Source organism: Balaenoptera physalus (assembly GCF_965194825.1).
Source record: "Balaenoptera physalus genome assembly, chromosome: X".
Classification (NCBI taxonomy): Eukaryota; Metazoa; Chordata; class Mammalia; order Artiodactyla; family Balaenopteridae; genus Balaenoptera; species Balaenoptera physalus.
This window is the reverse complement of record NC_138903.1, coordinates 106,311,198-106,455,376: the sequence shown is the minus strand read 5'-3', so window position 1 is coordinate 106,455,376 and position 144,179 is coordinate 106,311,198. Positions and strand designations below refer to the sequence as shown.

Sequence of the window (144,179 nt, the reverse complement as noted above, 5' to 3'; positions counted from 1 at the left end):
CTGGAGGAACTGCACTGACTGCTTTTCTGCTGAATACAGTTCCTCATGACTCATGACTTTGGAATGGGGATGGCCTTGGAGGAAGATGTCTCTCATTGAAAGAGAAATTACCTCTTTTCCTTTTCCCCAGCAGCTTTACAAATCCCTGTAGAAATCCTCCAGAATTAACTGGAGAGTGCAGGCTCCTTTCAAAGGGAGTGTGAAAATCTGCTGCATACAAGGTAACCACGCACCTCAGGAACTAGTTTTATAATAACAACATATTACATAATATATCATTAATATATGATAAAATATAGCATTATAACAAGTGCTAACGTTTATTGAAAGTTTACTATATGCCAGGAACTTTGCATGCAAACAGTAACTCATTTAATCTTTTCAATGAACCTGTGAGGTAAAGGGTATTATTGATAGGGACAGAGTAAAGGAACAAAATAGGTGATTAAATAGTTAATCCCGCTAGGGGACTGTAAGTAGAAAAATATGAGAGATCCCTGTAAGTTAATGATTACTCAAGAAAGCAGGTTTACTTAACCACAAAACCAAGCAGGCTTGCCTAGCCACAAAACCATGAGACAGAAGCATGAGACATGCCCCAAAACAATAAAACAATGGTGGCATGAGGCCCACATCCTGCCCAGTGAGCTAAGTTGATGATACCTAGGACATGCTCTCTGCACACATAAGAAACAATAATTTATGGAAAGGTGCTCATTGTACAGAGACCTCAAATAATTTTTACAGTCCTGGCTTGACCATGTAGGGACAAAAAATACTCCCCTGCCCAACCTGGAGGAGGAGCTGATGATGGAAGCATGACGTCTACTCAAGAATGAAGAAGAAAGTAGTCTTTCACCCCCCCCCCTTTGATTATAAAACTGTAGCCCACTAAGTTCTCAGGGCGCAGCACTCTCCCACCCACCCGCTTGTAAGCTTCACAAGCGTCCTATTCTAATAAATCACTTCTTATCTAACACTTTGCCTCTTGCTGAATTCTTTCTGTGATGAGATATGAAGGACTGGGCTCTTTGGAGACCCCTGGAAACGACACCTATCGGTCAGCGGTTTCATTATTATCTGTGTTTTACAGTGAAGAAAATCCAGGCTCTAAGAAGTTAACTAATCTGTACAAAATCACACGTGTAGTAGAAGGCTGATCTTAAATCTTAAATCTAAATTATATAACTGTAGAGCCTACAATCTTAAACAGCAAACTGACCATTGCTTCATTTATTTTCACTGAAGAAAACAGAACTGGAGGGAGAGATGGTTGCAAGATGATGGAGGGTGGAAAACAATATAATCACAAACAGCCTTAAGAATGTGCTTTTTCATGCACTACCTAAAGGTCAAGAATGATATCTGGGCAATGTGTGCCCTATGTAAAAATTAATAAACAGAAACCTAAATTAAATAGAGTTGGGAGACCAGAACGGGGAGTTCTCATGCCCTGAGACAATAGCAAAGACCTCCTCCTATTTGCCACTCCAAAATGTGTCTCTTCAGCATGGGGATTAGTTTAGGCTGATTATTTTTAAAAAACAGGAGACTCAGGAAATCTTTCTTTTTTACCTCTCCCTTAGCTACCTAAAGAATTTAGATAGAGGATCTGTTCCTAGAATAAAGCTATCACCAGAGCTATCTGCAAAGACTATGGGCTAGGTGTGCTAGGGGAAACTCTAGGCAGAGCCTAAAGATCAGAGTCTACTCTGTGTCCCATTGTCTCTGCCTGCCTGGCCCAGGAACATTTATTTACCAAACACTTGTTTTTCCATCTCCATGTGAATTGCTTTCTTCCCCTCTGAAGTCCCAAACCACTACCCCCAACATCCTCTTTTGCCTGTAGCTAAAGATGGTATTCAAGGTGAGGGTTTCAGCCATTTTGGTGACTTACTCAGTTCTCCTGGGTCTCTCCCATGTATACATGTTATTAAAATTTTGTGTGAATTTCCCCTGTTAATCTGTTTCATGTCAACTCAATTCTTAGACCAGCCAGAAAAACCTAGAAGGGGAGAGAAAATTTTCTTCTTCCCTGACACTGGCAACAGCTCAGCCAATGAACAGTCCTGGACTCTTTGATTACTATAGCCCTCCTAAGTTCCCTTTCCCCTCTATAAGAGTTCTCTTCTCCATTTTTACTGGGGGCTTGCACATGGCTTGCCAAGTTTGCAAACCCAGAATTGCAATTCTCTGCTGATCCTGAATAAACCCATTTTTGCTGGAGAAATAACTGGCAGTCTATTTGTTTTAGGTCAACATCTACAAAGCAATCATTGGCTCTTCAAGGCAGAGGTTTAGCTAACACGGTTATACATTCAGTGGTAATGCACATGACTTTGCTGAAGAATCATAGATATGCCAGGAATGGATTCTGAAGGTCTTCTAATCCAACCTCCCAATTTATGCTTGAATCTCTCTGTATAATTTGTTATTTAATCTAAATTTGACTACCTGTAGGATGGAGAACTCACTACCATATAAGATCATTTTTTATGTCTATGAAGCAAGTTATATTTATACTGAATGAAAATCTGTCATCTTAGAGTTTTCACCCACTGGACTTGATTTAACTGCTTCAAGACCCACACAAATTTCTCAACTGTGCCCCTCCTCAATTATGTAACTTATATAACATTTACTGTATACCAAGCACTGTTTTAAGTGCTTTGAATATTAAATCATTTAATTCTCATAACAACCCTATGGGGTAGATATTATTATTATGCCCAATTTTACAAATAAGAGAACTGAAGCAAACAGAAGTGAAGTGGCTTGCCCAAAGTCAAACTGCTAGTAAATTCAGAGCTGCCTTCAGAGTCTGTACTCTTAACTATCATATTATATTGACCCTCAAATCTTTTCTAGAAATAACAATCCTACTTCCTCTAAACATTTTTATATGGACAGCTTTTCAGTTCACTCATTGTATTGGTATTCCTTCTTTGAACACATTTGCTTGACTATAGCCCTTTTGTTCAGAACTAATAACTGCCCTCTAGATAAGCTCTGATGGAGTCTGGGTAGAAGGGGGCTGTCATCTCCGTGCTGAATATCTTCTGTTTACCTCTTCCAATTTACTCTCTGCTCTGTGTCCTACAAGACTGACCTCTCTGCATTGCATTAACTAGGCTCTCTTGCCCTGTGGCTCTCAGTTGGTTTTGGCCTATGGAAATCAATGGAGAGAGAATGGAGGAGGAACATGAAGATGAGGAGGAGGGTATTTTATTCCCCTGGCACTCACCCCTGCTGGGTCTCAGGTTGGCTGTAGTTGTGTTTCTCTACCCAAGGTACAGTTCCTATCAGTAGATGCTCTCTCTGAACTACCCTCCTGGAGTTCCAGGAACTGCTCTCCCCTCCTTGCTCCTTCAGGTCTAAGAAAGGCAATGGTTCTGAAGAGGAGTAGCATATACCACCTCAAAATATACCTCTTTGGCATAAGGAATATTTCAGGCTGATTATTTTTGAGAAACAGTAGACACTGGAAAAGCTCTGAAAACAGAGTAGAAGTTACCCTTTTGTAAGAGATATTTACATTTATAAGGGAAATCTTCATTTGTAAGGGGTCTCCCTCTACCAAGAATGAATTTCTAGAAAATCTTGTCAGTGGAGACTGTGACCACTTAAATCTGCATAATAACCTTACCGTTGTTTACTGTGCTCTTCCTGGTCACCTCCCATAACCGGTTTCCCCTCCCCTCAACAGCACCCCACCCCCAACATCTTCTTTTGTCCTTGGCTGGAGATGGTATGTAAGGTTGCAGCTTGGGCCTGGGCCATTTCAGGGAGTTGCTCAGTTTTCCTGGGTCTCTCTCATGTATACAGGAAGTATACATGTTATTAAACTTTTGTTTTTCTCCTGTTAATCTTTTTAGTACAGGGCATTCTCAGCCAAGAACCTAAAGGGTAGAGGGAAAGTTATTTTTCCTCCCCCACAGTTCCATATTATTGCTAGCCTCTGAGTGCTTCACTTATCTCTTATTAGTATCTATAGCCCTCCCCATACCTCTGTAAAGGCCCCCTTAATAAAATGCTTCTCAAATTTGCCTTTAGAGGGTATAACCTTTTCCTGCCAGGGATGTGAATGGTTCAACTTCCTTCCCTCTAAATTTTATGCTTGATTTAATCCAACCTAAGAGTGAATTAGCTTGCCGGGATCCTATACAGGGTACTGATCAAAGCCTCACCTAAGAGGTTGAACCATATACCTTTAGGGTTTTCTTTAATCCTGAAATGCAATAATGCTATGGTTTAGAATTTGCCCTTTTGTCCTTAAACATTTAACACAGAACTCATTAATTCCCTCTAAGTCCAGTGTACACTAAAACTAAAATGAGTAAGCAAAAGTCAATAATACAAAATACAGCTGAACACTGTTATTACATGATTTTGGACATACATAGGTCAAAGGAAGCCCTTTGAGACTTAAAAACCCTATACAATAAAGTCTAATACAATTCCTCTAAGAGAATTTGCTTTACCTCAACAGTAATATTATAAAAGGATTTCACTAAACACAGAAAACACAAATAAATCAACATCTAAAAAGACAAATGGGGAAAAATTTAGTCTGAAAACTATTTCTGGGCACTCTGTATTTGTAGTTACAGGTTCAGAAACACGAGAATCTAATCATATGTTACCAAAGTGAAGTGTGGAGCTGGTATTGATTTAGCTTTAGTTACTTAGAAACAATATTGATCCTTAAGAGATACATTTCAACATTTTGCATTCAGGGCATAAAGTAGTTCCATCCAATTGATTAATAGACACTGTACATCATCTTTGTTTTTAATGAGATCTTTTTCTCCTGACTGAGATACTAGTACTCCAGTGAAAGATTAAAAGTGGATTTTATAGCTGAAAAGTTAACATAAATGAGTTCCCGTTCCATCTTGTAAAAAAAAAAAGAAAAAAAAAAAAACCATGGCAGATTCATTTTTAGAAAATGAGTGACTGGTGAAAAATGGATAAGACAGCTTAGTGCCTATGGAGAAATAGCTACCTCTCTGTTCCCCTGACAATCATACCATTTTCCATGCACATTTTGAAATTCACAGATGAAGTAAGAGATTCAAAGTGTGCTTTCCAAAAGTCTCCTCAAGTGTACACCACAGAACAGTGAAAAACATCATGACAATTTCCAGGTTTCTACATTAGAAAAGTCTCAAATGAGGTTTAAGCTCCTCTTGTTTCCAGTTAAAGAATTGTGATCCTTTCTAACATTGCTAACTAACAAAGAGACTCGGAGTCACTTCTCCATCAACTGAGATATAGGGAATAGACATATTCTTCCAAACATTTAGGGAAATCATAGAGCCAGATAAAAGAGACTAAGGGGTACCAAAAATGGAAAAGCAGTGACGTGTGACAGAAATGCCTGGCTTTGAATTCCAGCTCATCATTGAGTGGTAGTGTGACCTTGCACAGGTTTACTTAAGCTCTCAGCATTTCATCTATTAAAAAAAAGGTAAAAGTTCCATTTCACGTGAATGTTCTGAGAAGTCAATGAGATAATGTATGTGAAAGACTCTAGCAAAATAATCACCACATAGAATTTTTCTCAATAAATGAAAGTTTCATTTCATAAAAAAGGATTTGTTTTTAAGTCATATAATCTAGTTAGAGCAATAAACCACATGTCTTAGAAATAAACGGAGAACACTTTAAGACAATATAGACTCAGGTGTCACATGGAATAATCTCAGGTCTCAAAATCGGTATTTTTATGAGAAATAACCATTCTGTGGATTAGTCAAGGGAGTGTTTAATTCCTAAGCTATCAATTCTCCATATCCTATGTACTCAAGCTCAGAGACAGACAACTGGTATTTCTATTGGTTTCAATAAAACACAAAAGTTAATCTGTAATATGATGTACCTCTAACTCAAGTATCAAGGATGCCTAGATTATCTGTTGCTCTTGGATTAACTGTGCCAATATTATCCTCCAGTGGATAGAGATAATAATAAATTTGCTGTTTTATCTCTGCACTTGGCCCAGTAGGCTCAGCCTGCTTGCTAATGAGGACCTTTCAGGGGCTATCCAATGTGTTTAGGTATTTGTCAGCATCCTTTCAATTTATAAAGTGGCTTATCCTTTTCAAAGTGCTTTGACATGCACCTGAATTTCCTACTGAGCATTGCAAGCAGGACTTACAGATTTGGTTGTGATTATTTAAATGTACAAAGAGACATTTGCACAAGCCCCCCCCCAACCCATGCACAAAACACAAACTATAGCAACTAAGTACATTCCAAGTATAGACTTGATTCCAACACACACTCACTTCTTGGGTCATTTTCAGCAGATAGCACACTCGTTGAGCACAAGTATAAACAGTCTAATTTAAGAATGGCCATGTAGCAGGAAACAAGGGAGCATCTAAAATTGCAGCAAGCCAGAGAAGCATTTCCTGCTCCCACAGATACCTGCAATTACTAAAAGTGATGCCAACAGTAAGCTGGAAGTCAGGAAGAAGAATACAATGAACATACTATGTACAGCAAACAAGCAAGTAAAGAATTAGGCTCTCAGGACACTCAAGAGAAGGGCCAGCTAGGGGGAAAAGTAAGCAGCTTCCTTCCTTATCCCACTACCTATACTAAAGCACTGAATCCATCTCAATCTTTCTTCTCTTCTTCTATGTTTGCTGCTGAGAGAGAATAGTCATATTCCAACTTTTCTTTGGCCTTCATTTCCTTTAAAATATCTATATTTTATGCACATAGCTAACAAATTTCCAGGGATCAGAGATTGAACCACGTTTCCTTTGGATACAGATTCAGTTCGGAACAGGATCTGGACAACGGTAAAGTGTACCTCTATTCTCTCTGTCAGCAACAGTCCTAGGAATCCATTGCTTTTCTGCTTCCCGAATCACCCAAATCTGCTACTAGAGCTACTAGAGCATGGAAAACCCTTCCCTTTCCTCCGGAAACATCACTCAGGCTCTTATTCATCACTTTCCAAAGTCATCACTGAAAACTCATTTCTGCTGAGGTGTCAAAGGAGAGTCAGTGTGATACAATATCCTGTGGTTATTGATATTTTTCACAAGAGTTTATTTCCAGGAGGCACTATACCTTGAGTAGAACAAAAAGTCGCTAACAATAGGGACTTCAGCTGTTTGTGGCAGGTCAGTGGGAGAAAGATTTTGGATCACATCTTCACCCAACTCTGAACTCACTGCCACTTGTTCCTTGTGACTTGGCCCTGACTCTTAAGCCCCAGCTTTCCCCTTCAGGCTCTGGTTTGGCCCATTCCTCTGATACCTATTGTTTCCTGGCGCCTGCTCCAGCACTGGACCCTCAGAATTCAAATTCCAACCCCAGCACCTGGTCAAGTCTGCCTAACCCACTCACCCCAAGGTGGAAATCAGACAGAAACAAAAAATTAAGTAAGATAGAGGAAACAGTCCCCTCTATAAGGAAAAGAGTGTAAGAAGAAATACACCCAATTATAGAGTGTATATACACTCAATAACCAATATAATCTTAATGTGGTAAATTCCTTTGTACCTAGCAATTTAAGAAGGCTTTATATAGAAAGGGACATTTACTAGATCTTTAATGTCAAAGGGAAGTTTACCAGTCAGGGAAGAGAAGGACATTCTCAACAGCTGAGACTGAATATGAAAAAGGCTGGTGTGTTCAGGAAAAAGCAAGAAGCTTCATGAGGTTGGGAAGATGCCTGATGCTTAGAAGGTGCTCAGTAAATTTTTTTATTATTGTGGTAAAATACACATAACATAACGTTCATCATTTTAACCATGTTTAAGTGGAAAGTTAAGTGGCAATAAGTACATTCACATTGTTGTACAACCATCATTATCAACAGATTTTTTGAAAGAATGAATGAATATAATGAGATCATAAAGGACCTTATAAACCATGCTAGGGAGTATGGTCTATATTCTGCAGGCAATGGGAAAACATTTAAAGGTGACAAGCACAAAAGAGGAAAAAAGAAATCGAAAGGTATTTGAGAGAGAAAATTTACAATGATTATCAAACCTGACTACACATTAGAGATTAAAAAAAATCACAGCCATGCCTGGGTCCCATCCCACACCAAATAAATCAGAACCATTGGGGAATAGGACTTGCATCAATATATACTAAAAACCTTACAGGTGATTCCAATGTGTAGCTAAGGCTAAGAACAGCCACTGCACTAGAGCAGAGAGTCTGCTCAAAAGCAAAGTGTGGCCCCCCAGATCATCAGCATTACCTGGGAACTGGTCAAAAATCCAATTCGCAGGCCCCTCTTCAGACCTACTGAATCAGAAACTCTGGAAATAGGGTCCAGCAGTCTGTGCTTTAACGAGACCTCCAGGTGGTTCTGGTGCACACTAAAGTCTGAGAACCATTGATCTATAGGAATTGTAGAAATTGTAGATTTATTGGAGGAAACAGAAAGTGTATGCTTCTGAGTGACACAGGGATGGCCAAGATGATGCCCAAGTTTTACAACTTTTAGAATAACCGTCTGGTGGGTGGAGGGATTATTATCCATGGTAAGAAACAAGGGAAAATGCGTCCCATGGAAGATCAGAATTAAGACACTCTTGGGAAGAAAAGTAGAATTTATCCAGAACCAAATAACTTGAAACCCCTTCCCATGCTTATAAGGTGGATGGGTGCTCTTCCTGCTCTCCATATGGACAAAGCTGGAAAAGAGGACTGTCAAATAATGTAGCTTAGCCAGGGTAAAAAATGCCAGTTCAAAGAGAGCTTAGATTCAGGCCTCTTTAAGGAGTCCTGCACATACCCTGGGGCTTAACCCTTGCTCCCCACATTCTCTCAGTACCACATGCCTAAACAGCCTATGCTCTTGTATGGCTCCTCTGGCATCCTTTCTGCTAAAAGGCAAGCTTGGAAAGTAGGAAAAGGCAATCTTTCTGAACATACTACCTTTGTTATTATCATTAAATGCCAAAATTGAATGTCCATCTGATTTCTCCAATATTATGCAGTGATGAGATATTTAATAGAACTTGTTGCCTTCAAACAGCAGTTCAGAATTCTCTGTAGGTTAAATCTTAAATTACTTTACAAGAGATTTAACAGCAAGGCTTCAGACAAATGGCTGATTGAAGAGTACTTCAATGTGTGTATGCTGTAATCAATCAAATTGACTGACAAATATATCTGCAATCAGTTTACCAGGAAAAACTCCAGTAGTTCTTTGCTCTTGGAAGTTCCTGTTGTACTTATGATTTGCTTCAAAAAATGAGAATATTTATTAATAAAGTCATCTCCTCTTTCCAAGCACAAAACTGACAGCTTTGATTTTCCCACAGGAGAGTTAGTCTCCTCTTGATAAATGTAAGCTCCATGGAAATTGATCAATGTGATATCAACAACCAATGTGACTTCAACAAGTCTGAAGTGAGTATATACCAGGGGCTCAGCTTCATGCCAGATTACAAGGTACTGGTTCTCAAATGTGGCTGCACATCGGAATCACCTGGGAAGTTTCATGCATGACTGATGCCTGAGCCCCAACCCTAGAGATTCTGATATAATCAGTCAGGGTGGGAGCCTGGGCACAGGAATTCGTAGAAGCTCCCTAGGTCATTCTAACATACAACTAAGGCTGAAAACCACTTTATAACAGATTTTAATGAATAGAACCAATCTGATGAAATGGCAGATATATGGGTAACAGCAGAGAGCAATAAAAGATATTTTATCAAAAAATCTGGAGAGTAGCTTCAAGATGGAGGAAGAGTAAGACGCGGAGATCACCTTCCTCTCCACAGATACATCAGAAATACGTCTACATGTGGAACTTCTCCTATAGAACACCTACTGAATGCTGGCAGAAGACCTCAGACCTCCCAAAAGGCAAGAAACTCCCCACGTACCTAGGTAAGGCAAAAGAAAAAAGAAAAAACAGAGACAAAAGAATAGGGATGGGACCTGCACCAGTGGGAGGGAGCTGTGAAGGAGGAAAGGTTTCCACACACTAGGAAGCTCCTTCGCGGGTGGAGACTGCAGGTGGCGGAGGGGGGAAGCTTCAGAGCCACATAGGAGAGCGCAGCCACAGGGGTGCGGAGGGCAGAGCGGAGAGATTCCCGCACAGAGGATGGGTGCCGAGCAGCACTCAACAGCCCGAGAGGCTTGTCTGCTCACCTGCCAGGGCGGGTGGGGGCTGGGAGCTGAGGCTCGGGCTTCGGAAGTCAGACCCCAGGAAGAGGACTGGGGTTGGCGGCGTGAACACAGCCTGAAGGGGGCTAGTGCGCCACAGCTAGCCGGGAGGGAGTCCGGCAAAAAGTTTGGAGCTGCCGAAGAGACAAGAAACTTTTTCTTGCCTCTTTGTTTCCTGCTGCGCGAGGAGAAGGGATTAAGAGCGCTGCTTAAAGGAACTCCAGAGACTGGTGCGAGCCGCGGCTATCAGCACAGACCCCAGAGACGGGCATGAGACGCTAAGGCTGCTGCTGCAGCCACCAAGAAGCCTATGTGCAAGCACAGGTCACACTCCACACCTGCCCTCCCGGGAGCCTGTGCAGCCTGCCACTGCCAGGGTCCTGTGATCCAGGGACAACTTCCCCAGGAGAACGCATGGCGCTCCTCAGGCTGGTGCAACGACATGCCGGCCTCTGCCACCGCAGGCTCGCCCGCATCCATACCCTTCCCTCCCCCTCCCCACCGGCCTGAGTGAGCCAGAGCCCCTGAATCAACTGCTCCTTTAACCTCGTCATGTCTGAGCGAAGAACAGACGCCCTCAGGCGACCTACATGCAGAGGCGGGTCCAAATCCAAAGATGAACCCTGGGAGCTGTGTGAACAAAGAACAGAAAGGGAAATCTCTCCCAGCAGCCTCAGGAGCACAGGATTAAATCTCCACAATCAACTTGATGTACGCTACATCTGTGGAATACCAGAATCGACAACGAATCATCCCAAATTGAGGAGGTGGACTTTGGGAGCAACAATATATATATATTTTTTGCTTTTTCTCTTTTTGTGAGTGTGTATGTGTATGCTTCTGTGTGTGATTTTGTCCGTATAGCTTTGCTTTTACCATTTGTCCTAGGGTTCTGTCAGTTTTTTTATTATTTTTTTTTGTTTTTTACTTAAATTTTCTTTCATAATAATTATTTTTCTTTTAATAATTTTATTTTATTTTACTTTATTTCACTTTATTTTATCTTCCTCTTTCTTTCTTTCTTTTTTTTCTCCCTTTTCTTCTGAGCCGTGTGGAGGACAGGCTCTTGGTGCTCCAGCCAGGCATCAGAGCTGTGCCACTGAGGTGGGAGAGGCAAGTTCAGGACACTGGTCCACAAGACACCTCCCAGCTCCACGTAATATCAAACAGCGAAATTCTCCCAGAAATCTCCATCTCAACACCAAGACCCAGCTCCACTCAAAGACCAGCAAGCTACAATGCTGGACACCCTATGCCAAACAGCTAGCAAGACAGGAACACAAACCCATGCATTAGCACAAAGGGTGCCTAAAATCATAATAAGGCCACAGACACCCCAAAACACACCACCAGACGTGGACCTGCCCACCAGAAAGACAACATCCAGCCTCGTCCACCAGAACACAGGCACTAGTCCCCTCCACCAGGAAGCCTACACAACCCACTGAACCAACCTTAGCCACTGGGGACAGACTCCAAAAACAATGGGAACTATGAACCTGCAGCCTGAGAAAAGGAGACCCCAAACAGAGTAAGTTAAGCAAAATGAGACGACAGAGAAATATGCAGCAGACGAAGGAGCAAGGCAAAAACCCACCAGACCTAACAAATGAAGAGGAAATAGGCACTCTACCTGAAAAAGAATTCAGAATAATGATACTAAAGATGACCCAAAATCTTGGAAATAAAATGGAGAAAATACAAGAAAGGTTTAACAAGGACCTAGAAGAACTAAAGAGCAAAGAAATAGTGATGAACAACACAATAAATGAAATTAAAAATACTCTGGAAGGGATCAACAGCAGAATAACTGAGGCAGAAGAACGGATAAGTGACCTGGAAGATAAAATAGTGGAAATAACTACTGCAGAGCAGAATACAGAAAAAAAATGAAAGGAATTGAGGACAGTCTCAGAGACCTCTGGGACAACATTAAATGCATCAACATTCGAATTATAGGGGTCCCAGAAGAAGAAGAGAAAAAGAAAGGGACTGAGAAAATATTTGCAGAGATTATAGTTGAAAACGTCCTTAATATGGGAAAGGAAATAGTTAATCAAGTCCAGGAAGCACAGAGAGTCCCATACAGGATAAATCCAAGGAGAAACACGACAAGACACATATTAATCAAAACTATAAAAAATTAAATACAAAGAACAAATATTAAAAGCAGAAAGGGAAAAACAACAAAAAACACATAAGGGAATCCCCATAAGGTTAACAGCTGCTCTTTCAGCAGAAACTCTGCAAGCCAGAAGGGAGTGGCAGGACATATTTAAAGTGATGAAGGAGAAAAACCTACAACCAAGATTGCTCTACCCAGCAAGGATCTCATTCAGATTTGATGGAGAAATTAAAATCTTTACAGACAAGCAAAAGCTAAGAGAATTCAGCACCACCAAACCAGCTTTACAACAAATGCTAAAGGAACTTCTCTAGGCAGGAAACACAAGTGAAGGAAAAGACCTACAATAATAAAACCAAAACAATTAAGAAAATGGTAATAGGAAGATACATATCGATAATTACCTTAAATGTAAATGGATTAAACACTCCCACCAAAAGACACAGACTGGCTGAATGGATACAAAAACAAGACCCATATATATGCTGTCTACAAGAGACCCACTTCAGACCTAGGGACACATACAGACTGAAAGTGAGGGGATGGAAAAAGATATTCCATGCAAATGGAAGTCAAGAGAAAGCTGGAGGAGCAACACTTATATCAGACAAAATAGACTTTAAAACAAAGACTATTACAAGAGACAAACAAGGACACTACATAATGATCAAGGGATCAATCCAAGAAGAAGATATAACAATTGTAAATATTTACACACGCAACATAGGAGCACCTCAATATATAAGGCAAATACTAACAGCCATAAAAGGGGAAATCGACAGTAACACAATCAGAGTAGAGGACTTTAACACCCCACTTTCACCAATGGACAGATCATCCAAAATGAATATAAATAAGGAAACACAAGCTTTAAATGATACATTAAACAAGATGGACTTAATTGATATTTATAGGACATTCCATCCAAAAACAACAGAATCCACATTTTTCTCAAGTGCTCATGGAACATTCTCTAGGATAGACCATATCTTGGGTCACGAATCAAGCCTTGGTAAATTTAAGAAAATTGGAATCGTATCAAGTATCTTTTCCTACCACAATGCTATGAGATTAGATATCAGTTACAGGAAAAAATCTGTAAAAAATACAAACACATTCAGGCTAAACAACACACTACTTAATAACCAAGAGATCACTGAAGAAATCAAAGAGGAAATCAAAAAATACCTAGAAACAAATGACAATGAAAACACAACGACGCAAAACCTATGGGATGCAGCAAAAGCAGTTCTGAGAGGGAAGTTTATAGCAATACAATCCTACCTTAAGAAACAAGAAACATCTCAAATAAACAACCTAACCTTACACCTAAAGCAATTAGAGAAAGAAGAGCAAAAAAACCCAGAGTAAGCAGAAGGAAAGAAATCATAAAGATCAGATCAGAAATAAATGAAAAAGAAATGGCGACAATAGCAAAGATCAATAAAACTAAAAGCTGGTTCTTTGAGAAGATAAACAAAATTGATAAACCATTAGCCAGACTCATCAAGAGAAAAAGGGAGACAAGTCAAATCAATAAAATTAGAAATGAAAAAGGAGAAGTAACCACTGACACTACAGAAATAAAAATGATCATGAGAGATTACTACAAGCAACTCTATGCCAATAAAATGGACAACCTGGAAGAAATGGACATATTCTTAGAAATGCACAACCTGCCGAGACTGAACCAGGAAGAAATAGAAAATATGAACAGACCAATCACAAGCACTGAAATTGAAACTGTGATTAAAAATCTTCCAACAAACAAAAGCCCAGGACCAGATGGCTTCACAGGCGAATTCTATCAAACATTTAGAGAAGAGCTAACACTTATCCTTCTCAAACCTTCCAAAATATTGCAGAGGGAGGAACACTCCCCAACTCATTCTACAAAGCCACCATCAATCACCCTGATACCAAAACCAGACAAAGATGTCACAAAGAAAGAAAACTATAGGCCAATATCACTGATGAACATAGATGCAAAATTCCTTAACAAAATACTAGCAAACAGAATCCAACAGCACATTAAAAGGATCATACACTATGATCAAGTGGGGTTTATCCCAGGAATGCAAAGATCCTTCAAAATATGCAAATCAATCAATGTGATACACCATATTAACAAATTGAAGGAGAAAAACCATATGATTATCTCAATAGATGCAGAGAAAGCTTTTGACAAAATTCAACACCCATTTATGATAAAAGCCCTGCAGAAAGTAGGCATAGAGGGAACTTTCCTCAACATAATAAAGGCCATATATGACAAACCCACAGCCAACATCATCCTCAATGGTGAAAAACTGAAACCATTTCCACTAAGATCAAGAACAAGGCAAGGTTACCCACTCTCACCACTATTATTCAACATAGTTTTGGAAGTTTTAGCCACAGCAATCAGAGAAGAAAAAGAAATAAAAGGAATCCAAATCAGAAAAGAATAAGTAAAGGTGTCACTGTTTGCAAATGACATGATGCTATACACAGAAAATCCTAAAGATGCTACCAGAAAACTACTAGAGCTAATCAATGAATTTGGTAAAGTAGCAGGATACAAAATTAATGCACAGAAATCTCTTGCATTCCTATACACTAATGATGAAAAATCTGAAAGTGAAATTAAGAAAACACTCCCATTTACCATTGCAACAAAAAGAATAAAAGATCTAGGAATAAACCTACCTAAGGAGACAAAAGACCTGTATGCAGAAAATTATAAGACACTGATGAAATAAGTTAAAGATGATACAAATAGATGGAGAGATATACCATGTTCTTGAATTGGAAGAATCAACATTGTGAAAATGACTCTATGACCCACAGCAATCTACAGATTCAATGCAATCCCTATCAAACTACCACTGGCATTTTTCACAGAACTAGAACAAAAAATTTCACAATTTGTATGGAAACACAAAAGACCCTGAAGAGCCAAACAATCTTGATAAAGAAAAACGGAGCTGGAGGAATCAGGCTCCCTGACTTCAGACTATACTACAAAGCTACAGTAATCATGACGGTATGGTACTTGCACAAAAACAGAAATATAGATCAATGGAACAAGATAGAAAGCCCAGAGATAAACCCACGCACATATGGTCACCTTATCTTTGACAAAGGAGGCAAGAATATACAGTGGAGAAAAGACAGCCTCTTCAATAAGTGGTGCTGGGAAAACTGGACATGTACATGTAAAAGAATGACATGAGAACACTCCCTAACACCATACACAAAAATAAACTCAAAATGGATTAAAGACCTAAATGTAAGGCCAGACACCATCAAACTCTTAGAGGAAAACATAGGCAGAACACTCTATGACATAAATCACAGAAATATCCTTTTTGACCCACCTCCTAGAGAAATGGAAATAAAAATAAACAAATGGGACCTAATGAAACTTAAAAGCTTTTGCACAGCAAAGGAAACCATAAACAAGACGAAAAGACAACCCTCAGAATGGGAGAAAATATTTGCAAATGAAGCAACGGACAAAGGATTAATCTCCAAAACATACAAGCAACTCATGCAGCTCAATATCAAAAAAACAAACAACACAATGCAAAAATGGGCAGAAGACCTAAACAGACATTTCTCTAAAGAAGATATAGAGATTGTGAACAAACACATGAAAGAATGCTCAACATCATTAATCATTACAGAAATGCTAATCGAAACTCCAATGAGATATCATCTCACACCAGTCAGAATGGCCATCATCAAAAAATCTAGAAACAATAAATGCTGGAGAGGGTGTGGAGAAAAGGGAACCCTCTTGCACTGTTGGTGGGAATGTAAATTGACACAGCCACTATGAAGAACAGTATGGAGGTTCCTTAAAAAACTAAAAATAGAACTACCATATAACCCAGCAATCCCACTACTGGGCATATACCCTGAGAAAACCATAATTCAAAAAGAGTCATGTAGCAAAATGTACCTTGCAGCTCTATTTACAACAGCCAGGATATGGAAGCAACCTAAGTGTCCATCGACAGATGAATGGATAAAGAAGATGTGGCACATTTATACAATCGAATATTACTCAGCCATAAAAAAGAACGAAACTGAGTTATTTGTAGTGAGGTGGATGGACCTAGAGACTGTCATACAGAGTGAAGTAAGTCAGAAAGAGAAAAAGAAATACCGTATGCTAACACATATACATGGAATCTAAAAAAAAAAAAAAAGAAAAGAAAAAAGGTCAGAAGAACCTAGGGGCAAGATGGGAATAAAGATGCAGACCTACTAGAAAATGGACTTGAGGATATGGGGAGGGGGAAGGGTAAGCTGTGACAAAGTGAGAGAGTGGCATGGACATATATACACTACCAAACGTAAAATAGATAGCTAGTAGGAAGCAGCGCATAGCACAGGGAGATCAGCTTGGTGCTTTGTGACCACCTAGAGGGGTGGGATAGCGAGGGTCGGAGGGAGGGAGATGCAAGACGGAGGAGATATGGGGACATATGTATATGTATAACTGATTCACTTTGTTATAAAGCAGAAACTAAGACACCATTGTAAAGCAATTATACTCCAATAAAGATGTTAAAAAAAATGGTAGTTAGGAAATAAACCTTTGAATTTGGTGCAAAAAAAAAAATCTGTTTGAAGATGAAAAGATAACAAAATGTAGGGTCCTAAAAAGTACCATTTAGGTTCTCAAGTAGGGAAGACAAATGATGGACAGAGTTTTAGGAAAATTAGTCTAGCAGTGCTATTCAGGATGGACTGAAAAGGAGTATGAATGAAAGCACAGAGACAAGTGGTGAAGCTATTCAAGGAAAAAAAAAGCTAAATAATTATGCCATCGCTTTTACAATGAAGCCAAATCTTCTTAGCATAGTATTCAAGACCATCTATAATATGTTGTCAATCTATATTTGTAGTCTTATCTCTCACCTTACCTCCTTATGCAAGCCACAGTCTAACCCAGTGTTCCTCAAAGGGAGATGATATGTTAATAGGTGTTATGCGAAGAAAAGGGTCCTGTGGTCAAAACAGTTTAGAAACACTGATTGAAAAAAAGTTAAAACAGGCTTCTTTACTTAAGGATTTCTCAGAACCTATAATAACCCCTTCTTTGACAACCACTGTTTCATAATCCAGATTTTCTCATTGGGCCATGTTTCTAAGACAGTTCTTTCCTTAGCATCCCTCTTCAGTGCTACTTTGTTTATAAATAGAAAGTACAGAATAACCTTGTGTTGCATGCTCTGATTGGTTTTCTTTTATTTAAATGGGCAACATAAACCTTCAGAGACCATGTGAAATACTGAGTCAAACCCGTATGCTCTTAAGAGAGGATGGATTTTCTGGTCTATTTAACACCTATTAAGGTATCATAAAAGAGCACTGAAAACCATCCCCTACAACTCCTTCTGACACACACATCTCATTATTTGTTTTTGGAAGGACAAATTACATCAGTCATTACTTGGAAAATAAAATAGAACCATGTCACTGAAACATACATAATACTTTAAAACCAGGCCCTATCAGGCCTTGCTTGAAAAGGTTGCAACTGCTTAACAGTTAAACTTAAAGGGATACATCTATTTGCAACTCTAAATATTCCATTAGTAGCTAGGTCCTGTCAGGACTCTGGTTCTAAATGATGATCTCCAAGAGCTTTCTAATTTGCCTGGGAAAGTTGCTTCTAGTTGAGTTGGCATTCAAAGTTTCACCCCAGGGGCAATTTTATTTTTTAAATGTTGAGGTAGAAACCACCAAATAGAGCCACATAATTGTCACCTCCACTGGCAGCAGCTGCAGAGAGGTGAGGTAGGGTGAGCATTCTCAAAGGCAAGATCTGATTTGCACTCTATTGCAGAGGCACAAGGGGAAAATACACTGTTTTTCCTTAAGTGAAGAGGTTCAGGTAGGAAAATTTGCTGGAGACTTCAGAGGCTTTCCTTTGTTAGGTTCCTTCAGAATATTACTCATGTCTATTAAAAGACCAGCTACTTTATCATTGTTTCTGACTGGAATCACCCTTTGGATATATCTATCAACCTACAAACAATCCCTGGGTGCCTAGGAAGTGCCCAACACCAGGCCTGGGAGCCAGAAGACATGGATTTTAGGCCTGGCTCTGCCTCAACGTAGCTGTGTGACTTAAGCCCCTTTCCTATTTGAGGCCTCGGTTTCTTTAGCTTTCAAATCAATTATCATTCCTACCCTATTTCTGACATGGGATTGTTAGAGGAAATAAGGGAGATAATAGATATGAAAGCCCTTTGGAAATATACTATCAACTTCTGTGTACCAAGTTCAAAATATTCCTTCTCATGGATTATAGGTTGCAAGGAGCAGAGACCTGCTGAAAGTAGATTTATTTTAGAAAAGGAGACTTGTTTTATGGATGCAGAACATTTCCATAAAATACTATTGTAAGAAGTACTGGACCTTACAGGAACTAGAAAGTCAAAAGGCAGCTTCTCTGTCTCCCTGTCCTCCCCAACCCCCACCTCTAGGCCATGTGGTCACCCATCTCCATTTCTCTATATGTCTGCCTTATTATTTTCCTGCTAACCAACTTGTGCATGTTCATGACTCAACAGTCCAACTGACTCAGTCTTTGTAATCCCAACTCCACAGTTCTTGGAGAATCTGATGTCCATATAAATATCAGCCATAGCAAAGAGAACAGGACTGTGTGAGAGTCGGACAGAATGCTCCTTCTCAGATGTGAATAAATCAAGTTCACTACGATGATTATAGTGATGGTAAAGAAAATGGCTGGCACTTCTGTGTAGAAGTGTGATGACTATAAAATTACATAAATAACCTGTCACCTCATTAGAGTCTCATTAAAAGCAGAATTACTCTTCCCAAAAGCTCAAATGAGGTTGTCTACTTGTAACAGAGAGAGAGATGCCTCTGCATCAGAGGGAGAGAACGGGCATGGTTCCTTACCTGTAACTAGTGGTAAGGGAAAAACCTGAACATTATTAATGCCTTTCTATTTCTCTGGCTTGCATGATTCATGGTTTAAAAAAAAAAGAGAGAGAGACAGACAGAGAGCCTCTATAATCCATTTACCTTACCTGTCCCCATTTGCCACTGAAAAACCATTAAAGTTACAAAAGGTGATGCTTTCAGATATTTGCAAAAGTTAACTTAATTGAAAATTTATGCTTTTTAAAAAAATAAATTTATTTATTTATTTATTTATTTTTGGCTGCGTTGGGTCTTTGTTGCTGCGCACAGGCTTTCTCTAGTTGCGGTGAGAGGGGGCTGCTCTTTGTTGCGGTATGCGGGCTTCTCATTGCGGTGGCTTCTCTCGTTGTGGAGCGTGGGCTCTAGGTGCACAGGCTTCAGTAGTTGTGGCACACGGGCTTCAGTAGTTGTGGCTCGCGGGCTCTAGAGCACAGGCTCAGTAGTTGTGGCGCACGGGCTTAGTTGCTCCGTGGCATGTTGGATCTTCCTGGACCAGGGATCGAACCCGTGTCCCCTGCATTGGCAGGCGGATTCTTAACCACTGCGCCACCAGGGAAGTCCCTGCTTTTTAAACTCAATGAATTAAATGAAAAAAACATTTTAACTTGATTTTTAATGTGACATTTTTAAGCCTTAAAGGAAGATTTTCTATGTATAAGTAACTGAGTGAATTTGCCAAAGGACAGACCTATTTGAAAATGGGTCAGTGTTTCCAATTGAGCTTTGATAAGCACATATTACCACCTCCTTTCCTATATCCACCAGGGCAATCACCAGTTTCACCCCCGTGGTCAAAATCAGTATTGCGGTGTGAGTGAATCTAAGACCGAAATAAATCTTCCCAGTAGAGAGTTTTGAAGGTCCGACTAAACACATGGAACTTAGATATTTCTCACAAATTCAAAATCAATCATCTTATTTGATGGGTAATGGATGGAATGACAAAAAGCATGCCCCCATCTTGCAAATGATGTGAAACGGACCAAGGATGTGACTTCGGTGTCACTGATCACACTTGTACAAGGAGCAGCATGGCCACAGAGTAGCTCTGCAGTTTATATCAAGAGCAGAGATACCTTACTTAGCTAAGCCTGGCATCTGTGCAATCAGAGACTATCTATTCATTACATGAACATGAAATTCAATAGGTAAGTTATGGCACCAATTCTGAGAACAGGCAGAAAACAGCCCCCCCTGGCTGCAAGGTGGCATTTAAGTCATATTTTTATTTACTATGTATCTATTCAGTGAATCCAGATACCTGAGTTTTAAAATATCTGCCCATGTGAAGAGATTACACTGGAGCCCAAGGGAGAAAGAGTTTTATAATCTATTCTTATTTTCTTCTTTTTCCTATCTCACTTTCCAGGACACCCATGAAGAATGAATCTCTCCAGAGAGGAGAACAAGACTACAAGATGGGAAATAAATACAGTCATCTTTTGAAGACTTCCCATTTACCTACCAATCTCCCTCTTTCATGTCATAGCTGCTTTCAAATCATGGAAGAATGAGTTGGGTTCCCTTGTTATGATGAAATAGAGTGCTTTCTGCCATGTGGAACACACAGTTGTACTTTCAATAGATATTTATCAAATATATCATGCAGTGTAGCTAGACATGGAAATTAGAATTTTTTCCAGAAAAAAAATCATTACAGAGGTCACAGGTTATGCATATACCTTCAGCATACAAGAGAAGAAGCCCAAGATTCCTGGGAAGACAAATCCAGACTCAGAGAAAGATTCTGGTCCACTGTATGTATTTGGGAGGGGGTGGGGGAGCAACAAATAAAATGTAATTTTAAAGGCAAGATATCATGAGCTAGCCCAAAAATGACCATTGCTACCTGCTAACATGTTTATGCACCTGCAGCAAATGCTTTAATTCTAAGCACAACAAAGGGTATTAATTCTCAACTATTAGTATATTTCAGAATCACCTAAGAATTTTATTAAAATGTAGACACTCAGGTCCTAACCCCCTAAGTTCCTAATTTAGAAAATCTGTGGTAGATCCTAATAATGTACATATTGTTATCAAGTACTCTGAATGGTTCTGATGCCTTCAGGTAAGCTATTGCTTCCAGTAGTCCATTATAAAAACCACATAATATGAACATATTGACCCATGACCTCCTAATGGCTCTTTAACAAAGGTGATCTTAAGAGATAAGTTGATTTCCTGTGTAGGATTTTGCTTGAGATAGAGGGAAGAGGAAGACTGGAACTTGAGGTACTGCTGGGGCAGGAGAACAGCAATAGGGGGACGTTAGCCCAGTGGTAGCCTGAGGCTGTGTATGGGCATAAGATGAAGACAGTTATGATGAAGCCAGATTAAAAGAGAAATGGGAGCAAGTGGCAGAGAACTGAAATTCTTGACTTCTTTGCAGCAAGCATGCCCCATATGAGAAAAAATAAGTGTCCAGGAAGTATGGCTATCCAGTCAATAAATCCCCCGTGCCATCACCTCTGCTGTCTTCTCTCTTGGTTGCCTGCTTATACTGATGGTAGCAGCACCACTAGGCAAAAGATATAGAAGACAAACATGGCACCATCAGAAACATTCCCATGAATGCTCCCAGCAGAATGGTGCCACAGAAAGAGCCATGGACTGGGGTCAGGAGACCTGGGTTCCAGACCAGGCTCACCACTAACATCACTTCACTTCTTTGAGGCTTATTTGTCACTCCCTTGACTAGAATCCATAATTCAGTCCCAGCAGGCAGGGCAGCTGAACAAGCAGAGGGCTGCAGCAAGGAAGAGGAGGGCTGAGGGCCGAGGAGATGTGGGCCAAATCATGTTCCCTCAAGCACTGCTCAAGAACGGAAGAACCGGAGATTGATTCAAGATGGCGGAGTAGAAGGACCTGCACTCACTCCCTCTTGTGAGAGCACCAGAATCACAACTAACAGCTGAACAATCATCGACAGGAAGACGCTGGAACTCACCAAAAAAGATACCCCACATCCGAAGACAAAGGAGAAGCCGCAATAAGAGAGTAGGAGGGGCGCAATCACAATAAAATCAAATCCCATAACTGCTGGGTGGGTGACTGACAAACTGGAGAACACTTATACCTCAGAAGTCCACCCACTGGAGTGAAGGTTCTGAACCCCATGTCAGGTTTCCCAACCTGGGGGTCCGGCAACAGGAGGAGGAATTCCTAGAGAATCAGACTTTGAAGGATAGTGAGATTTGATTGCAGGACTTCAACAGGACTGGGGGAAACAGAGACTCCACTCTGGGAGGGCACACACAAAGCAGTGTGCGCATTGGGACCCAGGGGAAGGAGCAGTGACCCCACAGGAGACTGAACCAGATCTACCTGCTAGTGTTGGAGGGCCTCCTGCAGAGGCAGGGGGTGGCTGTGGCTCACAGTGGGGACAAAGACACTGGTAGAAGAAGTTCTGGGAAGTACTCCTTGGTGTGAGCCCTCCCAGAGTCCACCATCAGCCCCACCAAAGAGCCAGGTAGGCTCCAGTGCTGGGTCGCCTCAGGCCAAAAAACCAACAGGGAGGGAACCCAGCCCCCCCCATCAGCAGACAAGTGGATTAAAGTTTTACTGAGCTCTGCCCACCACAGAAACACCCAACTCTACCCACCACCAGTCCCTCCCATCAGGAAACTTGCACAAACCTCTTAGATAGCCTCATCCACCAGGGGGCAGACAGCAGAAGCAAGAAGAACTACAGTTCTGCAGCCTGTGGAAGGAAAACCACATTCACAGAAAGACAGACAAAATGAAAAGGCAAACGATTATGTACCAAATGAAGGAACAAGATAAAACCCCAGAAAAACAACTAAATGAAGTGGAGATAGGCAACCTTCCAGAAAAGGAATTCAGAATAATGACAGTGAAGATGATCCAGGACCTCAGAAAAAGAATGGAGGCAAATATCGAGAAGATGCAAGAAATGTTTAACAAAGATCTAGAAGAATTAAAGAACAAACACCTAGAAGAATTAAAGAACAAACAAACAGAGATGAACAATACAATAACTGAAATGAAAAATACACTAGAAGGAATCAAAAGCAGAATAACGGATAAGTGACCGGAAAGACAGAATGGTGGAATTCGCTGCTGTGGAACAGAATAAAGAAAAAAGAATGAAAAAAAATGAAGACAGCCTAAGAGACCTCTGAGACAACATTAAATGCAACAACATTCACATTATAGGGGTCCCAGAAGGAGAAGAGAGAGAGAAAGGACCCGAGAAAATATTTGAAGAGATTATACTCGAAAACTTCCCTGACATGGGAAAGGAAATAGCCACCCAAATCCAGGAAGCACAGAGAGTCCCAGGCAGGATAAACCCAAGGAGAAACACACCGAGACACAAAGTAATCAAACTGACAAAAAATAAAGACAAAGAAAAATTATTGAAAGCAAAAAGGGAAAAATGACAAATAACATATAAGGGAAATCCCATAAGGTTAACAGCTGATTTCTCAGCAGAAACTCTACAAGCCAGAAGGGAGTGGCATGATATGTCTAAAGTGATGAAAGGGAAGAACCTACAACCAAGATTATTCTACCCAGCAAGGATCTCATTCAAATTCGACAGAGAAATTAAAACCTTTACGGACAAGAAAAAGCTAAGAGAATTCAGCACCACCAAACCAGCTCTACAACAAATGCTAAAGGAACTTCTCTAAGTGGGAAACACAAGAGAAGAAAAGGACCTACAAAAACAAACCCAACAAACCCATAACAATTAAGACAATGGTAATAGGAACATACATATCAATAATTACCTTAAACGTGAATGGATTAAATGCTCCAACCAAAAGACACAGGCTGGCTGAATGTATACAAAAACAAGACTGATATATACGCTGTCTACAAGAGACCCACTTCAGGCCTAGGGACACATACAGACTGAAAGTGAGGGGATGGAAAAAGATATTCCATGCAAATGGAAATCAAAAGAAAGCTGGAGTAGCAATGTACATATCAGATAAAATAGACTTTAAAATAAAGAATGTTACAAGAGATAAGGAAGGACACTACCTAATGATCAAGGGATCAATCCAAGAATATATATGCACCCAACATCAGAGCACCTCAATACATAAGGCAACTGCTAACAGCTATAAAAGAGGAAATTGACAGTAACACAGTAACAGTGGGGGACTTTAACCTCACGTGCACCAATGGACAGATCATACAGACAGAAAATTAATAAGGAAGCACAAGCTTTAAATGACACAATAGACCAGATAGATTTAGTTGATATTTATAGGACATTCCATCTAAAAACAGCAGATTACACTTTCTTCTCAAGTGCACATGGAACATTCTCCAGGATAGATCACACCTTGGGTCACAAATCAAGCCTTGGTAAATTTGAGAAAAGTAAAATCATTTCAAGCATCTTTTCCGAGCACAACCCTATGAGAATAGAAATCAATCACAGGGAAAAAAACATAAAAAACACAAACACATGGAGGCTAAACAATACATTACTAAATAACCAAGAGATTCACTGAAGAAATCAAAGAGGAAATCAAAAAATACATAGAGACAAATTACAGTGAAAACATGATGATCCAAAACCTATGGGATGTAGCAAAAGCAGTTCTAAGAGGGAAGTTTATAGCAATACAATCCTACCTTAAGAAACAAGAAACATCTCAAATAAACAACCTAGCCTTACACGTAAAGCAATTAGAGAAAGAAGAACAAAAAAAAAACCCAAAGTTAGCAGAAGGAAAGAAATCATAAAGATCAGATCAGAAATAAATGAAAAAGAAATGAAGGAAATGATAGCAAAGATCAATAAAGCTAAAAGCTGTTTCTTTGAGAAGATAAACAAAATTGATAAACCATTAGCCAGACTCATCAAGAAAAAAAGGGAGAAGAGTCAAATCAATAGAATTAGAAATGAAAAAGGAGAAGTAACCACTGACACTGCAGAAATACAAAGGAACATGAGAGACTACTACAAGCAAATCTACGTCAATAAAATGGACAACCTGGAAGAAATGGACAAATTCTTAGGAAGTTATAATCTTCTAAGACTGAACCAGGAAGACATAGAAAATATGAACAGAACAATCACAAGTAATGAAATTGAAACTGTGATTAAAAATCTTCCAACAAATAAAAGTCCAGGACCAGATGGCTTCACAGGTGAACTCTATCAAAGATTTAGAGAAGAGCTAACACCCATCCTTCTCAAACTCTTCCAAAAAATTGCAGAAGAAGGAACACTCCCAAACTCATTCTATGAGGCCACCACCACCCTGATACCAAAACCAGACAAAGATACTACAAAAAAAGAAAATTACAGACCAATATCACTGATGAATATAGATGCAAAAATCCTCAACAAAATACTAGCAAACAGAATCCAACAACACATTAAAAGACTCATACACCATGATCAAGTGGGGTTTATCCCAAGGATGCAAGGATTCTTCAATACACGCAAATCAATCAATGTGATACACCATATTATCAAATTGAAGAATAAAAACCATATGGTCATCTCAATAGATGCAGAAAAAGCTTTTGACAAAATTCAACTCCCATTTATGATAAAAACTCCAGAAAGTGGGCATAGAGGGAACCTACCTCAACATAATAAAGGCCATATGTGACAAACCCACAGCAAACATCATTCTCAACGGTGAAAAACTGAAAGCATTTCCTCTAAGATCAGGAACAAGACAAGGATGTCCACTCTCACCACTATTATTCAACATAGTTTTGGAAGTTTAAGCCACAGCAATCAGTGAAGAAAAAGAAATACAAGGAATACAAATTGGAAAAGAAGAAGTAAAACTGTCACTGTTTGCAGATGACATGATACTATACATAGAGAGTCCTAAAGATGCCACCAGAAAACTACTAATCAATGAATTTGGTAAAGTTACAGGTTACAAAATTAATGCACAGAAATCTCCTGTATTCCTATACACTAACAACGAAAGACCAGAAAGAGAAATTAAGGAAACAATCCCATTCACCATTGCAAAAAAAAGAATAAAATACCTAGGAATAAACCTACCTAAGTTGGTAAAAGACCTGTACTCAGAAAACTGTAAGACACTGATGGAAGAAATCAAAGATGACACAAACAGATGGAGAAATATACCATGTTCTTGGATTGGAAGAATCAATATTGTGAAAATGACTATACTACCCAAAGCAATCTACAGGTTCAATGCAATCCCTATCAAATTACCAGTGGTGTTTTTTACAGAACTAGAACAAAAAATCTTAAAATTGTATGGAGACACAAAAGACCATGAATAGCCAAAGCAGTCTTGAGGGAAAAAAACAGAGCAGGAGAAGTCAGTCTCCCTGACTTCAGACTATACTACAAAGCTACAGTTATCAAGAAAATATGGTACTGGCACAAAAACAGAAATATAGATCAATGGAACAGGATAGAAAGTCCATAGATAAACCCATGCACCTATGGTCAACTAATCTATGACAAAGGAGGCAAGGATATACAATGGGGAAAAGACAGTCTCTTCAGTAAGTGGTGCTAGGAAAACTGGACAGCTACATGTAAAAGAATGAAATTAGAACACTCCCTAGCACCATACACAAAAATAAACTCAAAATGGATGAGAGTCCTAAATGTAAGCCCAGACACTGTAAAACTCCTAGAGGAAAACATAGGAAGAACACTCTTTCACATAAATCACAGAAAGATCTTTTTTGATCCACCTCCTAGAGTAATGGAAATAAAAACAAAAATAAACAAATGGGACCTAATGAAACTTAAAAGCTTTCGCAAAGCAAAGGAAACTACAAAGAAGATGAAAAGACAACCCTCAGAATGGGAGAGAATATTTGCAAACAAATCATCAAAGGATTAATCTCCAAAATATATAAACAGTTCATGCAGCTCAATATTAAAAAACCAAATAACCCAATCCAAAATGGGCAGAAGACCTAAATAGACATTTCTCTAAAGAAGACATACAGATGGCCAAGAAGCACATGAAAAGATGCTCAACATCACTAATTATTAGAGAAAGGCAAATCAAAACAACAATGAGGTATCACCTCACACCAGTTAGAATGGACATCATCAGAAAATCTATAAACAACAAATGCTGCAGAGGGTGTGGAGAAAAGGGTACCCTCTTACACTGTTGGTGGGAATGTAAATTGATACAGCCACTATGGAGAACAGTATGGAGGTTCCTTCAAAAACTAAAAATAGAACTACCATATGCCCCAGCAATCCCACTACTGGGCATATACCCAGAGAAAACCATAATTCAAAAAGACACATGCACCCCAATGTTCATTGCAGCACTATTTACAATAGCCAGGTCATGGAAGCAACCTAAATGCCCATCGACAGACGAATGGATAAAGAAGATGTGGTACATATATACAATGGAATATTACTCAGCCATGAAAAGGAACGAAATTGGGTCATTTGTTGAGACGTGGGTGGATCTAGAGACTGTCATGCAGAGTGAAGTACGTCAGAAAGAGAAAAACAAATATCGTATATTAACACATATATGTGGAACCTAGAAAAATGGTACAGATGAACTGGTTTGCAGAGCAGAAATAGAGACACAGATATAGAGAACAAACGTATGGACACCAAGGGGGGAAAGTGGTGGGGCGGGGGGTGGTGGTGGGATGAATTGGGAGATTGGGATTGACATATATACACTAATATGTGTAAAATAGATAAATAATAACCTGCTATATAAAAAATAAATAAAATAAAATTCAAAAAAAAAAAAGAACGGAAGAACCCTCTTTGCCGCTCAGCCAGCTGACCAACTTCAAACTTCAAAGGGAAAGGAAAAAAGGAAAAAGACACACAGGCAGATTAATGCTACATGTACCACAAGAAGTACAGCTAAATTCATCAATGTCCAGTCTCTAGAGAAGGATGCAAAAACCACATCGCCAATAAAGCATTGTACAGAAGCTTGCAAAAGCAAAAATGCAAACTAGAGAAAAACTGGAGGCAGAGAAGCACCTGAGGGGGTTAGAGGGGCTTCCAAGCCTAGATCTGTGTCCAAATGGGATGAGGGGGTGCCGGTTCTAGCCATATAGACAGACACGCTCTGGGCAAAAGCCTGAAATTGCTAATTAGATAAATGTGGGTGTTCAGCAACCCAGCTGCTCCTCTTACTGTATCCCTGTAACCCCTTTGGGCTCCCAGCCCCCACCCCAAGTATTCACTGTCCTCCTGCTGCTTGTCCCCTGGCTTTTCAGGAAGCCCTCTGGCTTCAAAACCTGCTCTCTGCTAGGTGATTGCAGGTCAGAATCAGATAAACAGACACCTCTAACCAGAGAAGAGGCACGTTTTGAAAACATCTTCAAAAAGTAATTCCAAAAGGTAGAAATTTCAGTCTCCATAGAAATTTGGTAGAGGACAGAACTGATCCAAGGCCTGACTGCCAAACAGACAAACATTCTATGGTCTCAGTCTCTCCTTTCTGTACTTTGTCCTTCCTGCTTGCCTACCCTCTAAAATCTATCTTGAACAGGTAACCAGTGTCTTCATCCTCTCTCCCCTCCCTTTATCAAATTCTGCTCCCATAAAACAAACTGCAGGATTCTAATTATGCAGTGATACAGGTATAAACCAGGCAGTGTTCACAGTGGCATCCCTGAGTAGTGGGATTATGAATGAGGATACGTTTACATTTGTCTTTCCTATATTCTGCACGTTTTTGACAATAAACAATATTTACTTTTATTATTAAAAAAAAACTGCAGTGTCATTAATACCTCTATTAGGGTAGGACACTGTGTTCTTTTCCCAGTGGTGGGTAAATTTCAAGGCCTCTCTCACTGTCAAATGACAGGCTCTGTCATCTCCTATTGAAAGGGTTTCTGGATTTAGTGAGCAATTTGGGGTGAGGGGAATTACAACCCTTCTCCTGTGCCCTGAAGTCAGAGAATCCATCCAAAACTAGGACTGATTCCAAGTACAGACCTGGCAGGTAAGGTTCATCTTGATATTACTCATGAATGTTGGAAGCAATAAAATCACTAAACCCTAAATCACGTATCAAATTTCTTATTTCCATGTAATTTCTAACTGCTAATAGAACTGATCTATAAAATAATGACCCTTAGAGTGGATAGTTACATGTAAAATACTTTGAGGTGGTAGATCAAAGGAAATCTGTTGCCGGAGTGATTCTTGATTGTTTCAAGGATTTTTTTTTTTTTTTTTTTTTTTTATGGCTGTGTTGGGTCTTCGTTTCTGTGCGAGGGCTTTCTCCAGTTGTAGCAAGCGGGGGCCACTCTTCATCGCGGTGCGCGGGCCTCTCACTATCGCGGCCTCTCTTGTTGCGGAGCACAGGCTCCAGACGCGCAGGCTCAGTAATTGTGGCTCACGGGCCCAGCTGCTCCGCGGCATGTGGGATCTTCCCAGACCAGGGCTCGAACCCGTGTCCCCTGCATTGGCAGGCAGACTCTCAACCACTGCGCCACCAGGGAAGCCCTGTTTCAAGGAATTTTTAAAAAGGAATTCCATGATATCCTTATGGGCAAGATAAAGAAATGCAGAATGTCTAGATAACAATACAGTGAGGTGCAACCTTAACTGACGCTGACAAAAGGCTCAATGTCAACCTTCATTCAATCCTATACAACATGGTAATCAGTAACTTGAATGAAGATATAGAGAGCCTGTTGGTCAAAATTCCAGCTGACAAATAGTTTAAAAGAAGAGCAAATACATTGGTTGACAGAATCAAAACATAACGAGTCAAAACAGAATAGGAATAAAGTACCACACTTGTGTCCCAAAAATCAAATGTATAGGTTCAAGACAGGGAGATCTGACACATGAAAATGTTTTAGAAGCTTCTGTTAACAAATTCTGTTAAGTCAACAGAGTGCTGTGGCTCCTCAAAACTGCCAATATAACTGCGTTAAGAGAAATGTACTATCAGTCATTACAAAGCCAATAAATAGGCTGCAATAGGCAATTGATCCAAAAAATAGAGCTGTTCTTCTTCATAGGATTCTGTGTTTGGTTATGCTTATTCTTATCTAGAGGCAGTAGTGCCCCCAGTGAGCATATGAAAATGTGTTGGGGGTATTTGGGGTTGTCACAATGACTCAGGAGAACCACTAGCATCCATTGGGTAAGGGCCAGAGATGCTAAAAATCTTGCAAATGTGCAAAAGGATCCTACATGTATACAGAACTTTCTTGTCTAAAATATAAATAGCATCCATCCCCAATGAGAAACATTAAACTAGCAAGAGAAACCAGGATTGGGAAGAGTCTAGGAACCAAGTCATAAGAGGCAGAGTGGAAATGACTGAGAATATCTAGCCCGGAAGAAAAAAAAGGGGGCTGAAAAAGAATAATAACTCTTTCCAAATATATGAAGCGCTGTGTTAATTACTTAAGGTTTCATAGTTAACTAGTAGAGAGGTAGGCCAGGAACTCAGTCTCTGGAGGCAGATTCTTTGGGCCGTGGGTAGGAGGTAAGTTGGCCTTTGGAACCTGCCAGATATGGTTGGCAGGCTTTACTACCTGCTTCTATTGTGTACTAATATAGCAGAGCTATCATAAAGATTAAATAAGATGATCAAAATGAAGGCCTTACTTTGTGTCCATCATGTCAAGACAGCTCAGTAAATACTAGCTACCAGTATTTTGAGGCAGTGTAGCGTGGCAGTTGGTTTAGACTCTGATTCAAGTTACGTGGGTTTGACTATTATACAAGAAACAATATGCAAGGTGGTTAGAAGGGTGGATTCTGAAAACACCCTGTGATAGCCTATGCTTAAATAGTGGCTCTGTTTTATTCTAGCTGTGTGATCTTGGACTCAAATCACTTAATCTCTCTGTGCCTTAGTTTCCACATCTGTCAAACAGCAATAACAACAGTACTCCCATTGGGCTGCTGTGAAGATTAAATGATCCTATAAATCATGCTTGGGAGAGTGAATGTCACACAGTGAGCATTATATAAGTATTTGCTACAATTACCTACTGCTTGTGAGCTTTGTAACCTTGAACAGTTTACTTAACACAGCTTCAAGTTCCTTGTCTACAAAATGGGGATAATAATATTTTTGTGAAGATTGAGGAAGGTACGACACACAAAGCTCCTAGTACAGCACCTGCCAGGCATATCATAAGTACATGAAATATTAACTAACATTATTATCAGTGGTGAAAGGCACCAAGAGCACAAGCAAATCAACCCCTCCATCATTCTAATAAACACATAGTTAACATGTGATATAACTTCTCCTAGACATTATTTGTTAACAACAATTTCTGGAGATGAGGCTCAAACCTCATCATTCTTTTTTTCAAAAATTTCCAAGGTGATTCTAATATGCGGCCGAGGTTGAAGACCATTGCACTGGACACTGTATTTCCCTGACCTCCCTCAAATCTTATAGCAGTGAGGCAACAGAGATGACTAGCTCAGCTTCTTCCAGAAGGAACAGAACGCTGGGGCACATAGAGAAAATGCATACACCCTAACAACAAGCCTTTTCAAAATGAATCTTTTATTCTGTGATCTGAAAATCACTGCAGTAGAATCGACAGAAGGCGGGAAGGCAGTACAGTCAAAGCAGTGACCACGAACATAAGACATCTTTAGAATTTCATGCTTTTATTTATTTTTAATCTGTGTGAATTTTGCCATCTATTACACAGTGCAGCTGCATTTTGACATTAAGTTGCATTTGCCACGTAAGTAAAACTGCCTCTCCAAGAAGATGCATCACGTTTATCCTATGGAGCCTCATACACGCTGGCATAATGCCACATGCTTTTGGTAGGCAGCTTTCAAAGATGACCCCCCCCCAGCCTCCAGTGATCCCGGGCCTGTTATTATCACATATATCCCTACATTTTGCAGCTCAAGAAACTGAGGCAAGATCAAAGCGCTAGCAAGTATCAGAGGCAGGATTCTGACTCAAGCAGTCTAGATCCAAAGCTCATTATATGCATCCAGATAGACTAAGGTTTGAGGTCTAATCTCAGTTCTGCCATTCACTCTCTCTTTGACCTTGGATAAGCTATCTCAATTCACTGAACCTCAGTTTCCTTATCCATTAAATGGGAACACTTACAGTGCCGAACTCACAGAGTTGTTATGAGGATTAAATAAAATTTTGGATCTAAAGTATACGGCACAGAGCTTGATTTGGTAATCTGTTGCCATTATTAAAGGCCCTCCACTAGTACTTGTGGAGGCTGAGACAAGAGCACAAATGGAGGCCCACATACCAGGTGTCTACACATTTTAAAAATATAAATCAAAATTTTAAAAGTTAAATAAAATATGTTCTCTCCTCCTACCTTGAAAAATATAATTCATAACTTTGAAGGCCAGGTTCAAATTTTGAATTCTCAGATTCCCCAGAGTTCTGCACCAGAATATGTCAGTGGCCCCAGGTCACTGGCCTGCTCCCTTCTCTTCCCACTCCAAGCTCTGTTCTACAGAGTGCAGGGCCTTGCACACACGCATGTAGATATTCCAGCCCCCAAATCCAAGTTCTGACTATACTAGGGTTGTGAGATTCAGCAAACAGAAATATAGGGTGTCATACATTTTATCTGGCAACCCTAGACTATACTGCCTTCCACAGTTTCCTTCAGGCCTAAAGGTGAACACATTGGCAGCACTAAATCCTCTCCCTGTGGAGAGGGGCAGCCAAAGGAGGGCCAGAGTATGGACCTTTTAGAGCATGGAGCCCAGGGCAGTAGCACCCCTTGCCCAGGTCTAAGATTGGACAGGCCCTAAGTAATTAAATGAGCTTTATTTCTGGATCTCCTTTCTAACCTCCACTGTTTCATCTTCTGTACTGCTTTCTCTCACACCAGTGTGCTCAAACAGCTTCTAACACCCCAGTTCCCTGGCTCCTATGCTCCTGATTTATGTCTGGCTCAGAAACACTGAAAAAAAGCCTTGTCCATAGGGTTATATTCATTCATGTAATCTATATAAGCCACAACTCAAATCCTCTCTCCACCCCCATTCCCACTCATGATTCCTTAATAATTCCTCTGAATTATTGCCAAAGATTTCTGGAGAACAGTGAGGGGAGGGAAAAAGTTATACATGTGTTTTTGTGTGCATCCAAGAAATAAAATCATAAATAGCAGTCCAGGTAAAGTCCAAGAATAAAATGATGGAGCAGGCAAAGGCAGCCAAGCCATCATTAAATGCATCACATTAAGAAATGGGATTCATTTTGTTCAACAATCATCTTGTAAAGGTATATTCATCAAAGACTGACTAAATGTAATAAAGCAAGGCACAAATAGAATGGGCAACATTTTCCCCCAATTGCTTGAAGTGTTATATTTATAATCTGTTCATCTACATAGAAAAGACTCTAAAGCTGAGGGAGGCCACAAGCCACATTTCCATATTCATAGCAAATCCAGAGATAAAGAAAAGTCAAGTCAAGGACATGGATCCTGGCACTGAAATTACATCCATCTTTCAGGAAGATGACACATAAGCCAGTCAAACAGACAGAGTTGGTCAAAATGTGTCTCAACAAGGTTGATAGAGGACTGACATCTGAGCACAGCTCTCGAAGACAGAAGTAATTTCCCAGGAAGACAAAAATGACTTGGGAGTTTAGGGTGATTGCAACCTCAGGAGGCAATAACAGTGGAATGTGTCTGCCAAACATGCTAATGCCAGCTAAGGCAGTTTAACAAATATGAATAAAATAATGTTTTCTGCTTTATTAGGCACTTACATGCCAGGTACTATGCTAAGTATGTTTATGTATATTATCTTGTTTAATCCTCACAAACAGCCTGGCAATTATTATTCTTCCCATTTTATAGAAGAGGAAATGGGGGTCCAGGGAGGTTAAATACCTTACTCAATATAACACAGTAAGACACAGAGCTGCTATTTGAACCCAGATATGCCAATCATTTGTCAGATCACTCCTGATTCAAGACCCACACCCCTAGAGAGAAACTGATAGCATGTACAGAGGAAGATGACCAAGGCCGTGAGGGGACTCCAAACTATGCCACATGTGGAAAAGTTCAAGAAACTAAAGATATTCATCATGAAGAGAAAAAAACTTAGGTGGACATAAGATCCATGAACTCGGGGATTATGTGTCTTTTAATCACCCATATATCCCCAATTTCTACCACAACACCTACCAATATAGTAGGTTCTCAATAAATATATGTTGAATAAATGGATGAATGAATTAATGGAAGAAAAGATAAATAAATGACTTCAGTGCTACCTTAAGATGTATAAAGGGTAATCATGTGGAAGAGATATTATTCTAATAATCTATTTGGCTCTAGGGGCAAAAGCTGTAGGGTGTCAGATATTAGCTAAAAATAATAAAGATTTTTCTCAGGGTTGTTAAGTCCATCAGGAGAATGGGGTTATCTTGGGAAGTCGTAAATGTCTTGCTAGTGGAAGTATTTTCTTTTATTGATCATCAACAGATAAGCCAGTTTTGTGTTTTTGTTTTCCTTGTACAAAGAGGAGAAGAACAGGAAGGCTTGCTGACTTACTAGAGGTCATCAGGTTGACCATTTAGGTTCAGGGCATCATCCTTACCTTTTGAATTTAAATTACAACTTTGACCTTAAACACCGAAACTCAAGTATATATATGTAAAGTGGTAGTTTGCTTGAGTTTCAGAATGTGATTTGAATTTTTTTACTCCAACTCTATCTTTAAGCCTACCTAACTAGTCCATAGAATTGCTAACCAATGAATTGCTAACTAATATATATGAAAAACCAACAGATCAATGCTATTTGAAAAAGTCTGCTCACCCTAGTTAGTTGCTTAGAATCCAGTCCTCATGATCTGATTAACTGACCACCACCTAATTCATATCAGCCTGGTTTACCATAATGGAGGAATGTGGATAAGATGAAGAATTCTAACAGCTAAAATACAGAAAATGCTGTGGACCTATCATCGGGCAGATACATTTGATCCTCAATATTCATGAATTCCATATTTGCAAAATCGCCTCTTCCTAAATTTGTAATCCCTAGATCAATACTCATGGTGTTTCCACAGTAATTCATGGGCATGCAAATGCGCAGCGTGAAGAAACTTTTGAATTTCCACAGTGTGCACATTTCCAGTTGAGACGGAACAAGGGAATCCTCTGCCTTAAACAAGTGTCCTTTTCACAGTTTATTTAGTGCCACATTTTTGTATTTTTTCTTGATGATTTCACTATTTAAAATGGCTCCCAAGGACAGTGCTGAAGTGCCGTCTGGTGTTTCTAAGTGCAAGAGGCTTCAATGAGCCTTATGGAGAAAATACGTGTGTTAGATAAGCTTCATTCAGGCCTGAGTTATATACTGTGCTGTTGGCTATGAGTTCAATGTTAATGAATCAACAATATATATTAAATAAGGTGTCTTTAAACAGACACATATAAAACCAGGTTATGTATTGATCAGTTGACAAATCAGCTCACAGGAACCTAACCTAACCTAATTCAGTGTTTGTGGCAACTTTATAGAACATAACTACCATGAATAACAAGAATCAACTGTATATACTTTGAGAATCTCCTATTCCTGTCTGAGGTGAAAGGGGTCCTTGCTCAACATATACGATCCCACCCTGGCTTCCTGGAGCTCACGAGCACACATCTACACACACATGGGCCGCAGCATGGCAGAGCAGGAACAGAGGCACATAAACAGAGACTCTAAGGTCTCAAACTCAGCCTCCTCAAGATAGAGTATCTATAATTCTGAAACAGGGAGACCAGCAAATCCAAGCCCTTGCTCAGGCTTTTCAATCCCAGCCAAACAGTCACCAATCTTCCCAAGGATGACATTGCCTGTGGCCTAGTTAGACATACTTTCTTCTTCCTGCTCAGGCCTCATGCTGGAGAGTAGGCGTCTTACTTAAAAGTAAAGCTTTTCAAAGATTTCTACTTTTGTTGAGAAATAAGCCATTCTGGTAAAGGGCTTTGCAGTAGGAGGCAAGGTACAAAAACAGAGTATAGGATTTGTCTCAGTGCTCAGCTGGACAGACGACATCGTGCTATCGCAGTCCCAACTCATCCAGACCAAGTGTGCTATTCCCTGAAGGCTGAATGGGCCCTGAGAGAGGTGACACACTGGGTCTCAGGACCCTCCCTCCCCAAGAGAGAAACCAGTCAGCTCTAGGGGCTGCAGAAAAGTGTTCCCCACTGCTAATTTCAGTGAAATAACGACCGCATCCATTAGGAAAGAACTCCCACCACCACAGCTAGGAAACAGAAGTCCAGCCTTCCTGGCTAGATGTCCAACTAAGCAATTAGCCACTGAGCTCCCCAAAGCTTCAGATCACAGTACTTGCCACAAACACATGCCAACCACTACCAAGAGAAGTTTCTAAAGAAATAAAGTGGTTTTCTTGAGGTTTTTTTTTGTTTTTTGAGAAAGAGCACTTGACAAAAGGTACTAAAATACTCAGAATAAAAATCTCAAGCAGAGCTGTCAAAGGCATCAGAGTAAAGCACTGCAAATACATGCAAGAATTTGTTGTGCTTCTTCAAGCCAGACCACACTGCCACCTACTGAACAAGAATGCCCTTTTCCTTGGCCTTGTCTATCCTGAATGCTTCCTGAATATTCATTCTGGGAAATGTGGCCATTCGTTTCCCCCTTCTCAGGGCAGTTTGGCAACAGGACAGGCAGCCCCCTCTATGAACCAGCAGCATCTTCTCTGGCGCCCACCCACCAGAGGAAACAAAGTAATTGGATGGCAAGCCGGCACCATTAGACACTGACTCATCTGTTCCATGACAGAAGGTGGGGGAGGCACAGTCCAAATGAATGTGAGGAGATGCACACCACACCAAAAACAACTGAATCACAAGGCAATCACAGGGAAGAAACTGCTGACAAGCGTTTGAAGCAAGGCACCCATAACTGTGAATCACGTAGCATAACAGCTGGGTAGCAAATGATTTGTAAATCTAGAAGATTCAGAAATAACTATGCAGCGACAACCCACATGAGATCCAATTCCTAGCCCAGATCCCCTGGACTGAGCCCACTGAGAAGCAGCAGTGGGCCTGGGATTAATTGCTTCCCAAACTGTTACTTGCCATCAAGCACTCACAGTTAGTGCCCTAGTTTCAAGCCTGAAATCCCAAATTACAAGGAGAAAGAGTCCAGGGGAAAACTAGATACCCAGGATGAGAGGCTGATATTTCCACTTGCCAGGTAAGTCTGTTCTAAGTAGGTAAAGCTCATTTCTCAAGACAGAGATAAGAGGCAAGGGAAGTAAAAAAAAGTAAAGGAGAAAAAAAAAAAGGGAATAACAGTGACAACTCCATTTACTGAATGCATATTATATGCCTGATACTTCTCTAGGCATTTTAATATGCCACTACTTCTAATCCTTTCAATACTAGACTAGTTTTACAGAAGAGGAAACAGATTCCGAACAGTAAAAGTACTTGCCGAAGATCATATAGATAATGAGATACAGAATCTGGATTGTAACTAGCTATTAGAAAGTAAGGGAGAAATGAAAGATACTACTTGGTCAGAGTTGCTGCCTTTGTCAGATGAGCAAGAAGTTATTTTCCATACCAAAATTAGAGAGGGGTGACCACTTAACGTAGTGCTGTGGCTAGGCAAGATAAAACCACACCTGTGAGAAGCCATTTTCTTCTACTCCCCCTCTAACTGAATGGTTCCCATTATCAGAGAGATAGTAATACTTTGAACTCTTGAGACTCTGTGCTTAAGGATAAGGTTGAGGTCTTATTCCACAGAGAAGGATAATTCACAAGTCACCGACTGCCAGCAAATTAATCTGTGGCTTACCTTTAACTGGTCACTCCAAACAATAGAGCTGTGTAGTGAAAACTCAGAAAACTTCTAAAACCTTTCATCAATTTTCTGTGATTCATAACACTTCGGGGAATGGATAAACCAAGTTCCAGTGAATACCAAGAGTCATACTAGGAAGAGCCAGCTTCTCTCAAACCTTCCCTAGTGCCAAGGAACCTGTTAAGCATTTGGATTACATCCAAGTATATACCAACCTAGGATGTGCTACCAGCTAGAAAGAAACTCAGATATCACCTAGTCTAAAACTCTTATTTGACAAACGAAGGGACTAGGACATAAAAATAGAAATTCCTCATCCAACCTCTTCCTTCTATCATTCATTCAAGAGTCTCAAAGCCCTGTTGTACTGGTGTTGTAGCATGTTCTGGGAAATGTAAACAAAGTAGAAGATACAGTTTTTGCCCTCCAAGAGTTTCTGATAGACCTCTAGCTATAGATCCTCTTAAAAGGATCCTTGTGAAACATCACAATATTTTGTGGATCTGCTCATATCAATTATACTTTTAGTGTTCACTGATTATGAAAATCAATAATGACCAAAAGCTGCTATGAATTCAGTTATGCTCTTAAATTCATTTGTATTTAAATAAAGCCTGCACATGAATCTGAAAAATTATATGTATGCATTTTTGAGAAATCATTTATTTAAATCTCAAGACAGTTCTTGGTAAGCACGCTTATATAATACCTCATAGCTGCAGGCCACAGGCAGGAACTACTGCTGTAGAGGAAAAACCTGAAGACACTGCAGCCAGATCCAACTTTATACTCTGGCAGAATTGGAGGTGACCTACATGATATGTTTTACTGGATTCCAGGAATATTTACCTGCCCCAATATATTCCCTTCCCCACTCCCTGAGATCTTTTATTTCCCTCTGCCATACTCCACACTCTCAACTTTCTGAAATTCCAACAACTAAAGCAGACATGGTTTCACAAGCAATTACCACTCAAATGCAACCCTTTCAGAAAGATGGACAATCACAAATACCTTTACATAGGTTCTTTATACCTATCTAGCTGAGTTTAAATAAAAGACATTATAAGAGGTCGATGACTGACAGGTTATTTCTAGCTGGGAAGACCTAAAAGCAGTCTGGGCAGAGTATGTCAGCATTAGGGTAGGGGTAAGGACTTAGAAATTCAGAGAAGAACATGAAGATACTAGATGCAGGAGAATGGTGAGGAGGTAAGAAGAAAAGAATGGGTATCAAAGGCAAATTTTACTAAACTTGAAAAGTTCCCTTGAATCATCTCATACTACAGAGTATCACAAGAGTACATCATGGAGTGCTAAGTGTTACGGTACACACAATAACTGGCAGAAGAGTTAAGAAAAGAAACAAGATCTCTTTGTATGTTGGACTATTTTGAGAAGGCTTCATGGAGAAGTAGGGTATGAACTGGACCTTAAAAGTATAGGCAGGATTTGAAGAGCTGAGGGAAGGGTATCGCAGGTCTAGAGGAAATCATTAAGCAGAACTGAGCATTGGGGAGAGAGTGGGAAACAATGATCAAGTCAGCCTGGATGGAGCAATGGGTAGATACTGAGAGTCATGAGAAATAAGACTGGAGAGATATGGTGGTATAAGATCACGGAAGGCCTTAGAATCAGATAAAGGAATCCACTCTTCTTGTAGACAGTGGGAATATCCATGTGTTCTTGAACAGCTGAGTGGCATAGTGAACAGGGTACACTAGTCCAGCAGTGATATGCAGGGTATTTGTTACTGATGCATGGCCTTCAAAGTTAAAACCCCAGTTTTTTCAACTCATTACCTATGAGGCCATAGGCAAGTTATGCAACCCCTCTGAGCCACAGATGTTTTTGTCTCTAAAATGTGAATAGTAATATATACTTCATCTGGATGTTGTGAGAATCAAATGAGATAATCTTCATAAAGTACATTATTACAATGCCTAGCATACACTAGATAATTAATAAATAGTAGATATTTATACTAAAATTATCATTATTATCATCATTACCAATAATACCGGGAAAGTAATTAGGAAGCTGTGGCAGTAATCTAGAAGTAATCTATTATTTAGGCCTAGATAGAGGCCACAGAAAGGAGGAATTGACTCTCAAACACATTCCAAGGAGACATTCGACAGGATCTGGGGATAGACTGCACATGAAGGCTGAAGAAGAATGGAGTGAGAAAGAAGATCCCAAGGCCTAGGAGACTTGGATGATGGAAGTATACACAAATGGCAAGAATGGAGAAGGAAATTAGAAAGAGTAGGGAGGTTGGGTGGTAGAAAAAATAATACATTTCTTTTATAAAACATTGATTTTTAGGTAATTGAAATATGCCCAAGTGATAGTCCACCCATTTTGACAACATTGTACTAATAAGATCCAAAGGACAGGACTGGAAAGGTAGATCTGGGAAGTAACTACAAGGAAATCATAGTTGAAGCCAGATAGTAGATAAACTTGCCAAGAGGATGAATGTATCAGGAGAACAGAAGATGAATAACAGAGCTGGGAGAACAACCATAATGATGGAATAAGATCAGGAAAAGCATTGGAAGTGTTTAAGAAGTGCAGAGAGAATAAGTAGCACCTCTCTTTAAGAAGAGTTACACTAGAGTGCAACAAAAAGGATTCAAATTAATCACAAAAGAGCATGCCCAAGCTAAGGCTGGAATGGTCTTAAAAAAAGATATGCTTATCCGCCTGGAATAATTTATGGTTCACTGGTAATTTAAAATGGAATTGTCGGGCTTCCCTGGTGGCACAGTGGTTGAGAATCTGCCTGCCAATGCAGGGGACACGGGTTCGAGCCCTGGTCTGGGAAGATCCCACATGCTGCGGAGCAACTGGGCCCGTGAGCCACAACTACTGAGCCTGCGCATCTGGAGCCTGTGCTCCGCAACAAGAGAGGCCGTGATAATGAGATGCCCGCACACCACGATGAAGAGTGGCCCCCGCTCGCCGCAACTAGAGAAAGCCCTCGCACAGAAACGAAGACCCAACACAGCCATAAATAAATAAATAAATAAATAAATACTTTTTTTAAAAAAATGGAATTGTCACTTAATACATTCATTTATTCAAAAAGCATCTACAGGGGTTCTACAAAGGATGACAATAAGTGTTTTAGGAGCTACAATAAAGTATACAAAGTCTGTCCTGGGAGGTGGGAGGGTAAGAGATATATTAACACATATTTTAAAACATTTAAATCATAATATCAGAGTAAATTAGCAATTTGAGACAACAATTCACGTGCAGAGTAATATGTAATTGTCAGATAACCGCTAAGAGTTCAGAAAAGAAGAAAATGTACTTGGTCTAGAGTCATCAAGGAAGGCTACCCAGAGGACGAAAACTGAAATTGGGATTTTTAACCATGGGTTAGTAACAAAGTAATTGGAACAAAATTCTGATACTTTAAACTATTAATCTTTACCATGAAGACTATTTATCTAAAGGGGTTTGTCCTGGATGTTGATCACCATAGAGTCTATAAAATGAAAAGCCTCTCCAAGCTGATGTTCCTAGAACTCTCTCAGTATGGTCAATATCAAGTTTGCTTTCCCTTCTCAACTTCACCTCATAGGGCTCTTCCTGGACAGTTTAGTAATTCTAATTAGAATCTTACAACTTTTTATGAATGCAACTTCCCAAGAGCTAGAAAATACACTAGGAAGAAAAACCTCATAAATAGAAGATGGGCCTGGCCTTGATCCACAGTTTTTCTGAATTTCATGTTTTTATACACAAGGCAAAGCTAGAAATCATTAAATGCCAAAGGTGATCAGGGAAATAAAAGCATCAGGTACCTGATCTGGTTGAGGAGCCTTGCATTCAGGGAATGGAAACACACATTGCAAAAACTTAAACAGTAATATAATATTTTTAATGCTGATCCTCCAGGAGAACTGAGGGAGGAGAAAAGGGGCAAAAATAAACGGTCCGGGTTCATTTAGCCTCAAGGAATACTGGCTCTGAAGGGCAAAGGGATGGAGAAAGGGGAGAAATAGGACTTTGGTTTCCTGGTAAAGTCTGATATTAAGATGCAGGAAATGGTTTTTAAATTATATGTGTCTCATTCTATAGCACACAGAGCTGCTGATTATCTGAAGTACAAAAGAAAAGTGGCCATGTCCTGAAGAAGGCATTACCCTTTGAAGAGAATATTAGGTTGTTGTCCTTTTGCATTTCCCAAAGACAACCCACTGAAATTTCCCAGAGCAGTAACAGAAGGACCACTTTGCAGAAAAAGGAACAGCAGGAAGTCTGTGCTGACAGGAAGGTCTCACTTAAAGGAAACCTGATATGTGATTTATTTTTCCCTTTACATAAGAGATTATCTGAGTCAATTATTAGATTTATAAAATCATTCTTTGCTGCAAATACAATAACAATAATAATAACAACAACAATAACATGGATAACAACAAATTTCTAAAAAGCAATAAACCAAATGTTCCATGGCAATTACCCCCTGGAATTCACTTGGGCAATTACACAAAGTAAAATCTGGAGGTGAAGACAAGAAGTGCTGATAATAGGTTTCTATCTTTTGGTAAAAATCAGAGTGAAACTTTAAAGTAGGTGAGGAAGGCCATTCCTTAGGCAAACCAGCAGGGCTGCACAGTTTGGAAGGAAGCCAACCTAGCAGTAAAGTCAGGTGGCCTGGGAGCAAGGAAAGGCGACGGCAAAGATAGAATGAAGGAAAAGATGGAGCCAGGTCCAAATTGGTAAAAGGCATCAGCAGAGTTAATGTGACACTCAGAGTTTCCTAGGTATTCTCATGAAGCCCTCATTCCCACTGTCCCTTCTTGCTTCCCTTTGGGGTTTCTGGGACAGACATTTTGTGACATCCAAGATGACATCCAAAAAAAAAAAAAATATGGTGAGGGATGCATACTCAGGAAATATCTCTGACTTTTAACGCTGGTCTTGCAGAGCCAATGTCCTAGTCTTTATTTGCAAAATTAGATCAGTGATGGGGATTTCAAACCAGATAATAAGGGCCTAAAGAATCAAGGCTAAATCAGTACAACACAAAGTTCTCACACCATGGCCAAGGACTAGCTGTTTCTGGGGAGCAGTGGGAGGTTCTGCAGTCCCAGATTATATATCTCTGTCTCTAAATCATCCAATTAGTGAATTTGAGTTTCTCTTCCCCAAAGTCTCTGTCTATATCCAGGCTATTATAGTCTTTTAGAATACCTTGTGAAAGGTTAGAACGGCTTTAATATTTGAGAATTTGCTTCTGCTGCAGTTAATACATTTTACAGCTACCTGCCTGTCAATACCTGAGCTTCCAAACAAGAGTTTTAGGGTAGGTTAACTCCTTTATCCACCGAACAAGCAAGTGTAGAAGAAGCATCTATTATGTTCACAGTACTGTGAAGGTATACAAAGGAAACTAAAAACAGAAATAGAATGGGAATAAGAATCATAATGTAATGTGTCATAATTCAGTTAAAAATCTCTTCTCACCTGAATTTGACCACCCAAAGTCTTTTCATCCTTCAAGGTCACTGTAGGCTCATACACACGGCCTGAAAGCTCCCCAATATCCATTCTAACAATGGATATAAGTGCAAATGACATAATTAGACAACACATTCTCAACCTGGGGTGGGAGTGGAGGTGAAAGAGTGCTACAGAGACAGGGAGCAGTGAGGAATGGAGCATAAAATCTTCTGGGGAAAGAGTTATGTGGGTGGTTTTTAAAAAGAAATTCTAAAATGGTCATTTCTTTGATGTGTTTTTAGTCACGGCATTTTGAAATTCAAAACATTAACAGTATGACATTTTCATGTTTATCAAAGAGGGGCATGGATTAGAAAACAAGAAATTTCCTTGGAAAAGAGACCATGTTTAGTTCTACTTTTTATCTTCAGCACCTACCACAGAGCCCGGCATACAGGAGGTGTTCAGCAAAAGTCTGTTAGTTGAATGGATGGACGGATATGAATGAATGAATGAATGATAGGAAACTTGAAGCATTAACAAAAACAGTCACATAAACAAACTAGAATCCTTCTGTTTTCTTACCACTGCTAAGACATGACATTTTTCACTAATACCACTTAGAAGAAGAAACATAGGAGGGCTGGAGATTACCAAATCCTGCCATCAACATAACAAGTGGCATCACTGAAACCAGAGAAAGACTTCAGAAAGAATGCTTGTGTTGACTTTATCAAGGAATTTAACTCTATAAATCAGATCTCAGAGGCAAATTAACAATGACCCAGACACCAGAAAGACTGTCCACAGCAAAACCAACAAATGATTCCAATCTCCCCTCTTGCAGATCAGAGGCCTCAAAAAAGTGTGAGCAATTTAGTTAAACTTGTCAAAATGTTTAAATTTTCCCTCTTCCAGGCATGTAGTAGGATTGCACTTCCTGGCCTCCGTGTGGTTTCGGAGGTTCTACATGACTAGTTCTGGCCAATGGGTTGTTACTGAAAGTGACATATGCTGATTATGAACCAGAGAATTGTTACTGTATGGACCTTCAAAGGTCTCTTTTTTTCCCTCTGCTACAAAGACTAGCAATGCTCCCTATAGTTGTTTCTCCATCAGCCTGAGTCATAGAGTAAGGTTAGAGTGAGGGTGACGGCAATGCAGAGCAGAGCCCAGCCTCCAAAGACCTGAGATGGATGCACAGCTTGAACAGACAGGAGATAAACCTTTTATGTTTGAAGCCGCTGAGATTTCATTGGTTCTTTGTTCCTGCAGCATAATCTAGCCTATCCTGACTAATACGACTTGGTTTACTATAATCAACATAGTTTACATGCCTTAAATTGCTCTGACCCATTCTTCAAAGCTTAGAATCTAACTGCTGCTAGCAATTAACATTCCACCAAGAATGAAATAGTATAGAGAAAAGCAATCTTGTATTTAAACATTGGAACTATGAACAAAGAAAAAGAACATGCAAAAAGGGAGATATATGCCAGCTAATACAGTAATTCTAACATAAAAAAATAAACAGATAAATTCTGAAACAATTTCAGGTGGCAGGAACAGACTCTCACCATCCCTCCCTGTAATGGAAACTCATTAAATACAAAGGGAAATGTTTTGAGAAACTAAAATAGCAGACCACACTCAAGATGGCCCGCTGAAAACAGACTATCCTTGAGACAGTGATGGGAATTCCTTACAGGGAAAGCGAGAGGTAAAGGGAATTCAATAAAGACACCACATACATGAGTCGTTCTAAAGCTAACATAATAATCTTCATGTGTATAGCACTTTATATTACATGAAGCTCTTTCATGTGTATTTCTTCATTTGAGCCTCACAACTACCTTATGAAATAGACAGGGTAGGGAATATTACCTACATTTAATTGATGAAAAATAATAAACTCAGGTAAGTTGTGAATTGTCTAAGATCAAATAGCTAACACATGTCAAAGGTGGGATTAGAACCTCTGCTTCCTAACCCCTACTCCATGCTTTTTGGATGATATCACATGTACTTCTAACAAAACACATGAGGTCACTCACTTTACAGAGCTAAAATCATATTATTAGCTTCCTACAATCACTCGCGATCTAAGCATAAGCTTTATTTGCTTAATTACCATCTGAGCAATAGGTGTGATAGCCAAGTTTATATTCTGTTTGAAGATGAGACACTTGCAACTAAGATGCTGTATATACTATGCATTAAACATGCCATCCTGTTAATTCGTTTCTCATCAGATGATGGTTCTGGATGTAAATTAGCATTGTGCTTTTTCAGATCCAACAGATGTTTCTGGGTGTTTAGTTTTATAATTTTTTTCTCACTTGAGATATTACATGCAGTAATCAAGCACTGCATGTACTGACAGATAACTCTCCTTACAGCAGGGTATGAAGACTAGAACCTAGAGTCCTCCAAGCTGGGCTAAGGTTCAGGGATGTAATTCTTAATTTTCCTTTCTACATCTATTCTTTGGAGATGTTTTATCCCACTACAGTAATCTGTATACTAGAAATATTGAAGACTTATGGATGGGTCTTCTTTCCTCCACCAGGGGTCAGGTACTACACCTGGAGAGTTCTCTAATTTTATGACTCAATAAAGGCCTTTAATTAAATTATGTAACCAGTTTCCGTAGCAATCACTAAGGTAGTCCCTAAGATAGTCCTGACATGGAAGAAGCATTGCTGATTTTGCCAATCATTAGGTACTCAAAAACCAAGCATGTAGCAGGAAAAAAATCCACTCATACTGCACTCAGATGCATAAAGAAAGTGTAGCTTATTCATTTATTCTACAACTGATCTGATATTCCTCATAAACCCTCACCCACTTGATAGAAGATAAAAAAGACAGAAGAGAAAAATTTACCTAGCCCAATTTGTTCATTTTAGCCCAATCTAATAATTAAAACTCTAGGGTACAGTCTCTTTACATAAATTCAGTTTTTAAAATCTGCTTTCCATCCCCCTGCTCATCCCTAAGATGACACTTGGGCATTCTGAAAGGGCTTTCATGAATATAAGAAGATATTAAAATGGAGCCTTTTCAATCTATTTAATCTTACACCTCAAAAGATTAAGAATAAAAAAATTATTCACAAGTATGCTTCCATTCCAAAGCCAGGCTCTTGAACCACCAATGCAAGAATTTTGAAGGTGGTGTCCAACAACCTTTAAAGGTTTCACAGCCCTTAGTGCAATATCCACCTCTGGTATAAGTGAGTTGAGGTTGAGGAGGGATTGGAAAATGGAAAGAAACAATTCCTTTCAGAAATAGTTGAAGCTCATAGAACTCAAAATCAAAAAAACAAACAACCTGATTAAAAAGTGGGCAGAAGGACTGAATAGACATTTTTCCAAAGACAAAATGCAGATGGTCTACAGACACATGAAAATATGTTCAACGTCACTAATCATCAGGGAAATGTAAATCAAAACCACAATGAGATATCACCTCACACCTGTCAGGATAGCTATCATCAAAAAGAACACAAATAACAAACGTTGGCAGGGATGCGGAGAAAAGGGAAACCTTGCACTGTTGGTGGGAATGCAAATTGGTGCAGCCACTGTGGAGAACAGTATGGAGGTTTCTCAAAAAACTAAAAATAGAACTACAGTATGATCCAGCAATTCCACTCCTGGGTATCTATCAAAAAAAATACAAAAACACTAATTTGAAAAGATTCACGCACCCCAATGTTCATAGCAGCATTATTTACAATAGCCAAGATATGGAAGCAACCCAAGTGTCCATCAACAGAAGAATGGATAAAGAAGATGTGGTGTATATATATATATATATATATATATATACATACATACATATACATACATATACATACAATGGAATACTACTCAGCCATAAAAAAGAATGAAATTTTACCATTTGTAGCAATGTGGATGGACTTGGAGGGCATTACCCTAAGTGAAATAAGTCAGACAGAGAAAGACAAATACTGAATGATCTTACTTATATGTGGAATCTAAAAAATACAACAACCTAGTGAATATAACAAAAAAAGAAGCAGACTCAAAGATATGAAGAACAAACTAGTGATTACCAGTGGGGAGAGGCAGGAGGGGCAATATAGAAGTAGGGCAGTAGGGCTTCCCTGGTGGCGCAGTGGTTGAAAGTCTGCCTGCCAATGCAGGGGACACGGGTTCGAGCCCTGGTCTGGGAAGATCCCACATGCTGTGGAGCAACTAGGCCCGTGAGCCACAGCTACTGAGCCTGCGTGTCTGGAGCCTGTGCTCCGCAACAAGAGAGGCCGCGATAGTGAGAGGCCCGTGCACCGCGATGAAGAGTGGACCCCGCTTGCCGCAACTGGAGAAAGCCCTTGCACAGAAACGAAGACCCAACACAGCCAAAAATAAATAAATTAATTAATTAGTTAAAAAAAAAAAAAAAAGAAGAAGAAGTAGGGCAGTAAGAGGTATAAACTACTAGGTATCAAATAAGCTACAAGTATATATTGTACAACATTGAGAATATAGCCAATATTTTACAATAACTATAAATGAAGTATAACCTTTAAAAATTGTGAATCACTATATTATATACCTGTATCTTATATAATATTGTACAACAACTATACTTCAATAAAAAAGAAATAGTTGTTGACTTCTAGTAATATTATTCTTCCTTCTCCCCATAGGAGAAGGGAGTTGATGTCTTTCCATTACCTTAAGTCAACTGAGAGGGCCCTCAAGAAGAACATTCAGAGGGCTTACTTTTTGTCCCCTGCCATTTAGGGGTAACAGGAGCCTAGTGTCTATTTGGAAATCTAAAGGGCAAGAGGTTGTGGCTGGCTAGCTGTTCTGAGAGTAAAGAGAGGATGGTGCATGGACAGTGGCTTACACTCCCAGAATTTGTCCACATAAATGACACATTAGTATCTCTTTTGGACCATATATTTCTTTCCTATTACTCCTGTAACAAATTACCACAAACTAAGTGGCTTAAAACAACACAAGTTTATTATCTTATAGTTCTGGTGGTTAGAAATCCAAAATGAGTCCTACAGGACTAAACAAGGTGTTAGCAGGACTGGTTCCTTTGAGGGCTCCAAGGGACGATCCATTCCTTGTCCCTTCCTGCTTCTGCTGGCATCCCTTGGCTTGTGGCCACATCACTCAAATCTCTACTTCCACTATTACATTGCCTTCTCTCCCCTCTGATCTGCTTCCCTCTTATAAATACCCTTGTGATTATATCAAACCCTCCCAGATAACCCAGGATAATCTCCTCATCTCAAACTCCTTAATCACACTCACAAAGTCCCTTTTATCATGTAAGGTAACATATTCACAGGTTCCAGAGATTCAGACATTGACATCTTTGAAAGACCATTCTTCAGTCTACCACAGACGAGAAGTGAGCTTTCTTAAATCCTCCATCTCAAAAGGGCTTTAAGCCTAGAGCAATGGGACCTCAGCAGAAAGAGACTGAAGATACATCATCAAAATTAGGAGTGGGTAGGAATGGGAGAGTGTTCCTTAATAGCCATCCAGAAGAGAGGCTAACTTTGCTAAAGAATGTGGAGGTAAGAGATCACCAAATAACTAAAGACGACACCTCAAGAGTAAGGTTTAATACCTGCCAAACAGATACATCAAAGTCAAACCACAATAAGACCTTTCAGGTAAGACTTTTCTTATTTCTTACTTCTCATTCTTCTACCCACTGTGACCGAAAGAGTTCATAAAATGTGGCTTTCACATTGGGGGAAGGGATAAAAGGAGATGCACAATGAAAGGAGAAAAGAAGATAAAAATATGTCCCCTTTTATACTACAGTTAAGTCTGAAACAAACCATTCTCAGGGAGGGAAGAAGCTTTAACTTCAAATGAAGTTCAGAATATTAATTATTACATAGGATTTGAAATTTTCATTACTGAAAAGAGACAATTCTTGGGGCAAATGTGACCAGGGGACTTTTAATCATCCAAAAGCTTTAGGACCTGCCAAGATTTCATCCTGTGGCAAAGAAAGAACCAAATCACCAAGCAGGTTTGAGCAAGCAGTGAGGGAGATGGGAAGAGTGCAGGCGCTTTATGAATTCACTTTACTAAGTTCTACGTGTTCATTGTAACCATTACATAACCTTGTAGCAGAAGGAAATGGGAGGCAAGCTCACAATCATGCACGGATTCTTGTAACTGTCCTCCAACTCTCATTCCTTGGGGCTCTGTGGCAATGCGCCTTGTCTGCCTAGTCACTGCTCACTCTCTTGGCATTTGCTGCTAAAGCCAGGGATTGGTGAATTCTAAGTTTTCTTTTAGCATGGTCATGGCCTGATGGTCCTTGCTGCTGATTAGGCACTTGTTAGCACAATGGACACCCAGATGTTTGGCTCGGAATTAACATTTGGTCCTTAGCCCAGGCTAACCACCCCACAAGGCTCATCTAGAGAGCTGCTTAACTCCTGTAACTTAACCTCCTCCAGGAAACTCCCCAGCCAGAATCTCAGCTAACTAACTTCCATATGCTCCTCCCAGCAGAGTCATAAAGGAACTTCTTTCTAGTTCCAACTCCACAAAGGAACAGAGCGCAGCCCAGGGCCAGATCAGCTACGTAATTTGGGGGATTAAGTGCAAAATGAAAATGTGTGACATCTTGTTCAAAAATTAATAATTTCAAGGTGAGGAGAACAGAGCATTAAGCCCAGTAGAGGGCCCTTCTGAGTACAGGGCCCTCTATCACTGCCCAGGAGCACTAGAGTATTTCTGTCTAACCATGCTATGCCACCAGTTTTATACTGGTGTGGCCTTTCCCAACCAATGAAGTGAAAGGCAATGCAACTGCAGCAAAAAGCAGGGGGAAGGGGGTTAAAGACATCAGCTGAATATTCTTAAACTATTATCCTCAGTTACAAACATCTCAGCTTTAAACTGCATTTTATAGCTTTGGGTTTGCAAAATGCTTTTATATCTATTATCTCATTTGTTCTTCGTGGCATCCCTGAACAGCAGGTAGGCATGAGTCTCACTTTACATTTGAGGAATCTGGGGCTAGAGAGGGAAAAGAATTCATCCAAGAATATACAGTTAAGAAGTTAGGATGATATATACAATCCCAGACTGGCATGACTCCAAATGTAGTTTACTAAATTATACACCTTTATCTTATTATTCTAAGAACCGGGAATTATGCTTGCTTTTCCATCTTTCCACAACATATAGCCTCATTGAGCCCACAGAGGATGCACGTGCATGGCAGACTTGCTTCCCTTCTTAGCACTGCTCTTCCTCTTGACATCTCTATTCTCCACCACCTCCAGCACCCCACACACACAGTGTCAAAGATCAAGTCAGAGACTTGGTCAGCTACAGTTCAACTGCCACTCAGCATGGATACTACTAGTCAGAATCAGATTTATGAAAAAAGCTTAGGGAGACCCCAAACGGATATTCTGATGGCTGGGGTTGGGGTGCAAAAAGGTACTACTCGCCAAAAAAATACCCTTTCCACTGAAGGACTGATGTCTGAAACTCTCCTATGAGAGGCCTTCTTTTGAGTTTTGCCAGCTTATTCAAATGCAAATGTCTTAGGACAGTGACATGTTAAGCCTTTAAGTTATTCAGACTTTACTGTGAATATGTTTCCTATTCCTTCCTAAGACCAAGTTTTGTCAGGGTATAGAAAGCATGGGGGGTCTCCAAACAAGCTAAGGAGAGGGACCATCCAGTGAGGGGAAAAAAAATCAGGGAACCAGGTGATCTGCTTTATATACTCTCCAGTTATGCCTGCTGCCTTTCCTTCTCTCATATAGATAGATCTCAAGTGACAGGAAGACAGATTTTTAAGAAACTAACCTCTCTTCTGCTGGGAGAATTTGGTTTAACATGTTTTTTCCTCACAATTAATTCTTTTCTGCCTAAATGAAAAAGAATGCCTGTAACCCTGATACCCCTAAGTCATTAGGGCAATTTTAAGGGCTCTCTGTAGAAGTTCCACTTAGATTCACTTACATTTGTTAAAGGGGATAAAACTCTGAAAAGGAACACCACTTCTGTGGAGATGAAAAAAAAATCAATAGAGGTTTACAAAACGTAAAGTCAAAATTGCACATAAAAGGCTCTCTCTCCAGGACCAAGATTTTTGGGATAAATATATACTTGACAAGAAGAGCATTCAGATACTTATCAAGTAATAGTTGCAGTTTGCTCAGATGGTTAGAAAATTAAAACAATATGGGCCAAGAACGTAAACCTTCTGGTTTACAATGCAGCATCACTGAATTAATAAAAACCTGACATCATTAGTATTCCAGAAGCCTCAACGAAAACGTGATATACAACTAAAACAGGTGAGGGATTTTTTTTAAAAGGCTGAAACATTTTAAACACTCTTCCCTAGAATAACTGTCAGAGTACAAAGCATGTCAGTGTAGAGCTCTTTGAAAAAGATGCCAAAAGGCTCTTTCACTGCTGTGTGGCAGCCATATTTGACTAAATACCACTCTAGCCCCTAGTTTTTTAAAGCAACTACCACCTACACAATTCCTTTCCCCAGAAACGGTTACCCTTTTTCCTCTCCTGGCACTAATCTTGAGTGCCTGCAGTATATAGTTCAGGGATAAAAGCAATATAGCTCTGCAGGTAAAGTCAGTATCTTGCCAGAGAGAGGCAACTAGGAACAAGCAGATAAGAGAAGTCAGTGTCCTTATCTGCAGCAGGAAGTCTTGTAAAGCCACAGATTTCAGAAAAGTGCCTGAGCCACACAGTTCCAGGCTTTGAGGCCACAGACCAGGAGCACTTAGTGCAAAAACAGGCACACTCATCCATTCCCACAGTTACAGGCCAAACACCCCCAAAGAATGACTGACTCATAATTACCAATGAAACTGAAAAGGGCACTTTGAGACCTAAGAGGTAAGATGTTCCCCTCAGAAGCTGAAGTCAGTAGCAATAAGGGCCCCTTTTCCTACTACATCTTCATCCTCCATTAGAACAGAACCTGAGGACACAGACTAGATCTTATTCATTGCATAGGTAATGAACAGGTAAGTAGGTAATCGGTAAATCAAGTGATGATTGTAAAGTCCCTTTGCTTCTCATAGTCGTCAGGTTCCCACAACCCCCTTTCACCCAGTGGAAGAGAGTGATGTCTACTAGTAGCATAGTTTCAAGGTAAGTTCAGAGTACTTTCCATTACACTTTCATCTTTGCCTCTGTGAAAGAAGAAAAGATTCTAAAAGGCTAAGGAGGGAACTGTGTTTGGATGCTCTCCCCCTCATAGCACCCTGTGATGGTGGCAGGGCCTCAGAGGAACATGGGTGCATGATGGTATCCAAAGAGGCTAAATCTTGGGCCCTGGGACACGAAGACTCAGCAAAAATCCATGGAAGCCACAGTAGAACTTACCTTCAAGGGACTGTGCAGGCTTGGATGAGGAGTATGTCAGTGGTGATCAGTATGAACCAAAGAACAAAGAGCCCTCCCGGCGTGTCCTATTCCGTGCTAGACTCCCAGGATCACTGCACAATGTAGGAGGCATGGGGATAGGAAAAAGGACCAATAATAATTGAGATTGAATTTCCAACTAGCCTGATAAACTGGGGGCTCAGAGCAGATTAAATCTGATTTAGAGAAAACATATAAAATACTTCTTGTGCTCCTGAGTTTATGAAGTTAAATTCATGCTCACAACACTACCTTGTCAACTCTCCTGACCCCTGCCAGCAATTCAGACCCACTGAGTACCTAAAAGATAGAGACTCTGTGCCCTCAGGAGTTACATAAGATGCTTCATGCATCTTTAGCAGATTCATAGGAAAAAATATTGAGTTCCAAAAACATGTCATTCAGCCACGTGAAATCAGCACCCTGAATAGGCAGGTGCGATGTGGGTCCTTCTTAATCTTTACTTTTATACTTTAGGCTTATAGTCACACATGTCTCACTCAGGTAGCAAGGCAGGGGAGTGAGTACAGGGGAGTCCCCAAACTGAGCATTAGAAGAAAACAGCTGGATTAGCTGAGATTCTCCTGAGGTGGAGCTGATTGTAAAACACCCTGCTGGGGGACCATGCAGACTTTATACAATTACCTGCATGTTTGCTGCAGCCCTGGGTCTGCTACAGAAATAACAGGCAATCAAATTAACACATGTATCACAGTGTGCACCAGTGAATCCCCAAGCTTTCAGCCCAGCCTGATTAGTATTAACAACATACCAAGGGAAAGAAGGATTAAGGGATAAACTATTCAGTCATCATGCTATGAATTAAATCAGTTCAATGGTGACTAAAACTTAGTTTATGTCATTTCATGTCCAAAATACCCTTCCCCTTCCCTCTGGCAATCTCCATCCTTCAAACCCTAGCTCTAGCCCTATCTTCTAGGTGAATTCTGAACTGTTATTGGAGGTCATGTTACCCAATCAAAGCCTTGTATAAAAACAGTATTCTACAAGTCAATAATTACTTCATCCATGGTAAATATGATTTACTAACTACATATAAGTTCCTTAATCACAAGGACGGGAGCTTTTATTTCTTTTGTATCCCCTCAATCAGTGGCTCTTAAACCTAGAGACTTCATGGGTAAGTAAAATCTTCACAAAAAGACTCTGGGGATCTGATAAAAGGTTGCAAAAATTTTATTTGACCAAATAAGGACATTTTAAAACCAACTAGTAGATTTCTACTTTGTATAAAGGTGAACTAGGTAATAAGAAATAAAGACCAACTTTCCCCCAAAACAACTAGAAAACTTGGCATAAATATTTTAAAAGTTTATTATCGGAAAAAGAAAGAAAAAAAAACAATCCTATTTACAAAATAACAAAATTTAAGTCTCTATGAAGGCACTGGAGAACTAAAAAGGTGGCAAAAACTTGTAAAGATATAAAAGGACAAGGAAACCAAGAAAGGTAAGCTGGATCTTTCCTTCTGGAATAGGCAGATGAGAGACTAAGAAACTGAACAATAAATTTGAAAATCTGATGAGGTTAGGGGAGAAAAACTGAAATCCAGAGTCTACTGGGGAGGGGAGGGTGCATGCTGGTAAATACTTTAAGTTGGGGCCACAAGGGTTTATGTCCTAATAGGATGGACTGGTAAAGACCAGCTCACTCAGGGACTATGCCTAGTAGTTACTGAAACTGCATTAAGGTGATCCAGGACTGTGAGTTCCCATAGACATTTGTCAGTTAAAAAAGGGTATGATCCTTTCTTTAGGAAGCTACTGTCATACTAGGACTCAAACTCTTACTATAATATTTTTATTATACCCAGCACTAAATCAAAAATGAGTACACAGATGAGATAATAATGATAGAAAACCAAAAGAAACATCAGAAGATAAAGATAATGGAGATATTATTTATACATGGGTTTTTTTAAATAACCACAGTAAATATATGCAATGAAATAAAAGATTATAAATATTTGGGAAAAAAACTACAAACTATAAAAACGAAACAAATGTTCTAGAATTAAAAATACACAATTAGGAATTAAAATAACCACAGTTCGGAGGGCTTCCCTGGTGGCGCAGTGGTTAGGAATCTGCCTGCCAATGCAGGGGACATGGGTTCGAGCCCTGGTCTGGGAAAATCCCACATGCCGCGGAGCGGTCGGGCCCGTGAGCCACAGCTACTGAGCCTGCGCGTCTGGAGCCTGTGCTCTGCAACAAGAGAGGCCGCGATAGTGAGAGGCCTGCGCACCGCGATGAAGAGTGGCCCCCGCTCTCCGCAACTGGAGAAAGCCCTCGCACAGAAACGAAGACCCAACACAGCCAAAAATTAATTAATTAATTAATTAATTTAAAAAAAAAAACCACAGTTAGGAATTCAACTCATGAACTTAGAAGTATATTAAATAGGGACTTCCCTGGTGGCACAGTGGTTAAGAATCTGCCTGCCAATGCAGGGGACATGGGTTCGAGCCCTGATCCAGGAAGATCCCACATGCTACAGAGCATCTCCCATGCACCACAACTACTGAACCTGCGCTCTAGAGCCCATGAGCCACAATTACTGAGCCCTCATGCCACAACTACTGAAGCCCCTGCACCTGGAGCCCATGCTCCGCAACAAGAGGAACCACCACAATGAGAAGCCCACACACCACAATGAAGAGTAGCCCCCGCTCTCCACAACTAAAGAAAGCCTGCATGCAGCAATGAAGACCCAACACAGCCAAAAAAAAAAAAAAGTATATTAAATAACTCTGAAGAGAAATTTAGTGAATTAGAAAATAGGTCAGAAAAAAACAGAAAGAAGCACAGAGAGAGAAAAGGGTGGAGGAAAAACGTCTCAAAAGGGGAAGAGAGAAAAAGAGTGTAGGAGAGGTAATATTTGAGGAGATAATGACTGAGAAGGTTCTAAAACTGAAGAAAGACATAAAATGAAACATTCAAGGTACCCTATAAACCCCAAATAGGAAATAAAATCATTAAAACCATACATAGGCACATCATAGTAAAACTGATGAAAAACAAAGAGAAAGTCTTAAAAGAAATCAGAATACTAAAAACTACTGAATTGTATACTTTAAAATGCTTAAAATAGTGAATTTTATCTCAGTAAAAAAAAGCAAAAAAGAAAACAGAGAATAAAGATAGATTCTGTTCAGTATATTAATTAAACTTGCTGCTTACCTCAACAGAGACAACGGAATCCAGGAAAAAAAACAAAAACAAAAACTGAATGATAACCTCAAAGTGCTGAAAGAAAGTAGCTGTTAAACAAAACCAAAATAAATTTTTCACTGCCTAGAGTCAAATTGAGAGAAATAGTAAAAGGGAGTTCCTAAGGAGGAAGGAAAACAATCCCAGATGCAAACATAGAAATGCGGGAAGAAAGCAGGAGACAACAAAGCTTAAATTTATGGGTAAATCCAATTGCAACAAAAAGAATAAAATACCTAGGAGTAAACCTACCTAAGGAGACAAAAGACCTGTATGCAGGAAACTATAAGACACTGATGAAAGAAATTAAAGATGATACAAACAGATGGAGAGATATACCATGTTCTTGGATTGGAAGAATCAACATTGTGAAAATGACTATACTACCCAAAGCAATCTACAGATTCAATGCAATCCCTATCAAACTACCAAGGGCATTTTTCACAGAACTAGAACAAAAAATTTCACAAATTGTATGGAAACACAAAAGACCCCCAAATAGACAAAGCAATCTTGAGAAAGAAAAACGGGGCTGGAGGAATCAGGCTCCCAGACTTCAGACTATACTACAAAGCTACAGTAATCAAGACAGTATGGCACTGGCACAAAAAACAGAAATATAGATCAATGGAACAAGATAGAAAGCCCAGAGATAAACCCACACACATATGGTCACCTTATCTTTGATAAAGGAGGCAAGAATATACAGTGGAGAAAAGACAGCCTCTTCAATAAGTGGTGCTGGGAAAACTGGACAGCTACATGTAAAAGAATGAAATTAGAACACTCCCTAACACCATACACAAAAATAAACTCAAAATGGATTAAAGACCTAAATGTAAGGCCAGACACCATCAAATTCTTAGAGGAAAACATAGGCAGAACACTCTATGACATAAATTACAGCAAGATCCTTTTTGACCCACCTCCTAGAGAAATGCAGACAAAAACAAAAATAAACAAATGGGACCTAATGAAATGTAAAAGCTTTCGTACAGCAAAGGAAAACATAAACAAGACAAAAAGACAACCCTCAGAATGGGAGAAAATATTTGCCAATGAAGCAACTGACAAAGGATTAATCTCCAAAATTTACAAGCAGCTCATGCAGCTCAATATCAAAAAAACAAACAACCTAATCCAAAAATGGGCAGAAGACCTAAATAGACATTTCTCCAAAGAAGATATACAGGTTGCCAACACATGAAAGAATGCTCAATATCACTAATCATTAGAGAAATGCAAATCAAAACTACAATGAGGTATCACCTCACACTGGTCAGAATGGCCATCATCAAAACATCTACAAACAATAAATGCTGGAGAGGGTGTGGAGAAAAGGGAACCCTCTTGCACTGTTGGTGGGAATGTAAATTGATACAGCCACTGTGGAGAACAGTATGGAGGTTCCTGAAAAAACTAAAAATAGAATTACCATACGACCCAGCAATCCCACTACTGGGCATATACCCTGAGAAAACCATAATTCAAAAAGAGTCATGTATCACAATGTTCATTGCAGCTCTATTTACAATAGCCAGGACATGGAAGCAACCTAAGTGTCCATCAACAGATGAATGGATAAAGATGTGGCACATATATACAATGGAATATTACTCAGCCATAAAAAGAAACGAAATTGAGTTATTTGTAGGGAGGTCGATGGATCTAGAGATGTCATACAGAGTGAAGTAAGTCAGAAAGAGAAAAACAAACACCGTATGCTAACACATATATATGGAATCTAAAAAAAAAAAAAAAAGGTCTGAAGAACCTAGGGGCAGGACAGGAATAAAGACGCAGACATAGAGAATGGACTTGAGGACACGGGGAGGGGGAAGGGTAAGCTGGGACGAAGTGAGAGAGTAGCATTGACATATATACACTACCAAATGTAAAATAGATAGCTAGTGGGAAGCAGCTGCCATTGCATGGGGAGATCAGCTCAGTGCTTTGTGACCACCTAGAGGGGTGGTTTAGGGAGGGTGGGAAGGAGACACAAGAGGTAGGAGGTATGGGGATATATGTATACATATAGCTGATTCACTTTGTTATAAAGCAGAAAGTAACACACCATTGTAAAGCAATTATACTACAATAACGATGTTAAAAAATATCTCTGTACAATTAAGTGCTTTATGTATTATATCATTCACAGTAGGCTTAACTATCCTTTTTTTCACAGATGAGAAAACTGAGCCTTAGAGACGTTAGGTGAATAACCAAGGTTGTAGAGCAGGTCCAGGCAGGTCTAGGACAGAGGCCAGTTGGACACCAAAGCGCATTCTCTGAACAGCCCCCTGCACTCCCTATATCATTGCAACATGTTTTATAGATTCCAGTATATATTAAAAGTGAGTTTTTATAAAATTAACCATATTGATGACATCCTACAGCACTTTTGCACTTCTGTCTTCCATTTATTTTGCTTCTCTCTTCAACTTAACTTGCCTACAAATAATGTACTGAATGAATTTTATGTGAGGCACTTCATAACCTACCGTAGGATCTTTTCTTTGTTAATCCCTGTTAAAGTGGCTACTTCACCAGTGGTTTTATTTACATTTTTCCCATAAAACATTGGTTTTTTTTTTAATTAAAGAATTTGTTTACTTGAAAAAAAAATTTATGGGTAAATCCAGATGAATACAGTTGAGCTTTGAACAACACAGGTTTGAACTACTAGGGTCCACTTATACATGGTTTTTTCCCAATAAATATGTACTACAATACTACACAATCCATTCTTGGCAGAATCCCTGAATGCAGAACCATGGATACAAAGGCCAACTATTAAGTTATACGTGGATTTTCCACTGCACAGAAGGTCAGCGTCCCAACCCCCATGTTGTTCAAGGGTCAACTGCATTGACTCTAAACAACAACAACAATAATAATAATGTCTTGTGGGGTTTAAAATATAGAGAGATTTAAAATACAATTTGAATAGCATATAATTTGAGAAGGGGTTACAATGGAGTTACTGTGTTTGAAGCTTGGAAGAAGCCAAGGATTCATGCTATAATAGCTAGGGTATCCACTAAAATGATAATAGAAGAGTACGTAGTTACCATGCTAATACAAGGTCAAAAAATAAGAACTAGTCAATCCAAAAGAAGGCAAGATAAGAGAGGACAAAATGAACTTAGAATGAATGGAAAACATATGAAGTATTTGGCAATATAGATTTAAATGCAAATATATGTACTAATTATAGAGCATGTAAATGAACAAGACACTCCAATTGAATTGTCAGACTAAATACAAATATGTATGCTTCATACAGGAAACACATCTTAAATATAAGAATATGGAAAATTAAAAGTAAAAAGATAGGATATGTCATGCACACTCCAAATGAAAGACAGCTGATGAAGCTAGACTAATAGACAAAGTAAACCTTAAGGCAAAAAGCATTACTAGAAACAGAGTGGGATGTTTTGTAATGATAAAGGGATCAATCCATTAAGAAGATAAACAATTCTAAATTTATATGAACCTAATAGCATAGCTTTGAAATATATAAGGAAAAATTATATAGGATTAAAAATGGAAATAAGCTGGTCAAAAGGTTCAAACTTCCAGTTGTAAGATCAGTAAGTACTAGGGATGTAACGTACAACATGATGGCTATAGTTAACACTGCTGTACAGTATGTTTGAAAGTTGTTAAGAGAACAAACCCTAAGAGTTCTTATCACAAGGAAAAAAACATTTTTTTTCTTTTTTTTTTTGTATCTGTATGAGAGGATAGATGTTAACTAAACTTATTGTGGTAATCATTTCACAATATATGTAAGACAAGTCATTATGCTGTACACCTTACACTTATACAGGCATACCTCAGAGATATTTCACGTTTGGTTCCAGACTACTGCAATAAAGCAAATGTTGCAATAAAGTAACTCACACAAATTTTTTGGTTTCCCAGTTCATATAAAAGTTATGTTTACACAATACTGTAGCCTATTAAGTGTGCAATAGCATTATGTCTAAAAAAATAATGTATATAGCTGAATTTAAAAATACTTTATTGTTAAAAATGCAAACCATCATCTAATATCACAGGATTGCCACAAACCTTCATTTTGTTAAAAACATACTATCCGTGAAGCACAATAAAGCAAAGCGCAATAAAATGAGTTATGCCTGTACACTGCTGTATGTCAATTATATCTCAATAAAACTGGAAAAAAAAGCTGAGACCACACACACACACACACACACACAAAAGAAAATGGAAACAGACAAATCCACAACCACAGTGGGAGATTTTAACACAATTATTCACTAACTGACAGAATAAGAAAACAAACAAAAATATGGAAGTTATGAATAATTAACAAATTAGACATAATTGACACATAGAGAACAGTGTACCAAACTGAAGAGACAATCCTTTGCAAGTATACAAAAAGAATTACACTAAAATTGACCATAAAGCTTTAAATTATACAGAGCATGTTCTCTGCCCACAGTGGAATTAATATAGAATAACAAAGTATCACTTTAAAAATCCTTACATGTTTTGAAACTAAGAAATACAGTTTAAAATAACCATGGGTCAAAAAAGAAATGACAATGGAGTTTTGTAAACATTTTGAATTAAATAATCATGAAAATGTGATATATCGAAACTTGAGGCTTAGAGAAAATTTATAATCTTAAATGCATAACTGAGAAAAGAAGGCAAGCTGAAAATCAATGATGTAAGTAAAGAGTTTGCAAACTATGGCCTACAGGCCAGTCATCTGCTTTTGAAAATAGTCTTTAGGAAAATACAGCCACACCCATTTGTTTAAGTATTGCCTATGGCTGCGTTTGTGCTATAACTGAAGAGGTAAGTAATTGAGACAAAGACTATATGGTTCATAAGCCTAAAACACCTACTAAAATGGAGCTTTAAAGAAAAGTTTGCTGATGTCTGATCTAGGCATTCCTCTCAAGAAGTTAGCAGAAAACCAAAATGAACAATGAAACTCAAAGAAAAATGAAAATTAATTGAAATAGACAAATTCATAGAAAAGTACAACTTGCCAAAACTGACAAGAAACATCTAAGCAATCTTACAACTATTAAAGGAATTAAATTTGTAAGTAACTTCCCACAAAGAAAACTCCAGGCTCAGAGGTCTTTTCCAGTGAATTTTATCAAATACTACAGGATTCATGAACATAATATATCATCACCAATCTTAAACTCTTAAAGAGTTTAAGTTTAAAAAAAGGGAACACTTCCTTAATTATTTAATAAAGTCAGCATAATTTTAACTCCAATACCTGACAAAAAAAATTATTAGAAAGAATAATTACGTGCCAAAATCATTCAAGAACACAGGTGCAAAAACCTAAATATAAGATTGCAAACTGTATCCCATATTATATAAAAAGGACCATGGTGAATTTATTCCAAGAATAAAAGAGGGTTTTTTTAAACATTGATTTTACAATGTTATTTACCACATTAACAGAATAAAGGTCAAAAATCAAACAACCATTTTAGTAGATGTGGAGAAAGTATTTGATGATATCCAACACCTCCTTTTGCTAAAAACTCTTAGCAAGCTGGGAAAAGAAGTAAAATTTCTTGATTTGATAAATGGCATCCACAAGAAAAACATGCAGTTAAAATCATATGTAATGGTGAAATAGTGGCCATTTGGCCCTTAAGTTTAAAATCAGACAAGCATTTCACTCTCGGCACTTCAACACTGACCTAGAGGTCCTAATGAGTGAAATGAGGCAGGAAAAAGAAATAAAGGCTTAAATATTAGAAAGGAAGAGAAATAAAACTTTTTTCATAGATGACATAACTGTATACATAGAAAATTCTAAGGAAGCCACAAAAACCCTTGAAATATTTTAAATTATTAATTAATTTTTAAAAAGTCAATAAACAAATCAATTGTTTTTTACCCTAGGTACAAGCAAACTAGAAAATAAATTCTACGTTTTTATTTGTAGTAACATCAAAATAATAATTTTATAAAATAAATTTAATAAAAGATGTGTATAAGGTATCTACTGAAAACTATAAAATATTGATGAAAGAAATTAAAGGATATGTAAAAAGAAAGAGTATGATATTTATTAGGCTCATGGATTACAAGACTTCAAAATATCAATTCTCCCCAATTTGAGCTACAGCTCCAAAGTCAGAAGACTTACATTACCTAATTTAAAGACTTATTCTATGTAAAAATATAATTATTAAAACATGGTTATTGGTACAGTAGACAAATAGATTAACAGACTAAAAAGTCCAAAAGTAAAGCCACATAGATATGGTCAACTGATTTTCAAAAAGGCACCAAAACAATTCAATTAGGGAAAAGGTTTTTCAACATATGTTGTAGGAATTACAGGACAATCATATTTTTTAAATGAACAAATGATTCAATAAATGGTGCTGAACAACTGGACAACTATACATGAAAAAAGTGAATCTAGATACGGACCTTACACCCTTCATGAAAATTAACTCAAAGTGGATCATAGACCTAAATGTAAAATGCGAAACTATAAAACTCCTAGAAGGTAACATAAGACAAAATCTAGATGACCTTGAGTATGGCAATGACTATTTAGATACAACACCAAGGGCGTGATCCATGAAAGAAATAACTGAACTGGACTTCATTAAAATTAAAAACTTCTGCTCTGCAAAAGATGATGCCAAGAGAATGAGAACACAAGCCACAGACTGGGAGAAAATATTTGCAAAAGACACGTCTGATAAAGGACCGTTATCCAAAATATACAAAGAACTCTTAAAACTCAACAAGAAGAAAACAAACAATTCAATTTAAAAAACGGACCAAAGATCCTAACAAGATACTCCACCAAAGAAGATACGCAGATGTTAAATAAGCATATGAAAATATGTTCAACATCATATGTCATCAGGGTAATGCAAATTAAAACAACGAGATTCTAGTACACACCTATTAGAATGGCCAAACTCTGGAACACAGACAACACCAAATGCTGACAAGGATGTGGAGCAACAGGAATTCTCATTCACTGCTGGTAGGAATGCAAAATGGTACAGCCACACGGGAACATAGTTTGCCAGTTTCTTACCAAAATAAGCATACTCTGACTATATGATTCAGCAATTGCACTCCTTGGTGTTTTTCCAAAGGAGTTAAAAACTTATGTCTACAAAAAAACCTGCACATAGATGTTTATAGCAGTTTTATCCTTAATTGTGAAAACTTAGAAGCAACCAAGACGTCCTTCAGCAGGTGAATGGATAAATTAACTATGGTACATCCAGACTATGGAATATTATTCAGCACTAAAAAGAAATGAGCTATCAAGCCATGAAAGACATGGAAGAACCTTTTAAATACATATTTAAGTGAAAGAAGTCAATCTGAAAAGGCTACATACAGTATGATTCCAAATATATGACATTCTGGAAAAGGCAAAACTATGGAGACAGTAAAAGATCAGTGGTTGCCAGGGGTTAGGGAGGAGGGAGAGATGAACTGGCAGAGCACAAAGGATTTTTAGAACAGTGACACTATTCTGTATGATATTATGATGGAGGATACATGTCATTATAAATCTGTCAAAACCCACAGACTGTATGACACCAAGAGGGAACCCTAATGTAAACTATGGATTTGGGGTGATGATGATGTAGGTTCGTAGGTTGTAACAAATGTATTACTGTGGCATAGGATGTGGAGAGTGGGGGAGGTGGTGCATGTGTGGTGGCAGGGCGTACTTTCCATTCAATTTTGTTGTGAATCAAAAACTGCTCTAAAATCTATTAAAATGGGGGAAAAAAATAACCTTGACCTCTACCTCACACACTACACAAAATTTGGGATGTACGGTAGTGGGGGAGGCGGGGATGAGAGGAGTAGTTAAGTAATACTTTCTGCTTGATTTTGGAATCTAAAGCCCCTCTAAAAAAACAGTCTATTAAAATAGAAAGAAAATGAACATTCACCTCTACATCCCAGCATACACAAAATTTAGTTGTTTATGGATAACAGATCCAGTTTTAGCATGAAAGCTAAAACTGGAAAGCTTCTAGAAGTAAACATAGGTGAATATCTTTATCACTTTGGGCAGGCAGATTTTTCTTGTAACACAAAAATATTAAACATAAAGGAAATATTAATGAATTCTTCATTAATTTCTCTATCAACATATACCATTAAAAGAGTAACAAGAAAAGCTACAGACTGGGAGGATATGTTTTCAAAGCATATATCTAAAAAAGGACTTGTATTCAGAACTTAGAATTCCCACAATATAACAATAGAGACAAAAATCCAAAAAAAAATATTGCCAAAGAGCTAGACACTTCACAAAATAAGGTATCAATATATGAATGGCCAATGAGTACATGAAAAGGTACTCAACACCATTAATCATCAGAGAAGTGTAAATTAAAACCAAAATGAGATAATACTTCACAGCCACAAGAATGGCTAAAACTAAAAGGACTGACAACACTAAATATAAGTGAGGCTGTGGAATTCTTAAGGAAAAGATATGATTGCTCATCTCTTTGTCCCTAGTAACCAGTACTGTACCTGTAAATAGGAGAGTGTTAAGTAAATATTCCAGGGATAGCTGCATTGATGAATAGAAGGGAGAAAAGGTAGCAGAGGAGAGCAAAAATGAGAGCAACAGGAAAGAAAGGAGGGGAAAATGGAGGGTAGAAAAATTAGAATTAGGCAGCTCCTTATTTAAGCAAAAATCACACAGTGTTTAAACTGTACTGTTTGAAAGTAAAATACATTTGGAAAACAAAACAAATATCAAATCAATCCCTCTTTAACAAAATCCAAAACATTTTCAAAACTTAATTACAAAAAAAAAATGCAGGAGGTCCTTTATACAAACAACTTGGCAGAATCTGAAATGCAAGAAATTCTATATTCCAAAGGGACAAAGACCAACATAAAACTGAACTACCAGTTAAGGCCCCTCCAAAATATTTTTAGTATAATTTACTGTTGTGATAAGTTATTCTCATTAAGTTTTCTGTGTATTAAACATGTTCAGGCATCACAATTAATACTCAAGGCCCAAGTTTATTCAGATCTGTGTTTACCAAACACCCCCTATTATAATAGGGCACATTACACCAAATGTGCCCTCTTATACATTTAGGATCCAAATAACAGAGGACTCAGTTTGGTTCTAAAATACCATGTGATTAACAATTTTGTATTTTCTAGGTAACTCAAATCATTTAGATATAAAATGATACATTCATAACATAAAAGTATACTGGTCTTTTCACTAAACCATATCTATGTCGAATGAGATCGGGTATGTTACCCTATACTCCAGTTCACCTTCAGCAAACTGCCAGGGCTTTCCTTTAAACTCCCACCACTGTTTCCATCCTTGTTCTACCCAGAGGTGGGGTCTGGAACTAATCTTGTTACCATGGGTAAGAGGTCTTTGATATAAGCCATGGATACCCATATACCCTACATATCCATTATATTCTTCTAAATGTTTGAAACCAAGTGAGATTGACAGGTAAACACAAAGCCTAAAAACACATCATATCCCCAGGACCTGCCCTCAAAAAAATTTTGGGAAGTTAGAGAAATATCTTCACATTGAATTCATATTGAAAATTCCCCATGTACCCTCTGTCATCAGAATGTTCCCCTGATTCTCAGGAATCCCCATGAATGGTGACGAGCTTACCATTTTTAGCACTCTGTGCCCAGATCTTTGCTCCTATTTTTCCAAATAAAAAATGTTTCCATCCACCACTCCCTTATGGTTTCTCCTCTGCTAGATGACATGTTACATAAAAGGATAAAGAAATTTATGTAGAGGCAAGAATAGTTAACCAGGTGGTATTTCCCCTTCTAGGAAATATTTTTAAATGGTTACAAGGGGTCTCTAGAAACAAGCATAACACACATATGACTAGTGGTACTGACTACTCCACAAGTCTCTGGTATTGGCTTCCACAATGCTAATTAATCCCCCGTTAAAACATGTACACTACAGAAGAAGCGCCTTAAACATAAGGCAATATTGTCCACTTCCTTCAACATTTTGAGGGCAAAGGAACCATGCTGCCTTCACACTTTTCCAAAAGAAGTAATTCAGCATTCAGAATTGTGTGAAACACCTCTGTATTTGGCACCACCGTGTGGAGTAAAGGGTTAACTCAGAAGGCCTGGTTATTCCAAAGGTCTTCAGGACTGACCCTTAACAGGCTACAGGGAAATAACCTATAAACCCTTGGAATATCCTGCCTGATCAGAATGTCTTTGTATACCTGGGGCCTTGGACCACACCAGATAGAATATGCTAACAATGTGATTTAACTTGAACACTGCTTTTTGTTACCCTGGGCCACACTGGAGTTTGATCATGGAGGAAGGGAGGTGGGGTGGGGGGGGGGGGGCGGTGGCGGGCCTGTGCTGGAGACTGAGTAGCTAAGGTCAGTCATGTGGAGCTCCATGCCTACACGACTGACCCCTAATGAAACCCTGGCCACCAAGGCTCCAATGAGCTTATTGGTTGGCACCACTTTTCATGTGCCATCACACTTTGTTAATGGGAGAATTAAATGCTGCCTCTGCAAATCCACTGGGAGAGGACAATTGGAAGCCTGTGCCCAGTTTCTCCCGGACTCTGCCCTACGTGCCTTGTTTCCTTTGCTGATTTTAATTTGTATCCTTTCGCTATAATGAGCCATAACGGCAAGTACAGCTTTTCTAAGTTCTATGAGTCCTTCTGGCAAATTATCCAACTAGAGAGTTGTCTTGGTGAACCCTGACACAACTATGTTTTCTTATTTTCATACAACCAATAAAATAGTCTTTTATTGATAAGTTGTGTGCTAGCTTGCTCTTGCACCATTGTGTGCTTGAGCTGTCTCTCTCTCTCTGCCTATGTCTGCTGTCTGTCTGTCTGTCTGTCTCTCTCTCTCTCTCTCTCTCTCTCTCTATATATATATATATATGCTCACCAGATAGGAAATTAATTTACTGCTATAAGCAACCATTTTGACAAACTGCAAGAAAAGACAAGTGTGACATGAGAGTTATTTATATTCAGACAAATGGCAGACAAGTCTACACAACAGCCCAAAGGCAAAATATCGGTGGCTCTGGGAGGGAGACAAATTAGCCCGGCATTTTTTAATTAAAATTGGGCTGCTTTCTAGAATGCAAAGATTTTTCTCCCACTTCTCTCTCACCAAAGACAGCAGCCACATATTTTAAGTATGTTTCTAAAATTAAAAATGCAAGCATTAAATTTGAGCACATATGAAAGTGCATTAGTGTACCTTTACTGGGTTTTCCCTGACATCCTTGCTATAATTTGAATTTTCATAACTAAAATATCCACTCGTAGATAGAAAATGTGAAGGCAGAAAGGTAAATTTTGAACCGAGTTTTGACTTTCTGGCATTTTTTTTTTTAACACTTACAGCCTATTTTCATCATCCAAAGCTATTACAAAATATTCTAGCCAATGTGGAGGGACAGAGAGAAAAGATAGTATAAAACCCAAGGAGTGGAAAGAGAAAGCAAGAGCAAACGCCATGTAATATCTAAACGCTCTTACCTCTCCTATACCTCATGGGACTGAGAATACTCTTCCAGCTATGGTAAAATGACATAAATTCAGTCTTATCCTTTCATGCCTTTCCACCTCCTTCCTCTCAAGCTTTCCTAACTTCTTTCCTTTTGGACAGAGCCCTAATCAGGATGCTTTCCTGATGCCTAACCAAAATGGCACCACAGGCACCTGAATTTCCTTCTTAACCAAACTTTGCTCAACTTCTTGTCTTTTCATAATTCTCTACTCTTCCATGTGTCTCTGGGTGGTAACAGGCTCATCAGAGAGTACATAGATTCTGGCTCCCAAGCCAGGCAGTCTAACTTTACTATCAAGTTCAGCATTATACTCTATTTGCTCTAGAATAATTTTCCTATAAATAGAGCACTGGAAGGAGATGAGTAAACTCTTGATCTGAAGCTCCAGCCATAGATGAAGTCAACTATGAAAGAGGTTTGTTTTCTCATTCAAATAATGGTTGTCTCATACCTTTAGGTGAGAACTGCCTTGCTGGAACCTGGCAATAACTTCCACTCAATCTAGAAAACTGGTTATCTTTCCTTCCTCTTAAAGATACCTAGTTCTTGTTTGGTCATCCTGGGAATAATATTCAACTCAAATTGGATTAGGGAATTCAATCTCCTGTCTACATGTCTTTTTAGAATAGCAAAAGGTACAACATATCTTTCCTCATCTATTTTATTTAGGATATTCACCATTCCACAAGTTGTGAACACTGAATATTCCATAAACTGAGACCAGCAGAGGAACCATTATTTGTATTTGATGTTCTTCTGTCCTACTTTCTGGGCTGTTCCTGTTCAAGCTTATCTCAAAACCTCTGTACCCTTTCATGCAACATTCAAGTAACAAATTTAGTTATCATGTAAGTACTGTATGCCAGGTGCTCTGCTATTTGCTGAGTTCCATTTCTCCTTCAAACTCGGGTGTTTTTATATGATGGTGGTTTACGATACTCCCCCTCCAAGATAACACATTCGCATTTTCACAGTGACTTTGAATACCCTATACCTAGGAAGTAATTCTAATGGTGAATTTACACATGATGAAAGGCACCTCTGGAGAGATATCTCTGAGATATTTTCTAATACTCTTCAAATCATAACCTGTAAGCCATCAACTAGATTTCATACTAGTTAACAAAAGCTAAACTTGTAGCCAAAATTTTCTTTCAAATCACCTCATCAAACAACTATGCTTATACCCGCCCTTGGACTGGAGCATTCTCTCAAAAGACCCTATCAAGCATGAAGTGTGAAGACCGTTTCTGCAGGTGACAGTCCATATGTAATTCAGAACAATCTCTGAACATGTGTACCCTTGCTCTATTGTGGTACTGATTTCATTGAGTCCTGGAGCTCTCTTTAGATTAAAAGTAGCCTCTCAGCTGCCTCTCCCAGACCTCCGGAATGAAGACTTCATATAGCAATCTTAGATTAAAAGAACAATAACTGATGCTTATAATCCTAACTTTGAGTAATCATGATGAAATTAAATAATAATTAGCATACTACACTTAAGAAAAAGGAAAGCTGGGAAGAGAGTAAGTTGTTTTAGAAATACATCCCTATAAAATGAAGTATATGCATAGAAACAGGCCTGGAAAGACGTTCACCCAGCTGATATGATGGTTATTTCTGGATAACAGGATTATGAGTGATTTTTAGAAACTTTTCGCTTGATTGTATTTTCTAATCTTTCTACAATAAACACATTTTGTAATTATTAAGCTATTCTCAATAAAAATAATTAAAATCTGTGTACAAGTACTGAGGAGTACTTAAGGAAGTGGCTTTTAGAGTCATAGACATCTGTAAATAGTATTTTATTAAGGTATTGTAAGCATCTAACACAGTGCCTAACACATAGAAAGTGAATAATGAATGTTCATAGAATCAGACCAAAATGTGTCTTCCTTTGTACACAAGGAATGATTTTCGCATTTCATCTGCATTGTTTGCACTGTTGAAATGCCTATATTTTAAATTAGTAATCTTTGAATTTGGCTTGTATTTTGGATATTACCTGATAAACTCTCTTTCTTCCAAATTTATCCCATTTGTAAACTTTGGAAATTGGGCTGGGCTGCAATTCTTCAAAGAATCTTCTATTTCATTACATTAGCTTTGTTTTAGCAATACTGTTGGAGGCTCCATTCATAAGCATTAGTCTAAATCACCCAAATCTGATCCTAAACTCTCAAACCCTCCCATAAAAAATGTTAAGGCTTGGAATATTACTGAAATAACCTCTCTGAAACCACCAGAAATTCTCTAATGCATGCTCTTTAAATTCAATCATTACAAACACTCAAGCACTAGAGACTAAAGATTTGGATCTCAGCAACAGAGTGAGTTTTCTTTGTAGCCATGCATTTTGAAAATATATCCAGATGGAAGTGTGACTTTGCAAAGCTGCTTAATTTTGATCAAGAGCAATTTCTTTTGGCCACATTCTCTTACTAATATGCTGACAGAATTCATGAAAGAAATAATAATGATGTGTAGCGTAAATCCAAAAGAGGAAAGAGGTAGTAGTTGGGGCTTTGGGTACTGATGGGTATTCTTTTATTAAGCAATCTTTCTTAAAAAGCTTGAAATGTAAAAATCCATTTTAAAAACACAGTTTGATAGCTCCTATTGGTTAATTCATCAGCTTAAACCACTTTTTTTTTTTTAAGGAAAATCAGATTCTATTCAGAACTATACCATTGTTGACTACTACACCTTGAAGAGGGTACACTGGGTACTACAAAATCAAATGGCTGCTTCTCCGTCAAAGTGAGCCAAGAGTGAGCTTCAACTATTGCCATTGCTCTGGTTAAGAAACTCTTGAACAAATCTGGTAGGCTGGGCCTAGGGGGAAAGAAGTTTCTTCCTGCAGGAAGAGAGAGAGACAGATGGGAAAAAACAGAAACCTTGACCCTGCAACAAAGTCTTAGTGATCTGAGGGGAGAAGTGACTCCACATTTAGCAAATGACTACTGCTCAACTCTGTCCTTGGCCCACCCCCATGGATACATATCTGAATTCTAAGAAGAGAGAATATTGTGTGTATAAGTTGCAAAATGCTGTTTCAACAAAAAGCTCTAATACTTTGGGAAAGAAGCAGATTATTCTGGAACTCCTCTAACCACACAGGACAAAATGAAAGAGAGGTCTCTCTGCCACAGAAAACTGTTTATCTGTTCCACCATCAGTGCTTTGAATTATCAGAGCGTTTGTGTCTAGAGGAGCAGCAGCAGTGTCCAAGGGAAGAATGGCAGCACCCAGCAGGAGACTGCCATTTCCCCTGAGGGGTAATAGAGCAATGATGCGGCCCCTAAGAGTCAGTAGAGTACAAGTACCAAGTACCACCCCACCACACACAAACAGTAGACTACAGTACCTAACAGAGTGACAGCAGTACCCAGTGGGAAACTAGTGCCAGGCAAAAGATAGCACAGAAGGAGAAGTGCCCAGCAGAAGCACACAGCATAAGCTGTGTGGGTTCACTAGTTGTATCTGGACACTCTGAGAAATATTAGGCAGAGGATAGGGAAGAGCAAGAAGGGGAGAAGGGCTTTGCAAAGAGCTAGAGGTCTTGTATAAGTAGGTAGAAGCAAGGGTCTGTGAAATTTAGTACTGTTAATGTTCCTCAGTTTCCTCACCTGTAAAATGGAGGTAATCATACTCTTATATCAAAGGATTGTTGTAAGAGTTAAATGGGATAATATAAAAAGCATTTAGAATAATATCTGGCACAAGAAGCACTATGTTAATGTTCTTACTGTTATAAAATCATGCTGCAGTACATTTATTTTTGTTATTTATTCAATCAATCAATAAAAGGCTGAACTTTAATGTTAAAATATCCACAATTTGTTGTCTTAAGTACTACCCAATGTAGATTTCTACGGGCTTAGGTATAATGAGCAACTCCAGCTCGTCTTCAAAAATCCCAGATAGGGACTTCCCTGGTGGTGCAGTGGTTAAGAATCCACCTGCCAATGCAGGGGACACGAGTTTGATCCCTGGTCTGGGGAGATCCCACATGCTGCAGAGCAACTAAGCCCGTGTGCCACAACTACTGAGCCCGCGCTCTAGAGCCTGTGAGCCACAACTATTGACCCCATGAGCCACAACAACTGAAGCCCACACGCTGCAGCTACTGAGCCTGCGTGCTGCAACTACTGAAGCCTGCGCACCTAGAGCCCATGCTCCACAACAAGAGAAGCCACCGCAATGAGAAAGCCTGAGCGCTGCAAAGAGTAGCCCCCACTCACTGCAACTAGAGAAAGCCCGCGTGCAGCAACAAGATCCAACGCAGCCAAAAATAAAAAATAATAATAAATAAAATTAAAAATTAAAAAAAGCATCTCTCATACTACACCCAACTTCCAATTTAAAAAAAAGAAAATCCCAGATAAATCTATGGCTATGTAAATATGAATACAACAATGATATAATATTATTATTTTAACTGCAGTAACAGATAATTCACTTGCATTTTAGGAGTATTGTCCTTTATAACCAAGTAAATGTCACTATAGGTGTAATGACTTTCACTAACACTCAATGTGAATGTGTTGACAGGTTCACCAGCTATTCGTTTATTCTTTAGCACTATGCTTACAATTTGGGTAACTACATTGGTGTCTGGTTTATACTGACTTGACAAATTAGCTAATCTCACCTAAGGTGTGGGAAACTGATTCAAAGATCATTTAGTATATGTATTCTCTATCATTCGTTTTTCCTTCAAAAGTATAACTTCACTAAAGTAACAAGACTTAACCAAAAAAAGTTTCTACCTTAGAGTAAGACTTAAAGAAATAAAAACATTTGGTTCATAAACTCTCAATTGTGATCCATAATTTCTGACTCCCTATGAGAGAGACGTGAAAAATGATCCTCCAGATACCCTGAATCTCTTTCATAGCATCAAAAGCTTTCTGGAGCTCCTGAGTGTATGTGAGGTTTACTGCAGTAATTTGGAGCTGTAGGACAACCCTCATAAAGAACTTCTTCACTCTAGAATTTTCTCACATGAAAGATTGACTTTTAGCTGCCCATTACAATATCTTAAAAGAGAGACTGCAGCTGTTTTCACCCATGCCCTAAGCCTCCAATCTGTGTTTCCTCTCCTCCATGGCAAACAGAGGAGAGAAACAGAAAGACAGAGGCATGTCAGGTTCCAGTCCGTGACTACCAGCAGGTTCCCAGTTGGTACAAATGGATGGGTGAAGTTGCCATCCACTGAAATGGGTAACATTGGAAGACCACTAGGTGTTCAGGCAAAGATGTAAGTTTGCCTTTTGTCCTTCAGAACTCCTCAGCACCAAGTACGCGGGAAATTTATGCAGTCATCTGCTTATCCAGGCCAAGATCCTTCTCCTAGCCTACCATTCTATACTATTCCTGACCCCTTTTTTCTTCTCACCACACCGACAAGTAGAACCTCCCAATTCTGTGTCCTATTTCCTCAGGAATTTTCTCTTTATGGTTTATTTCAGAAACAAATCCTAACTAAAGCATTGATGGAGGCCAAATGGTTTTGGATGTTTTTCCATCCCTCTTATCACAATTGGGCTATAACATAAACTTCCAAAGAACCAAATAACAATGGGAGTTTGGGGTCCTATAGCAAGGTCAGGGAGGAATACATTTTTGTGCAGGTGGACATTTCAGTGCCCATATCATATTATAATATACAAGATCCTGGTCTTATTTTAATAAAACATCAAAGGAAAGATAAGTAAATTCAGACATCCTCCTGTGTGGAACTTTCTCCAGTTGTCGTCAGGCAGAAATGACAACTCCCTGCCTTGAACCCACATAGAACTTTCTTTTAAATTTTTTTATAGGGAACTTATCATTTTAATATTTTTACTCTATTTACCTGTGCATATGTATTCCCCCATACTGAGAACTGACTCAATTCCTGCACTCTCTTACTTCCCCCTCTTGTTCTTTCTCTTCTTTCCCCCCTTTACACACACACACACACACACACACACACACACACACACACCACACACTCTTTCTCACTCTGTCTCTCTCTCTCCTACTGCACAGTGCTTTGCAAATAATGCATGTGCAGTCAATGGCTATGGAATAATAGATTTTAGAAGATAGATTTTAAAGTTTTATTTGTACATGGAGAAAGTCATTCTATTCTGGCCTATGATAAAAAGGCACCACAGGCAATCAATTTTTGTCTCTCCTAATCACAACTATAATATGCCCCTTCCAAAGCCTTGTCTAAACTACGTTTGCTTTTATTTTGTATTTGTTTAGCAAACTGAAGAAAGTACCTTATATGCTTTAAACCTATTGACATTTCATCTAATGCCAAGGTCAATAGTTAAGATTTCTCCTTAAGATACTATGAGACAAAAGACAAATATAAATCTACAGATTGGTTTGTAAAAGAACCTTATTAATTTAGACCACAATAATGTGAAATTTGTTATCATTTGAAAAAACAGTTTGGTATGCAAAATTATAACATGGACAAAATTTCAAGGAACATATTTATACTTTTAACCAACAATTTCAAGCATTTTATAAGAAGTCCATTGTTTGCCAACAACAGATATGCAAATAACAGATATGAAAATTATAATTACCTACTCACTAAGGAAGTTCTTCTAAGAAACCCTATTAAACTATATTGTTTAATATTTCTAATTCTTATAATATTTTAATTGTTTTTGTCTTTCTCCCTCCACTAGAAATCAAGCTTGATGATAATAGGGTTTCGTCTATTTTGTTCACTGCTATATTCTCAGCACTTAGAACAGTACCTGGCATGTAGAGATGTTTAATAAATAGTTGCTAAATAAGTAAAAGAATAGATGATATCACTAAGTGTATTTGAAAGTCATAGAATATTTTTAAAACACTGAAATTTTATTACTCAAATTCAAATTGTGGGCTAATGCAATAGTCCCCACAGTGTTCCAATCAGCGCCCCTTATTAACTTTAACTCCAAAGCTTTGCCATTTTAGAAATCATCACTACAAATTAGTAGAGAAATTTTCCATCTTCTACAAAGCTGTAAGGGTGGAATCACTTTTGGAATTCCAATATAAATTCAGACACATATAAAGAATTTAATTTCCTTGGTTTGCTCTGTTTTCAGCTATTCCAACCAGCTCATTGACCAAAATAATATACAATTGATCTATAAAGTAGATAAACCATAGCATGCCATGTATTAGGGAAGACATTTTATGCAAATTTCTTTTAAGACTGAATTGCTCATAAAGCCTTAAACAACATCTTTTTCCCCCTCTGCCATCTTCCCTCCTACGCCACCTATCACCTACTCCAAGCATTTCTGAGCATTAGTGTTCAATTTCCATGTACTTCACTCAAGCAAACAGGCTGAGAAACTTGTGGTGTTTAAAGAGTATCGTTTTTAAAGAACAAAACAATTATCCCTAATCTCTTCAAACAAAAAGAGGTTTCAATGTTGAAAGCATGTGTTCAATCTCCACCAGCTCATAAACTTTAATGTTCTTATTGTCATTTGTTTATTGTGTTCTTTGATCATTTCTGACACCACTATTATCAACTTTCTCTATATTAATGCCATTTTACGACTTGTAAGTAATACAGCAGCAGCAGAGGTAAACAGCCAGCAAGTGGAATGGCTTGGCTTTCACAAATGCACCGGATCTTACTACTGGTTATCGCCTAACCTAACTCTTCCATCCCATCCTAGATAAGAATACTTCTAAAAGCCTTGCAACAAAATAATTTGAAAATGCTTAAAACATTTCTCCATGGGCCCTCAAAGGAACCAGACCTTTATTATTCCAAAAGCCTCCTGGAAATTCACCCTCTATGTCTGAGTGTTTTGACAAAAAAAGACCGTATCAAACATTAAACATGCTGAGAAATGTTTGAGGCTCCAATACATACCTAAAACAGAATCACACAAGATCCCTTACTCATCCAGTAGGCCAGTGACATTCAAACTGATCTTTTTTCTCTAGCAGTGAAATATGCACTTTCCCCTCAACCCAACCTGAAAAAAAAAAATCTTACATAGCAACTCGGTCCATGAAACATATAAGCAGAGTGGCTCTCCTTGAATCAAGTGTGGAAGACCAGGATAGCCACCAGCTTAAGAACTGGTGATGTCAAGCCTCAGCCAGCAGGGAACCTGGCCTAGAGGCAGAGCAAAGCAATAAAGGGCCAAGGAATCAGGCAAAAGATTAGGAAATAAGGGTTAAGACTTAGGCATGCACAGGTTCCAGTAAGAGGGATGCTGAATGAATAACAAGAGAGAAGGTATAGATCCAGCTGCCTTCCTATACTGCCACCTCCCAGACCACACACTCAGACCAAGCTTTGTTGAGCACAATGGTAACTATTTTGCTATAAGTGTAGTGATGGACTCAGGAACGTGGATTACCTATAAGGATTGGGTGGCTGTGTGGTTAAAAATACCCAGCAGTGTGCCAGATGCTTAAGTTAACATGCCCCCAGGAGACTGGCAATCTGCATTCACCTCCAAAGCTGGCACTAAAGGGCTACTGGCAAGCTAATGTGAGCACCGAGTTGTCCTTCCAGGTGCAGGAAGAGATTTCCATCCAGGCAGACCTAGGAGACACTGCGGATTAGGCTCTAGCCCACCACAATAAAGTGATTATCGCAATACATAGTGACTCACATGAATTTTTTGGCTTCCCAGTTCATATAAATGTTATGCTTATGCTATACTGCAGTTTATTAAGTGGGCAATAGAATTATATCTAAGAAGACAATGTACATATCTTAGTTAAAAAATACTTTATTGCTAAATATGCCAATCATTATCTGAGACTTCAGCGAGTCATAATCTTTTTGCAATAGTAACAAAGATCACTGATCAAAGGTCACCATAACAATTATAGTAATAATAAAAAAGCTTGAAATATTTTGAGAATTACCAACATGTGACACAGAGACATGAAGTGAGCAAGTGCTAAAACGGTGCCAATAGACCTGCTCAACTCAGGGTGGCCACAAACCTTCAATGTGTAAAAAGTGCAATATCTGCAAAGCACAATAAAGTGAAGTACAGATATATGCTTGTGTATTTACTCTATCTAACTGAGTCCAACAAAAGGCTTTTATCAAAAGGATGCCCAAGATAAGGATATGGTCTGAGACCCTGGCACAGACTTAAACTACCCGGTTCCTGACAGGTGCTAAGCCACAATTATGGCCCTCATAGGCTTTCTGCATGTAGTTTAAAAAGGTGTGTTCCAATCAACTGAGGTAAGTAGCTGCAGATTATTCTATCACTAGGACTGCCACTCTTTACGTTTGGCACCCTGAGCCACAGTAAAAAGAATGCCAAAGAACAGCCATAAAAATAAGTAAAATATGGTTGCTACATCCTTGGAGAATAATTTTTTAAAAATCAATTAATGGACAAGGGGAAGGAAACAAGTGTGTATGACTGCAAGTGTGAGTGTGTGAGAGAGAGAAAGAGAGAGGTCTTGTGCAAATTGTGATCTGCCTCTTAAAACATAAGACATTTCTGCCCCTGCCTTATTGTGGAACTTTGGACAAGTCTTTTCTCCTTTTGGGGACTCATCTACCCCAAAGGGAAAATGATGGCTTCAGTATGAATGGTCTGTGAGGTCTCTTGCAGCTCTCATAGTCTCTGGTTCTATAACTCCTTTTGAAAATCTAGATTTCAGCTATAGGTACAAAGACCACAGAGGGACTGAGTAAGTCTTCCTTTCCTTGTATCTTTCCTTCATCTTCTAATTATATCTTCATTTTCCATTTGTCATAACAGTAATTTATGTACCCTCGCACCAGGCAATCTCTGCCTCATTTCCTGGCAATAAAGAATAATTTCTTTTATTCTAAATTAAGGGCTATGGGAAGCTCTGAATCCATCCCCCAAACCTTTCTTGTGAGGCCCTTTGTAAGGAGAATGGCGGGGGGGATTGCTGTCCAATGTTGTAAAGGACACCATCCAGTTTCACCTGCCAGTTATCCTCAAAGCATCCTTCAGGACCCTTGGATAAGGGGTAAGATGACACCCCATTCAGTTATAGAAGAGAACTTGGGTACAAGAATAAATGGTGGAATAAGTAGAGGACAGGAGACAATACTGTGCCCAAATCACTCCTTATCTCTGGTTCCCAGGACTTCAGAGTCAGTCCTGAGGAGCTATATACCAAAAGTGGGGGATGCAGCGAGAGGTCTGCCCAGTTGGAAAGAATATTTTATCATTGATGTTGTTTAGAATTTTTGCTATATGGTGATAAAATGCAGATCAACTTTTTGTTTCATTGTTGTTTCTAAATGCTCTACAGACAGTGCCCATGGGAAGTTGATCTAAGAAAGTGAAATGTAAAGGAAACATCCCTATATTGAGAAGACCTGGGTTCTAATAATAATAAGAATCACTAAGCATCTGGTAGGCTGAATAACGGTCTTCCAAAGATATCAGGTCCTAATCCATGGAACCTGCGCACGTTACCTTATATGACAAAAGGGACTTTGCAGGTATGATTAAATTAAGGATCTTGTGATAAGGCGATTATCCTGGATTATCTTGAGATGGGCCCTAAATGCCATCACAAATATCCTTAGAAGAGAGATGCAGAGGGAGATACTACGACAGAGAAGAGAAGGCGATGTGACAACTAAAGCAGAGGTTGAACTAATGTGGCCACAAGCCAAAGAATATCAACAACTACCAGAAACTGGTAGAAAAAAGGAATGAATTCTTCCCTGAAGCTTCTATAGGGAACCAGCCACACTGACATTTTGATTTTAGCCCTGTAAGACTCACTTCAGATTTCTGATTTCTCTAACTGTAAAATAATACATTTGCGTTGTTTAAGCCACTAACTTTGTGGTGATTTGTTACAACAGCCATAGGAAACGAAGACAGTATCTGCTGTATACCAGATATTGCATCAGATACTTAGCACAGATCATCTCATTTCATCTCCACATCAGCCCTGTAAAATATTATCATACTCATTTCACAGATGAGGAAAGTGAGGCTCTCAGGGATCACTCAACCAATTAGTGGCAGAGCCTGAATTGCAACTCAGGTATGCCTAACTTCAGAATCTACTTTTTTGCCACTACAACGTGTGGTAAAAATAACCATAATTATGAGAGTTTACACTCATCCGAAGCCTTTGCTACTAACCTCACAGGTATGATTTCTGTTAATCCTTCCAATAATCTCAAAACACTGAGATTTAGGTTTAAAAAACATTTGGTAGTTGGGTGATGATGGGAAAATTACTTATTCTCTGTGACTCAGTTTGTTCTCTGTGAAATGGAGCTGAAAATAATATTACCAGCCTCATAGGTGTGTTGTGAACACCTCACAGGTGTTAACATTTGTAAAGAGCTTATAATAGTGCTGGGAACATAGTAAGTACCAAACTTTAAACATAACCATGATGATATATTCTCTCAGGAATGTGGTCCTGCCTCATCTGCTAACTAACTGGGTGAGTTTGAGCTAGTTCCTTGACTAGATTAGAATGCCTTCAAACACTGATATTTTACGATTCGAGGCCTCTCCAGGCCTCAGTCTCCCCAAGTATGAAATGAGGGCTTTGGAAAATAATGAGCTCTGTCATTCTATGATTGCATGAGAACCCTGGTAGTCGCTAAGAGCCTCAGGGGTTACATAGCTGCTGCACTTCCCAAAAACTAAAACTATTTATTGTGTCCGTACATGGTGAGTTTGAATAACACAGATTAATGAGAGCTCAAGGCAACTAGATCATTCCATGTCACAAAGCAGTTTATCTGTAGATGAAAGTCTCTCTCTGTCAACTCCTTTTAGTCCAATTAGATGCTTTCTTCCTAAAATGAGGCAGATCATTAACTGGCTTTTGAAAAATGTAAAGGCTCTGGTATTTCAAAGCAATGTGCACTATGACACCCAACATTATTTTTACCAATATGTGACCTTTTGTCATTTCTTTTGTCTCCTTATAACTGCTGGGAGATAGGCCTAATGTTCACGGATGTCAGGTACCTCATTTAGCATGACAGAAGCTTGGTAGGAAAGGAGTAAAAGCTCAAGGTAAAAAGACTCGTGCACAAACCAAAGTTTCTCTGGTAGAGTCATGTCCCATGGCAATAAGAGAACACAGTCCACCACCTAGAGAGGCACTGCTGGGTACCAGAGGAATGACATGTGTGGGAGGACAAGCATGGACATAAGACAAAGAGGCCCAGAATGGTGACCCTGGAGGAGAAAGCAAGCTGCTTCTACTCTCACCATAGCCGAGCCCAGTCCTGCTGGGATTTATCTTTTACCTGAGGAGCTAACTGGCCAGCAGTGACTGGCTTCCACCTTTCTTTTCGGCAGACTTAAACTGTTTGTACACTGTGGTATCTTATAACTAGGTGTATGGACTAAATGTTTGTGTCCCGCCCCAAAATTCTATGTTGAAATCCTAAACCCCCACTGTGATGGTATTAGGAAATGGGGCTTTGGGAAAGTGATTAGTTCATGAGGATGGAGCGCTCATGAATGGGATTAATATGCTTATAAAAGGCCCACGGAGCTCTCTCACCTCTTCCACCACTGTGAGGGCACAGCAAGAAGAACCAGGGAGCAGGCCCTCACCAAGAACCCAACCATGCTGGCACCCTGATCTTAGATTTCCAGTTTCCAGAACCGTGAAAAACAAGTTTCTGTTGTTCATAAGCCACCCAGTCATGGTATTCTTTTATAGCAGCCCAAACTGACTGCGACACTAGGTTAACAGTTTCTAGTTGTTTTCAGAAAATATGGGAACCCCTCTTTACCATCAAACATTTTCTCAGACCTCCACATGACAATAGCTATACTTCACTACAGATGGTCGAGAAAACATGGTGACAAATAGTAACTGAATCCCAGGATATATACATTCAATAAGGCTACATACATGTGCAAGTAATATATTTATCCAGTTTCATACAAGTATTTTCTGAAGTTCTTAAAATAATTTTATCCTTCCCTACTCCTGAGGCTGTTGTCAAGTGGGCATTTTGTCTCTTTTTTCCTCCTACTTCCTTGTCCTGATATGGCCACCAAGCCTCCCCCTCAAACATGGTTGCTATGTGACTGGAATTCAATGCTCTGACCAATCATATCTGCTATTACTTTGTTGCTGGTTTATCCAACTTCTCTCCCTTGCAGTACATGTGAAACCCAGGGCAAAATCTCCCTGTAAAACTCGAAGTCCATCTTCCAACTCTGTCCATACTATCCCATTTCAATTCTCTCAACTCTTCCTTGGACCCCAGTTATGATGCCCCATGTTCCCCATTCCATAGCCAACTTATCTGGTGGAAATGAGGGAAGTGTACCAACATGGCCTGAGTAGACAACCTTTGAGCTGGGTCTTGGGAGATGAGCAGGAGTTCCACAGGCAAGGATAAAGGAAAAAGCATTCCAAAATGAGGCAAAACTATATAAAGTGTTGAGCAGTAGTTAGAAAAGGAGCATGTGTTAAACGTGCAGATTTCTGGACCCTACCTCCAGAGATTCTGACTCATAAGTGTAGGGTAAGGCCCAGAAGTCTACATGTTAAACATATGCCCCATACAGTTCTGATAGTGGTGGTTTATAGATGATACTTTAAGAAACACTGATCTAGAAACAGGTTTAGTAAGTCAGATACAATTTGTTCATCTGTAGAACTGTTCAGGGAAATCCCACTGAGGGTCAAGGGTAATAGTTTGGGTTCATCTGAAGAAACTGGTTCATGTACACACTGAGATACAATCCTGATCCCTTGGTATTGCTGAGTGATGGCATGCTGAACAAATCCGGCCTAAGATGGAGCTAGTTCTTCCTTTACCTATCTTTCTAACTTCATAAAAGCCAAATTTCCAAGTATAAAATGAGCATTATTTTTTTGTCCTGCAAATCACAAGACAGAAGATACTTCTTTTGATTACCTAACCACCCTTGTGTCGAAATTTTATGACACCTCACATTTTAAGAAGGCACTTCATGGTTTTTGGTCTCAGAGCTCTTGCCATCTGCATAAAGGTAGTTTCTGCACATGACTCAAAATGCACTTGTAAACTGGCAGTGGAGGAACAGGGTAAAGGGAATGTAATTTGCATATATGAGCAAGTTTGTAAACCTGATGGTTAACTCAGTATGTTAAGGCATGAAGCTCATGAGGCCAAGGTTATGAGTTTAATCTACATATGAATTAGATAGCTGTTCTCCATCACTTAACAGACTCTACCCTTCCCCCAGCTCACCAATGAGCAAATATAACTGGGCTAGGCATAAGAGTGTGGCTAGCTCTGTGCAAGATATCCCACCTATGTGAATATAATGAAGATGTAGAGCACATGTTTTAATAGGAATGGGTAGGACTACTACTTTTTTTAAAAATAAAGTAAAACCAGACCTTTTACCTGAGACTATTCAAATATAATGGTTTTATGTGCCACGTTTTGTATCTTTAGATAAGTATGCTAAAGCATCCTTCTAACTGAGTCAAGTAGGGAGGAAAAGTGTGGTTAGTGGTGCTTTGTGGATGGATGTAAAATGGAGGAGAGCACTCTGCCAAGGTAGCAAAAGTTGGATATACAATTTTATTTGTCAATCATACCTCAATAAAAACAAAATGCAATAGTTTGTTTTACTGTCTAAAGGGAAATATATTTTTCATAAGATTCTTCGGGCTTCTGAATTCTTCTCTGATTTCCACTAAAGAGCATAAAAGAAATTAAAAATCCCATCAAGAAAAAGGTCTAAGTAGCTGTCTTCTGTTTGAATGGTCACTGGCATAACTCAAGGAGGCTTAGGCCCAAGGCATGCTGGGGCCTTGCCAAGAAGGCACCTTTGTGAATTGCAAAGATGATAAGACTAGTCTGTATAGAGACTGGGAAAGTGGCCCCAAAGGCCAGTTTACGAGAGGGCAGCTCAGTCTCCCATAGGATATGATGGTTTCTGTCCTAAACCTGAAAACACTGGTCTACTGTCCAATAAGGTCGGTGACTAAGTCAGCAAATAATCCAAGAAGTAATCAAACACTTAGTAGTCAGGTTCTAACTGATTCTTCCATATATAACAAGTCCCCAAACCAGCAGCTAACCAAAAGAGAGCAGTTTCTTACCTCCCAAGAAGGTACTGGCAAGATGTTTTAGAGTATTGGAGCCCTAGTTAACTGAGTCAGTGTTCCTGATAGGATCCTATCCTAGATGGTAATGATAATGACAAGATGGAGACCTAGGCTACACCTCTGAAACTACTGCCTCCAGATAAGTTAATACAAATAATGAACATAGCACAGTGCTTGGCACAGAATAACTCCACAATAAGTGTTAGTTCTTATAATAATTACTTAGAAAACTGTAACACAACTGCTTGGTTACCCTTGCCTTCCACTAGGCCAACTCTGAAACCCATTTGTTTTCCTCAGCCTCTGTTCTTCTCTTGCTGTGACTTAAAGATCATGTAGGAGTTCAGAGTTCACAAGTATACCACATTTGGAGATAAACAATAAGACAATTTCAAATGGTCAGACTGAGGCTGACAAATGCCATATTGCATGACAGTTAAGATAATGAGCTCTGAGATCAAACCATCTGGATTAAAATCCTAGCTTGCCCAAACCAAATGTAACCTTAGGCAATTTGCTTAACTTTTCTGTGCCTCTATTTGACCCTCCACAAAATGAGCATGATAAAAATCTCACTGAGTTGTTCTAAGAATTAAATTGATATAATACATGTAAAGTACTTAATAGGGTACCTAGCACACAATAAGCACTCAATAAATGTTAACAATTGTGATTATTACTTCTTTTCTCATTCAGGACTGGCTCAGAAGGCATGACCAAATCTGTACTTTTGGATATATATGGGCTCAGCTGGGAAAAGCTGAGGAAGAGTGATAATAAAGAAATAGGGCAAGAGTTGCTAATAAGATGGTAATGGCTGATAGTGACTTGGGGTGGCCCAAGAGGATACATTTAAAGTTTAACAAGGCCTTAGGTCCCTTAACCTGAAGCAGTGAAGGTTTCAAATACTGTGGCACATATAAGGGGGAAGACTTGATGGTAATCAAGGACCTCTAAGCTCCCCCCACCCCTCACGTCACAGCAGGAGGGCAGCTACTTATTCCACCTAGGCACAGGGCCAGAGAGTGCTTTGGTCCAAAGGCCAGTGGAAAGTCAGGCCACAGAGACTGCCTATGGATCTCCTCACTTTGTAAGAGTTTCTCAAGCTGGTTTGGCTAGGGAAGATTCTTTTTCATTTATGCTAGCAATTTTTCCATCACAGTGCTTTATACAACCGTAACCCCACACCCAGCCAAAATGGCAGTTATTACATTTGGCTTAATGAAAAGAAAACTAATGAATATAACTAAGGTGATTAGCCAAAATGAATCACCAATTTAAGGAGGAGTGCTGGCTCAGCAGGGGCACGGCTCACTTCCAGGTGTGGGCTCCAAACTGCAGCTTCCAGCGCCAATAGAAAGGAGTTTATGGAGGAGGGGAAATCACCCCAGTGGCGCCTAAATCGCCACCCTTTCCTCTCCTATGCCCTCTCAAGCCCTGCCCTTTTCACTCTCAGGGTGACTTCCACAAAGAGTAGAATATTCACATTAGGGAAGGCAAAGAGCACCTAAGAGCCTGGGCTTTGGAGTCACACTAACTTGGGTATGAATCCTAGCTCTTCTATTCCTAGCTGTGTGGGCTTGAGAGAGGTATTTAGCTTGGATGAGCTTCAGATTCTTCACCTAAAAATGTGGGTCAAATTGGTAACTATCCCATAGGTCTGTTATAAGGATATAATGAGATTATTTCATTCAACAAATGTTTAGGCAATGTCTATTTCGTAGCTGGCTGAGACTGTGCTAGGTGCTACAGGTACATCAGAGAAAAAAGTAGACATGGTTTCTGCCCTCATGGAACTTACAGTCACAAGGGGGAGACAACAGTGTCCCCTCTATGCTATAACTTGGCTTCATGTTTACAGCAGGGCAGTAATAACTGATGGCTGGATGTGTTTTACAACTAGAAACTAGGCCTCTTGCCCACCTTTAACCACAATACTAACTGCCTGAGACCGTATTTCTGAAAAATTGCCCTCTCTCCAGGTTGCTTTCATTGTTGTGTGCTGCTTATTAGGATGCCTTTGCTGTTTTTATTCACTCATTCAGCATTGTATATTGGTGGAACTGGAAAAAGGCAAGTGTGGCTTGAACAGTGAGGGAGATGGGAGAGTGGAGGGGGAACAGAGTGGACAGGTCTGTTAGGAGCAATATTGGGCCTTTCAGGATATATTAAAGATTATATATTTTATATCAAGTACAATTGAAAGCCATTGAAGAGTTTTAGGTACTACAACAAGATGTTTTTGTGTTTGCAAAAGATCCCCCTTTTCCAATATTTTATAATGAACATTTTCAAAGTTACCAAAATATTCAAAGAATTTTACAGTAGGCACCCATATACCACCCACTGAGTCTATAATTTACATTTATTAGACTTGCTTTATCACCTGTGGGTCCATCTAGTCATCCTTCTATGCATCCAGTCCACCTTATTTTCATATGCATTTCAAAGTAAGTTGCAGTCTTCAATACACTTCACCCTAAATACTTCACCATGCATATCATTAACTGGAGTTCAATATTTGTTTATTTTTTTCTTTCCCCCAAATGATCACTTTTAGAAATCTGACTACAGAATAGCAGTTACCTCTAAGAGGAAGCTCAAAGAAGCTTTCTGGGGTGCTGGAAACAGTCAATATTTTGATGTAGGGAATAGTTACATGAGTATATACATATGGAAAAATTCATCAAGCTATACACTTGAGATTAATGCACTTTGTACATATCACTATATGTATGTCATACCTCATTTTAAAAAGTAAAAAGAAAAAATCTGACCAAGGTATAGACGCAGATTAAAATGGAACAAGTATGTGAGAGGTGAGACCAGTTAGAAAGCTATTATAATCCGCAGAGAAAATGACAGTAGCTTCCACTATGATGGTGATATTGAAGAAGGAAAGAGACACATTTATTACACATTTTGGGAGAAAAACTAACAGAATTTGTCAAGGTTCTGAATGTGGGATGCAACTGAATAGTTGGTGGTGCCATGTAGTGACAGGATACACAGAGGGAAAAGCAGAATGGAATTGAGGTGGCAGGCGCTGTAGGAGGCACAGTCCAGTTTTGAAACATTTGGTTTCAGTTGCCTCTGAAATATCCAAACGCCAATGTCAAATTTTCAGTTAGATATACAGGTCTAGCTCCTCATGTCTAGGAGTAAAGATGGGAATTTGGGAGTCATCAGCACATAGAGGGCATAGATGGTATTTGAAGACAAGATGATGGATGAGAATACTTAGGGAGAGAATGTAGCATGCAGGGAAATGAGACTACAGATAATTTATGTAAAGCATTTAGCACATACACTGCACATAGTTAGAAATCAATGAACAGTAGTTGCTCTTATTATTATTCCTCATCATCATCATCATTGGACCTAACACAAGAAAAAGGGCCAGAGCTTGATAGGTAGGAAAGATACTGAGCTTGGAGTTAACTTTAAGAGCTCAAAGATGCAGTCATCTCTTTCTGTTCACTCTGTCCCTGAATAACACAAAAGACAGATGCCTGAAAAAGCAGAATATTTCACTTTTAGACCATTTAGAAAACATATAATGAGTGCCTAATCTGGGCCTAGGCACTATGGATACTAAAATTTATAATAATAGCATTTCCATTTAGGAAGCATCTACTGTATCCGGTACTCTATAAGCATTATCTCATTTAATCCCCACAAAGATTCTCTGCAGTAGGTTGGTATAATTATCCTCATTATACAATGATGAAAACAAGACTCACAAAGGTTAAACAAGTTGTCCAAGATAAGAGAGAGAGAGTAAGTACCTCAGCTAGGACCCAAACTCAGGCAGTCTGGATCCAGAATTCACACTTTTTCCATTATATTACATTACCCCAAGATCACTTAAGAAGAAAAAGTGGAGCCATAAAATCCTAACCAAAAAATTAACTGTATGTTATAAGCCATGTTAGAATAATAACAATAATATCTAATAATTGCTGAGCAGGAGCTATTCTTTTTGCCAGGTAGTGCTCACAGTCTTTTACTTATATTAACCCATTTAATCCTCACAACAGCCAACTTGATAAAATAGGCACTATTACCATTCTCACTTTATAGGTGAGAAAACTGAGGCACAGAGAGCTTAAGTAGCTTGTCCAAGGTCACACTTCTCATAATGATGAAGCTTGGATTTGAATCCAGACAGTCAGGTTCAGAGACCAAAAGAACACTGAGGAAATCACAGAAGACATCATGGAGATGGTAGGATTTGAGCTAGACCCTTAAAAACTGTAGGATTTAGAGAAGCTAGGAAGAAGGCATTCCCTTTGAAACAACTTGCATGAGCAGCAGCAGCAGCAGCAGCAGCTACCAGACTCTCCAGGGCAGAGCTGGAGAGGGTAAAGAAGTCTGAATGCATCTCCATCACTATCCCCCACACAAAGCTACCCACAACAAGATGCACAGTTTTTCAGAGAAGCACAAACATAGGAGAGACCAAAGGTAATATTTAGGGAGCTGCCGATTAGGATTATAGGACTTGAATGTCAACCTAAGAACTGTTATTTGTTTGGCTTCAGCTCATGTGTCTGGGGCTAGTAAGCAGAGCTTGACACTCCAAATGTTAGGCCCTCCAGTCCCTGCCCACTTGTTTTATTTTGTTGTTGTTTGTTTCTCTACTTCCTGCTGGATAGCTTAAAAACAATAAAGTGACTAAGAAAGCAACAGCCTAACTGAAAGGGGCAAACGGGTGATGATACAAGAAGGGTATGAAAAAGGAAAAAGAATCATAACATGTTAAAACTATTTAGGGGCTTCCCTGGTGGCGCAGTGGTTGAGAATCTGCCTGCCAATGCGGGGGACACGGGTTCGAGCCCTGGTCCGGGAAGATCCCACATGCCGCGGAGCAATTAAGCCCCTGAGCCACAATTGCTGAGCCTGCGCGTCTGGAGCCTGTGCTCCGCAACAACAGAGGCCGCGATAGTGAGAGGCCCGCGCACCGCAATGAAGAGTGGCCCCCACTTGCCGCAACTAGAGAAAGCCCTCGCACAGAAACGAAGACCCAACAGAGCCATAAAATAATAAATAAATAATTAATTAATTAATTTAAAAAAAAACTATTTAAATGGGCAAGGGTTGCTGCACGAAGCCAGGATATAACTGGTAATCATTCAAATGTCTTAACACCTCAGCCCAAAGGATGGTGGAGTTGCAGGCCCTGAGGCAAGTATGGAAGATCATTTTGGTAAGAGGCATCTTTCAGAGCCTCTCAATTCATACCATGTAAGGTGGTAACGGGATAGTAATAAGCCCCACTTAAATTGTCTTTCTTTACAGTTTAAGTTTTAAAGTTTAAAACAACGTTTCTTATTGCAAAATTTTTAAATACACATTGAAGAATACTTGAAAAATGTGTACACATGTGTGCACACATGCAAACACACAGAAAAAAGAAAGCAAGCATCACTCCTAGTTACACTACTCATTCTTTCACTCAAGAAGTATTTACTGAGCACCTCCTAGAATTAGCAGAGCAGAATTTCTCACCCCTCATCCCTATCTACCTTCTTTCTTATTAGCATCTTTAGTGATGAGTGACAATTTTAGCAAAATAATGAGCCACCAATATTAATAAGAAAAATATTTGTCGCATACACGTACCACTCAGAAGCAACTGAAAGATTTAAGCCTGCTCCCAAGAAAGACTTTAATCAACTATTCTACAAAATCATCCTCAATATTCCCTGAAAAAAGTCTCAAATGAAAGTCCATGGCTACTACATAAAGAGCCAGAACACTGGGGAAAGGCAAAAGATAGAAAATGGAAGCTGGAGGGTCATTAGGGAAAGAATGGACTCCTAGAGCATTCATGTAACTCAGAACTGTAAGTTGAACAACTGGAAAAGGTACAGAAATCTTTTTTGCACCATGCTAAAAATTCAGTGCATGTTCATAATTAGAGACTCACAAGATTGTGTTCTTTCTGGTGATGAGCTTCATCTCGAAGCCCTTCCAGACAATTCAGGGCATAAATGGCAGGGTTATTACAAGCCAGATGCTGGGGATGCATCACTGAACAAGAACAATAAACACAGTCCCTGACTTCCCAAAGCTTAGAGTCTAGTTTCCAGACAAACAAACAGGAGTTTTCACATCTGTGTGATGTGCTATAATCAGGAAAGCACCGAAGACTATGAGAACTGCAATTGAGGGGTCAAAGAAAGTTTCCTAGAGGAAATGATATATAAGAATAAAACTTTTTACTGATAAACTAAAAAAAAAAAAAGACAATGGAAGAAGAAAATAAAACCACACTGCAAATAACACAAAAGAGAATTAATACTGTTGAAAAGCTGGTAAGAAATATATGGTATACAGAATTAAAAAAAGGTTAAAAAATGGAAATGAACAAAAAGTTTAACAGGATTCAAAATAACACAACAGATATCTAAAAGATAGACAAAGGAGATCCAAAACAAATACAACTGAGGAGCATAAAAAATAAAACAAAACATGGACTAGAAAATATTTAAATCTCCCCAGAAACAAAAAACCCAAATATATAGATTGAAAAAACATACCATGACCCTAGAAAAATTGACACAGAACACTCAGCACTAAAATATATCTTAGTAAAATAACTAGATTTCAAGAACAAAGAACCCTTTGGGTATCTAGACAAAAAAAAGAGAAAGACACTGATAAGGAATATTATTAGGCTGGCCTCAGATGTCTCCAGTGCAACATTCAACACTACAAGAAAGTGAAGCAATGTCTGTCTACAAAATCTTCAGAAAAAGAAAAATGTCAGCCATATTCTGCTACATAGTCTTTCATGAACAAAAGTAACAAATGTGTTAGATTATACAAGAATTTATAGAATACCATTCCAGTAAGCACACCTTGAAAAAACTGCTGCAGGACAAATGTCAGCCTATTCAAAAGATGGATGGAGACTCTCTAGCAAGAGGATTAACATTGAGCATGGAAACCACTAAACTACAGGACTAAGATTAAAATAACCCTGGAAATTACGGTTACAGAGTAAGATAGAAATCTTATAAATGAAAATGCAAAAAATTATATAACTAAAAAAATAAAGATAGGGAGGGAGAGAGAAGGTAGGACTTAATATAGGTGTATTGATTTCTTCATACTTTAAAGTTGGTGACCAAAGGATATCATCTAAGACTGATAAATCAAATCAAATGTATAGGCATATTTAAAAGTATAAAGCTAAACAAATAAGCAAGAAAATAATATAACCAACTACAATTGGGAGAAGAAAGAGTAGGATGGCAGAAAAAGGAGGTAGGAGTAAAATGAAGTAGATTGATTTTGTCTTTACTCATGCAGAGTCAATAGACCCGTTTCAAAAAATGGAGGATTAAGAGAATGTCTGTACCCATGACAATGACCCTTATTCAAACTTTGAGAACTAAACTATAGGACTGTTTACATAGTTACTGATTATGATGTTATTCTACAATCCCAAGGCAGTGGGTCAAGATGAACTAGGCTGTCAGCATGTTTAAAGTAAACATGAAGATTTATAATGTGTACCTGGTACCTGGTTTAGGGTCCACACTATGGCTAGTCATGTGTCAATTACATCTCAATTTAAAAAAAGAACAGAGACTAAATTTTAACCAATTTTTGGTTACAACTAGAATAGAAATAGACCTCAAGCTATTAACTCTTACAATTTTTCCTATTAGCACCACTAATATCACATCTGGCTATACCAAAATATATACTGCTTTTTCCTCCTTTTAAAAGAAGTACACTTAACCACTGAGGCTTTTCTACAATTATTTTATGGTTAACAAATTTATATACAACTAAAAAAAAGATGAGTTCTATTTTTTCCAGTTTTACTGAGATATAACTGACATATAACATTGTATAAGTTTTAGGTATACAACATAACAATCTGATTTATGTATGTATTACAAAATGATTACCACAATAAGTTAACATTCATCACTTCACACAGTTATAAATTTGCTTTCTTATGATGAGAACTTTTAAGATCTACTGTCTTAGCAGCTTTCAAATATACAATATTGTTAACTACAGTCATCATGATGTACATTACATCCCAAGGATTTACTTATAGCTGTAAGTTTGTAACTTTTCATCATCTTCACCCAATTTCCCCAACTCCCCACCTCTCTGTTTCTATGAGTTTGGTTTTTCTAGAGTCCACATTTCATAAGTGAGACCATACAGTATCTGTCTTTGACTTATTTCACTTAGTATAATGCCCTCAAGGTCCATCCAGGTTGTCACAAAAGGCAGATTTCCTTCTTTTTATGGCTGAATAATATTCCTCTGTGTGTGTGTGTGTGTGTGTGTGTGTGTGTGTGTGTGTGTGTGTGTTTCATGTTTTCTCTATCCATTCATCCATCGACGGACACTTAGGTTGTTTTTGTGTCTTGGCTATTGTAAACAATGCTTCAATGAACACAGGTATGCAGATATCTCTGCAGGACAGTGATTTCTTTTCCTTCAGATTTGGTATTCAACCAAAAGTGAAGTTGCTGGATCATATGGTAGTTCTGTTTTCAGTTTTCTGAGGAAGCTCCATGCTGTTTTCCATAACAGCTGAACCATTACATTCCCACCAACAGTGTACAAGCGTTCCCTTTTCTTTATACCTTCACCAACACTTATCTCTTGCCTTTTTCATAATAGCCATTCTAACAGGTGTGAGACAATATCTCACTGCAGTTTTCATTTGCACTTCCTTGGTGATTAATGATGTTGAGCATGTTTTCCTGTACCTGTTGGCCATTTGAATATCTTCTTTTGAAAAATGTCTATTAAGTCCTTTGTCCATTTTTAATAGGATTGGTTTTTTGCTACTGGGCTGTATGAATTCCTTAATTATTTTGGATATTAACCCCTTATCATATGTGGTTTTCAAATATTTTCTCCCATTACATAAGTTGCTTTTTCATTTTGTTGATAATTTCCTCTGCTATATAGAAGTAGATGAGTTTTAACTTAGGGGTCCATAATAGAGGACTGCTTAAATAAGTTATGGTACATCCATAAAATGGAATATTATGAAGCCATAATGAAAGAAAAACTAGTAGGGCATATCTACATACAGGCATAAAATGATCTCTAAATATTTTAAGTGATAAAAGCAAAGTGCAGAATGGTAGGTATGGTATAAATGTGTGTGTGCATGTGTGTGAAGAGATTATATATACACATCTGTGCTTATGAAATTAGTACACTGACTGAAAATGTGTTTTCTGATCAAAATGCAATTTTTTCTCCCAACATCCCAATAAAATTTAATTCAATGAGAGGACTATTCCCTTGTTCATGGATAAAAACTCCAATAGGCCTATGACTTTTCAGCTCAATCATTTCCTGTAATAATGAAAAATCCCAACTTTACCTAAATTAAATCTCTCCTAGCTCAGGGTGTGAGGTTGCAATGTAGCAGCTCCTTCTGCTAGCATGTTTTCTCCCTGATCGTGCTCTCTCCTACACGCTTATAGTGGAAGCTCCAGGTCAAAGAGGTGGGGGCAGTTAAGGGATAGAATAGTTCTTACTTGACTAACACAGTGATCTTTTGAGTCTGGGCCTAGAACCTGGCAGATAATTAAAGTGGACCATATCTCCTGGATTGCTTCAACGGGCCATCTCTTCTGTTGTTCCTATGACCCAGCAGATGCAGCTCTAGTCACTCTAGGACCAGGAGTTTAGATTGCTAACTGGGACTCTATCTTCAACCCTTGGGCATCTGGCAGTAGACCTCCTGCTTATTTTTGCTTAGGTTTCCACATCCCTCTGTGCAGCTCCACTGCACAGAACCCAAGATGACACCATGACAACTCTCCCTCTTAATGGCCCACATCCATCTGCAGAAACACTTATGCAATGCTTGCTCTGACAATCTCTGGAAGTATAGACCAATCTGGGAGCCAGGAGGCAGGCGAAGGGGGGAATTTATTTTGTACTCTGTATACACTGTATTCTTTGTTTTTTGAACTGAGTATATGTATTATCTAAATTCATGAATAAAGTGCATTTTAAAAAGCAAGCCATAGGGGCTTCCCTGGTGGTGCAGTGGTTGAGAATCTGCCTGCTAATGCAGGGGACACGGTTCAAGCCCTGGTCCAGGAAGATCCCACATGCTGTGGAGCAACTAAGCCCGTGAGCCACAACTACTGAGCCTGTGCTCTAGAGCCCGTGAGCCACAACTACTGAGCCTGTGTGCCACAACTACTGAAGCCCGCACGCCTAGAGCCCACAATGCGGTGGCTATGCAACAAGAGAAGCCACCACAATGAGAAGCTCGTGCACCACAACGAAGAGCATCCCCCACTTGCCGCAACTAGAGAAAGCCACCGCAGCAACAAAGACCCAATGCAGCCAAAAATAAATAGATAAAATAAATAAATAAATAAAATTTTTAAAAAGCAAGCTATAGATTGGTAGAAAATATTTGCAATTCACATATCAGCCAAATGACTTGTACCCAGAATATATGAAGAACTCTTATAAGTCAATGCTAGAATGACAAACAATAGAAAAATGGGCAATATATTTGAAAAGATACTTCACAAAGAAGATATATAAATGCCCAATAAGTACAAATGCTCAACCTCATTGATCATTATGGAAATGTAAATTAAAACCATGATGAGATAACACCAAATACCCGGTGTAATGTCTAAATATAAAAAGAATGGCAACACTGAGTTGGAGAAGCTGTGGAACAACTAAAACTTTCATATACTGCTAGTGGAAATATATACAGTACAACTGCTTTGGAACATAGTTTAAAAGTTTATTAAAATATTAAATATCTAATGTGATACACCACATTAACAAATTGAAGAATAAAAACCATATGATCATCAATAGATATAGAAGAGTCTTCTGACAAAATTCAACATCCTTTTATGATAAAAACTCTCCAGAAAGTGGGCATAGAGGGAACATACTCAATATAGTAAAGGCCATATATGACAAACCCACAGCTAACAATATACTCAATGGTGAAAAGCTGAAATCATTTCCTCCACGATCAGGAACAAGACAAGTATGCCCACTCTCACCACTTTTATTCAACACAGTATTGGAAATCCTAATCAGACAAGAAAAAGAAATAAAAGGAAACCAAATTGGAAACAAAGAAGTAAAACTGTCACTGTTTGCAGATGACATGATACTTACTATACATAAAAACTCCTAAAGATGCCACCAGAAAACTACTAGAGCTCACCAATGAATTCAGTAAAGTTGCAGAATATAAAATTAATATACAGAAATCTGTTACATTTCTATATACTAATAACAAACTACCAGAAAGAAAAATTAAAGAAACAATCCCATTTACCATTGCCTCAGAAAGGATAAAATACTTAGGAATAAACCTACCTACGGAGGTAAAAGACTTGTACTCAGAAAACTATAAGACACTGGTGAAAGAAACTGAAGACAACACAAACAGATGGAAAGATATATGGTGTTCTTGGATTGGAAGAATCAATATTGTTAAAATGACCATACTACCTAAGGCAATGTGCAGATTCAATGCAATCCCTATCAAAATAACCATGACACTTTTCACAGAACTAGAACAAAGAATTCAGAAATTTGTATGGAAACACAAAAGACCCCGTATAGCCAAAACAACTTAAGAAAGAACAGAGCTGGAGGAATCATGATCCCTGACTTCAGGCTATACTACAAAGCTACAGTAATCAAAACAGTGTGGTACTGGCACAAAAACAGACACATAGATCACTGGAACAGAATAGAGAGCCCAGAAATAAACACACATACTTATGGTCAACAAAAAACTGATTCACTTTGTTATAAAGCAGAAACTAACACACCATTGTAAAGCAATTATACTCCAATAAAGATGTTAAAAAAAAATGAAAAGGCAACCTACTGAATGGAAGAAAATATTTGCAAATGATATGATCAATAAGGGGTTAATATCCAAAATATATAAACAGCTCATACAACTCAACATCAAAAAAAAACAAACAACCCAATTAAAAAAATGGGCAGAAGAACTGAATAGACATTTTTCCAAGGAGGAAATGCAGATGGCCAACAGATACATGAAAAGATGCTCAACACTACTAATCATCAGAGAAATGTAAATTAAAACCACAGTGGGATATCACCTCACATCAGTCAGAATGGCCATTGTCAAAAAGTCTACAAATAACAAATGTTGGCAAGGATGTGGAGAAAAGGGAATCTTCATACACTGTTGGTGGGAATGTAACTTGGTGCAGCCACTGTGGAAAACAGTACGGAGGTTTTGCAAAAAACTAAAAATAGAACTGCTGTATGACCAGCAATTCCACTCCTAGATATTTACCCACCACCCCCCAAAAAAAAATTATGTCCAAAACTTGTGCATAAATGATCATACTAGCTTTATTCATTATCCCTAAAAACTAGAAACAACCCAAAAGTATATCAACAGGTGAATGGATAAATAAAATGGAATACTACTCAGCAACACACTGGAATGAGTACTGATACACACAGCAGGGAGTAACCTCAAGATCATTTCACTGAGTAAAAAGAGACTGACAAAAAAGGAGAATAGAGCATAAGATTAATTTAGAACTTCAAAAAGGCAAACTAACCTATAATGATAAAAAGGAGATCAATGGCTACCTGAGGGAAAGGGTAAAGAGAGAGATGAACTGTAAAGAGGTCCAAGGAAACTCTGAGGTAATAGAAACATTCCATATCCTTATTTCATAGATACATAAATATGTCAAAACTCAACACACTGTACACTTCAAATATATGCAGTTCACTGTACATAAATTACTGCTCAATAACTTTTTTTATTGAACAAAGAAACACAAGATCCTCTTTGGGTAAAGAAAATCTAGTGGATAACCTGAATTGTAAAAGAAATTTACTGTGTATCAAATATATTTTCCAATCAATTTGTCACATTTTCGCTTACAAAGCTGAAAAAATGGGTAGGTTTTACCCCATTTTTTTAAATATGAGAAAATTAAGGTTTGGGGAAGAAAGTTATCTTCCCAGTGTACACATAAACTAAGTAGGCTGAGATGTGGTTTAAATTCACTTCACAATGATCCCTAATTTAAGTAGGCCTTTATTAAGCAATGGATAAAAAGAGTACTTTCCATCATAATTCTAATTATTACCTATACAAATTCCACCCTCATCACAATCTGAACAAATCCATATCAAGGATACTGGGTCCCCAGACCTGTCTGCTTAGTTGAAATACACTCTTCTTGATTTCCATTGTTTTTAAACATCTAAATTGACAGATTTGATGGATACGTTCTATAAGTTTTTAGTTACTGATAATGTATCCACTGTCCGATGAAGAGAAGTTCTTTTCCTATGTACTCAATATTTTATATCAATGAGCAAGATGCAGAACATTGTGCATTATAAAATATTATTTTTGTAAATGAAATATGTGTAAAAGTTTAAAAAGCAACCCAGATGTCCATCGATGGATAAATGGATTTTTTAAAATGTGGTACATACAATGGAATATTATTCAACCTTAAAAAGGAAGAACATCTTGTCACATGGATGAACCTTGAAATGTCATGCTAAGTGAAACAAGCCAGCCACAAAGAGACAAATCAGTATGATTTCACTTATATGAGGTATCTAAAGGAGTCTAATTCATAGAAACAAAAAGTAGAATGGTGGTTACCAGGGGCTGGGGCAGGGGGCAGTCGAGGCGGGGGGGAAGGGAAACTATTGTTTAATGTGTACAGAGTTGCAGTTTTGCAAAATGAAAATGTTTTAGAGATTGGTTGCACAATCCCGTGAGTAGACTTAATGGTACTGAACTAAATAAACTTAGAAGTGATTAGACTGGTAAATTTTATGTTGTGCTTTTTAGCTAAATAAAAATAAAATTAGGTTTAAAAATTAATGCTTAAAATAAAAATAAAGAATTAGGATGCACTTCATCTGGAAAGTTATACCCATAGGTACTACCCTCTTGCTTATCCTGTCTGTAAGGCTTTCTACTTATTGAACAATTTTAGTAATTTATGTTTTGAAAAAAGTATCTATCACTGAGATCTTCAAATTAAAAGCATGGAGTTGTACATGACTTCCGTATAATTCTGGAACTCTCCTCCATATTTTCAGTTATATTCCATTTTTCATTTTTAATTTTGTGGATTTTTCCCCTCTTAGGTTTATTAGGCTAGGATTTTGTCCCCCCTACTTTTTTTTAAGAAAAAGTATTCGGATTTGCATGTGGTTTCACTGGATTTCTTTTTTTCTAGTTCATTAATATCTGCTTATAGCCCTATTAATTCCTTCCTCATGTTTTCCCTTATATTTATGATGTTCTAACTTTGGAACTTTAACATTTAGTAAAAGAAATTTTGTAGAGCTATGAATTTCCCTTTGATTAAAGCTTGTCAATCCCCCTTAGATTTGGACACATAGTATTCTCATTATTGTTATTTTTCTAAGTATTTTGATACTGTGGCTTCTGTTTTCCTTCTCAAACCAAGAAGTTTTTTGAAATCGTGTTTTGAATTTTCTATGTGGAAGGTTTCCATTTGTACATCTATTATTAATTGCAAATACTACTGAATGATGTACTATCTTTGATTTTTGGAGTTGAGGTTTACATTGTGGTCAATATGTGAATACATTTTTAATGTCACATGGGTACTACAAAATAAGACAGTTCTTTAGGATAAAGAATTTTTTCATGAATTGATTACTTCAACTTTATTAATTAAAATAATCAGACCCTCTATATTATTATATACATTTTGCATTTTTATCTGTCATAGAAAAAAAGATACACATTCTGTCCCCCTTTACCACTGGCATTCTGTAAGTTTCTCCTTGTATCTGGCAGTATTAAATTATTACATTTGAATGGATCTTATTTTGTGTATTAGGGTTCATAAATGTTACACTCTTAGTATACAGTGTACTCCTTACCAGTATTTTCTAACTGAACCGAGATGATGAAATCGTCTATGTCAGTGCTGTCCAATGTTCTGACTATTGAGCACTTAAACACATGTGGCTACTGAGCATTTGAAATGTGTCTAGTATTACTGAGGAACAGAACGTTTTCAATTTAATTTTAATTATATTAAATTTAAATTCAAATAGCCACATTGTAGCTAGTGACTACCTTATTAGAGCAATGCTAAATTAATAATAAATTAACTGCCTCATCTTATGAATGTGGTTGCTTTAGATTCCACTTTATTATATGCTTTCTTTCTATTTGGATTTGCTGATGTATATATAATATATATATTATACATATATATAATTCTTCTACCTTTAAACCTTAATAGTAACTTTTAGATGTGTCTTTCACAAACTACAGAAACTGTAGTTGAATATTGTTTCCTAACTCCATCTGAGAATCTCTGTCCTACTCACACACATTTATTGGCATCGCTTGGTCTTACTTCTGCTGTTGTATTTGAATTATGCTTTCTTCCTATCTCCTTTTTTAATGTGGATTTCCTTTGATTTTTTTCTGCTTTAGCAATTTGAAAGTATACTTTCTGCTTGTAATTCTGCAAGAGGTTACCCTTAAAACTAAAATAATTTGAATCTATAGTTCTCCTTGAAACAGTATCTACTAATTCCTTCTGCACTTTCCTTCCCCATCCCCATTTCTTCCAGCTAATGGTGGCATAGTATGAGATTTTAGACTTAGTTTTGTATTTTCAATGTTTAAAATGTTGTCTGTTCTTTCAAGGATTATTAATGATTTCTGTATTCTGTTTGTTATACCTTACCCTTATCTACAAAATTTTTTAGAATACTTCTATGTTTAAATGGAGTCAATGTATGCATCAATCTTTTTATAACATAGTCCACATTCTTAAAGTCTTTATTTTTCACTGTTTTCAGTTGCTTTGAATCTATTTTGAGTTGCCCCCTTCCTTTTCCAAGGATTCTACAGAGGGTGTATTTTCTGAGCTCTTGCATTTCTGAAGGTATCTTTATGTTGCACTGTCAGGGTAGAGAACTCCTTGGTCAAAATATTTTTCTATCAAAAATGTAAATGTCACTCCGCTGTCTTATGACATTTAATATCATGTTGAAATCTAGGGTTATCCTATTTTTTTAATTTAGAGGTGACCTGTTTATTTTGGGGTTTTGTTGTTTCTTTTTGTTTTCTTTTTTTTTCTTAAGTGGGTTCCTGTAGATTTTCTTCTTTAGTCTTGAAATTCAGGACATTCAGCAGGAGTATTTAGATGTCAGTCACATCTTATTAGTTTGACTGGTACCTGGTGATCCCTTTTGATCTGCAGATTCAGTCATTTCTTTATTTCAGAGATGTTTCCTTCTATTATTGCTTCTATTGCATTTATTCTTTTTCTTCAGATACACAGATTAGCCACATGTTGGTTCTCCATTCTCTAGTCCATTATATTTATTATTGATTTTCTCATATTTTTATCTCCTTGTTCTTTTTCTCTGTATTAATTGATGATTTTATTTGCCACATTCTCAAACCTGATCCCTATTGCTTCTGATTTATTTTTTTACATTCTAGTATTTTTTATTGATGGTTGGCTATTTTTGGTACACAAAAATAGCAATTTCATATGGTTTAAACCAACACAAGAATAGTTACTGCAGCACCAATGGTTATGGTAACAAACGAGAAATACAATGAATTAATATGGAAATGATCGAATAGACTGTGGTACATTCATATCATGAGCTACTGTGTTGTCATTGAGAATTGTGTAAAATTCACCAAATCCATTAGGTACTGATTAATAAATAAAAGATACAGAAAATGTATAACATACTAACCAGTTTTATAAAATAATGACCAAACAAACCTTTGTGTGTGTGTTTGAATGATATGAAATTAATCTAGAGAAACATATAGAAGGATATATGTCAGGCTGTTAACTCTGGTCATCTTGGGGGAGTGTAACGAGAAGGAAGAGAAGAGGGTAAGGACAAGTCCCTCAAAAGATGTCCTTAAACAATAAAGAAAGCATTAGACTATTATACCATTTACAAAAAGTAACATACGTATATGTGTATACACATAATGAGCCACACAAAAGGATGGCCATTCTAAAATGGTTATCTTAGGATGGTAGGACTTTAGATGCGTCTTTCTTCCATTTTCCTCCATCCCCAAACACACACATATACACCATTTAGAAAACATAAATATGGGGAGGTGGGATGAATTGGGAGATTGGGATGGACATATATATACTAATATGTATAAAATAGATAACTAATAAGAACCTGCTGTATAAAAAATAAATAAATAAAGCACCTACAGATTGCAAACTTCAAAAAAATATATATATATATAACACCCACACTTCCAAACACACACAGCATAAGCTAGTTTCCAGTAATCTAAGAGCCTAAAGGTAAAGAAGAGGAAGCCAGAGCCACAAGCAGTGCTGGCAAAGGAACTTTTTCTCCACTTCTTCTATTTAGTGAAATTTCTCCACCATGGCCAGACTCAGATCAGCCTCCTTCACAATATGATAGTCTCTACATCAGAGTCCTGCTACCTTCCCTTTTAGTTCTTGCTCTTCCAAATTAGGGAGAGATTGTGATGTCCAGGGTTTTTTCAATGTCTTGAGAGGCTGGGATTCTCTTGCTGAGTGGGGAGTTACAGGATGTCTTCCAATGTTTTTCCTTGTTTGTTTTCTTGGTCCCACCTGCACTCTGTCTTGACTACTCCTTCCTTTTTTACATTTCAGGATAAGACAGGTTTTCTATGTTTTTTAAATTTCCTCAGTCCTTCCAGAATATCCCTATTTCTTAAACTTACTTTTCTTTATTTCTAAGCTTCACTTATTTAAAGTCCACCTTACCTATCTAGAATCCTAGCCTCCATTTTGCCTTTCTAGGCAGTGATTCTAGCGATTCTTGCTACAAGGATGTTGAAGACTCCATTTCACAGGACCTGAGATAACCAACCAATCTCAAAGCCTTGAGATTGCCATGGCCCTTGAACCACATTTAAACTAGTGACAAAGCTTTAAAAGCCTTTACTTATCTTTAATAGAGGCCCCCTGAGCCCTCAGCATTACATTCTCCCACCCCATCAATATTTTATGGAATTTAAATTAAAGGCTGTTTTCAAACTCTTAATTGTAAAGCATTACTTTCAATTTTCATAATGACTAAGACCAAATTTAGCTTCTGGGCATTGCTTAGGCTGTCCCTAGTTAGAGAGAGGCGAGGGCTGTTTAAACCTATAATCTTAGTTTCAATCCACACTCTATAATTTTCTGGAATGATGGCTCTGACAAGAAAATGCCTGGAAAGACACCAACCTCTGTTTCTCCCAACTCTGCAAAAGGCACTTGTTGACAGACTTTGACAAAAGGGCCCCATTGAGTACACACTGGGGCAAGTTTCCGTATGAATCAGACACCTTCCTGTTTGGCCTCAGCTTTTTCAAATGAGGGCTTCTGTACACTATCTAACCCTCACCTTTCACCTCATTGGCATAGGTCCCCCAGTCACACAACATCAGCAGGCGATCAAACATTGTCCCAATTCAACTGTACCTGCGCAGTAGAGATCTGCTGCCTACTGGGCTTCAGCACAGGAGAACTATACTGAGAAACCTTCGAGAAGTGAACCAAATGAACTATAACTAGCTGGGATCAGTTCGAATCATTTCAAGCCAAACTGGCCATCACAAGGTATTGGCAGTCCTGAGCAATTTGTGACTCAGCACAGGGAGCAGCTACATAGGATGAACAAAGAGTTAAGGTGAGCCATATTACAAAGAAAGAGAATGAATAGTGAAGCCCTAAAAACCTCTCCTTCTCCCATCCCCAAATAAAAATCTGTTCCTCACAGTTCTGCCAAGAGTCTTAAAATTCCCACCACAGGAATTACTCTGTTAGGTTGAAGGTACTGAATGTCTTTGTTAAAATTTAACTGGGAAACCCAGGAAAGGTAACTCAAACCATTATAAAAAGCCTTAGGGCCCTAAAGGGATTTGTTTGCCATATTAAGCAGTTCCCTAGAAAAAAACTAAAAAATAATACCTCATATCTGTAAAACACTTTATAAACTACACATTGTTACTTTATATGTTCATACCACTCAGATGACACAGGTAAGGAGGAAATATTATTATCCTTGTTATTTGGTAAGGAAATTGAGACCCAAAGAGGTAAGGTGACTCCAGCCAGCTAGCAACTGACATCTGCACTAAGAATGGGTAAAAGGACAGTGAAAATTTCATAGGAGAGAAGGAATTTGGAAAGACCCTGAACACTGTGGGGCAGGCTAGGGTGGGGCCCCATGGTGGAAACACTAAGTAACCTCAGAACACTGACTACCAAAGCTTCGGCTCAGATACAGGGGAAGGTGAATGTGTAGACATGGTTCTGTCCATGGCCTTACAGTATGCACATCATCATTCAAGGATCTTTCAAAAAAGATAGCATATCATTAGATCTGCCAGTATCCAAAAATAAAATAAAGTAACACAAATCTACTCTACTGAGAATTAAACAACCTGGGTTCTTGTCTCAGCTCCACCAATTACTAGCTGCATGACCATTTGTGCATTTTTCCATCTATCTCTTTGAACACTGGCAAAAGAAGAGGAGCCATAAAGAATTTAAAAGACCACAGGATTTGGGACAAGAAGACTGAGGTTTCTTTCAACACTAAACAAAAGCATTCACTATATGCCATGCACTAATCTAGTCTCTGGGAATATAGAGGAGAACATAACAGATAAAAGCCCTGTTCATATCGAACTTACATTCTAATGGCAGAGAAGACAGATAATGACCAAACGAATAAGCAAACAATATGAAAGATATATTCTAGTGGTATGTGCTATGCAGAAAATAGGTTTTGAGTCTGACTGAAAAAACCTGGGGCAAGTGACTTCTCTGCACCTTAATCTCCTCATTTTTAAAAGAATGCTAATGACTCATGCCTAGCCTACTCCAAGGACTTGCTGTAAGGATTAAATGAAAGTAAGAATTGGAAAGCTCACTGTATAATGCAAATTGTTTACATAACCTTTACCAGAGAGGAAGAAAAATCTTCTGACCACTTCACTGCTGAAAGCAAGCAAAAAAACTGAGCATGCCAGAGATTCTGTTGTTTCCAAAGACAAGGTGTAAAGGGGCACGTTCGATAACAACATATAAAAGGAGACCAGTCAATATAGACCAAAATGTTCTTCTGAGTGGGTAACTAGAATTGGGAGTTGAAAGAAATCGAGAGTCAAGCTAAATCAGAGAAAGTTCTCATTTCACATATTTGGTTTTTATTGCTGGAATTGATAAGACATGAAAAAGCTAAAATTAAGACAACATCAGTGAGTGGCCTCAAAGCCTCCAACTACAATAAAAGCCAAAGCCCTCTTGATTCTTTAAAGCAAATTTTTATCATGCAGACACTCAAACTGAGTGTTCTCTACCATGGCTGGAAGCAGAGAACTGAGCCTGGGTAAGAGGAGGCACAGACAAGAGAGTCTAGATGTATAGATGGAGGTTCACATCATAAGCACATGCTTTGTTAAGATAAGTTAGAACCCACAGTTGAGAAGTGCTAGGTGCCAAATGGAGAGAGGGAACACCAAAAACAAACTTCCAGGCCTACCCTACTAGGACAGTACTGGCCAGCAGCTTAGCAATGTGCTAGAAGACCAGTTATTTAAGTCTTATTTCTCTAACTTCTATAAGTAACCCTCCTATAGCAGTGGTTCCTAAACTTAGCTGCACTTTAAAATCTGGTATATTTTAAAAGAAACCAATACCCACATCCACCCTCAGAGGTTTGGATTTAATTGCTCTATGGCACGATCTAGGCATTGTTAATCTTTTAAGCTACTGCCCAGGAGATTCTAATGTGCAGCCAGGTTGAGAACAACTGTATCTGCAACTGGTTTGAATGGTCACCTCAAAGTTTGATTTGAATACCATCTCTCGCTACTTGTGTTCTTTCAGCTCTTCCAATTGCTAGTGGTATCCAATAGATCACAAGTGAGAGGGTAGAAAAAAGAGGGCATTTCACATTTACCCATCAGAAGTCCCTTAACCTCTCTCTGCTCCCTGTGACACTCCCCATTCCCCGTAGTATGCATCTCTTATTAAAACATGCATCCCATGTGTCATGTATCACTAGGAGGTGAACACAGCATTTCTCCACCCAAAACCAGGGAATGTGGCTTAGTGTCCCTGTCTCTCAAACTGTGCCAACAGGGATCTTACCTGTACTTTCAGAGTTAGTGTTCACTGAATCATTCCCATCCCCACTGAACCCAACTGTTACCCTGTAGATGAGACAGTGCGACAAAGGGAGAAGGTAGGAGGAGAAGTAAAGAATATGAACAAAGAAAGAGGAAGAGAGAAAAGAAGATGAACATACAAAAATGAGTTGTTCCCATTCTGAAACGCAAGTAAAGCCACCAGAAATAAAGAACTTTTAGAGCTGTTAAAGACCTTAGAAATCACCTATCCAGTTTCTCAAGAGTGAACATTAAACCATATAGACCCCTTTGAGGTGCTTCTTAATATGAAGATTCCTGGGCCTTAGTTAAATTTATTGGATCAAAGGATAAACACAGGAGGATGACCCCAATTCTGAATTTTTAAAACACTCCTTTGCATAGTTCTTATGCACCTTAAAGTTTGAGAGAACTCCTAAATTCCCTCCTTTTTCAATAAGGAGACTAAGGCTCAGAGAAAAGAAGGGATTTACTTAGGGTACACACACATCTAATTAGTGGCAGAGATGGGACTTGAACCTAGGTTTCCAACTCACAGTCTAGTGCTCTTTCAACTATCCTCTGCAGGTGTTGCCACTGCTGCCAGTGCCAAGGAATATGAACACCAAAATGCATTCTGCTTGGTCCAGAAGAAGTCCCTATCCAGTATTACATTTCCTCAAATATCCTATAACTGTTTGCCAAAACACATCTCTGATTAAAAACAACAGCAGCAACAACAACAACCAAAACAAAAAAACAACCCTTCATGCAGAGGCAGCAATGACTAGAAATGTTGCAAAGCACTGCCCTTCTCAGGACCATTTACATAACCAACTCAATTCCCCAGAGCAGCAATACCCCAACCATCCAAGTCATGACTCTAAAATGACAGAAATGCAGGCATCAAATGAACCATAGGTGAAAGGTTTGAGGAGCAGGAAGTTATCTTTCTTGGTTTCCCTCAATTCCTGTTATGCATAAAGCCCGTCTTGACTAGCAATAATTTTAAAGAAAGCTAGTTTTAAATACATCAATATTTTTGTTGTTATTGTCTCCTGGGGACTCTATGGATCACATATCTAACAACTTCTTCACAAGTACTGTGAATCGCTCACTGGTCATCTCAGAAGGACCTTCTCCATTACACCTTTCCTGAAGTGGCCATCTGATACTGAGAAGGTATTTCTAGCTAGATTTATGGCTCTTGAACTCAGCTGATCCATCCAGCTGATTATAATTTTATATTATACAAGACTGGATGCCTTAGGGGCCTACTGGCCCAGGACTTTCTAATTGGCATCTGCTGAGATTGACATTCCATTACCTGCTGGAGCACATGTATCTGAATAACCTTCATGCATTGACATAAACTGGGCATCAAGGACTGGCTGTGGCATTTGGATACATTAAAAACATGCAGGGCTTGAGATTTTGTTCAGAGACCACAGCGAACAATCAGGAGGTTCAGAAGCACATGTCTCCACCCCTACCCAACATATGAACAATGCAGTGAAACATTCCAATAACCTACAGAAACACACAGTTTTGTAACCATCCAAAAGATTTAAAACATTACGTAAATCAGTTATATAATTGTGAAACAAATTCTACCTCTATTTGCTCCATAACTATATAAACAGAAAATTTTGTTATGAGTGAAATTTGAAACAAAAGTAAACTATGAGCATCAAATCATGGAAAATTCTATCACCAGGACAGAATGTACACCCCAAATGTGTTTAGGGGGAGTAAACTTCTGTTCAAAGGTGAATTGTCCTCTAGCTGGCAAAGAGGTATTTATTGAGGGCTTACTATATGAAGAAATGAAAGTCTGGGCCCCTAGCCTAGAGCTATTTATAAACTACTTTGGAAGACACAATATACAAAATGAAATTGCATGAGAGAAAGCAATCAGCGTAACAACGTGACCTATAGACAATACTCAACTGTCCCCAACAAGATTACCAGATTATGTGCCTTGCCTGAGCATGGACAATTGAGTTATTCTCTCCTCTCTTCTCTCTCCCCTTCCCCGCATCTTCCCCACTTCCTCTCCCCACCTCATCATTTCCCCTCACTCCTCTCCCCACCCCACCCCTGCTTCCTCTCACCTCCCCACCGCTACACACACACACACACACACACACACACACACACACACACACACACAGAGCCAGCTAAGGAAGCAATCCAAAAGAGCAAAGACTGAAACAGGCTATTTTGACAAATTATGTTTTGATACCATACACAATTTTCTAAATATTTCCACATTGTCTTTCAAAGGCTATATGGTATATTTTGTGAAATCCTGGCAACATTCCCACACTGGCTTTTAATGGTGCCTGAAATTTCCGACATTAGTAAAACTTTAAGGCAATGATTCTCCTCTTATTTGAGGGCAAGGGACGTATTTAAATCTGTATGAGCAGAGGGCATGATACTAAAATCTACTGAAAAAAATCCATCTGGTAGTGATGACGAGCATGAGCTCTGGAATATGGCTGCCCGAGTTTACAAGTCCAATGAATCCTTACCACTTCTTATCTGTGAGGATTCCCTGAAATCTGCTCCAGTCAAGCTTTCGCCATCACTACTTCACAAAATTGTTCTTGTCAAGGTCAAGTATGATCTCCATGTTGCTAAATCCAATGGTAAATTTTCAGTCCTCACCTTATTTGACTTTCAGCAGTATTTACCATTATTTCTCTCCAACTTGAAGTATTCTTTGCCTGAATTTCAGGTCAACACACTCGCCCGGTTTTCCTCCTACCTCACTGACTTCTCCTTCTTAGTTTCCCATTTTGGCTCTCTTCCTCTTCCCAATCTTTATATGCTTGAATATCTGAGGGCTTGGTTCTGAAATTTCTTCTCTTTTTCTATACTCACTCTTGCTGATCTCATTCAGTCTCATTGCATCTAATCATTTATATCTCCCAAATTTATAATTCCAGCCAGTGCACCACCCCTAAACTCCAGATGTATATATGCAACCATTTCCATAATACCTCCCACTTGGCTGTCTGAGAAGCCTCTAAAACCTAACACATCCAAAACCAAACTCCAGCTCTTCCCTCTCAAACCTGCTCCACCCACTGTATCTTCCATCTCAGCTGTTGGCAACTCCCCTCCAATTGCTCAGGCCAAAAACTTTGTTGTCATTTTTAACTCCTATTTTTCTCTCATAGCCCAATCCATTTGGTTAGCAAATCCCACTGGCCTACCATAATAATATTTCCAAAATTCAACCATTTCTTAAGTCCTCTACAACACCACCCTGGTCTAAGCCACCATCATCTCTTACATGAATTATTTATAATAGCCTCCTAACATCTTTCTGCTTCTGTCACTTTCCCCCACAGTCTGTTTTCAACACAGCAGCTAGGGATCCTATTAAAATGTAAGTCAGATCATATCCCTCCTCAGCTCAAAACCTTCCGATGACTTTCTCACTCAGAGTAAAAGCTAAATCTTTACAAGGCCTGCAAAGAGTTCTCCTTCCCTCACTGTTACCTTCTGACCTTATCTCCTACTATTCTCCACCTGACTCACTCCACCCTAAGTATGGTGGCCTCCTTGCTCTTCCTTGAACAAACTAAGCAAGATTCCACCTCAGCTTTGTACTTTTTGTTCACTCTACCTGGAAAACTCTGACCCCACATATTTACATAGATCCTTCCCTCAACTCTTTCAGGTTTTGCACAAATATTCAATATAATTATCAGTGAGGCCTAACCTAGCCCTATTTAATACTGTAACTGCACCCTCCATCCCAGCCTTTGATATACCTTCCCTCAATTATTTTCCTCCACCATACTATAAATTTTATCTTTCTGTTTATCGTCTATCTCCAGATGTACACACCAGAATATAAGCTAAATTAGGGTATGAACTATCATCTGCTTTGTTCACTGTCATATCCCCAGCACCTAGAATTGTTCCTGGAAGTTAAAAAGTGATCAGGGAATAATTGGTGAACAAATAAATGATCTTAGGTAAGTTATATAAACTCTCTGTGCCATAGCTGACTCATCTGAAAAATGAGGAGACCACTGCTACCTACCTCATAAAGTTGCAGTGAAGATTAAGTGAGTAAATACATGTAAGGTCCTTGAAAAGTACCTCAATAAGCACTCAGTATTTGTAGCTATTATTATTACTATGATTCACTAAGAGAATATAAATGAGTATAGGAAAGGAAGAAGAAAAGACATGGGTCAGGAACTTTGAAATCCAGGCCCCTAGTGTCTAATAAGGGGAGGTGAGATGGGATGGAGGACATAGTACAACTCAGTCCTCATTGAGACTTTAGGAAATGTATGAGATTTGCACAAAAAAAGTACATGTGATATGATATGATACAATCTGCCTTAAAGTGGCCCTGGGCCTATCCGTGGGCCCACTTTTCCTTTCAGGTTGTAGCAGCAAAAAGTTGTTGATTAAGTACCCTGGCTGTTCCTATGGCTGAGCTGACACCCAGGAAACAAGCAAAGGGCTTTCTCTAGCTCCCTGTAAATCACCAAAGAAAAGCCACATGTTTTAATTTCCAAACAGAAATGGAGGAAATTTCTATAAGGAAAAGAGGCATAATTTTCAAATAGCAAAAAGTTATTAGAGGCCAGGAGTAGTAAAATTTTAAGAATTTAGAAACATGTAGTGATAGCCTTTTTGAGGCATTCTGCCTTCCTTAAGTTCAGAGTTCACATACAGCCTTAAATTAAGCTTTGCAGATTTTGACAGTGCTAGTTGAGAATTTGGATATTTTCTTCCTGCCTTATTATGCTGGGAAAGGGGCCATGGGCAGTTTTCTTTCAGCACCTGAAAACATTTCTATAAAAAATTCATCAACCATTAATTTGTTTAAATGACACATTTAGCTTTTCAATTCCAAGGCTGCAGCTGCTGCCATATTGTGAAGAAAACATGTTGAGGTTTCCTCTGCCTGCTAAAGGGCAAGCATGACCTGAGCTAACCACTGAGGCACCTCAACACAATTTTAAAAGGAGCAGAATACTCAGAAAGAGTACACAATGGTGAACACATTGAGACACCACCAAAGACCCCCCCTCAGGGGAGAGGGTCTGGTCACCAGGTAAGCAACCAAGACAAGTAGGGGTGCTGAGGTTGAGGGAAATCTAGAATTGACAATAGAAGAGGGAGATGATGAGTATCAGTTGCAGCCCTGAGATCATCTGCAGTTGTGGGAGCTGTAATTTTCTCCACTAACCTTCCTTTTCTAAGTTCTCTCCAGGAAGAGAGGTCTATAGAATCCTGGAAAATCTGTACCCAAAATACATTTGAAGAATTGGATCTAAGCCAGCAAGGGACAAACACTATGACACACTGCTCAAATCCCCCTCCCATGAAGTATCTATTGTTCCAGCTGCTGGAGCAACTTTGGCAGACATCCTTCAGCTATTAGTCCCTTCAGAGATTACCTCAACTAGAGAGAGCCATCTTGCCCAAAGTCGTGATCCTTCTTGGGGCAGCCCACATCCAGTGACTGATTGATGAGGGGTATAAAGGCCTGGCCATTCTGGCCCAACTCAGGAAAACTCTAAAGGATGTTTTTTAGCTCCAGATTTCCCTAGCTAAGGATTAGCTAAGGCTACTGTTAAGCCTGTAGCTCAGATTCTCTATCTATCCATTCCTGCTTCTTTCCTTTCCCTTCCCATACATGTTGATCCCAAGGGGACTCCTAAATAAATATCCTATGATCTACATGCCATCTCAGAGTTGCTTCCTAGGGAACCCAACCCATGAAAACACAGGCAATGATGGAAGAAATGTCCAGTACATTCTAGTTCATTAAACATTCATTGAATCAATATTCATTAAGGACTTTTTCTAGGTATTGGGGATAGATCACTGAACAAGACAAAGTTCCTGTTCTCATGGAGCCTATATTTTAGTGAAGGGACACAGGTAATGGACAAATTAACAAATGAATAAACAATATTTCAAACAGTGATAAATATTATGAGAAAAAATGATAAAGAGGCATGATAGAAATTGAATTGGAGGTATGGCTAATTTAGATTGTGTGGTCACAAATGGCCTCAATGAGAAAGTGACATATGAGACAGCCTGCCATATAAACACATACAGTAAGAGCATTCCAGGCAGATGGAACCTCAAATGTGAAGGTCTTACTGTGCAAATGAACTAGGTATGTTCTTGAAATTGAAAGAAGGTCAATGTGGCTGGAGTAAGAGGAAAGTAGTAAGAGATGAAGGTGAAGAGGAGGCCAGGGGCCAGATTATGATAAGGAATCTGGGTTTCATTCTATGTATATTTGGAAGTTATTAGAGTATTTAAAGCAGGGCAGTGACATTATCTGATTCAGATTGTTACAATATGACTCTAGCTACTGTGAAGAGAAAAGATTATAAAGAAAAATGAAAATGAGAAAATCAGTTAGAAGGCTATTGCAGAAGTCCAGGGTTAGAGAGAATGGCGGCTTGGATTGGGTAGCAAGAATGGAGGTGAAGAAGGGTACAGAGATCCTAGATATATTTTAGAAGTAGAGCACACAAGCTTGCTGATGAATTGGATATAAGGAATAAGGGAGGGAGGCCTTATAGAGGATTCCTGATTTTAACTTGAGACACCGAATTATAGTTCATTGGGTTTTTATCCCCCTCCACCCAAACACTATGCTGAGTGCTGAAGAGATCAAATTGATGAATCATGTGTAGCTCCAAAAGTCAAAGAGTTGAGAGACAGGATATAGGAGATTTTACATATATATATATACACACACATACACACACACACACACACACACGTATACACATATACATATGTATACACATATATATGACTATAAAGTAAGGTAGGAAGTGGGAAATGCCAAAGAAATACAAATTTTTTATTGTTCTCTACTTGCTTCATGCATATTAACCTTCTTCCTCTAACACATATGTGTACTTGCTATGAAGCCAGGCAATTATTTGGTGTTAAAGAGATACATATTAGTTGCTGGTTAATCCAGCAACTCCCCCCAGGATATTTATGAATGCCTTATTCTTTAAAAAATTGAAGCAATTAACTATTTTATATTTGCCATGAAATGGTTTAAGAATCTCAGTGCCAAATTTGTGTTCTAAAAGTGGGGGAAATGAATTGGTCTTAATTGACCAATGAGAGTCTATTCAGAAAAAAAAAAAAAAAGCCACTAGTTCAGTTTATTACTGACCATGGCAGAGACTAGTTCTTCCCCAATATCCTTTCTCTACTTCCTTCTTAGAAATATAACTTCTAGTTTTTAGCTGGAGACATGGCCATCATGAGGAAAGACTGTATTTTCCAGACTCCCTTGTAGCTAGGTATGGCTACATGACTTAAGTTCTCTCCACAGGATGAGAACAGAAATGTCCTCCCAACATTTCCTCTTTCCAAATGACTGCAAAGTGTCCATGATGTCTACAGCTAGAACATCTCTTTTGAACTATGAGGTAGAAGTAAAGTCCTGGACCTGATAGATTCATAGGTGAATTCTATCCAACATTTATAGAAGAATTAACACCAATCTTTCTCAAACTTTCAAAAATGAACTTAAGAGAAAGGGATACTTTGTAACTCATTCTATGAGGCAAACATTACTCTGATACCAAAGACAGATAAAACATCACAAGAAAAAAAATCACAGATCCATATACCAAATATAGATTCAAAAATCCCCAACAAAAGATTAGTAAATTGAACCCAACAGCATATTAAAAGGATTATTCACCATGACCAAGTGAAACTTATCCCAGGAATGCAAGTGTTTCAACAAAACAAAACCAGTGTAATACATCACATTAATAAAGGGGGAAAAAACCACATGATCATCTTAATTAATGCAGAAAAGGCATTTGACAAAATCCAACACCCTTTCATGTTAAAAACTCTCAGAAAACTAGAATATTTTACCACAACAAAAAAGGTTTGGGTTTGAATACTGGCTCCACCACTAAATGTATGCATTTGAACAAGTCATTCAATGTTTTAGCACCTCTTATAAAAGTATTGAGGTAGTTAAGTTCTCGAAACTTCGATGCATGTAAGGAACTTCATAGAATATCTGAAACAGAGCAAGTCCTCAATAAAAGTTAGGTATTATTATTGTAAAGGAATATAATTTCTTACTCTAAGAAATAATGCATTCATAATCACAAAGGTCAGCAAATGAATGCTGTCTCAGCATGGATCCTTCTACAAAATATCAATACTATATAGCAGGGATTAGTAAAGTTTTTCTATAAAAAGCCAAAGAGTACCTATATATACTAAGCTTTGCAGGCCATACAGTCTCTGTTGCAACTACTTGACTCTGCTGTTATAGCATGAAAATTGCCATAGAAAATACCTAACCAAATGAGTGTGACTGTGTTCCAATGAAACTTTATTCACAAAAACAGGTGGTGGCCAAACTTGGCTCACGGACAGTAGTTTGCCGACTCAGTGCTAGACATGTGGCTTGCATAAACTACTAACACATGTGGATAAATTCAGACATACTTTTGTTTCCTTCTGAATGGACTGTTTTGAAGAACACTGAATCTCTACTTCCCTTAAAACAAACGGTAAGCTCTGACTAGAGAATTTACTGATTGCTTTTTTTCTTTGCTGAACACATTAACTGATGCTAATGCTTTACCAGATGTGTCCAAAGGGACAAAAGAGAATTTTGAAACCTACGTGTAGATACCCTTCGGGACATCTTACTGGGTGCTTCCTATCAATTAAAATAATAGTTACTTTCCTCTTTCATGGTACTGCTATGAAAATTAGTATCTACAAAATGCTTCAAAGTTATAAGGGTTAAGTATCATTATGTAGTTATGCATCCAGGACTCCTTTATTAATTATGCAGTTTTTCTCTTTACATAATTAGGTAAAATACAATAAATTTAATCGTATTTATCTTTCATTCTATCAGCGAGTTCATATTTAATATGGCCATGGGAACCAAAATGAAAACCTGAATTCCCCTACAATTATACAGGCTCTCAATTAAGGACTTGGCCCACAATTACCAAAGGTAGCCACCAAAATACATGGCTCCAGCAAAGAAGGGGGCGACTGTCCACAGTTTCACTAAAGGATGCCCCTTGGAATTTCCTACTAAACCAGGTCTTAAACACTCTCCTTCATCCAACACACTCTACTCAGGGACTCAGCACTGTATTTTTAAACACAAAATGCTTCATTGGCCTGACCTAATTGAATTACAATGAGAATCCCCACGGTATTTCTCAGAAATCCAGCACACCAAAAGTTACTTCACCTGCTATTTCTCATTAAGAAGAAAACAGACAAGCTGTACTGTTCACATTGCAGAGGAAAGACAGCCTCTCCTAGAACCTTGCTCTTCTTTCCTACACAGGCCCCTTAGCATTTATGACTGTAGTTTGAAATAAAGTTCAAACCCCACTGCAATAATTGAGGAATTGTCCTGAGTTTGTATGCATTGATCTGCTCCACCTTAAGCTGTTCAAGAGACAAAAACTAAAACTTATGAAAATAACTCAACTGGGAGTTTATCTGCTTTATTATAAAAAGGCTTAATCACAGGATTTTTATAATAGCTTCATAAGCACAGTTAACAATAATTCAATTTACAAAAACTGGTATCTACCAGTTAACTTCTCAGGAACATTTCTACTGTGTCCATCAAAATGCATCTGGAACGCAGATACATCATACAATGTACAAAAAAATATGATTCGCTAGGACTGGGAAGTCTCTAGGTATTCTCATGGTATTTCCTGCAGCAGGCCTCAGCTTCTTAGTGAAATCATTTTCATTTCTGTTTAAAGCATCCCTGAAAGGGTATTTAGCTTTAAGTGGTCATTGAACTTTTGTAAAGTAGAATTTACAAGCCTAGAGAGAAATACTGTCATACCAGTGTGGGGATTTGCTCTTGTCTATTGACAGAGCACAGTCAATGATTTTCTTTAATATTAAAGTGTATATGTGTATCCTGTTCCTATTAGACAATAATGTCCCCAACGACAACAATCTTTGACTCTTACACCTTTTAGGAAGCAACCAACCCTCTATGAACAGTCTCTATTCAATGACATGACTGTGGAGGATACTCAAACAGGGAACAGTAACTTCAGCACTCAGGTTGTTCCTGACACCAAAATGGAGCCCTAAGGCTTAATATGATCCTCAAGTGGCAAAGAAAACTGAGCATGAGCGACACCTCTTGGCTTCAGACCACTGTTGTTCTATTTCCTTGCTGTATGACCTTGGAAAATGAACTTAAGCTCTCTCAATTCCAGATTCCTCATCTGTATAATCAGAATTATAAATACCACCTACCTTCCAGGGTAGTTATAAGGTAAACAATGACCCAGTTGAACCCCAATAAATAGTAGTTATTCAAACGTTTTGGAAATAATTTCAACCAAAAGAGAGAAAAAAACATAATTTACAAGTAATCCTGAAAAATCCCACTAATTGGAACCTTCCATGCTTTCCTTCTTCCCACACCCCAGCATTTGGGTTAATAGAGGTTTCCTTATCACAGGTGCAGGAGAGAGTAAAAGTACTTCAGAAGCAGCTGGCTTCTCTCAACTGACTCATGTATAAAATGGAACACCACTTCCAGCAGCTATTATAACGCCACCTCCCCTATTTTCCAAACCCCAGTTTGCAACCAGTGATAAAAAAAACAAAATCATCTCTCCCTTAAAGCAGCTCTCTGTGGATTCTTCAGTTATTTCTCATGTATTCAGGAGCAGCTGAAACAATCAGATATTAGTTGGGCTCCAGGCTGCTTCTTCCCTGATCTGCTCTTTGCTTCCTTAGCCTCCAGAATAGGTGGCAAGCAGGAAAACAAAACGTGTGACCTCCAAGTAGAAAAACATGGGCTGTTGCTTAACAGTTCCAAGTAAAGGTTTATAGTTTGGGTGAACCCTCAATAAAATGGAGTTTGCTTTGAGAGATTAATTTCTCTTTATAAACCATGACTCATTAGTATGATTAGTCAAAAAAAAAATGATGACACATCTACTCCTCCTTTCTAATGTGAGTCTGGAGGGACGTAATATTTACCATGCATATTAGATAAGAAGAAACTAACAGAAAACTGAGGATGCGTGAGGGAGAAGTTGGTTTGACTCTTAATAAAACAGAATCTACAATATACTGAAGGTTCCTCAAGCAACAAACTACTGTATACTTCTAAGAGTGACTTCTTAAATTATTTAAAATCTCAATAGCTTCCAGTCTGACACACAGGATCCCATCACTCATTAAGCATTCCATCAAAGTGTTCTTCTAACTGTCATGGGATACTGAAATTTGACAAATTATAAATTGAGGGAATATTTGATACTACACCAGGAGAGACAGAGGAAACAGCATCTCTACCCTCAAATCTGTCTCAGCATTACCTTGAAAAAAATATTCTAAGAGCTCTTATTGAAGTCCGCTCTCCTCACAGAAACAAGAGTTCTTTATTTAACAAAACTATGTGGAGAGACCTTCAAGATGGCAGAGGAGTAAGACGTGGAGATCACGTTCCTCCCCACATATACATCAAAAAAACATCTACATGTGGAACAACTCCTACTGAATGCTGGCAGAAGACCTCAGACTTCCCAAAAGGCAAGAAAATCCCCACATGCCTGGGTAGGGCAAAAGAAAAAAGAAAAACCAGACACAAAAGAATAGGGACAGGACCTGCACCTCTGGGAGGGAGCTGTGAAGGAGGAAAAGTTTCCACACACTAGGAAGACCCTTCACTGGTGGGGATGGGGGGTGGGTGGTGGGGGAAGCTTCAGAGCCATGAAGGAGAGAGCAGCAACAAGGGTGCAAAGGGCAAAGCAGAGAGATTCCTGCACAGAGGACTGGTGCCGACCAGCACTCACCAACCTGAGAGGCCTGTCTGCTCACCCGTGGGGGCAGGTGGGAGGTGGAAGCTGAAGCTTGGGCTTCAAAGGTCAGATCCCAGGGAGAGGACTGAGGTTGACTGCGTGAACACAGCCTGAAGGGGGCTAGTGCACCACAGCTAGCTGAGAGAGAGTCCTGGAAAAACTATGGAACTGCCTAAGAGGCAAGAGGCCACTGTTTCGGGGTGCACGAGAAGAGGGAGTTCCTGTTCCGTGTGCCCACAGAAGGCAGAGCACCACCAAACCGAGCCCCAGAGATGGGCATGAGCTGTGGCTATCAGCTTGGGCCCCAGAGACGGGCATGAACCGCTAACGCTGCTGCCGCTGCCACCAAGAATCCTGTGTGCAAGCGCAGGTCACTACCCACAACCCCCTGGGAGCCTGTGCAGCCCACCACTGCCAGGATCCCATGATCCAGGGACAACTTCCCCGGGAGAACACACGGTGTGCCTCAAGCTGTTGCAATGTCACGCCAGCCTCTACCGACGCAGGCTCGCCCTGCATTCCAATTATGACTACCGTACCCCTCCCTCTCCCTGGCCTGAGTCAGCAAGAGAGACCTAATCAGCTGCTGCTTTAACCCCCCCTGTCTGGGAGGGAAACAGACAGCTGAGGCCTACATGCAGAGGTGGGCCCAAAACCAAAGCTGAACCCCAGGAGCTGTGCGAACAAAGAAGAGAAAGAGAAATTTCTCAGTGCAGCCTCAGGAGCAAAAGATTAAATCCCCACAATCATCTTGATAAACGCTGCATCTGTGGAGTACCTGAAGAGACAATGAATGTTGCCAAAATTGAGGCAGTAGACTTTAGGAGCAACTGTAGACTTGGGGTTTGCCTTCTCCGTCTGATTAGTTTTTGCTTTAAAGTTTATCTTAGTTTAGTTTTTAGTGCTTGTTATGATTCGTGGACTTGTTTATTGGTTTGGTTGCTCTCTTCCTTTTTTTAATTTAATTTTTTAATTTTTTTTCCTTTTTTCTCTTTTTGTGAGTGTGTGTGTGCATGCTTCTTTGTGTGATTTTATATATTTAGGTTTGCTTTTACCATTTGTCCTAGGGTTCTCTCTGTTCATGTTTTTGTTTGTTTTCTTTTCTTTTCTTTTTTCTTCCTTTTCTTCCAAGCCATGTGGCTGGCAGGGTGCTGGTGCTCGGACTGGGTGTCGGGCCTGAGCCTCGAAGGTGGAAGAGCTGAGTCCAGGGCACTGGACCACCAGAGACCTCCCAGCCCCATGTAGTATGAATTGGGAAGAGCTCTCTCAGAGATCTCCGTCTCAACACTAAGACCCAGCTCCACCCAACATCCAGCAAGCTCCTGTGCTGGACGCCCAATGCCAAACAACTAGCAAGACAAGAAAACAACCCCACCCATTAGCAGAAAGACTGCCTACAGTCACACTAAGTTCACACACACCCCAAAACACACCACCAGATGCGGTCCTACCCACCAAAAGTACAAGATCGAGCCCCACCCACCAGAGCACAGGAACCAGTCCCTTCTACCAGGAAGCCTACACAAGCCACTGAACCAACCTCACCCACCGGGGGCAAACACCAAAAATAATGGGAACTACGAACCTGCAGCCTGCAAAAAGGAGACCCCAAACACAGTAAGTTAAACAAAATGAGAAGACAGAGAAACACACAGCAGATGAAGGATCAAACAAAAACCCATGAGACCAAACAAATGAAGAGGAAATAGGCAGTCTACCTGAAAAGGAATTCAGAGTAATGATAGTAAAGATGATCCAAAATCTTGGAACTAGAAAGGAGAAAATACAAGAAACATTTAAGAAGTACATAGAAGAAATAAAGAGTAAACAAACAATGATGAACAACACAATAAATGAAATTAAAAATTCTCTAGAAGGAATCAATGGCAGAATAACTGAGGCAGAAGAACAGATAAGTGACATAGAAGATAGAATAGTGGAAATAACTGCCACAGAGCAGAATAAAGAAAAAAGAATGAACAGAATTGAGGACAGTCTCAGAGACCTCTGGGGCAACATTAAATGCCCAAACATTTGAATTACAGGGGTCCCAGAAGAAGAAGAGAAAAAGAAAGGGTCTGAGAAAATATTTGAAGAGATTATAGTTGAAAACTTCCCTAACATGGGAAAGGAAATAGTCAGTCAAGTCCAGGAAGCGCAGAGAGCCCCATACAGGATAAATCCAAGGAGAAACACGCCAAGACACATATTAATCAAACTATGAAAAATTAAATACAAAGAAAAAATATTAAAAGCAGCAAGGGAAAAGCAAAAAATAGCATATAAGGGAACCCCCATAAGGTTAACAGCTGATCTTTCAGCAGAAACTCTGCAAGCCAGAAGGAACTGGTAGGACATATTTAAAGTGATGAAAGGGAAAAATCTACAGCCACGATTACTCTACCCAGCAAGGATCTCATGCAGATTCAACAAAGAAATTAAAAACTTTACAAACAAGCAAAAGTTAAGAGAATTCAGCACCACCAAATGAGCTTTACAAAAAATGTTAAAGGAACTTTTCTAGGCAGGAAACACAAGAGAAGGAAAAGACCTACAATAACAAACCCAAAACAATTAAGAAAATAGTAATAGGAACGTATATATCGATAATTACCTTAAAGGTAAATGGATTAAATGCTCCCACCAAAAGACACAGACTGGCTGAATGGATACAAAAACAAGACCGGTATACATGCTGTCTAGAAGAGACCCACTTCAGACATAGGGACACATACAGGCTGAAACTGAGGGAATGGAAAAAGATATTCCATGCAAATGGAAATCAAAAGAAAGCTGGAGTAGCAATTCACATATCAGACAAAATAGACTTTAAAATAAAGACTATTACAGGAGACAAAGAAGGACACTACATAATGATCAAGGGATCAATCCAAGAAGAAGATACAAAAACTGTAAATATTTATGCACCCAACCTAGTAGCACCTCAATACATAAGGCAAATGCTAACAGCCATAAATGGGGGAATCGACAGTAACACAATCATAGTAGGGAACTTTAACACCCCACTTTCACCAACGGACAGATCATCCGAAAATGAAAATAAATAAGGAAACACAAGCTTTAAATGACACATTAGACCAGATGGACTTCATTGATATTTATAGGACATTCCATGCAAAAACAACAGAATACACTTTCTTCTCAACTGCACATGGAACATTCTCCAGGACAGGTCATATCTTGAGTCACAAATCAAGCCTTGGTAAATTTAAGAAAATTGAAATCGTATCAAGTATCTTTTCTGACCACAATGCTATGAGACTAGATATCAATTGCAGGAAAAAAAACTGTAAAAAATACAAACACATGGAGGCTAGACAATACGCTACTAAATAACCAAGAGATCACTGAAGAAATCAAAGAAGAAATCAAAAACTACCTAGAAATAAATGACAATGAAAACACGACGACCCAAAAACTATGGGATGCAGCTAAAAGCAGTTCTAAGAGGGAAGTGTATAGCAATACAATCCTACCACAGGAAACAAGAAACAACTCAAATAAACAAAGTAACCTTACAACTAAAGCAATTAGAGGAAGAAGAACAAGAAAAACCCAAAGTTAGCAGAAGGAAGGAAATCATAAAGATCAGATCAGAAATACATGAAAAAGAAATGAAGGAAACAATAGCAAGATCAATAAAACTAAAAGCTGGCTATTTAAGAAGGTGAATAAAAGTGATAAACCATTAGCCAGACTCATCAAGAAAAAAAGGGAGAAGGGTCAAATCAATAGAATTAGCAATGAAACAGGAGAAGTAACAACTGACACTGCAGAAATACAAAGGATCATGAGAGACTACTACAAGCAACTCTATGCCAATAAAATGGACAAACTGGAAGAAATGGACAAATTCTTAGAAAAGTACAACCTTCTGAGACTGAACAAGGAAGAAACAAAAAATATGAACAGACCAATCACAAGCACTGAAATTGAAACTGAAATTAAGAATCTTCCAACAAACAAAAGCCCAGAACCACATGGCTTCACAGGGGAATTCTATCAAACATTTAGATAAGAGCTAACACCTATCTTTCTCAAACTCTTCCAAAATATAGCAGAGGGAGGAACACTCCAAACTCATTCTATGAGGCCACCATCTCCCTGATACCAAAACCAGACAAAGTTGTCACAAAAAAATAAAACTACAGGCCAATATCACTGATGAACATAGATGCAAAAATTCTCAACAAAATACTAGCAAACAGAATCTAACAGCACATTAAAAGGATCATACACCATGATCAAGTGGGGTTTATCACAGGAATACAAGGATTCTGCAGTATATGCAAATCAATCAATGTGATACACCATATTAACAAATTGAAGGAGAAAAACCATATGATCATCTCAATAGATGCAGTAAAAGCTTTCAACAAAATTCAACAACCATTTATGATAAAAACCCTCCAGAAACTGGGCATACAGGGAACTTACCTCAATATAATAAAGGCCATATATGACTAACCCACAGCCAACATCATCCTCAATGGTGAAAAACTGCAACCATTTCCGCTAAGATCAGGAACAAGACAACATTGCCCATGCTCACCGCTATTATTCAACATAGTTTTGGAAGTTTTAGTCACAGCAATCAGAGGAGAAAAAGAAATAAAAGAAATCCAAACTGGAACAGAAGTAAAACTGTCACTATTTGCAGATGACATGATACTATACATAGAGAATCCTAAAGATGCTACCAGAAAACTACTAGAGCTAATCAATGAATTTGGTAAAGTAGCAGGATACAAAATTAATGCACAGAAATCTCTTGCATTCCTACACACGAATGACAAAATATCTGAAAGAGAAATTAAGGAGACACTCCCATTTACCACTGCAACAAAAAGAATAAAATACCTAGGAATAAACCTACCTAAGGAAACAAAAGACCTGTATGCAGAAAACTAGAAGACACTGATGAAAAAAATTAAAGATGATACAAACATATGGAGAGACATACCATGTTTTTGGATTGGAAGAATCAACACTGTGAAAATGACTATACTACCCAAAGCAATCTACAGATTCAATGCAATCCCTATCAAACTACTACTGGCATTTTCCACAGAACTAGAACAAAAAATTTCACAATTTGTATGGAAACACAAAAGACCCCAAATAGACAAAGCAATCTTGAGAAAGAAAAATGGAGTTGGAGGAATCAGGCTCCCTGACTTCAGACTATACTACAAAGCTACAGTAATCAAGACAGTATGGTACTGGCACAGAAACAGAAATATAAATCAATGGAACAGGACAGAAACCCCAGAGATAGATCCATGCACATATGGTCACCTTATGTTAGACAAAGGAGGCAAGAATATACAATGGAGAAAAGACAGCCTCTTCAATAAGTGGTGCTGGGAAAACTGGACACCTACATGTAAAAGAATGAAATTAGAACACTTTCTAACACCATACACAAAAATAAACTCAAAATGGTTTAAAGACCTAAATTAAGGCCAGACACTATAAAATTCTTAGAGGAAAACATAGGTAGAACACTCTATGACATAAATCACAGCAAGATCCTTTTTGGCCCACCTCCTAGAGAAATGAAAATAAAAACATAAATAAACAAATGTGACCTAATGAAACTTCAAAGGTTTTGCACAGCAAAGGAAACCAAAAACAAGACCAAAAGACAACACTCAGAGTGGGAGAAAATATTTGCAAATGAAGCAGCTGATAAAGGATTAATCTCCAAAATTTACAAGCAGCTCATGCAGCTCAATATCAAAAAAAAAAAAAAAAAAAACCCAATCCAAAAATGGGCAGAAGACCTAAATACACATTTCTCCAAAGAAGATATACAGATTGCCAACAAACACATGAAAGAATGCTCAACATCATTAATCATTAGAGAAATGCAAATCAAAACTACAATGAGATAGCATCTCACACCGGTCAGAATGGCCATCATCAAAAAATCTACAAACAATAAATGATGGAGAGGGTGTGGAGAAAAGGGAACCCTCTTGCACTGTTGGTGGGAATGTAAATTGATACAGCCACTATGGAGAACAGTATGGAGATTCCTTAAGAAACTAACAATAGAACTACCATACAACCCAGCAATCCCACTACTGGGCATATACCCTGAGAAAACCATAATTCAAAAAGAGTCATGTACCACAATGTTCATTGCAGCTCTATTTACAATAGCCAGGACATGGAAGCAACCTAAGTGTCCATCAACAGATGAATGGATAAAGAAGATGTGGCACATATATTCAATGGAATGTTACTCAGCTGTAAAAAGAAACAAAATTGAGTTATGTGTAGTGAGGTGGATGGACCTAGAGTCTGTCATACAGAGTGAAGTAAGTCAGAAAGAGAAAAACAAATACAGTATGCTAACACATATATATGGAATCAAAAAAAAAAAAAAAAAGGTCCTGAAGAACCTAGGGGCAAGACGGGAATAAAGACACAGACCTACTAGAGAATGGACTTGAGGATATGGGGAGGGGGAAGGTAAGCTGTGACAAAGTGAGAGAGTGGCATGGACATATATACACTACCAAACATGAAATAGATAGCTAGTGGAAAGCAGCCGCATAGCACAGGGAGATCAGCTCGGTGCTTTGTGACCCCCTAGCGGGGTGGGATAGGGAGGGTGGGAGGGAGGGAGACGCAAGAGGGAAGAGATATGGGAACATATGTATATGTATAACTGATTCACTTTGTTATAAAGCAGAAACTAACACACCATTGTAAAGCAATTATACTCCAATAAAGATGTTAAAAAAAAAAAAGCCAAGACAACCTTTTCTTCAAATACAGGCAACATAATGTGGTAGTTGAGTACAGCCTAGGCTCAAATCCCAGTTCTACCACATACTAGTTGTTTAGCCTTGAGCAAATTACTTTAACTTGTCTGTGCTTTAAGTTCTTCTGTAAAATGAGGGTAATGTCTACTTCTTAGGTTGTTTTGAGGTTTAAATGAAATAATATGTAGTACTGACAACAATGTATGGCAAAAAGTAAGTACTATGTAAGTGTTTGCTATTATACTTCCAACAGAATTTTACGAGGAAGCTAAATGTAATGCAAGAAGATAAAAAAGTGGCCCTGCTCAATTTGAATAAAACATGCTATAGTCCTAACTATACCACAACCCACCCCACGCCTTATTTCATTCAGGCTCAGAGCATCACAACTTGAAATCCACACTAAATTATTTTAGCTCTGGGAGTTAAAGAACAGGGCCATCAGAAACTCTAAGTCAAAAGTAAATTATCTACTACTAATACCCCAGAATGAGTTAATTTGTCTTGGAAATGTCAGTCACCTTGGAAGGTAGCAAAGCCCTCTGAAAAGAAAGTACAGAATAAGGTTTGTTTTTGGTTTTGTTTTTTGTTTTTTTTAATAAGGGAGCAAGGAAGAATTTATCTGAAGCATGGCCAATCAGCCAAACAGAGCAGGTCTGGAGAGAAGCACTGTGAGGAAATAATGCTGTGGTTGACAATGGCGATAGCTAACAATCATTGAGGGTTTACAATGTATTAAGCAAAAGTACTTTATATATGTTAACTTGTCAAGCCTCACAGCAAACCTGTGGGATAGGGGTTGTTATCCCTTGTCAGCCCAATTTTACACATGTAGATAACTGACACAGAGAGGTTAAATAACTGGCCCAGGGGCTTCCCTGGTGGCGCAGTGGATGAGAATCTGCCTGCTAATGCAGGGGACACGGGTTCGAGCCCTGGTCTGGGAAGATCCCACATGCTGCGTAGCAACTAGGCCGGTGAGCCACAGCTACTGAGCCTGCGCGTCTGGAGCCTGTGCTCCGCAACAAGAGAGGCCACGATAGTGAGAGGCCCGCGCACCGCGATGAAGAGTGGCACCCGCTTGCCGCAACTAGCGAAAGCCCTCGCACAAAAAAAAAAAAAAAAAAAAAAAAAAACACGAAGACCAAACACAGTCAAAAATAAATTAATTAATTAAAAACAAAAATTAACTGGCCCAAAGTTATATAGCTAGTAAATGGCTGAGCTGAAATTCAAACCCAGACACTCCTAGACATGTATCAGTCCAATATCAGCGAACATCCTAAAGGAAAGCAAGGCAAGAGGAGACACAAATCACTGGGAACATTCAGTCTTGCTCAGTATCACCCTGATTCTTGTACAGCAAAGTCATCATAACAGTGTGAACTCTGGAGCCAAACAGATCTATGTTAAAATTCTTGTTTTCCTCGCTTACAAGCTGTGTGCTCTTGAGCAATATACTGAGTATCTTAAGGCCTCAAATTATTCAATGTTGTCTTGAGGAGTAAAAATCATGTGTGCAAGTCACCTAGCACCCCTGCACACAGCAAGCTTTCGACAAGTGATATCATTTTTTGTCAATGCTCTTTGTATTTTCAAAACATGCTATCCATAACTTTCACCTCTCCTCTCAGTTTAGAAATTAACATCATTCCCAATAGCATAGAAAGGACACAGACAGAGTAAGTAATTTACACAGAACTGACAATAGGTCAGTCTGGGACAGGAACTCAAATCCGAAATTTCCTAGTGTCCAGCCCAATCATTTGCAACTTTCAGCCTCCTCTGCCAACTTCTTAAGTTTTTCCTCTTCCTAAGTCTGCATTTCTCACCCAAAGAAGAAAGTGAGCACTTGTAACCAATGTCAGATGAAAATTAGACAGATTTCCTGAGTGACAGGGTGATCCTCTTGCATTTTCTGGGGAAGATTGGTTCCTGCCAACGAACTGGCAGAGAAAAAGGTGAATGCAAGCCACATGAGTGCAAGTATCAGTGAGTGGAGAAATGTCAGAAACAAAGAAAACTCTTCAAAATATCAAATGCAAACTCATTTACTGGTGGCTGCAGATAAGATGGAAGAGTTTACCATCGACAAGGACTGTGACATTGATGAATGAAACCATTCTGGAACTGTGAAGGAAAGTGGCCTCTGAGAAGCGGGCAGGCATTTAAGGGGGAGCAGGAGGATGCTGTTGGGGGGGGGGGAACAGGAAGAGAATAAGAGCTAGTTACATGTGGGCTGAGGCATTTTCAGTGGCAGAACAAAAAATATAGAAATAATGTTGCTGCTGGCACTTAAAAAGGCCAGGCAGGCATCAATTCCCACCCACCCCTAGTCCTCCACACTCTAAAATGAGGAAAGGTATGGCTTCAAAGGAAGAATGAGGGGGAAGGGAAAATGGGTAAGATGCATTTGACAAGTGAAATTCTATAGGGTCAGTTATCGAATCCAAAAAGAAAGAAAAGGATCCCATGGCAGGGCCAGTATAATGGCTGATGTAATCAGTGAATGCACAAATGGCTATCCCTCAGCACTTAAGAGCAACTATTATCGAAGGACTAGGGAAGTTTGAAAGTCATTGTTCCAAGTTCTTTTCACTCCCCAGTTAAAAGACGACATGCTGCCAGAAATAAAGAAAGCCTGAGTCACAGTTTGGAATTGAAAGAAAGTGTTGAAAATGGAAGTTGAGTTATGGAAATGGGTTTGTTTCTCATAAGTGAAAATAAAGAATTTTGGCTCACTGCAATTCTCTAAAAGCTAATGGGAAGACAAAGAACTCTGAACACTTCATTTTTAAGTACTTGACTATTTTAGTGACTATAAGCATGCATTTTAGGTTCACTTTCCCCTTTATCCCTCAACGTAGCTTTGGTATTTGTGTTTCTCAAGCAAATCTCCATCATGTCCTCTGAAACCCTTCCATCCACTCTACAAGCATTTATCGTGCTCCTGCTGGTGACAAGCATGGTGTCAGATGCTACAGGATTGCAGAGTGTAGAAAGAAATGAAAGACATAGCCCTCAAGGAATTTAGAGATGAACTGGGAAAACATCAACAGGCATGAAGCAGGTAAACCCCAATTCAAGGGTGAAGTCACCACCAATTCAAGGACAAGTTGATAACACACAACAGACCCCAAGGCTGGACAGCAAATGAAAGGGGCAACCAGGAAGTGAAGGAAGCTCTGAAAACCAAGAAAATCTTCAGTGGCTTGAGAGGTTCTGGAACACACATGAGAGGAGATGAGCCTTAAGGAATGGGTCAGATTTGTACAGGGAGGGAGAAAGCAGAAAGACCATTCCTAAATGGGAAGGTCCTTCTACAACAAGTTTCTCTTCTTTGAGCCAAAATTTCCTAGCGTGATGAATTAAAATAAAAAAATCCAAAGGCCAAGTTTTCTAGATTTTTCAAAACTCCTTTTAATAGCCTTATGATTTACCTTTTTTAATTTTACCTTTTAAATTCAAAACTCCATTTCTTGGTTTTTAATCTTTTCCTACTTGAGTGGTCCTCAGACCTGAGCAAGAATCTGAATTCATGCACCTGGAGAGTTTGTTTAACAGGCAGATCCCTAGTCTCTGACTCAGCCCATCTGGGGCAGGGCCCAAAATCTGATTTTTAACCAGATACCTCCCCAGGTGAATTCTTTTACAAGTGGTCAAAGACAGCCATACTTTGAGGAAACACTGGTGCTACTGCAACCACAAATGTATCCCATAAGCCTCCTGATAGCACTAAGCCAGAAGGAACCTGGAGAATAAATGTACAGATATTTCAGATGTGACCCCATATCATCCTCACCACCACCCTCAACCTCCACCTGTTTTATTCCATGGGATACAGAAAAACTGAGTCACAAAACTGTCTGAAGAAACAAACATCAAAACTATACACACACATACATACGCACTCAAAAAACAAAGAATACCAAACTGATATTGAAAAATTGGCCCAGGTTTAACTCAAAACCTACAAAGTTCACATAGGTTCAAAGTCTGACAAAAAAAATCTACCCTCCCATCCCAGCTGGGCTGTCTTAGCCTGAGCAGTGACCTCAGGGCCATCAATCGAATAGCAACTAATAAAAGAAAAATCTAGTTCTAAGTCTCCAAAACCCAATGCATCACATCTTGAATAGCAGAAGCTACAAATCCATTTCTATCGCCCCTGAGTTTACAGAAAATAGTTCAGTACTTAACCCATACCTCCTGGGCTGCCCAAACAATCCTCCTAATGCACAGCTCTGAGTAAGGTACTGGCTACTCCAAAACCTGCCACCAACAATCCATTGTCTGTAGAATAAAACACCTACCTCTTAATCTGACAGTCAAATGCTTCCTTCATCTGACCCCCAATCTATGAAACCTTATCTGCTGTTATTTCTACACTCTATACTTCTATAAAACCAGACAATTCCCATTGTACAAGCCTATCCTGGACTTTTCCACCTCTACTGGCATTTAACATGCTAGTTCCCCTACCCAAAATGCCCACAATTTGTGCCCTTTCCCCTTGCCTTCACACGCCTCTGTAGAGACTTCCCTGACCCCAGCCAAAAGTAATATCCCTCTCATTGGTGCTTCCACCACATTTGGTAGCTCCCTTATGACAGTATATTTGGTCTGCTTTGTACATCATCATGTATATCTCTTGTCTCTCCTATTAAGTTTTTAAGCCTCCTGAGGTGCCATGTCTTAACCCCCACAGCACCCAATGCAGTGACTTACTAGATTAGTGAATTTTTTTATGCTAGTACAGAAGGGGTTAAACACAGACTGTTATAATAACTGACAGATGGTCTGAGAAATTCTTTTCTATCAGTAGAACTGGCATCTCTCCAATAAGGACAGACTGGATCTTGCTACTTAAAGCACATTTTCCTACAGATACTGTAAGATGTGATTCCTTCATTTTTTTTTTCATTTTTCAATGATAAGAATCATTTGAAATTTCTGAGACATGATTGTGTGATGAAAGCAGCCAAGTTTGATAGTCCAAGCTGTTTTCCACCCATCCTTCACTTCCTTTGCACTAGCTTTTATTTAAGCCTTGGACTTCGTGAAGATAGCACTCTGGGATTTGAAGCACACGACACCCAATCTTGACTGAACTGTATTACAGTGTTACCTTCCACTCTGGTTTAGACATAATGCAAAAAGGGAAAGCCCCCATAAATCAGCAAGATTGGCCAGAATCCCCTCAGAGCCCTCCCCCATGTTATAGAGCCCTCTGGGAAACCCCAGACAAGTTGGAGACAGTCCCTTTACACAAGGAGCTCACACTCTAGCTAGAGCCGCAGAATCCATATGCCCACATTTTTTTAAAGAGACTAATTAACCAAGTGTTAACAGATCACTATGGTGATCTATCAGTGGGCACTGGGCTCAGGGTTGACCCTAAACACAGGCTTAATGGACAGCTGCCTATACCATGTGGTATGAGGGCCAAGGAAAATATGTCTCTACATTGGCCTGCCTTAGTACATGAAATTCCACTGTTCCCTAACGGTAAGGCACTAAGGACACCCATCTAAAATGCAAACATTTCCTAGAGCTAGGAGTTCTTGAATAATTGCATGGACAACTTTTCACAAATATGTAAGCCAGTGAGAAAGCAGGCATGTGCTGATCAGGAAGGAAGCCCAAACCATGGTAGCTTCTGACAGGAACTTTAGACCACTGCCTTGGTCCTCTCTATACCACTCTCCACCATCTTAAATATTTTGAGTGCCTTTAGCCCCATCTTTAAGAAGGTTGTAGTCTAGTGGGGAAGAGAGATATGTAAATAATTTCAATATAATGGGGTACATGATGAGACAGAGGTATGCACAGGTGCCATGGAACTCAGAGGAGAAATACAGCCCCATCTGAAGGGGTTGGAGAATGCTTCTTAGAGGAGGTAATATCTGAGCTGTGTCTTGAAGTATAAACAGGAACTAGTAAAGAATATGGAAATGGTGTCACAGGCAGAATGATTTGCAAGGGCAAGGACATGGTCCAGCCTTTTGTGTGTAAAGTGTGTAGTAGGGGAGCTGAGGTAGAAAGATCTGTAAGTCATTCAATATTACTGTAGCACCAAGTGTGGGGCAGAAAGTAGGAAGAGGGGAGATGGATCACGACAAGAGACAGATTGTGAAGGGCCTTGTACATCATGTCAGGGAGTGTGGACTTGATGTTCAGCTTAATAGAAAACATTGAAGGGTTTTAAGCAGGGGAATGAGACAATCAGATTTATGTTTAGGAAAATCAATGGTAGGTGTGTGGAGAATGGATTGAAGAGAGGCAGGACTAGGGGTAGAGAACACAATTAACAGGTTGGCTCAAAAAGCCCAAATACTGTCCCCTTTGGCTTTCTCCTCTTCTCCTCCCTACTTCCTTTCCTCTCCTCCTGCCTTCACACCAGTCAGTGCCTAAGGCCTGCCCTCGGTCCCTGGTGGAACTGCAGGCGGCTCTCAGACTGGAGGGGAAGTTCCCAATGCTTGGTCTTTGTCTTCACAGAAAATATTCAACCAGCTTGGCACCTAAATGCCCTCCACAGTGATAGCAACAGGGAGGGCTACAAAGGGAACAGCTAAATTACCCACTCACTAGGATGTGGCTCTTACCTGAAAATCTCCTAAAGACCCTCCTTGGATGTCTCCTTTATTCAGCCTGGCAAAAATAATGAGTTCAAATAACCTCGGCTATTTGACTAGAGCAATAGAGGAGTTTAAAACTGAGGCAAATCCATGTGCTTTGTTCATTTATCACAGAAGCCTTACCTTCATTTCCCCCTCTATTTTGCAAAGTGCTGGTAAACATTTGATTTTTCCTTAATAATTCCTTACTGTCTCCCTCTCTGTTCCAGCAGGCTGCCTGCAAGCAGCTCACCACTTAACTTGGGCACTTTCCCATAATTGATTTTTCCCCTTAGATATCATCTTTTTTTTTTTTTTTTTTTTATGGTTGGGTCTTCGTTTCTGTGCGAGGGCTTTCTCTAGTTGCGGCGAGCGGGGGCCACTCTTCATCGTGGTGCACGGGCCTCTCACTATCGCGGCCTCTCTTGTTGCGGAGCACAGGCTCCAGACGCGCAGGCTCAGCAATTGTGGCTCTCGGGCCCAGCTGCTCCACGGCACGTGAGATCTTCCCAGACCAGGGCTCGAACCCGTGTCCCCTGCATTGGCAGGCAGATTCTCAACCACTGCGCCACCAGGGAAGCCCTAGATATCATCTTTAAATGCAAAATATCTGAGAAAAATAGCCCAGGCTGAAGATTAACACCTTCAGTCTGAGTGATACCGCTACCCAATGGTGACTGATAGGTGAATCTTAAAGTGAAGCTAACCTTTATCTCAGCTCAGCCTGGCTGGAGGCATTGCAGTTCACACCCAATAAGAGACCCCCAGTGGCTGTCCTTGAGGCTGACCAAACTGAATACAGTGTTTGCCTCAGGTAAAAGGAGCCACAGGCACAGGGGCACTCCAGGCAGAGAAGCCTTAGGGTGGCCTAAGGCTAAGCCTTAGCCTTAGCCTTAGCTAGGCCTTAGCCTTAGCTTAGGTATGGTAGCATTCTTTCATTTTCATCAGTCCTCACAGGTGGAACCTATTACATTGGTCACATTGGACATGTCTTACCAGATTGTATTAGTGAGGCAGCAAAAGCTAGGAAAGAGAGTGGTTACCTGGACTCCTGTGGAGACAAAAAGTCAACTCCAAACAGTCTCTGGATACGATGGTGAAGCCCAGAGCCCAGTCTTTACTCCCTTGAGTATTTAATTAGTATTTCCCGGGTGCTCAGCTCTCAGGTGACTACAAGCTAGGTGATCTGAGAGGCAACTCCCATCTATAACAAAAGAACTAGAACTCCATTGCCAATCAATTCAAAAGTGCCAAGATACGTGACATCAAAGCAGGCAATATGAGATGGGGTTCAAGAAAAAGACTTCAAAGGTGTGATAGACTAGGAGAGACAGAAGAGGTTTCAGGGGGAGTACAAGTATTATACTTTATAACTTTTTAAAAACCTACCATTAATTGAGTACTTACCATGTTTCAGGCATTATGCCTTCACATTATTCCTTTTAAGCAAGTATCAGTATAATGCCCCATTTTACAGACGAGGATCTAAGGATCAGAGTGCTTAAATTACTTGCCCAAAGTTAAATAAGTTGATATGTAGCATGGCCAGAAGTAAAACCCAAATCAGTCTGACTTTAGAGCCCATGCTCTTCACTACACTCTTCCTCCAAAATGATCCTTTGCCCTGGGGCAAGATGGTTAAGCTGAATGGAAAGACTGAGTTGGAAAAGACATTAGAAGGGGATTCATACACCCATGTACATCTCTCTTCACCGGTATCAAGGGTTAATGCAAATCTGACTAAAAAGTCCTGACTGCCCTTTCTCCTCTGAGTGCACAGGCTTCACTAATTGCCAGTAGAATGGAAAGCCATGAATTTCTCCCTCAGTTTTGATAAAGAGAGAACAAGTTTCAAACAACAAAAAAAGGAAAACAAATCTAAAAATTTTCAGTTCAAGCAACAATCCTGTTTCTATGGAAACACGTAAGGACAAACTGTAGGAACTACAGCATAGGCAGGCTTCACCTCCACCCTATGAGCTGCAAAGCTTTTCTTCCCTTTAAAATAAAGAAACTCTACGTAAACAAGCCATTATGGATGGGTGGCTGGTGGGTTATTGGGAAGGGATTTAACAACAATGGGATTAGAAGAACAGCTTGAATTCAACAGAGTTCCAGGTCCTTTGAAATATTTTAGTTAATTCAGTTAATTCTCCTTTGATAGATCAAGTTTCTTTGGTGTATAAATATTAGCCTCCTCAATCTCCAGCAATAAACTACCTTGAGATCTGGTTATTTTGTGGACAGTAAGGGGTTAATCTATGCCTGAGATAAATCATCTGCAACCTCCTATGAAAGAGCCAAGTCTCAATTAACCAGAATCCAATTAAATGGAGCCCTCAACTAAACGCATCCACCTTCTGCAGAGAGTGCCCAATGATAAGAAAAAACATAACAGAAATTTAGTATAATATATGGCAGAGGGTGGGGAGAAGGCGGGTATAGCTGTGTGACTTTGGGCAACTTCTTTATACTCTCTGTTCCTCCGTTTCTTCATCTGTAACACTAGGTTGTTAGCAGAATTAAATGAGATAGCTAATGCAGGGTGCTTCACACAGCACCTGGAACTTAGTTAAGAACTCAATAAATCTTAGCATATATTTTTCTCTTTAGTCTATAAGGTCACCCAAAACCATCTTCCAGGGGATGTTTTGGTGTGAGTACCCACCAACCTTCACCTTCTCCATCCCCATTTCCCAAAGTAGACAGTGATCTGTTACTCTGAACAATGTTCCCGATGCCTAGCAAGGACTTCCTTTATCATCAAAGAATCTGTAACATTACTTTCTGAAGCAGGAAAGAGAGCTCAAACATAAACATTTGAGATGGCATAAAGCCAAAACAATATTCATGTTCCATTTCCCTTCATATTTTTAGTCTCACTGCCCTCTACTGCCCCCAAATGACCTGATCTTTAACCTGTGTGTGATGCGGACCACACATTTTGCACTGGCTGACTTAACACTTCCATACAACAATCCAGTCTCTGTAACAGTGTGTTAGGCTCAGTGCAGAAACGGATAGGTCTATGAAGTTCTCTAAGTACAGCACCATGCCCAATTAGGCACTTAATTGGGCACCATATCCTGATGATGATAATTATCATTATTATCCCCACTACCAGCCTGAGGCAAAATTGTCAAGTTGTTTTCTAGCCTCAAACAACCAATGGACACTTTTCTTTCCCAGTGTTTTCCCGCAGGTGGCTAGTGCCCCAAACCTTCTCTGACACCCATTCACACTGAGGTATAGAGGATCAGTGACAGTTAAAAGTGGATTTAAAGAAATAGATGGGATAGAGGGTCTTCACGTGAGTTTGCAACATCACTAAAAGTGTTCCAGGAGATGGAAAAAGACCTCCAGGAACCCCTGACATCATACCACCTAGGCATGTGCTACTCCAAAGAGGAATCAGCCTCACAAACTGAAGCATAGCGCTACACAGGATCGCAGGATTTCTCAGTGAGTCACTATTACCAAGAAAATCTAGGACAAAACTAAAACAATATGTAGATGATGGCACCTATTTACCTGATTTCACATAAGGAATACCAAAATATCTATCCTAACGGTCATCAAGGGCAATTTCAAATAATAAGTTATGTAAGTGTTATGTTAAGTCATTCAGAGCCATGAAAACCACAGTTTCGGTTTTCCTATAGTAAGTTCCCCCAAAGATAAAATGCCCTGGTGAAATGATAAAACAGTTAGCGACATTTTGATTTGAAAGACTGGAAGAGAAGGGAAGTCAGGAACCGCCTGAAGTTGAGACCACACCTTTTGGGGGAGGTACTAGACTTGTCTGCCTTCCTTCTTCCTGCCTTCAATCCTTCTAGCAGTGGGGAAAACAGGGCAAGACGACAATGAAAGAGAGGACTACTTCACAGTTTGCTTCAGACCAGTCCTGCCTTGGACTCAGGTCTCCATTCTCCAATTAATGGTCTGCTGACATGCTTTCATTCTTTACAAATTCCCCAAATCCACTTAACACAGTTAAAAATCTCCAGCTGGGTTTCCATCAGCAATCTTTGTGGAAAGAAGATACCAAATGAAAGTGAAACTGTGTATGTCTGGCCCCATGAAGGGTGAGATATTCAGATAACGTATTGGACATTTCAAATACCTTCCATTTTCTGCCGAGGCAGCTGACTTGCTGGGAATATGTTCTCTGAGAAGTAAAAAGTTAAGTGCTCTATTCCAAATCCTCAGTGGGGCAGTGAGCTTGACAGAACATCAACTAGAGGAAGCCAATTAGCGTGGTTTTTACCATGACAACCAGTGCACCTTCCTAAGAAATCAGTGGGATTCACACACTGAAGTGGGGGAAGAAGGGAGAAGAATGTCAGAGAATGTGCTGACTTTGAAAGACCCCTTTTTGAAATGAGCCAATATTATTCATTTTCTCAAAATGTCTAGAAATGGAAAATTATTCCTGTCAATGACATGACATTCGTTTAGCTCATGCATGCACAGTTTCTGGATAGTGGAAAGAATCAGCAAGAGCAGGAGTCTGAGAAAGTACCCCAATTATATGCACGGTTTATAATTCACCTGGAGTGGAGGGCATTAGGACAGGGCAGATCCAAACACATCTCTGCAAATATCACTCAGTTGAGGACATGCAGACATCACTGAAATTTTAAGCTATGAATTAAAAGACATTATCTTCACTCATTCATACATGAGTTATCATCTTTGCTAAATAAATTTCCCCATCTCAAAAGCTCTCCTCTCCCCTCTCAATCTAAAACTCAAGTTCTTATCCCTCTATGAAGCCTCCTTTCTAAAATCATCCCAGGTTCCACTGATCAATCTTTTTTTCAGACCTTCTATTAGAGTCCACACCACATAGCTGAGTACTGGATTCTACATTATTTTATAATACCATTTAGTGTATTTATGTCATATTTCCCATTGTGACAGTAATTTCTTCCAGGGCATATTTCTTCTGTACCCCAAAGCACTACATAATTTGGGGTTAGAGTAAATGCCTAATAAAAATGTACATGGTGCTTGATTGCTTAGAGAGTTCATGGACTTGTGTCTAATTTAAGGCTGACTACATGACCTTGAAGTTAGTGCCTCTATTATTGCAGCAGGAAATAAGAATACCTTACTATGTTCTCCATAGAAAATAAAGGAGGAGGCACATCAGTAGGCAGGATTTTGCTACCATTGTGGATTTACTCTCTGCAAATTGCTAGGATGATGAAGAAGAAAAGGATGAGTCATCATTTGCAGTCCAGTCCCAGTAGGTATTTATAGCTGACTCTAGAAATAGCATTCTCACAACTGTATGCCTTAATTCTATGCTTCCTTCAAGGCTCAGCTTAGCTGTCACTTCCTCTATGATTCCTTCCTTGCTTCTTCATCCAGAAGGACTCCCATACTCTTTTCAACTACCAGAGCATTTTACCTAACCTCCTTTCATGACATATCACTTTCTGCCTTGTGTTGTAGTTATTTATGTCTTTGTTTTCTCTCCCCTAGTAGACATACATAGTGACATATACTAGGTACACAATACTAGGAATAGCTAACACCTACTGGGCTTTATATATATTATGTTATTTAATCCTTAAAGCAATTAAGTTGAAGTATATACTATTCACAATGTCTCAGTTTTACAAATGGGAAACTGAGGCTTTGCAAGATTAAGTAATTTGCTCAGGGTCATACAACTAATTAATGTCATAGGTAGAATCTGATTTGAGAGTCAGCAGTCTTAATAACTATGCTATAATGACTTAATAAATGGTGAATGAAGGAATGTAATGAATGAATTAATTAATTAGTACTATCTTAACTGATATAGGCTTTCCAGCCATATGCACTTCTTTAGGCTGTGACTGATCAAGGGTCTGATGCTACCTACTTGTAAAAGAATAATCAGACCCAATGTCAAAAGCAAGAGATCAAATTATAGACTTTCAATATCACCTGTTATTCATCCAAGAAAAGAGTCCTGGTTTACGTTTTCAGTCTCTCCCTGATCTGCAAACTACCCAAAGTTCATACCTGAAAATTTTGCATAACTGTCCACCAAGAATACACTAGCATTTTGGAACTACTCTCACACTTCAGGCTGGGTGATCAAGATCTGGGCAATGTGAGCCTATCAAGCTCAGCTAAAAGTACATTATTTTTCATGAAACTACTGACATAGAATGCACTATCAGTGTTTCACCCTAAATTCAGCGCTAAGATGGGTCCTGCCTGCACATATGCCACATTTAGTCTGTCAAATAGCAGTATTCATTGACTCAATCAGAAGTGGTTAGTGACCAAAGGACACCTATAAATGTTCATATTTTAAAAAGTTAATTTAAAAAAGCTTTTTCTTAAACTATAATACTTTAGCCTTTATCTGAAGTCCTCTACATAGCAGGCCCACTGCTGGCCATGTACAACATTGCTCTGGATGGTCAATGTGGATAACTAGAAAAAAATGCAAACAGTGTTTCTCCTAAAAAAATCTGTTGTCTGGCCATTCCATTGTACAGGTGTGAACTCTGGTTGTAGTGCAGCATTTCAGAGTCTAGATTCTGATGCCAGCCAGCCTGGATTCATATCCTGGCACAACAACTATCTTGAACAAATAACCACTCTGTGCCTCCATTTCCTTATCTCTAAAATTAGATAATAAGAGTATCTACTTTCAGAATTGTTAGGATTACATGAGTTATATGTGCAAAACACTTGTTCCCGGCCGCAAATGTTATACAAGTATTGCTATTATTATTTTAATATATAAGTATTTTTTAATACTCAAGATCTGTATAGTGCTGTAGTTCTCAACCTGGGACAATTTTGCCTCTCAGGGGACATTTTGCAAAGTGTGGGGACATTTTTGGTTGCCACCAATAAAGAGGGGAAGAGATGCTATTGGTATCTAGGAGGTAGAGTCCAGGGACAATGCTAAACATCCTACGATGCACAAAACAGACCCCTACAACAATTATCTGGCCCAAAATATCAACAGGGCTGAGGCTGGGAAAACCTGGCATAGAGGCAACCTCCACTTTATGAGAACTCAGTGGAGCAAAACTCCAGGGACAAATGCCAAAAAATAACAGGTGATAATTCCTTTTCAAAAAGCTTTCACCAAAGGGTCCTTTCAATACCAGAACTCAATACATTTATAGGTGGCTTATAGATTAATTATAGCTTCCTTCACATAATATATTTATAAATATATTTTTTATATTTTATACACATATATCAATGGAAATTTTATAAATTCAATACTAGTTAATATACTTAAGGCAAAATATGGGTAGAAATCTTCTTGTCAATGATTTCATAATGCAAATAGGTATAGCCCCCTATTTCAATATTTTATGGATTTTGGCCTTCTTAAAGAAGCCACCTGTATTTGACAGGAAAGTGAACAAGATAAAAACTTAAAGCTAACATCTTATACATTAGTGCCAGTTGAAGACAAAGCATATCTGAAACAATAACCCAAGTTAAAGAGGAAAGAGAGGGTTTGCATCAACATCTACTTCTTAGAAATTGATCAACTTATCGAACGTGGCCCATCTATAAAGCCAACTTTAATTATCTAGATATTATCTTATCTACTCTATGACGGGTTATTACCTGAACAATTCAGCCAACCTAGTCAATGTACCTTTATGTGTTTGAGACCGGTCACTACAACATCAACTGGTCAATGAAGAGAAAAATCAACCAAATTACCCTTCTTGCACTGTCTAGATTTAGTTCCCTCACCTCACCTCAATTCTTTCCAGACAAACCCATACATAACAGTTATTTGGATTGCTATTACGTTTTATCCAGTTGTTCTGGGTTTAAGTAAACAAAGACTCCTTGTTCACGGAATCTCTACTTTTAGAACCACAGCCTGGCTTCTCTTTTCAACGTGAATTGTCACTTCTCCCATTATTCAATAATTAATATATCAATTGTAATATAAATTTGGTGAGTTTAACTTTTTTAAAGGCTGCTAATCAATTGATTTGATGAACCTGGTTTTCCTCACAGGCTGAGATAGTAATGGCTGTCTGGGCTTTCATAATATGCAAATATATACCGCTACTAAATAAGACAAAACTCAGAGCCACAAAAAAAGATGAACTGTATGTCTTATGTACCTACTATATGCTCAGCACTGTAAAAAAAAAAAAAAAAAAAAACCTTAACTCAGAGGTAAAAGTCAAGCTTATTCATGCAAAACAATTAAAAGATAACCTGGAGAAGGGGACGCCTTCAAGATGGCAGAGAAGTAAAGGATGGAGATCACCTTCCTCCCCACAAATACATCAAAACTACATCTACACGTGGAACAGCTCCGACAGAACACCTACTGAACGCTGGCAGAAGACCTCAGACTTCCCAAAAGGGTCTTGGTGCTCTGGCTGGGTGTCAGGCATAAGCCTCTGAGGTGGAAGAGCCAAGTTCAGGACACTGGTCCACCAGAGACCTCCCAGCCCCACGTAATATCAAAAGGCAAAAGCTCTCCCAAAGATCTCCATCTCAACGCTAAGACCCAGCTCCACTCAACGACCAGCAAGCTACAGTGCAGGACACCCTATGCCAAACAACTAGCAAGACAGGAACACAAACCCACCCATTAGCAGAGAGGCTGCCTAAAATCATAATAAGTTCACAGACACCCCAAAACACATCACCGGACACGGTCCTGCCCACAAGAAACACAAGATCCAGCCTCATCCACCAAAACACAGGACCAAGTCCACTCCACCAGGAAGCCAACACAACCCATTGAACCAACCTTACCGACTGGGAGCAGACACCAAAAGCAACAGGAACTACGAACATGCAGCCTGTGAAAAGGAGACCCCAAACACAGTAAGTTAAGCAAAATGAGAAGACAGGGAAATACACAGCAGATGAAGAAGCAAGGTAAAAACCCACCAGACCTAACAAATGAAGAGGAAATAGACAGTCTACAGGAAAAAGAATTCAGAGTAATGATAGTAAAGATGATCCAAAATCTTGGAAATAGAATGGAAAAAATACAAGAACTGTTTAACAAGGACCTAGAAGAACTAAAGTGCAAACAAACAATGATGAACAACACAATAAATGAAATTTAAAACTCTCTAGAAGGAAACAATAGCAGAATAACTGAGGCAGAAGAAGAGATAAGTGACCTGGAAGATAAAATAGTGGAAATAACTACCACAGAGCAGAATAAAGAAAAAAGAATGAAAAGAATCAAGGACAATCTCAGAGACCTCTGGGACAACATAAAATGCATTAACATTCAAATTATAGGGGTTCCAGAAGAAGAAGAGAAAAAAAAAGGGACTGAGAAAATATTTGAAGAGATTATACTTGAAAACTTCCCTAATATGGGTAAGGAAATAGTCAAAAAAGTCCAGGAAGGGCAGAGAGTCCCATACAGGATAAATCCAAGGAGAAACACGCCATGACACATATTAATCAAACTATCAATAATAAAATGAAAAGAAAAAATATTTAAAGCAGCAAGGGAAAAGCAACAATTAACATACAAGGGAATCCCCATAAGGTTAACAGCTGATCTTTCAGCAGAAACTCTGAAAGCCAGAAGGGAGTGGGAGCACATATTTAAAGTGAGGAAAGGGAAGAACCTACAACCAAGATTACTGTACCCAGCAAGGATCTCATGCAGATTCGACAGAGAAATTAAAACCTTCACAGACAAGCAAAAGCTAAGAGAATTCAGCATGACCAAACCAGCTCTACAAAAAAAGCTATAGGAACTTCTCTAGGCAGGAAACACAAGAGAAGGAAAAGACCTACAACAACAAACCCAAAACAACTTAAAAAATGGTAACAGGAACATACATATCGAGAACTACCTTAAATGTAAATGGATTAAATGCTCCAACCGAAAGACACAGACTGGTTGAATGGATACAAAAACAAGACCCATACATATGCTGTCTACAAGAGACCCACTACAGACCAGGGACACATACAGACTGAAAGTGAGGGGGTGGAAAAAGATATTCCATACAAATGGAAATCAAAAGAAAGCTGGAGTAGCAATTCTCATATCAGACAAAACAGACTTTAAATAAAGACTATTACAAGAGACAAAGAAATATACTACATAATGATCAAAGGATCAATCCAAGAAGAAGATAAAACAATTGTAAATATTTATGCACCCAACATAGGACCACCTCAATACATAAGGCAAATACTAACAGCCATAAGAGATGAAATCTACAGTAACTCAATCATAGTAGGGAACTTTAACACCCCACTTTCACCAATGGACAGATCATCCAAAATGAAAATAAGTAAGGAAACACAAGCTTTAAATGATACATTAAACAAAATGGACTTAATTGATATTTATAGGGCATTCCATGCAAAAACAGCAGAATACACTTTCTTCTCAAGTGCTCATGGAACATTCTCTTGGATAGATCATATTTTGGGTCACAAATCAAGCCTTGGTAAATTTAAGAAAACTGAAATCATATCAAGTATCTTTTCTGACCACAATGCTATGAGACTAGATATCAATTACAGGAAAAGATCTGTAAAAAATACAAACACATGGAGGCTAAACAATACACTGCTAAATAACCAAGAGATGACTGAAGAAATCAAAGACGAAATCAAAAAATACCTAGAAACAAATGACAATGAAAACATGATGACCCAAAACCTATGGGATGCAGCAAAAGCACTTCTAAGAGGGAAGTTTATAGCAATACAATCCTACCTCAAGAAACAAGAAATATCTCAAATAAACAACCTAACCTTACACCTAAAGCAAATAGAGAAAGAAGAGCAAAAAAAACCCAAATTTAGTAGAAGGAAAGAAATTATCAAGATCAGATCAGAAATAAATGAAAAAGAAATGAAGGAAATGATAGCAAAGATCAACAAAACTAAAAGCTGGTTCTTTGAGAAGATAAACAAAATTGATAAACCATTAGGCAGACTCATCAAGAAGAAAATGGAGAAGACTCAAATCAATAGAACTAGAAATGAAAAAGGAGAAGTAACAACTGACTGCAGAAATACAAACGATCATAAAAGATTACTACAAGCAACTATATGCCAATAAAATGGACAACCTGGAAGAAATGGACAAATTCTTAGAAAAGCACAACCTTCTCAGACTGAACCAGGAAGAAATAGAAAATATAAACAGACCAATCACAAGCACTAAAATTGATACTGTGATTAAAAATCTTCCAACAAACAAAAGCCCAGGACCAGATGGCTTCACAGGTGAATTCTATCAAACACTTAGATAAGAGCTAACACCTATCCTTCTCAAACTCTTCCAAAATATAGCAGAGGGTGGAACACTTCCAAACTAATTCTACAAGGCCACCATTACCCTGATACAAAAACCAAAGATGTCACAAAAAAAGAAACTACAGGCCAGTATCACTGATGAACATAGATGCAAAACTCCTCAACAAAATACTAGCAAACAGAATCCAACAGCACATTCAAAGGATCATACACCATGATCAAGTGGGGTTTATCCCAGGAATGCAAGGATTCTTCAATATATGCAAATCAATTAATGTGATAAACCATATTAACCAACTGAAGGATAAAAAACATATGATCATCTCAATAGATGCAGGAAAAGCTTTTGACAAAATTCAACAACCATTTATGATAAAAACCTTCCAGAAGGTAGGTACAGACGGAACTTACCTCAACATAATAAAGGCCATATATGACAAACTCACAGCCAATATCGTTCTCAATGGTGAAAAAGTGAAACCATTTCCACTAAGATCAGGAACAAGACAAGGTTGCCCACTCTCACCACTATTATTCAACATAGTTTTGGAAGTCCTAGCCACAGCAATCAGAGAAGAAAAAGAAATAAATGAATCCAAATTGGAAAAGAAGAAGTAAAGCTTTCACTGTTTGCAGATGACATGATACTACACATATAGAATCCTAAAGATGCTACCAGAAAACTACTAGAGCTAATCAATGAATTTTGTTAAGTAGCAAGATAAAAAATTAATGCACAGACATCTCTTGCATTCCTATACACTAACGATGAAAAATCTGAAAGAGAAATTCAGGAAACAGTCCCATTTACCACTGCAACAAAAAGAATAAAATACCTAGGAATAAGCCTACCTAAGGAGACAAAAGAACCATATGCAGAAAACTATAAGATACTGATGAAAGATATTAAAGATGATACCAACAGATGGAGAGATATACCATGTTCTTGGACTGGAAGAATCAACATTGTGAAAATGACTATACTACCCAAAGCAATCTACAGATTCAATGCAATCCCTATCAAACTACCAATGGCATTTTTCACTAGAACTAGAACAAAAAATTTCACAATTTGTATGGAAACACAAAAGACCCCGAAGAGCCAAAGCAATCTTGAGAAAGAAAAGCGGAGCTGGGGGAATCAGGCTCCCAGACTTCAGACTGTACTACAAAGCTACAGTAATCAAGACAGTATGGTACTGGCACAAAAATATAAATAGAGATCGATGGAACAGCATAGAAAGCCCAGAGATAAGGTGACCATATGTGTGTGGGTTTATCTTAGATAAAGGAGGCAAGAATATACAATGGAGAAAAGACAGCCTCTTCAATAAGTGGTGCTGTGAAAACTGGACAGCTACATGTAAAAGAATGAAATTAGGACACTCCCTAACACCACACAAAAATCAGCTCAAAATGTATTAAAGACCTAAATGTAAGGCCAGACACTCCAAAACTCTTAGAGGAAAACATAGGCAGAATACTCTATGACATAAATTACAGCAAGATCCTTTTTGACCCCCTCCTAGAGAAATGGAAATAAAAAGACAACCCTCAGAATGGGAGAAAATATTTGCAAATGAAGCAACTTACAAAGGTTTAATCTCCAAAATATACAAGCAGCTAATGCAGCTCAATATCAAAAAACAAACAACCCAATCCAAAAATGGGCAGAAGACCTAAACAGACATTTCTACAAAGAAGATACGTAGATTGCCAACATACACTTGAAAGGATGCTCCACATCACTAATCGTTAGAGAAATGCAAATCAAGACTACAATGAGATATCATCTCACACTGGTCAGAATGGCCATCATCAAAATATCTACACACAATAAATGCTGGAGAGGGTGTGGAGAAAAGGGAATCCTCTTGCACTGTTGGTGGGAATGTAAATTGTTACAGCCAGTATGCAGAACAGTATGGAGGTTCCTCAAAAAACTAAAAATAGAACTACCATACAACCCAGCAAACCCATTACTGGGCATATACCCTGAGAAAAACATAATTCAAAGAGTCATGTACCACAATGTTCATTGCAGCTCTATTTACAATAGCCAGGACATGGAAGCAACCTAAGTGTCCATTGGCAGATGAATGGATAAAGAAGCTGTGGTACATATATACAATGGAATATTACTCAGCCATAAAAAGAAACGAAATTGAGTGATTTGTAGTGAGGTGGATGGACCTAGAGACTGTCATACAGAGTGAAGTAAATCAGAAAGAGAAAAACAAATACCATATGTTGATACATATATATGGAATCTAAAAAAAGAAGAAAAAAAATGGTTCTGAAGAACCTAGGGGCAGGACAGGAATAAAGACGCAGGCATAGAGAATGGACTTGAGGACACGGGGAAGGGGAAGGGGAAGGGGAAGGGGAAGCTGGGATGAAGTGAGAGAGTAGCATGGACATATATACACTACCAAATGTAAAATAGATAGCTAGTGGGAAGCAGCCGCATAGCACAGGGAGATCAGCTCGGTGCTTTGCGACCACCTAGAGGGGTGGGATAGGGAGGGTGAGAGGAAGATGCAAGAGGGAGGGGATATGGGGATATATGTATATGTATAGCTGATTCACTTTGCTATACAGCCGAAACTAACACACCATTGTAAAGCAATTATACTCCAATAAAGATTTTTTTTAAAAAAAAAGGATAACCTGTGAGAGTGTACAGTCAAGCTTTGAACAACGCAGGGATTAGGGGTACAGATCCTCCACACAATTGAAAACCCACGTGTAACTGCAGTCAGCCCCTGTATCTGCGGTTCCGCATCCAGATTAAACCAACCAAGGATCATGTAGTAGTACTACCATAGTACATATTTATTGAAAAATAATCTGTGTATAAGTGGACCTGCTCAGTTCAAACCTGTGTTGTTCAAGGTTCAACAGTTTATTCAAGTTTTAGATTCAGTAGTTCAGACTGTGCGTATATATTTCAGATTATTAGCCAATTTATTGAACTAGAGTTGTAAAGGTAGATTTAATGACCTGTAGCTAGAGGACGGTATGTAAAGTGGCCTCTGGAATAATACTGACATGAGTTCAAATCCTAGCTCCACTGTTTCTTAGCTACTTAACTTTGAGCAAGTTACTTAACCTTTCTGAACCTCAGTATCCCTATCTGTTTTAAAATGAAGATTAAAAATGCTATCTTCCTCATTGGGTTGTTGCGAGGATTAATCAAGATAATGAAGATTAAAGAAAACAGCACAGTGCTTGTCATATTCTATATAGGGTAGCCACAAGTTCCTGTGCATTCCAGTTAGACATTATCTGCATACTCCCCTCCACTGCACAAATTTAATTCTTCTTCGTTCTTCTGGAATATTCCTTCTTGTTAATGGTTGAAAATCATTTAAGTAGTACCTGAGAGTTATTTTGGGTCTTCAACTATTGTTATACAGACTCCTTATGCATGAGATTATAAAACATTTTCCTCAAAAGAGAGATCATTCAAGGAGCTTCTATTTAGCATGTATAGGGACTTTGTTGCAATTCCTTAAGTAATCATTAATTGCAAGCCATTGTTTTTTATTATCATTGGTGTTTTGTGGTTATTCAGAGGAGAAGGAGAGGTAGGAGGA

At 38.8% G+C, this 144,179-nt stretch overlaps 1 long non-coding RNA gene across 1 annotated transcript; it reads left to right on the top strand.

The window, feature by feature from the left end:
* The first annotated feature begins 55,281 nt into the window (after window positions 1–55,281).
* LOC309652825 lies at window positions 55,282–143,229 on the top strand. Its single transcript, XR_014258897.1, has 2 exons — window positions 55,282–57,811; window positions 122,238–143,229. It is a non-coding gene; the product is annotated as an uncharacterized lncRNA (long non-coding RNA).
* The last annotated feature ends 950 nt before the right edge of the window (window positions 143,230–144,179 follow it).